This window comes from Gorilla gorilla, chromosome 21, assembly GCF_029281585.2.
Source record: "Gorilla gorilla gorilla isolate KB3781 chromosome 21, NHGRI_mGorGor1-v2.1_pri, whole genome shotgun sequence".
Lineage (NCBI taxonomy): Eukaryota > Metazoa > Chordata > Mammalia > Primates > Hominidae > Gorilla > Gorilla gorilla.
This window is the reverse complement of record NC_073245.2, coordinates 76,652,087-76,796,265: the sequence shown is the minus strand read 5'-3', so window position 1 is coordinate 76,796,265 and position 144,179 is coordinate 76,652,087. Positions and strand designations below refer to the sequence as shown.

The window sequence follows — 144,179 nt, the reverse complement described above, 5'->3', positions numbered from 1 at the left end:
ATCTACACTGCCATCTGTATTAAGATGGAGATATCTACACCGCTATCTGAATAAACATGGAAATATCTGCACCTCTATCTGTATAAACATGGAAATATCAGCACCGCTATCTGTATGAACATGGAAATATCAGCCCCTCTATCTGTATGAACATGGAGATATCTACACCGCCATCTGTATGAACATGGATATATCTACACAGCCATCTGGAGGAACATGGAAATATCTACACCGCTATCTATATGAACATGGGAATATCTACACCGCTATCTGTATGAACATGGAAATACCTACACCGCTATCTGTATGAACAAGGAAATATCTTCACCGCTATCTGTATGAACATGGATATATCTACAGAGCCATCTGGATGAACATGGAAATATCTACACCGCCATCTGTATGAACATATAAATATCTACACCGCCATCTGTTTTAAGATGGAGATATCTACACCGCTATCTGTATAAACCTGGAAATATCTACACCGCTATCTGTTTAAACATGGAAATATCTACACCGCTATCTGGATTAACATGGAAATTTCTACACCGCTACCTGTATAAACATGGAAATATCAGCACCGCTATCTGTAGGAACATGGAAATATCTACACCGCTATCTGTACGAACATGGAAATACCTACACCGCTATCTGTATGAACATGGAAATAGCTACACCTCTATCTGTATGAACATGGAAATATCTACACCGCTATCTGAATGAACATGGATATATCTACACAGCCATCTGGATGAACATGGAAATATCTACACTGCTATCTGTGTAAACATGCATACATCTTCACCGCTATCTGTATAAACATGGAAACATCTACACCGCTATCTGTATGAACATGGAAATATCTGCACCGCTATCTGTATGAACATGGAAATATCTACACCGCTATCTGTTTGAACATGGAAATATCTACACCGCTATCTGCATGAAAATGGAAATATCTACACCGCCATCTGCATATACATGGAAATATCTACACAGCTATCTCTTTACACATGGAAATAACTACACCGCTATCTGTATGAACATGGAAATATCTACACCGCCATCTGTATGAACATGGAAATATCTGCACTGCCATCTTTATGAACATGTACATATCTACACCACCATCTCTATTAAGATGGAGATATCTACACCGCTATCTGTATAAACATGGAAATATCTACACCGCTATCTGTATAAACACGGAAATATCTACACCGCTATCTGTATAAACATGGAAATATCTACACCGCTACCTGTATAAACATGGAAATATCAGCACCGCTATCTGTATGAACATGGAAATATCTACACCGCTATCTGTTTGAACATGGAAATATCTACACCGCCATCTGTATGAACATGGAAATATCTGCACCGCCATCTGAATGAACATATAAATATCTACACCGCCATCTGTATTAAAATGGAGATATCTACACCGCTATCTGAATAAACATGGAAATATCTACACCGCTATCTGTATAAACATGGAAATATCAGCACCGCTCTCTGTATGAACATGGAAATATCAGCCTCTCTATCTGTATGAACATGGAAGTATCTACACAGCTATCTCTATGAACATGGAAATATCTACACCGCTATCTGTTTGAACATGGAAATATCTACACCGCTATCTGCATGAAAATGGAAATATGTACAAAGCTATCTGCATATAAATGGAATTATCTACACAGCTATCTCCTTACACATGGAAATAACTACACTGCTATATCTATAAACATGGAAATATCTACACCGCTATCTGTATGAACATGGAAATAGCTACACCGCTATCTGTATGAACATGGAAATATCTAAACCGCTATCTGTTTGAACATGGATATATCTACACAGCCATCTGGATGAACATGGAAATATCTACACCGCTATCTGTGTAAACATTGATACATCTTCACCGCTATCTGTATAAACATGGAAATATCTACACCGCTATCTGTATGAACATTGAAATATCTACACCGCTATTTGTATGAACATGGAAATACCTACACCGCTATCTGTTTGAACATAGAAATATCTACACCGCTATCTGCATGAAAATGGAAATATCTACACTGCTATCTGCATATACATGGAAATATCTACACAGCTATCCCTTTACACATGGAAATAACTACACCGCTATCTGTATGAACATGGAAATATCCACACCGCCATCTGTATGAACATGGAAATATCTGCACCGCCATCTGTATGAACATATAAATATCTACAACGCCATCTGTATTAAGATTGAGATATCTACACCGCTATCTGTATAAACATGGAAATATCTACACCGCTATCTGTATAAACATGGAAATATCTACACCACTATCTGTATAAACATGGAAATATCTACACCACTACCTGTATAAACATGGAAATATCAGCACCGCTATCTGTATGAACATGGAAATATCTACACCGCTATCTGTATGAACATGGAAATATCTACACCGCTATCTGTATAAACATGGAAATATCTACACCTCTATCTGTATAAACATGGAAATATCTACACCGCTACCTGTATAAACAGGGAAATATCAGCACCGCTATCTGTATCAACATGGAAATATCTACACCGCTATCTGTATGAACATGGAAATATCTACACCGCTATCTACATGAACATGGAAATATCTACACCGCTACCTGTATAAACATGGAAATAGCACCGCTATCTGTATGAACATGGAAATATCTACACCGCTATCTGTATGAACATGGAAATATCTACACCGCTATCTGTATGAACATGGAAATATCTACAAAGCTATCTGAATGAACATGGAAATATCTACACCGCTATGTTTGAACATGTAAATATCTACACCGCTATCTACATGAAAATGGAGATATCTACAAAGCTATCTGCATATACATGGAAATATCTACACAGCTATCTCTTTACACATGGAAATAACTACACCGCTATATCTATAAACATGGAAATATCTACACCGCCATCTGTATGAACATGGAAATATCTGCACCGCCATCTGTATGAACATAAAATATCTACACCGCCATCTGTATTAAGAAGGAAATATCTAAACCGCTATCTGTATAAACATGGAAATATCTACACCGCTGACTGTATAAACATGGAAATATCAGCACCGCTATCTGTATGAACATGGAAGTATCTACACCGCTATCTGTATCAACATGGAAATATCTACACTGCTATCTGTATGAACATGGAAATAGCTACACCGTTATCTGTATGAACATGGAAATAGCTACACCACTATCTGTATGAACATGCAAATATCTACACCGCTATCTATATGAACATGGATATATCTTCACAGCCATCTGGATGAACATGGAAATATCTACACCGCTATCTGTATGAACATGGAAATATCTACACCGCTATCTGTATGAACATGGAAATATCTACACCGCTATCTGTATGAACATGGATATATCTACACAGCCATCTGGATGAACATGGAAATATCTACACCGCTATCTGTGTAAACATGCATAGATCTTCACCGCTATCTGTATAAACATGGAAATATCTACACCGCTATCTGTATGAACATGGAAATATCTACACCGCTATCTGTATGAACATGGAAATATCTGCACCACTATCTGTTTGAACATGGAAATATCTACACCGCCATCTGCTTGAAAATGGAAATATCTACACTGCCATCTGCATATACATGGAAATATCTACACAGCTATCACTTTACACATGGAAATAACTACACCGCTATCTGTATGAACATGGAAATATCCACACCGCCATCTGTATGAACATGGAAATATCTGCACCGCCATCTGTATGAACATATAAATATCTGCACCGCCATCTGTATTAAGATGGAGATATCTACACCGCTACCTGCATAAACATGGAAATATCTACACCGCTATCTGTATGAACATGGAAATGTATACACCGCTATCTGTATAAACATGGAAATATCTACACCGCTACCTGTATAAGCATGGAAATATCAGCACCGCTATCTGTATGAACATGGAATTATCTATACCGCTATCTGTATGAACATGGAAATATCTACACCGCTATCTGTATGAACATGGATATATCTAAACAGCCATCTGGATGAACATGGAAATATCTGCACCGCTATCTGTGTAAACATGCATACATCTTCACCGCTATCTATATAAACATGGAAATATCTACACCACTATCTGTATGAACATGCAAACATCTACACCGCTACCTGTATAAACATGGAAATATCAGCACCTCTATCTGTATGAACATGGAAATAGCTACACCGCTATCTGTATGAACATGCAAATATCTACACCACTATCTGTATGAACATGCAAATATCTACACCACTATCTGTATGAACATGGATATATCTACACAGCCATCTGGATGAACATGGAAATATCTACACCACTACCTGTATGAACATGGAAATATATACACAGCTATCTGTGTAAACATGCATACATCTTCACCGCTATCAGTATAAACATGGAAATATCTACACCGCTATCTGTATGAACATGGAAATAGCTACACCGCTATCTGTATGAACATGGAAATATCTACACCGCTATCTGTTTGAACATGGATATATCTACACAGCCATCTGGATGAACATGGAAATATCTACACCGCAATCTGTGTAAACATTGATACATCTTCACCGCTATCTGTATAAACATGGAAATATCTACACCGCTATCTGTATGAACATTGAAATATCTACACCGCTATCTGTATGAACATGGAAATACCTACACCGCTATCTGTTTGAACATAGAAATATCTACACCGCTATCTGCATGAAAATGGAAATATCTACACTGCTATCTGCATATACATGGAAATATCTACACAGCTATCCCTTTACACATGGAAATAACTACACCGCTATCTGTATGAACATGGAAATATCCACACCGCCATCTGTATGAACATGGAAATATCTACACCGCCATCTGTATGAACATATAAATATCTACACCGCCATCTGTATTAAGATGGAGATATCTACACCGCTATCTGTATAAACATGGAAATATCTACACCGCTATCTGTATAAACATGGAAATATCTACACCGCTATCTGTATAAACATGGAAATATCTACACCACTACCTGTATAAACATGGAAATATCAGCACCGCTATCTGTATGAACATGGAAATATCTACACCGCTATCTGTATGAACATGGAAATATCTACACCGCTATCTGTATAAACATGGAAATATCTACACCTCTATCTGTATTAACATGGAAATATCTACACCGCTACCTGTATAAACAGGGAAATATCAGCACCGCTATCTGTATCAACATGGAAATATCTACACCGCTATCTGTATAAACATGGAAATATCTAAACCGCTATCTACATGAACATGGAAATATCTACACCGCTACCTGTATAAACATGGAAATATAAGCACCGCTATCTGTATGAACATGGAAATATCTACACCGCTATCTGTATGAACATGGAAATATCTACACCGCTATCTGTATGAACATGGAAATATCTACAAAGCTATCTGAATGAACATGGAAATATCTACACCGCTATGTTTGAGCATGTAAATATCTACACCGCTATCTACATGAAAATGGAGATATCTACAAAGCTATCTGCATATACATGGAAATATCTACACAGCTATCTCTTTACACATGGAAATAACTACACCGCTATATCTATAAACATGGAAATATCTACACCGCCATCTGTATGAACATGGAAATATCTGCACCGCCATCTGTATGAACATATAAATATCTACACCGCCATCTGTATTAAGAAGGAAATATCTAAACCGCTATCTGTATAAACATGGAAATATCTACACCGCTGCCTGTATAAACATGGAAATATCAGCACCGCTATCTGTATGAACATGGAAGTATCTACACCGCTATCTGTATCAACATGGAAATATCTACACTGCTATCTGTATGAACATGGAAATAGCTACACCGTTATCTGTATGAACATGGAAATAGCTACACCACTATCTGTATGAACATGGAAATATCTACACCGCTATCTGTATGAACATGCATATAACTTCACAGCCATCTGGATGAACATGGAAATATCTACACCGCTATCTGTATGAACATGGAAATATCTACACCGCTATCTGTATGAACATGGAAATATCTACACCGCTATCTGTATGAACATGGATATATCTACACAGCCATCTGGATGAACATGGAAATATCTACACCGCTATCTGTGTAAACATGCATAGATCTTCACCGCTATCTGTATAAACATGGAAATATCTACACCGCTATCTGTATGAACATGGAAATATCTACACCGCTATCTGTATGAACATGGAAATATCTGCACCACTATCTGTTTGAACATGGAAATATCGACACCGCCATCTGCTTGAAAATGGAAATATCTACACTGCCATCTGCATATACATGGAAATATCTACACAGCTATCACTTTACACATGGAAATAACTACACCGCTATCTGTATGAACATGGAAATATCCACACCGCCATCTGTATGAACATGGAAATATCTGCACCGCCATCTGTATGAACATATAAATATCTGCACAGCCATCTGTATTAAGATGGAGATATCTACACCGCTATCTGCATAGACATGGAAATATCTACACCGCTATCTGTATGAACATGGAAATGTATACACCGCTATCTGTATAAACATGGAAATATCTACACCGCTACCTGTATAAGCATGGAAATATCAGCACCGCTATCTGTATGAACATGGAAATGTCTACACCGCTATCAGTATGAACATGGAAATATCTACACCGCTATCTGTATGAACATGGATATATCTACACAGCCCTCTGGATGAACATGGAAATATCCACACCGCTATCTCTGTAAACATGCATACATCTTCACCGCTATCTGTATAAACATGGAAATATCTGCATTGCTATCTGTATGAACATGGAAATATCTACACCGCTATCTGTTTGAAGATGGAAATATATACACCGATATCTGCATGAAAATGGAAATATCTACACAGCTATCTGCATATACAAGGAAATATCTACACAGCTATCTCTTTACACATGGAAATAACTACACCGCTATCTGTATGAACATGGAAATATCTACACCGCCATCTGTATGAACATGGAAATATCTGCACCGCCATCTGTATGAACATATAAATATCTACACCGCCATCTGTATTAAGATGGAGATATCTACACCGCTATCTGAATAAACATGGAAATATCTACACCGCTATCTGTATAAACATGGAAATATCTACACCGATATCTGTATAAACATGGAAATATCTACACTGCTACCTGTATAAACATGGAAATATCAGCACCGCTATCTGTATGAACATGGAAATATGTACACCGCTATCTGTATGAACATGGAAATATCTACACCGCTATCTGTATGAACATGGAAATATCTACAAAGCTCTCTGAATGAACATGGAAATATCTACACCGCTATCTGTTTGAACACGTAAATATCTACACTGCTATCTGCATGAAAATGGAAATATCTACAAAGCTATCTGCATATACATGGAAATATCTACACAGCTATCTCTTTACACATGGAAATAACTACACTGCTATATCTATAAACATGGAAATATCTACACCGCTATCTGTATAAACATGGAAATATCTACACCGCTATCTGTATAAACATGGAAATATCTACACCACTACCTGTATAAACATGGAAATATCAGCACCGCTATCGGTATGAAGATGGAAATATCCACACCGCTATCTGTATGAACATGGAAATATCAACACTGCTATCTGTATGAACATGGAAATATCTACAAAGCTATCTGAATGAACATGGAAATATCTACACCGCTATCTGTTTGAACATGTCAATATCTACACCGCTATCTGCATGAAAATGGAAATATCTACAAAGCTATCTGCATATACATGGAAATATCTACACAGCTATCTCTTTACACATGGAAATAACTACACCGCTATATCTATAAACATGGAAATATCTACACCGCCATCTGTATGAACATGGAAATATCTGCACCACCATCTGTTTGAACATATAAATATCTACACCGCCATCTGTATTAAGAAGGAAATATCTAAACCGCTATCTGTATAAACATGGAAATATCTACACCGCTGCCTGTATAAACATGGAAATATCAGCACCGCTATCTGTATGAACATGGAAGTATCTACACCGCTATCTGTATCAACATGGAAATATCTACACTGCTATCTGTATGAACATGGAAATAGAAACACTGTTATCTGTATGAACATGGAAATAGCTACACCACTATCTGTATGAACATGGAAATATCTACACCGCTATCTATATGAACATGGATATATCTACACAGCCATCTGGATGAACATGGAAATATCTACACCGCTTTCTGTGTAAACATGCATAGATCTTCACCGCTATCTGTATAAACATGGAAATATCTACACCGCTATCTGTAGGAACATGGAAATATCTACACCGCTATCTGTATGAACATGGAAATATCTACACCACTATCTGTTTGAACATGGAAATATCTACACCGCTATCTGCATGAAAATGGAAATATCTACACTGCTATCTGCATATTCATGGAAATATCTACACAGCTATCTCTTTACACATGGAAATAACTACACCGCTATCTGTATGAACATGGAAATATCCACACCGCCATCTGTATGAACATGGAAATATCTGCACCGCCATCTGTATGAACATATAAATATCTGCACCGCCATCTGTATTAAGATGGAGACATCTACACCGCTATCTTCATAAACATGGAAATATCTACACCGCTATCTGTGTAAACATGGAAATGTATACACCGCTATCTGTATAAACATGGAAATATCTACACCGCTACCTGTATAAGCATGGAAATATCAGCACCGCTATCTGTATGAACATGGAAATATCTACACCACTATCTGTATGAACATGGAAATATCTACACCGCTATCTGTATGAACATGGAAATGTCTACACCGCTATCAGTATGAACATGGAAATATATACACCGCTATCTGTTTGAACATGGATATATCTACACAGCCCTCTGGATGAACATGGAAATATCCACACCGCTATCTGTGTAAACATGCATACATCTTCACCGCTATCTTTATAAACATGGAAATATCTACATTGCTATCTGTATGAACATGGAAATATCTACACCGCTATCTGTTTGAAGATGGAAATATATACACCGCTATCTGCATGAAAATGGAAATATCTACACAGCTATCTGCATATACATGGAAATATCTACACAGCTATCTCTTTACACATGGAAATAACTACACCGCTATCTGTATGAACATGGAAATGTCTACACCGCCATCTGTATGAACATGGAAATATCTGCACCGCCATCTGTATGAACATATAAATATCTACACCGCCATCTGTATTAAGATGGAGATATCTACACCGCTATCTGAATAAACATGGAAATATCTACACCGCTATCTGTATAAACATGGAAATATCTACACCGCTATCTGTATAAACATGGAAATATCTACACTGCTACCTGTATAAACATGGAAATATCAGCACCGCTATCTGTATGAACATGGAAATATCTACAACGCTATCTGTATGAACATGGAAATATCTACACCGCTATCTGTATGAACATGGAAATATCTACAAAGCTATGTGTATGAACATGGAAATATCTACACCGCTATCTGTTTGAACATGTAAATATCTACACCGCTATCTGCATGAAAATGGAAATATCTACAAAGCTATCTGCATACACATGGAAATATCTACACAGCTATCTCTTTACACATGGAAATAACTACACCGCTATATCCATAAACATGGAAATATCTACACCGCTATCTGTATAAACATGGAAATATCTACACCGCTATCTGTATAAACATGGAAATATCTACACCACTACCTGTATAAACATGGAAATATCAGCACCGCTATATGTATGAACATGGAATTATCTACACCGCTATCTGAATGAACATGGAAATATCTACACCGCTATCTGTATGAACATGGAAATATCTACACCGCTATCTGTATGAACATGGAAATATCTACACCGCTATCTGTTTGAACATGGAAATATCTACAACGCTGTCTGCATGAAAATGGAAATATCTACCCAGCTATCTGCATACACTTGGAAATATCTACACAGCTATCTCTTAACACATGGAAATAAGTACTCCGCTATCTCTATAAACATGGAAATATCTACACCGCCATCTGTATGAAGATGGAAATATCTGCACCGCCATCTTTATAAACATATAAATATCTACACAGCCATCTGTATTTAGATGGAGATATCTACACCGCTATCTGTATAAACTTGGAAATATCTACACCGCTATCTGTTTGAACATGGATATTTCTACACCGCTATCTGTATGAACATGGAAATATCTACACCGCTATCTGTATGAACATGGAAATATCTACACCGCTATCTGTTTGAACATGGAAATATCTACACCGCTATCTCTATGAACATGGAAATACCTACACTGCTATCTGTATGAACATGGAAATAGCTACACCGCTATCTGTATGAAGATGGAAATATATACACCACTATCTGTATGAACATGGAAATATCTACACCGCTATCTGTATGAACATGGATATATCTACCCAGCCATCTGGATGAACATGGAAATATCTAAACCGCTATCAGTTTGAACATGGAAATATCTAAACCGCTATCTGCATGAAAATGGAAATATATACACAGCTATCTGCATGTACATGGAAATATCTACACAGCTATCTCTTTACACATGGAAATAACTATGCCGCTATCTGTATGAACATGCAAATATCTTCACCGCCATCTGCAGGAACATGGATATATCTACACAGCCATCTGGATGAACATGGAAATATCTACACCGCTATCTGTATGAACATGGAAATATCTACACCGCTATCTGTGTAAACATGCATACATCTTCACCGCTATCTGTATAAACATGTAAATATCTTCAGTGCTATCTGTATGAACATGGAAATATCTACACCGCTATCTGTTTGAACATGGAAATATGTACACCGCTATCTGCATGAAAATGGAAATATCTACAAAGCTATCTGCATATACATGGAAATATCTACACAGCTATCTCTTTACACATGGAAATAACTACACCGCTATATCTATAAACATGGAAATATCTACACCGCCATCTGTATGAACATGGAAATATCTGCACCACCATCAGTATGAACATATAAATATCTACACCGCCATCTGTATTAAGAAGGAAATATCTAAACCGCTATCTGTATGAACATTGAAATATCTACACCGCTATCTGTATGAACATGGAAATATCTACACCGCTATCTGTGTAAACATGCATACATCTTCACCGCTATCTGTATAAACATGGAAATATCTACAACGCTATCTGTATGAACATGGAAATATCTACATCGCTATCTGTACGAACATGGAAATATCTAAACCGCTATCTGCATGAAAATAGAAATATCTACACAGCTATCTGCATATACATGGAAATATCTACACAGCTATCTCTTTACACATGGAAATAACTATACCGTCATCTTTATGAACATGGAAATATCTGCACCACCATCTGTATGAACATATAAATATCTACACCGCCATCTGTATTTTGAAGGAAATATCTAAACCGCTATCTGTATGAACATTGAAATATCTACTCCGCTATCTGTATGAACATGGAAATATCTACACCGCTATCTGTGTAAACATGCATACATCTTCACCGCTATCTGTATAAACATGGAAATATCTACAACGCTATCTGTATGAACATGGAAATATCTACACCGCTATCTGTACGAACATGGAAATATCTAAACCGCTATCTGCATGAAAATAGAAATATCTACACAGCTATCTGCATATACATGGAAATATCTACAAAGCTTTCTCTTTACACATGGAAATAACTTCACCGCTATCTCTATAAACACGGAAATATCTACACCGCCGTCTGTATGAACATGGAAACATCTGCACCGCCGTCTGTATAAACATATAAATATCTACACCGCCATCTGTATTAAGATGGAGATATCTACACCGCTATCTGTATAAACTTGGAAATATCTACACCGCTATCTGTATAAACATGGAAATACCTACACCGCTATCTGTATAAACATGGAAATACCTACACCGCTACCTGTATAAACATGGAAATAGCAGCACCGCTATCTGTATGAAAATGGAAATATCTACACCTCTATCTCTATGAACATGGAAATATCTACAACGCTATCTGTATGAACATGGAAATAGCTACACTGCTATCTGTATGAACATGGAAATATCTACACCAATATCTGTAAGAACATGGAAATATCTACACCGCTATCTCTATGAACATGGATATATCTACACAGCCATCTGCATGAACATGGAAATATCTACACCGCTATCTGTGTAAACATGCATACATCTTCACCGCAATCTGTATAAGCATGGAAATATCAACACCGCTATCTGTATGAACTTGGAAATATCTACACCGCTATCTGTTTGAACATGGAAATATCTAAACGGCTATCTGTATGAACATGGAAATATCTACACCGCTATCTGTATGAACATGGAGATATCTACACCGCTATCTGTATGAACATGGAAATACCTTCACCGCCATCTGTATGAACATGGATATATCTACACAGCCATCTGGATGAACATGGATATATCGACACAGCCGTCTGGATGAACATGGAAATATCCACACCGCTATCTGTGTAAACATGCATACATCTTCACCGCTATCTGTATAAACATGGAAATATCTGCACCGATATCTGTAGGAACATGGAAATATCTACACCGCTATCTGTTTGAAGATGGAAATATATACACCGCTATCTGCATGAAAATGGAAATATCTACACAGCTATCTGCATGAAAATGGAAATACCTACAAAGCTATCTGCATATACATGGAAATATCTACACAGCTATCTCTTTACACATGGAAATAACTAAACCGCTATCTGTATGAACATGGAAATATCTACACCGCCATCTGTATGAACATGGAAATATCTGCACTGCCATCTGTATGAACATATAAATATCTACACTGCCATCTGTATTAAGATGGAGATATCTACACCGCTATCTGAATAAACATGGAAATATCTACACCTCTATCTGTATAAACATGGAAATATCAGCACCGCTATCTGTATGAACATGGAAATATCAGCCCCTCTATCTGTATGAACATGGAGATATCTACACCGCCATCTGTATGAACATGGATATATCTACACAGCCATCTGGAGGAACATGGAAATATCTACACCGCTATCTGTATGAACATGGGAATATCTACACCGCTATCTGTATGAACATGGAAATACCTACACCGCTATCTGTATGAACAAGGAAATATCTTCACTGCTATCTGTATGAACATGGATATATCTACAGAGCCATCTGGATGAACATGGAAATATCTACACCGCCATCTGTATAAACATATAAATATCTACACCGCCAGCTGTTGTAAGATGGAGATATCTACACCGCTATCTGTATAAACCTGGAAATATCTACACCGCTATCTGTTTAAACATGGAAATATCTACACCGCTATCTGGATTAACATGGAAATTTCTACTCCGCTACCTGTATTAACATGGAAATATCAGCACCGCTATCTGTAGGAACATGGAAATATCTACACCGCTATCTGTACGAACATGGAAATACCTACACCGCTATCTGTATGAACATGGAAATAGCTACACCTCTATCTGTATGAACATGGAAATATCTACACCGCTATCTGAATGAACATGGATATATCTACACAGCCATCTGGATGAACATGGAAATATCTACACTGCTATCTGTGTAAACATGCATACATCTTCACCGCTATCTGTATAAACATGGAAATATCTACACCGCTATCTGTATGAACATGGAAATATCTGCACCGCTATCTGTATGAACATGGAAATATCTACACCGCTATCTGTTTGAACATGGAAATATCTACACCGCTATCTGCATGAAAATGGAAATATCTACACCGCCATCTGCATATACATGGAAATATCTACTCAGCTATCTCTTTACACATGGAAATAACTATACCGCCATCTTTATGAACATGGAAATATCTGCACCACCATCTGTATGAACATATAAATATCTACACCGCCATCTGTATTAAGAAGGAAATATCTAAACCGCTATCTGTATGAACATTGAAATATCTACTCCGCTATCTGTATGAACATGGAAATATCTACACCGCTATCTGTGTAAACATGCATACATCTTCACCGCTATCTGTATAGACATGGAAATATCTACAACGCTATCTGTATGAACATGGAAATATCTACACCGCTATCTGTACGAACATGGAAATATCTAAACCCCTATCTGCATGAAAATAGAAATATCTACACAGCTATCTGCATATACATGGAAATATCTACAAAGCTTTCTCTTTACACATGGAAATAACTACACCGCTATCTCTATAAACACGGAAATATCTACACCGCCATCTGTATGAACATGGAAACATCTGCACCGCCGTCTGTATAAACATATAAATATCTACACCACCATCTGTATTAAGATGGAGATATCTACACCGCTATCTGTATAAACTTGGAAATATCTACACCGCTATCTGTATAAACATGGAAATACCTACACCGCTATCTGTATAAACATGGAAATACCTACACCGCTACCTGTATAAACATGGAAATAGCAGCACCGCTATCTGTATGAAAATGGAAATATCTACACCGCTATCTCTATGAACATGGAAATATCTACAACGCTATCTGTATGAACATGGAAATAGCTACACTGCTATCTGTATGAACATGGAAATATCTACACCAATATCTGTAGGAACATGGAAATATCTACACCGCTATCTCTATGAACATGGATATATCTACACAGCCATCTGCATGAACATGGAAATATCTACACCGCTATCTGTGTAAACATGCATACATCTTCACCGCAATCTGTATAAGCATGGAAATATCAACACCGCTATCTGTATGAACTTGGAAATATCTACACCGCTATCTGTTTGAACATGGAAATATCTAAACCGCTATCTGTATGAACATGGAAATATCTACACCGCTATCTGTATGAACATGGAGATATCTACACCGCTATCTGTATGAACATGGAAATACCTTCACCGCCATCTGTATGAACATGGATATATCTACACAGCCATCTGGATGAACATGGATATATCGACACAGCCCTCTGGATGAACATGGAAATACCCACACCGCTATCTGTGTAAACATGCATACATCTTCACCGCTATCTCTATAAACATGGAAATATCTGCACCGATATCTGTAGGAACATGGAAATATCTACACCGCTATCTGTTTGAAGATGGAAATATATACACCGCTATCTGCATGAAAATGGAAATATCTACACAGCTATCTGCATGAAAATGGAAATACCTACACAGCTATCTGCATATACATGGAAATATCTACACAGCTATCTCTTTACACATGGAAATAACTACACCGCTATCTGTACGAACATGGAAATATCTACACCGCCATCTCTATGAACATGGAAATATCAGCACTGCCATCTGTATGAACATATAAATATCTACACTGCCATCTGTATTAAGATGGAGATATCTACACCGCTATCTGAATAAACATGGAAATATCTACACCTCTATCTGTATAAACATGGAAATATCAGCACCGCTATCTGTATGAACATGGAAATATCAGCCCCTCTATCTGTATGAACATGGAGATATCTACACCGCCATCTGTATGAACATGGATATATCTACACAGCCATCTGGAGGAACATGGAAATATCTACACCGCTATCTGTATGAACATGGGAATATCTACACCGCTATCTGTATGAACATGGAAATACCTACACGGCTATCTGTATGAACAAGGAAATATCTTCAGCGCTATCTGTATGAACATGGATATATCTACAGAGCCATCTGGATGAACATGGAAATATCTACACCGCCATCTGTATGAACATATAAATATCTACACCGCCATCTGTTTTAAGATGGAGATATCTACACCGCTATCTGTATAAACCTGAAAATATCTACACCGCTATCTGTTTAAACATGGAAATATCTACACCGCTATCTGCATTAACATGGAAATTTCTACACCGCTACTTGTATAAACATGGAAATATCAGCACCGCTATCTGTAGGAACATGGAAATATCTACACCGCTATCTGTACGAACATGGAAATACCTACACCGCTATCTGTATGAACATGGAAATAGCTACACCTCTATCTGTATGAACATGGAAATATCTACACTGCTATCTGTGTAAACATGCATACATCTTCACCGCTATCTGTATAAACATGGAAATATCTACACCGCTATCTGTATGAACATGGAAATATCTGCACCGCTATCTGTATGAACATGGAAATATCTACACCGCTATCTGTTTGAACATGGAAATATCTACACCGCTATCTGCATGAAAATGGAAATATCTACACTGCTATCTGCATATACATGGAATTATCTACACAGCTATCTCTTTACACATGGAAATAACTACACAGCTATCTGTATGAACATGGAAATATCTACACCGCCATCTGTATGAACATGGAAATATCTGCACTGCCATCTGTATGAACATGTACATATCTACACCACCATCTGTATTAAGATGGAGATATCTACACCGCTATCTGTATAAACATGGAAATATCTACACCGCTATCTGTATAAACACGGAAATATCTACACCGCTATCTGTATAAACATGGAAATATCTACACCGCTACCTGTATAAACATGGAAATATCAGCACCGCTATCTGTATGAACATGGAAATATCTACACCGCTATCTGTTTGAACATGGAAATATCTGCACCGCCATCTGAATGAACATATAAATATCTACACCGCCATCTGTATTAAAATGGAGATATCTACACCGCTATCTGAATAAACATGGAAATATCTACACCGCTATCTGTATAAACATGGAAATATCAGCACCGCTCTCTGTATGAACATGGAAATATCAGCCCCTCTATCTGTATGAACATGGAAGTATCTACACCGCTATCTCTATGAACATGGAAATATCTACACCGCTATCTGTTTGAACATGGAAATATCTACACCGCTATCTGCATGAAAATGGAAATATGTACAAAGCTATCTGCATATAAATGGAATTATCTACACAGCTATCTCTTTACACATGGAAATAACTACACTGCTATATCAATAAACATGGAAATATCTACACCGCTATCTGTATAAACATGGAAATATCTACACCGCTATCTGTATAAACATGGAAATATCTACACCACTACCTGTATAAACATGGAAATATCAGCACCGCTATCTGTATGAAGATGGAAATATCTACACCGCTATCTGTATGAACATGGAAATATCAACACCGCTATCTGTATGAACATGGAAATATCTACAAAGCTATCTGAATGAACATGGAAATATCTACACCGCTATCTGTTTGAACATGTAAATATCTACACCGCTATCTGCATGAAAATGGAAATATCTACAAAGCTATCTGCATATACATGGAAATATCTACACAGCTATCTCTTTACACATGGAAATAACTACACCGCTATATCTATAAACATGGAAATATCTACACCGCCATCTGTATGAACTTGGAAATATCTGCACCGCCATCTGTTTGAACATATAAATATCTACACCGCCATCTGTATTAAGAAGGAAATATCTAAACCGCTATCTGTATAAACATGGAAATATCTACACTGCTGCCTGTATAAACATGGAAATATCAGCACCGCTATCTGTATGAACATGGAAGTATCTACACCGCTATCTGTATCAACATGGAAATTTCTACACTGCTATCTGTATGAACATGGAAATAGAAACACCGTTATCTGTATGAACATGGAAATAGCTACACCACTATCTGTATGAACATGGAAATATCTACACCGCTATCTATATGAACATGGATATATCTACACAGCCATCTGGATGAACATGGAAATATCTACACCGCTATCTGTGTAAACATGCATAGATCTTCACCGCTATCTGTATAAACATGGAAATATCTACACCGCTATCTGTAGAAACATGGAAATATCTACACCGCTATCTGTATGAACATGGAAATATCTACACCACTATCTGTTTGAACATGGAAATATCTACACCGCTATCTGCATGAAAATGGAAATATCTACACTGCTATCTGCATATACATGGAAATATCTACACAGCTATCTCTTTACACATGGAAATAACTACACCGCTATCTGTATGAACATGGAAATATCCACACCGCCATCTGTATGAACATGGAAATATCTGCACCGCCATCTGTATGAACATATAAATATCTGCACCGCCATCTGTATTAAGATGGAGACATCTACACCGCTATCTTCATAAACATGGAAATATCTACACCGCTATCTTTATGAACATGGAAATATCTACACCGCTATCTGTGTTAACATGCATACATCTTCACCGCTATCTGTATAAACATGGAAATATCCACAACGCTATCTGTATGAACATGGAAATATCTACACCGCTATCTGCACGAACATGGAAATATCAAAACCGCTATCAGCATGAAAATAGAAATATCTACACTGCTATCTGCATATACATGGAAATATCTACAAAGCTATCTCTTTACACATGGAAATAACTACACCGCTATCTCTATAAGCACGGAAATATCTACACCGCCATCTGTATGAACATGGAAATATCTGCACCGCCATCTGTATAAACATATAAATATCTACACCGCCTTCTGTATTAAGATGGAGATATCTACACCGCTATCTGTATAAACATGGAAATACCTACACCGCTATCTGTAGGAACATGGAAATATCTACACCGCTATCTGTATGAACATGGATATATCTACACTGCCATCTGGATGAACATGGAAATATCTACACCGCTATCTGCATGAACATGAAAATATCTACACCGCTATTAGTGTAAACATGCATACATCTTCACTGCAATCTGTATAAGTATGGAAATATCAACTCCGCTATCTGTATGAACTTGGAAATAACTACACCGCTATCTGTTTGAACATGAAAATATCTAAACCGCTATCAGCATGAAAATGGAAATATCTACACAGCTATCTGCATATACATGGAAATATCTACACATCTATCTCTTTACACATGGAAATAACTACACCGCTATCTGTAGGAACATGGAAATGTCTGCACCGCCATCTGTATGAACATATAAATATCTACACCGCCTTCTGTATTAAGATGGAGATATCTACACTGCTATCTGTATAAACATCGAAATATCAAAACCGCTATCTGTATAAACATGGAAATATCTAAACCGCTCTCTGAAACAAAATGGAAATATCAGCACCGCTGTCTGTATGAACATGGAAATATCAGCCCCTCTATCTGTATGAACATGGAAGTATCTACACCGCTATCTCTATGAACATGGAAATATCTACACCGCTATCTGTTTGAACATGGAAATATCTACACCGCTATCTGGATTAACATGGAAATTTCTAACACCGCTACCTGTATAAACATGGAAATATCAGCACCGCTATCTGTAGGAACATGGAAATATCTACACCGCTATCTGTACGAACATGGAAATACCTACACCGCTATCTGTATGAACATGGAAATAGCTACACCGCTATCTGTATGAACATGGAAATATCTACACCGCTATCTGAATAAACATGGATATATCTACACAGCCATCTGGATGAACATGGAAATATCTACACAGCTATCTGTTTAAACATGCATACATCTTCACCGCTATCTGTATAAACATGGAAATATCTACACCGCTATCTGTATGAACATGGAAATATCTGCACCGCTATCTGTATGAACATGGAAATATCTACACCGCTATCTGTTTGAACATGGAAATATCTACACCGCTATCTGCATGAAAATGGAAATATCTACAATGCTATCTGCATATACATGGAAATATCTACACAGCTATCTCTTTACACATGGAAATAACTACACCGCTATCTGTATGAACATGGAAATATCTACACCGCCATCTGTATGAACATGGAAATATCCGCACTGCCATCTGTATGAACATGTAAATATCTACACCACCATCTGTATTAAGATGGAGATATCTACACCGCTATCTGTATAAACATGGAAATATCTACACCGCTATCTGTATAAACACGGAAATATCTACACCGCTATCTGTATAAACATGGAAATATCTACACCGCTACCTGTATAAACATGGAAATATCAGCACCGCTATCTGTATGAACATGGAAATATCTACACCGCTATCTGTTTGAACATGGAAATATCTACACCGCCATCTGTATGAACATGGAAATATCTGCACCGCCATCTGAATGAACATATAAATATCTACACCGCCATCTGTATTAAGATGGAGATATCTACACCGCTATCTGAATAAACATGGAAATATCTACACCGCTATCTGTATAAACATGGAAATATCAGCACCGCTCTCTGTATGAACATGGAAATATCAGCCCCTCTATCTGTATGAACATGGAAGTATCTACACCGCTATCTCTATGAACATGGAAATATCTACACCGCTATCTGTTTGAACATGGAAATATCTAAACCGCTATCTGCATGAAAATGGAAATATATACACAGCTATATGCATATACATGGAAATATCTACACAGCTATCTCTTTACACATGGAAATAACTACACCGCTCTCTGTATGAACATGGAAATATCTTCACCGCCATCTGTATGAACATGGATATATCTACACATTCATCTGGATGAACATGGAAATATCTACACCGCTATCTTTATGAACATGGAAATATCTACACCGCTATCTGTGTTAACATGCATACATCTTCACCGCTATCTGTATAAACATGGAAATATCCACAACGCTATCTGTATGAACATGGAAATATCTACACCGCTATCTGCACGAACATGGAAATATCTAAACCGCTATCAGCATGAAAATAGAAATATCTACACTGCTATCTGCATATACATGGAAATATCTACAAAGCTATCTCTTTACACATGGAAATAACTACACCGCTATCTCTATAAGCACGGAAATATCTACACCGCCATCTGTATGAACATGGAAATATCTGCACCGCCATCTGTATAAACATTTGAATATCTACACCGCCTTCTGTATTAAGATGGAGATATCTACACCGCTATCTGTATAAACTTGGAAATACCTACACCGCTATCTGTAGGAACATGGAAATATCTACACCGCTATCTGTATGAACATGGATATATCTACACTGCCATCTGGATGAACATGGAAATATCTACACCGCTATCTGCATGAACATGAAAATATCTACACCGCTATTAGTGTAAACATGCATACATCTTCACCGCAATCTGTATAAGTATGGAAATATCAACACCGCTATCTGTATGAACTTGGAAATATCTACACCGCTATCTGTTTGAACATGAAAATATCTAAACCGCTATCAGCATGAAAATGGAAATATCTACACAGCTATCTGCATATACATGGATATATCTACACATCTATCTCTTTACAAATGGAAATAACTACACCGCTATCTGTAGGAACATGGAAATGTCTGCACCGCCATCTGTATGAGCATATAAATATCTACACCGCCATCTGTATTAAGATGGAGATATCTACACTGCTATCTGTATAAACATCGAAATATCAAAACCGCTATCTGTATAAACATGGAAATATCTAAACCGCTCTCGGAAAAAAAATGGAAATATCAGCACTGCTGTCTGTATGAACATGGAAATATCAGCCCCTCTATCTGTATGAACATGGAAGTATCTACACCGCTATCTCTATGAACATGGAAATATCTACACCGCTATCTGTTTGAACATGGAAATATCTAAACCGCTATCTCCATGAAAATGGAAATATATACACAGCTATCTGCATATACATGGAAATATCTTCACAGCTATCTCTTTACACATGGAAATAACTGCACCGCTATCTGTATGAACATGGAAATATCTTCACCGCCATCTGTAGGAACATGGATATATCTACACAGCCATCTGGATGAACATGGAAATATCTACACCGCTATCTGTATGAACATGGAGATATCTACACCGCTATCTGTGGAAACATGCATACATCTTCACCGCTATCTTTATAAACATGGAAATATCTACACTGCTATCTTTATGAACATGGAAATATCTACACCGCTATCTGTTTGTACATGGAAATATCTACACCGCTATCTGCATGAAAATGGACATATCTACACAGTGATCTGCTTATACATGGAAATATCTAAAAAGCTATCACTTTACACGTGGAAATAAGTACAGCGCTATCTCTATAAACATGGAAATAGCTACACCGCCATCTGTATGAACATGGAAATATCTGCACCGCCATCTGTATGAACATATAAATATCTACACCGCCATCTATATTAAGATGGATATAACTACACCGCTATCTGTATAAACTTGGAAATATCTACACTGCTATCTCTATGAACATGGAAATTTCTACACCGCTATCTGTTAACATGGAATTAACTACACCGCTATCTGTATGAACATGGTAATATCTGCACCGCTACCTGTATGAACATGGAAATATCTACACCGCAATCTGTATGAACATGGATATATCTACACAGCCATCTGGATGAACATGGAAATATCTACACCGCTATCTGTATGAACATGGAAATATCTACACCGCTATCTGTGTAAATATGCATACATCTTCACCGCAATCTGTATAAACATGGAAATATCTACACCGCTATCTGTGTAAATATGCATACATCTTCACCGCTATCTCTATGAACATTGAAATATCTACACCGCTATCTGTATGAACATGGAAATATCTACACCGCTATCTGTGTAAACATGCATACATCTTCACCGCTATCTGTATAAACATGGAAATGTCTACAAGGCTATCTGTATGAACATGGAAATATCTACACCGCCATCTGTATGAACATGGAAATAGCTGCACCGACATCTGTATGAACATATACATATCTACACGGCCATCTGTATTAAGATGGAAATATCTACACCGATATCTGTATAAACATGGAAATATCTACAACGCTATCTGTATAAACATGGAAATATCTACACCGCTATCTGTATAAACATGGAAATATCTACACCGCAACCTGTATAAACATGGAAATATCAGCACCGCTATCTGTATGAACATGGAAATATCAGCCCCTCTATCTGAATGAACATGGAGATATCTACACCGCTATCTGTATGAACATGGAAATATCTACACCGCCATCTGTATGAACATCGAAATAGCTGCACCGACATCTGTATGAACACATACATATCTACACGGCCATCTGTATTAAGATGGAAATATCTACACCGATATCTGTATAAACATGGAAATATCTACACCGCTATCTGTATAAACATGGAAATATCTACACCGCTATCTGTATAAACATGGAAATATCTACACCGCAACCTGTATAAACATGGAAATATCAGCACCGCTATCAGTATGAACATGGAAATATCAGCCCCTCTATCTGAATGAACATGGAGATATCTACACCGCCATCTGTATGAACATGGAAATATCTACACCGCTATCTGTATGAACATGGAAATACCTCCACCGCCATCTGTATGAACATGGATATATCTACACAGCCATCTGGATGAACATGGATATATCTACACAGCCCTCTGGATGAACATTGAAATATCCACACTGCTATCTGTGTAAACATGCATACATCTTCACCGCTATCTGTATGAACATGGAAATATCTACACAGCTATCTGTATGAACATGTAAATATCTGCACCGCTATCTGTATGAACATGGAAATATCTACACCGCTATCTGTTTGAACATGGAAATATCTAAACCGCTATCTCCATGAAAATGGAAATATATACACAGCTATCTGCATATACATGGAAATATCTTCACAGCTATCTCTTTACACATGGAAATAACTGCACCGCTATCTGTATGAACATGGAAATACCTTCACCGCCATCTGTAGGAACATGGATATATCTACACAGCCATCTGGATGAACATGGAAATATCTACACCGCTATCTGTATGAACATGGAGATATCTACACCGCTATCTGTGGAAACATGCATACATCTTCACCGCTATCTTTATAAACATGGAAATGTCTACACTGCTATCTTTATGAACATGGAAATATCTACACTGCTATCTGTTTGTACATGGAAATATCTACACCGCTATCTGCATGAAAATGGAAATATCTACACAGCGATCTGCTTATACATGGAAATATCTAAAAAGCTATCACTTTACACGTGGAAATAAGTACAGCGCTATCTCTATAAACATGGAAATAGCTACACCGCCATCTGTATGAACATGGAAATATCTGCACCGCCATCTGTATGAACATATAAATGTCTACACCGCCATCTATATTAAGATGGATATAACTACACCGCTATCTGTATAAACTTGGAAATATCTACACTGCTATCTCTATGAACATGGAAATTTCTACACCGCTATCTGTTAACATGGAATTAGCTACACCGCTATCTGTATGAACATGGTAATATCTACACCGCTACCTGTATGAACATGGAAATATCTACACCGCAATCTGTATGAACATGGATATATCTACACAGCCATCTGGATGAACATGGAAATATCTACACCGCTATCTGTATGAACATGGAAATATCTACACCGCTATCTGTGTAAATATGCATACATCTTCACCGCAATCTGTATAAACATGGAAATATCTACACCGCTATCTGTATGAACATGGAAATATCTACATCGCTATCTGTTTGAACATGGAAATATCTACACCGCTGTCTGCATGAAAATGGAAATATCTACACAACTATCTGCATATACATGGAAATATCTACAGAGCTATCTCTTAACACATGGAAATAACTACACCGCTATCTCTATAAACATGGAAATATCTACACCGCCATCTGTATGAACATGGAAATATCTGCACCGCCATCTGTATGAACATATAAATACCTACACCGCCATCTGTATTAAGAAGGAAATATCTAAACCGCTATCTGTATGAACATTGAAATATCTACACCGCTATCTGTATGAACATGGAAATATCTACACCGCTATCTGTGTAAACATGCATACATCTTCACCGCTATCTGTATAAACATGGAAATGTCTACAAGGCTATCTGTATGAACATGGAAATATCTACACCGCCATCTGTATGAACATGGAAATAGCTGCACCGACATCTGTATGAACATATACATATCTACACGGCCATCTGTATTAAGATGGAAATATCTACACCGATATCTGTATAAACATGGAAATATCTACACCGCTATCTGTATAAACATGGAAATATCTACACCACTACCTGTATAAACATGGAAATATCAGCACCGCTATCTGTATGAACATGGAAATATCTACACTGCTATCTGTATGAACATGGAAATATCTACACCGCTATCTGTATAAACATGGAAATATCTACACCTCTATCTGTATAAACATGGAAATATCTACACCGCTACCTGTATAAACAGGGAAATATCAGCACCGCTATCTGTATGAACATGGAAATATCTACACCGCTATCTGTATGAACACGGAAATATCTACACCGCTATCTACATGAACATGGAAATATCTACACCGCTACCTGTATAAACATGGAAATATCAGCACCGCTATCTTTATGAACATGGAAATACCTACACCGCTATCTGTATGAACATGGAAATATCTACACCGCTATCTGTATGAACATGGAAATATCTACAAAGCTATCTGAATGAACATGGAAATATCTACACAGCTATCTCTTTACACATGGAAATATCTACACCGCTATATCTATAAACATGGAAACATCTACACCGCCATCTGTATGAACATGGAAATATCTGCACCGCCATCTGTATGAACATATAAATATCTACACCGCCATCTGTATTAAGAAGGAAATATCTAAACCGCTATCTGTATAAACATGGAAATATCTACAACGCTGCCTATATAAACATGGAAATATCAGCACCGCTCTCTGTATGAAAATGGAGATATCTACACCGCTATCTGTATGAACATGGAAATATATACACTGCTATCTGTATGAACATGGAAATAGCTACACCGCTATCTGTATGAACATGGAAATATCTACACCGCTATCTGTATGAACATGGATATATCTACACAGCCATCTGGATGAACATGGAAATATCTACACTGCTATCTGTATGAACATGGAAATATCTACACCGCTATCTGTATGAACATGGATATATCTACACAGCCATCTGGATGAACATGGAAATATCTACACCGCTATCTGTGTAAACATGCATACGTCTTCACCACTATCTGTATAAACATGGAAATATCTACACCGCTATCTGTATGAATATGGAAATATCTACACGGCTATCTGTATGAACATGGAAATATCTACACCGATATCTGTTTGAAAATGGAAATATCTACACCGCTATCTGCAGGAAAATGGAAATATCTACACTGCTATCTGCATATACATTTAAATATCTACACAGATATCTCTTTACACATGGAAATAACTACACCGCTATCTGTATGAACATGGAAATATCTACACCGCCATCTGTATGAACATGGAAATATCTGCACCGCCATCTTTATGAACATATAAATATCTACACCGCCATCTGTATTAAGATGGAGATATCTACTCTGCTATCTGTATAAACATGGAAATATCTACACCGCCATCTGTATGAACATATAAATATCTACACCGCCATCTGTATTAAGGAAATATCTAAACCGCTATCTGTATAAACATGGAAATATCTACACCGCTGCCTGTATAAACATGGAAATATCAGCACCGATATCTGTATGAACATGGAAATATCTATACCGCAATATGTAGGAACATGGAAATAGCTACTCCGCTGCCTGTATAAACATGGAAATATCAGCACCGCTATCTGTAAGAACATGGAAATATCTACACCACTATCTTTACGAACATGGATATATCTACACAGCCATCTAGATGAACATGGAAATATCTACACTGCAATCTGTATGAACATGGTAATATCTACACCGCTATCTGTGTAAATATGCATACATCTTCACCGCTATCAGTATAAACATGGAAATATCTACACCGCTATCTGTATGAACATCGAAATAGCTACACCGCTATCTGTATGAACATGGAAATATCTACACCGCTATCTGTATGAACATGGATATATCTACACAGCCATCTGGATGAACATGGAAATATCTACACCGCTATCTGTGTAAACATGCATACATCTTCACCGCTATCTGTATAAACATGGAAATATCTACACCGCTATCTGTATGAACATGGAAATATCTGCACCGCTATCTGTCTGAACATGGAAATATCTTCACCGCTATCTGTTTGAACATGGAAATATCTACACCGCTATCTGCATGAAAATGGAAATATCTACACCGCCATCTGTATGAACATGGAAATATCTGCACCGCCATCTGTATGAACATATAAATATCTACACTGCCATCTGTATTAAGATGGAGATATCTACACCGCTATCTGTATAAACATGGAAATATCTACACCGCTATCTGTATAAACACGGAAATATCTAAACCGATATCTGTATAAACATGGAAATAACTACACCGCTACCTGAATAAACATGGAAATATCAGCACCGCTATCTGTATGAACATGGAAATATCTACACCGCTATCTGTATGAACATGGAAATATCTACACCGCTATCTGTATGAACATGGATATATCTACACAGCCCTCTGGATGAACATGGAAATATCCACACCGCTATCTGTGTAAACATGCATACATCTTCACCGCTATCTGTATAATCATGGAAATATCTACACCGCTATCTGTATGAACATGGAAATATCTACACCGCTATCTGTTTGAAGATGGAAATATATACACCGCTATCTGCATGAAAATGGAAATATCTACACAGCTATCTGCATATAGATGGAAATATCTACACAGCTATCTCTTTACACATGGAAATAACTACACCGCTATCTGTATGAACATGGAAATATCTACATCGCCATCTGTATGAACATGGAAATATCTGCACCGCCATCTGTGTGAACATATAAATATCTACACTGCCATCTGTATTAAGATGGAGATATCTACACCGCTATCTGAATAAACATGGAAATATCTACACCGCTATCTGTATAAACATGGGGATATCAGCACCGCTATCTGTATGAACATGGAAATATCAGCCCCTCTATCTGTATGAACATGGAGATATCTACACCGCCATCTGTGTGAACATGGATATATCTACACAGCCATCTGGAGGAACATGGAAATATCTACACCACTATCTGTATGAACATGGAAATAGCTACACCGCTATCTGTATGAACATGGAAATATCTACACCGCTATCTTTGTAAACATGCATACATCTTCACCGCTATCTGTATAAACATGGAAATATCTACACCGCTATCTGTATGAACATGGAAATAGCTACACCGCTATCTGTATGAACATGGAAATATCTACACCGCTATCTGTATGAACATGGATATATCTACACAGCCATCTGGATGAACATGGAAATATCTACACCGCTATCTGTGTAAACATGCATACATCTTCACCGCTATCTGCATGAAAATGGAAATATCTACACTGCTATCTGCATATACATGGAAATATCTACACAGCTATCTCTTTACACATGGAAATAACTACAACGCTATCTGTATGAACATGGAAATATCTACACCGCCATCTGAATGAACATGGAAATATCTGCACCGCCATCTGTATGAACATGGAAATATCTACACCGCTATCTGTATAAACATGGAAATATCTACACCGCCATCTGTATGAACATGGAAATATCCGCACCGCCATCTGTATGAACATATAAATATCTACACCGCCATCTGTATTAAGATGGAGATATCTACACCGCTATGTGAATAAACATGGAAATATCTACACCGCTATCTGTATAAACATGGAAATATCAGCACCGCTATCTGTATGAACATGGAAATATCAGCCCCTCTATCTGTATGAACATGGAGATATCTACACGGCCATCTGTATGAACATGGATATATCTACACAGCCATCTGGATGAACATGGAAATATCTGCACCGCTATCTGTATGAACATGGAAATAGCTACACCGCTATCTGTATGAACATGGAAATATCTTCACCGCAATCTGTATGAACATGGAAATATCTGCACCGCTATCTGTATGAACATGGAAGTAGCTACACCGCTACCTGTATAAACATGGAAATATCAGCACAGCTATCTGTATGAACATGGAAATATCTACACCGCTATCTGCATGAAAATGGAAATATCTACACTGTTATCTGCATATACATGGAAATATCTACACAGCTATCTCTTTACACATGGAAATAACTACACCTCTATCTGTATGAACATGGATATATCTACAAAGCCCTCTGGATGAACATGGAAATATCCACACCGCTATCTGTGTAAACATGCATACATCTTCACCGCTATCTGTATAAACATGGAAATATGTACACCGCTATCTGTATGAACATGGAAATATCTACACCGCTATCTGTTTGAAGATGGAAATATCTACACCGCTATCTGCATGAAAATGGAAATATCTACAAAGCTATCTGCATATACATGGAAATATCTACACAGCTATCTCTTTACACATGGAAATAACTACACCGCTATATCTATAAACATGGAAATATCTACACCGCCATCTGTATGAACATGGAAATATCTGCACCGCCATCTGTATGAACATATAAATATCTACACCGCCATCTGTATTAAGAAGGAAATATCTAAACCGCTATCTGTATAAACATGGAAATATCTACACCGCTGCCTGTATAAATTTGGAAATATCAGCACCGCCCTCTGTATGAAAATGGAGATATCTACACCGCTATCTGTATGAACATGGAAATATCTACACTGCTATCTGTATGAACATGGAGATAGCTACAACGTTATCTGTATGAACATGGAAATAGCTACACCGCTATCTGTATGAACATGGAAATATCTACACCGCTATCTGTATGAACATGGATATATCTACACAGCCATCTGGATGAACATGGAAATATCTACACCGCTATCTGTATGAACATGGAAATATCTACACCGCTATCTGTATGAACATGGATATATCTACACAGCCATCTGGATGAACATGGAAATATCTACTCCGCTATCTGTGTAAACATGCATACATCTTCACCGCTATCTGTATAAACATGGAAATATCTACACCGCTATCTGAACATGGAAATATCTGCACCGCTATCTGTATGAACATGGAAATATATACACAGCTATCTGAACATTGAAATATCTACACCGCTCTCTGCATGAAAATGGAAATATCTACACTGCTATCTGCATATACATGGAAATATCTACACAGCTATCTCTTTACACATGGAAATAACTACACCGCTATCTGTATGAACATATAAATATCTACACCGCCATCTGTATTAAGATGGAGATATCTACACCGCTATCTGTATAAACATGGAAATATCTACACCGCTATCTGTATAAACATGGAAATATCTACACCGCTACGTGTATAAACATGGAAATATCAGCACCGCTATCTGTATGAACATGGAAATATCTACACCGCTATCTGTATGAACATGGAAATATCTACACCGCTATCTGTATGAACATGGAAATATCTACACCGCTATCAGTATGAACAAGGAAATATCTACACCGCTATCTGTATGAACATGGATATATCTACACAGCCCTCTGGATGAACATGGAAATATCCACACCGCTATCTGTGTAAACATGCATACATCTTCACCGCTATCTGTATAAACATGGAAATATCTACACCGCTATCTGTATGTACATGGAAATATCTACACCGCTATCTGTTTGAAGATGGAAATATATACACCGCTATCTGCATGAAAACGGAAATATCTACACAGCTATCAGCATATACATGGAAATATCTACACAGCTATCTCTTTACACGTAAAAATAACTACACCGCTATCTGTATGAACATGGAAATATCTACACCGCTATCTGTATGAACATGGAAATAACTACACTGCTATCTGTATGAACATGGAAATAGCTACACCGTTATCTGTATGAACATGGAAATAGCTACACCACTATCTGTATGAACATGGAAATATCTACACCGCTATCTGTATGAACATGGAAATATCTACACCGCCATCTGTATGAACATATAAATATCTACACCGCCATCTGTATTAAGAAGGAAATATCTAAACCGCTATCTGTATAAACATGGAAATATCTACACCGCTGCCAATATAAACATGGAAATATCAACACCGCTCTCTGTATGAAAATGGAGATATCTACACCGCTATCTGTATGAACATGGAAATATATACACTGCTATCTGTATGAACATGGAAATAGCTACACCGTTATCTGTATGAACATGGAAATATCCACACCGCTATCTGTATGAACATGGATATATCTACACAGCCATCTGGATGAACATGGAAATATCTACACTGCTATCTGTATGAACATGGAAATATCTACACCGCTATCTGTATGAACATGGATATATCTACACAGCCATCTGGATGAACATGGAAATATCTACACCGCTATCTGTGTAAACATGCATACATCTTCACCACTATCTGTATAAACATGGAAATATCTACACCGCTATCTGTATGAATATGGAAATATCTACACCGCTATCTGTATGAACATGGAAATATCTACACCGATATCTGTTTGAAAATGGAAATATCTACACCACTATCTGCAGGAAAATTGAAATATCTACACTGCTATCTGCATATACATTTAAATATCTACACAGCTATCTCTTTACACATGGAAATAACTACACCGCTATCTGTATGAACATGGAAATATCTACACCGCCATCTGTATGAACATGGAAATATCTGCACCGCCATCTTTATGAACATATAAATATCTACACCGCCATCTGTATTAAGATGAAGATATCTACACTGCTATCTGTATAAACATGGAAATATCTACACCGCCATCTGTATTAAGGAAATATCTAAACCGCTATCTGTATAAACATGGAAATATCTACACCGCTGCCTGTATAAACATGGAAATATCAGCACCGCTATCTGTATGAACATGGAAATATCTACACCGCAATATGTAGGAACATGGAAATAGCTACTCCGCTGCCTGTATAAACATGGAAATATCAGCACCGCTATCTGTAAGAACATGGAAATATCTACACCACTATCTGTATGAACATGGATATATCTACACAGCCATCTAGATGAACATAGAAATATGTACACTGCAATCTGTATGAACATGGTAATATCTACACCGCTATCTGTGTAAACATGCATACATCTTCACCGCTATCAGTATAAACATGGAAATATCTACACCGCTATCTGTATGAACATCGAAATAGCTACACCGCTATCTGTATGAACATGGAAATATCTACACCGCTATCTGTATGAACATGGATATATCTACACAGCCATCTGGATGAACATGGAAATATCTACACCACTATCTGTGTTAACATGCATACATCTTCACCGCTGTCTGTATAAACATGGAAATATCTACACCGCTATCTGTATGAACATGGAAATATCTGCACCGCTATCTGTCTGAACATGGAAATATCTTCATCGCTATCTGTTTGAACATGGAAATATCTACACCGCTATCTGCATGAAAATGGAAATATCTACACTGCTATCTGCATATACATGGAAATATCTACACAGCTATCTCTTTACACATGGAAATTACTACACCGCTATCTGTATGAACATGGAAATAGCTACACCGTTATCTGTATGAACATGGAAATAGCTACACCGCTATCTGTATGAACATGGAAGTAGCTACACCGTTATCTGTATGAACATGGAAATAGCTACACCACTATCTGTATGAACATGGAAATATCTACACCGCTATCTGTATGAACATGGATATATCTTCACAGCCATCTGGATGAACTTGGAAATATCTACACCGCTATCTGTATGAACATGGAGATATCTACACCGCTATCTGTATGAACATGGAAATACCTTAACCGCCATCTGTATGAACATGGATATATCTACACAGCCATCTGGATGAACATGGATATATCGACACAGCCCTCTGGATGAACATGGAAATATCCACACCGCTATCTGTGTAAACATGCATACATCTTCACCGCTGTCTGTATAAACATGCAAATATCTGCACCGATATCTGTAGGAACATGGAAATATCTACACCGCTATCTGAAGATGGAAATATATACACCGCTATCTGCATGAAAATGGAAATATCTACACAGCTATCTGCATGAAAATGGAAATACCTACACAGCTATCTGCATATACATGGAAATATCTACAAAGCTATCTCTTTACACATGGAAATAAGTACAGCGCTATTTCTATAAACATGGAAATAGCTACACCGCCATCTGTATGAACATGGAAATATCTACACCGCTATCTGTATGAACATGGGAATATCTACACCGCTATCAGTATGAACATGGATATATCTACACAGCCCTCTGGATGAACATGGAAATATCCACACCGCTATCTGTGTAAACATGCATACATCTTCACCGCTATGTGTAGAAACATGGAAATATCTACACCGCTATCTGTATGAACATGGAAATATCTACACCGCTATCTGTTTGAAGATGGAATTATATACACCGCTATCTGCATGAAAATGGAAATATCTACACAGCTATCTGCATATAGATGGAAATATCTACACAGCTATCTCTTTACACATGGAAATAACTACACCACTATCTGTATGAACATGGAAATATCTACACCGCTATCAGTATGAACATGGATATATCTACACAGCCCTCTGGATGAACATGGAAATATCCACACCGCTATCTGTGTAAACATGCATACATCTTCACCGCTATGTGTAGAAAAATGGAAATATCTACACTGCTATCTGTATGAACATCGAAGTATCTACACCGCTATCTGTTTGAAGATGGAAATATATACACCGCTATCTGCATGAAAATGGAAATATCTACACAGCTATCTGCATATAGATGGAAATATCTACACAGCTATCTCTTTACACATGGAAATAACTACACCACTATCTGTATCAACATGGAAATATCTACACCGCCATCTGTATGAACATGGAAATATCTGCACCGCAATCTGTATGAACATATAAATATCTACACCGCCATCTGTATTAAGATGGAGATATCTACACCGCTATCTGAATAAACATGGAAATATCTACAACGCTATCTGCATAAACATGGAAATATCTACACCGCTATGTGTATAAACATGGAAATATCTACACCGCTACCTGTATAAACATGGAAATATCAGCACCGCTATCTGTATGAACATGGAAATATCTACACCGCTATCTGTATGAACATGGAAATATCTACACCGCTATCTGTATGAACATGGAAATATCTACAAAGCTATCTGAATGAACACGGAAAAATCTACACCGCTATCTGTTTGAACATGGAAATATCTACACCGCTATCTGCATGAAAATGGAAATATCTACACTGCTATCTGCATATACATGGAAATATCTACACAGCTATCTCTTTACACATGGAAATAACTACACCGCTATATCTATAAACATGGAAATATCTACACCGCCATCTGTATGAACATGGAAATATCTGCACCGCCATCTGTATGAACATATAAATATCTACACCGCCATCTGTATTAAGAAGGAAATATCTATACCGCTATCTGTATAAACCTGGAAATAGCTACACCGCTGCCTGTATAAACATGGAAATATCAGCACCGCTATCAGTATGAACATGGAAATATCTACACCGCTATCTGTATGAACATGGAAATATCTACACTGCTATCTGTATGAACATGGAAATAGCTACACCGTTATGTGTATGAACATGGAAATAGCTACACCACTATCTGTATGAACATGGAAATATCTACACCGCAATCTGTATGAACATGGATATCTCTACACAGCCATCTGGATGAACATGGAAATATCTCCACCGCTATCTGTATGAACATGGAAATATGTACACCGCTATCTGTATGAACATGGATATATCTACACAGCCATCTGGATGAACATGGAAATATCTACACCGCTATCTGTGTAAACATGCATAGAACTTCACCGCTATCTCTATAAACATGGAAATATCTACACCGCTATCTGTATGAACATGGAAATATCCACACTGCTATCTGTATGAACATGGAAATATCTACACCGCTATCTGTTTGAACATGGAAATATCTACAACGCTATCTGTATGAAAATGGAAATATCTACACTGCTATCTGCATACACATTTAAATATCTACACAGCTATCTCTTTACACATGGAAATAACTACACCGATATCTGTATGAACATGGGAATATCTACACCGCCATCTGTATGAACACGGAAATATCTGCACCGCCATCTGTAAGAACATATAAATATCTACACCGCCATATGTATTAAAATGGAGATATCTACACTGCTATCTGTATAAACATGGAAATATCTAAACCGCCATCTGTATGAACATATAAATATCTTCACCGCCATCTGTATTAAGAAGGAAATATCTAAACCGCTATCTGTATAAACATGAAAATATCTACACCGCTGCCTGTATAAAAAAGGAAATATCAGCACAGCTATCTGTATGAACATGGAAATATCTACACCGCTATCTGTATGAACATGGAAATATCTACACAGCTATCTGTATGAACATGGAAATAGCTACACCGCTATCTGAATGAACATGGATATATCTACACAGCCATCTGGATGAACATGGAAATATCTACACCGCTATGTGTGTAAACATGCATAGATCTTCACCGCTATCTGTATAAACATAGAAATATCTACACCGCTATCTGTATGAACATGGAAATATCTACACCGCTATCTGTTTGAACATGGAAATATCTACACCGCTATCTGCATGAAAATGGAAATATCTACACTGCTATCTGTATATACATTTAAATATCTACACAGCTATCTCTTTACACATGGAAATAACTACACCGCTATGTGTCTGAACATGGAAATATCTACACCGCTATCTGTATGAACATGGAAATATCTGCACCGCCATCTGTATGAACATATAAATATCTACACCGCCATCTGTATTAAGATGGAGATATCTACACTGCTATCTGTTTAAACATGGAAATATCTACACCGCTATCTGTATAAACATGGAAATATCTACACCACTACGTGTATAAACATGGAAATATCAGCACCGCTATCTGTATGAACATGGAAATATCTACAAAGCTATCTGAACATGGAAATATCTGCACCGCTATCTGTATGAACATGGAAATATCTACACCGCTATATGTTTGAACATGGAAATATCTACACCGCTATCTGCATGAAAATGGAAATACCTACACTGCTATCTGCATATACATGGAAATATCTACACAGCTATCTCTTTACACATGGAAATAACTACAACGCTATCTGTATGAACATGGAAATATCTACACCACCATCTGAATGAACATGGAAATATCTGCACCGCCATCTGTATGAACATATAAATATCTACACCGCCATCTGTATAAAGATGGAGATATCTACACCGCTATCTGTATAAACATGGAAATATCTACACCGCTATCTGTATAAACATGGAAATATCTACACCGCTATCTGTATAAACATGGAAATATCTACACCGCTACCTGTATAAACATCGAAATATCACCACCGCTATCTGTATGAACATGGAAATATCTACACCGCTATCTGTATGGACATGGAAATATCTACACCGCCATCTGTATGAACATGGAAATATCCGCACCGCCATCTGTATGAACATATAAATATCTACACCGCCATCTGTATTAAGATGGAGATATCTACACCGCTATGTGAATAAACATGGAAATATCTACACCGCTATCTGTATGAACATGGAAATATCTACACCGCTATCTGTATGAACATGGAAATATCTTCACCGCCATCTGTACGAACATGGATATATCTGCAGAGCCATCTGGATGAACATGGAAATATCTACACCGCCATCTGTATGAACATATAAGTATCTACACCGCCATCTGTATTAAGATGGAGATATCTACACCGCTATCAGTATAAACCTGGAAATATCTACACTGCTATCTGTATAAACATGGAAATATCTACTCCGCTACCTGTATAAACATGAAAATATCAGCACCGCTATCTGTAGGAACATGGAAGTATCTACACCGCTATCTGCATGAAAATGGAAATATCTACACTGTTATCTGCATATACATGGAAATATCTACACAGCTATCTCTTTACACATGGAAATAACTACACCGCTATCTGTATGAACATGGATATATCTACACAGCCCTCTGGATGAACATGGAAATATCCACACCGCTATCAGTGTAAACATGCATACATCTTCACCGCAATCTGTATAAACATGGAAATATGTACACCGCTATCTGTATGAACATGGAAATATCTACACCGCTATCTGTTTGAAGATGGAAATATCTACACCGCTATCTGCATGAAAATGGAAATATCTACAAAGCTATCTGCATATACATGGAAATATCTACACAGCTATCTCTTTACACATGGAAATAAGTACACCGCTATATCTATAAACATGGAAATATCTACACCGCCATCTGTATGAACATGGAAATATCTGCACCGCCATCTGTATGAACATATAAATATCTACACCGCCATCTGTATTAAGAAGGAAATATCTAAACCGCTATCTGTATAAACATGGAAATATCTACACCGCTGCCTGTATAAACTTGGAAATATCAGCACCGCCCTCTGTATGAAAATGGAGATATCTACACCGCTATCTGTATGAACATGGAAATATCTACACTGCTATCTGTATGAACATGGAGATAGCTACACCGTTATCTGTATGAACATGGAAATAGCTACACCGCTATCTGTATGAACATGGAAATATCTACACCGCTATCTGTATGAACATGGATATATCTACACAGCCATCTGGATGAACATGGATATATCTACACCGCTATCTGTATGAACATGGAAATATCTACACCGCTATCTGTATGAACATGGATATATCTACACAGCCATCTTAATGAACATGGAAATATCTACTCCGCTATCTGTGTAAACATGCATACATCTTCACCGCTATCTGTATAAACATGGAAATATCTACACCACTATCTGTATGAACATGGAAATATCTGCACCGCTATCTGTATGAACATGGAAATATATACACCGCTATCTGTTTGAACATTGAAATATATACACCGCTCTCTGCATGAAAATGGAAATATCTAAACTGCTATCTGCATATACATGGAAATATCTACACAGCTATCTCTTTACACATGGAAATAACTACACCGCTTTCTGTATGAACAAATAAATATCTACACCGCCATCTGTATTAAGATGGAGATATCTACACCGCTATCTGTATAAACATCGAAATATCTACACCGCTATCTGTATAAACATGGAAATATCTACACCGCTATCTGTATAAACATGGAAATATCTACACCGCTACCTGTATAAACATGGAAATATCAGCACCGCTATCTGTATGAACATGGAAATATCTACACCGCTATCTGTATGAACATGGAAATATCTACACCGCTATCTGTATGAACATGGAAATATCTACACCGCTATCAGTATGAACAAGGAAATATCTACACCACTATCTGTATGAACATGGATATATCTACACAGCCCTCTGGATGAACATGGAAATATCCACTCCGCTATCTGTGTAAACATGCATACATCTTCACCGCTATCTGTATAAACATGGAAATATCTACACCGCTATCTGTATGAACATGGAAATATCTACACCGCTATCTGTTTGAAGATGGATATATATACACCGCTATCTGCATGAAAACGGAAATATCTACACAGCTATCAGCATATACATGGAAATATCTACACAGCTATCTCTTTACACATGGAAATAACTACACCGCTATCTGTACGAACATGGAAATATCTACACCGCTCTCTGTATGAACATGGAAATAACTACACTGCTATCTGTATGAACATGGAAATAGCTACACCGTTATCTGTATGAACATGGAAATAGCTACACCACTATCTGTCTGAACATGGAAATATCTACACCGCTATCTGTATGAAAATGGATATATCTACACAGCCATCTGGATGAACATGGAAATATCTACACCGCTATCTGTATGAACATGGAAATATCTACACCACTATCTGTATGAACATGGATATATCTACACAGCCATCTGGATGAACATGGAAATATCTACACCGCTATCTGTGTAAACATGCATAGATCTTCACCGCTACCTCTATAAACATGGAAATATCTACACCGCTATCTGTATGAACATGGAAATATCTACACCGCTATCTGTATGAACATGGAAATATCTACACCGCCATCTGTATGAACACGGAAATATCTGCACCGCCATCTGTATGAACATATAAATATCTACACCGCCATCTGTATTAAGATGGAGATATCTACACTGCTATCTGTATAAACATGGAAATATCTACACCGCCATCTGTATGAACATATAAATATCTACACAGCCATCTGTATTAAGAAGGAAATATCTAAACCGCTATCTGTATAAACATGGAAATATCTACACCGCTGCCTGTATAAACAAGGAAATATCAGCACCGCTATCTGTATGAACATGGAAATATCTACACTGCTATCTGTATGAACATGGAAATAGCTACACCGCTATCTGTATGAACATGGATATATCTACACAGCCATCTGGATGAACATGGAAATATCTACACCACTATCTGTATAAACATGGAAATATCGACACCGCTATCTGTATGAACATGGAAATATCTACACCGCTATCTGTATGAACATGGAAATATCTACACCGCTATCTGTTTGAACATGGAAATATCTACACCGCTATCTGCATGAAAATGGAAATATCTACACTGCTATCTGCATATACATTTAAATATCTACACAGCTATCTCTTTACACATTGAAATAACTACACTGCTATCTGCATGAACATGGAAATATCTACACCGCCATGTGTATGAACATGGAAATATCTGCACTGCCATCTGTAAGAACATATAAATATCTACACCGCAATCTGTATTAAGATAGAGATATCTCCACTGCTGTCTGTATAAACATGGAAATATCTACACCGCTATCTGTATAAACATGGAAATATCTACACCGCTATCTGTATAAACATGGAAATATCTACACCACTACCTGTATAAACATGGAAATATCAGCACCGCTATCTGTATGAACATGGAAATATCTTCACCGCTATCTGTGTAAACATGCATACATCTTCACCGCTGTCTGTATAAACATGGAAATGTCTACAAGGCTATCTGTATGAACATGGAAATATCTACACCGCTATCTGCATGAAAATGGAAATATTTACACAGCTATCTGCATATACATGGAAATATCTACACAGCTATCTCTTTACACATGGAAATAACTACACCGCTATCTGTATGAACATGGAAATATCTGCACCGCCATCTGTATGAACACATAAATATCTACACCGCCATCTGTATTAAGATGGAGTTACCTACACCTCTATCTGTATAAACATGGAAATATCTACACCGCTATCTGCATAAACATGGAAATATCTACACCGCTATCTGTATAAACATGGAAATATCAGCACCACTATCTGTATGAACAAGGAAATATCAGCCCCTCTATCTGTATGAACATGGAAGTATCTACACCGCTATCTGTATGAACATGGAAATATCTACACCGCTATCTGTTTGAACATGGAAATATCTACACCGCTATCTGTATGAACACGGAAATATCTACACCGCTATCTGTTGGAACATGGAAATATCTACACCGCTATCTGCATGAAAATGGAAATATATACACAGCTATCTGCATATACATGGAAATATCTACACATCTATATCTTTACACATGGAAAAAACTACACCGCTATCTGTATGAACATGGAAATATCTTCACCGCCATCTTTATGAACATGGATATATCTACACAGCCATCTGGATGAACATGGAAATATCTACACCGCTATCTGTATGAACATGGAAATATCTACACCGATATCTGTGTAAACATGAATACATCTTCACCGCTATCTGTATAAACATGGAAATATCTACACTGCTATCTGTATGAACATGGAAAAATCTTCACCGCTATCTGTTTGAACATGGAAATATCTACACCGCTATCTGCATGAAAATGGAAATATCTACACAGCGATCTGCATATACATGGAAATATCTACAAAGCTATCTCTTTACACATGGAAATAAGTACAGCGCTATTTCTATAAACATGGAAATAGCTACACCGCCATCTGTATGAACATGGAAATATCTACACCGCTATCTGTATGAACATGGGAATATCTACACCGCTATCAGTATGAACATGGATATATCTACACAGCCCTCTGGATGAACATGGAAATATCCACACCGCTATCTGTGTAAACATGCATACATCTTCACCGCTATGTGTAGAAACATGGAAATATCTACACCGCTATCTGTATGAACATGGAAATATCTACACCGCTATCTGTTTGAAGATGGAAATATATACACCGCTATCTGCATGAAAATGGAAATATCTACACAGCTATCTGCATATAGATGGAACTATCTACACAGCTATCTCTTTACACATGGAAATAACTACACCACTATCTGTATGAACATGGAAATATCTACACCGCCATCTGTATGAACATGGAAATATCTGCACCGCAATCTGTATGAACATATAAATATCTACACCGCCATCTGTATTAAGATGGAGATATCTACACCGCTATCTGAATAAACATGGAAATATCTACAACGCTATCTGTATAAACATGGAAATATCTACACCGCTATGTGTATAAACATGGAAATATCTACACCGCTACCTGTATAAACATGGAAATATCAGCACCGCTATCTGTATGAACATGGAAATATCTACACCGCTATCTGTATGAACATGGAAATATCTACACCGCTATCTGTATGAACATGGAAATATCTACAAAGCTATCTGAATGAACACGGAAAAATCTACACCGCTATCTGTTTGAACATGGAAATATCTACACCGCTATCTGCATGAAAATGGAAATATCTACACTGCTATCTGCATATACATGGAAATATCTACACAGCTATCTCTTTACACATGGAAATAACTACACCGCTATATCTATAAACATGGAAATATCTACACCGCCATCTGTATGAACATGGAAATATCTGCACCGCCATCTGTATGAACATATAAATATCTACACCGCCATCTGTATTAAGAAGGAAATATCTATACCGCTATCTGTATAAACCTGGAAATAGCTACACCGCTGCCTGTATAAACATGGAAATATCAGCACCGCTATCAGTATGAACATGGAAATATCTACACCGCTATCTATATGAACATGGAAATATCTACACTGCTATCTGTATGAACATGGAAATAGCTACACCGTTATCTGTATGAACATGGAAATAGCTACACCACTATCTGTATGAACATGGAAATATCTACACCGCTATCTGTATGAACATGGATATATCTACACAGCCATCTGGATGAACATGGAAATATCTCCACCGCTATCTGTATGAACATGGAAATATGAACACCGCTATCTGTATGAACATGGATATATCTACACAGCCATCTGGATGAACATGGAAATATCTACAACGCTATCTGTGTAAACATGCATAGAACTTCACCGCTATCTCTATAAACATGGAAATATCTACACCGCTATCTGTATGAACATGGAAATATCCACACCTGTATCTGTATGAACATGGAAATATCTACACCGCTATCTGTTTGAACATGGAAATATCTACACCGCTATCTGTATGAAAATGGTAATATCTACACTGCTATCTGCATACACATTTAAATATCTACACAGCTATCTCTTTACACATGGAAATAACTACACCGCTATCTGTATGAACATGGGAATATCTACACCGCCATCTGTATGAACACGGAAATATGTGCACCGCCATCTGTAAGAACATATAAATATCTACACCGCCATATGTATTAAGATGGAGATATCTACACTGTTATCTGTATAAACATGGAAATATCTAAACCGCCATCTGTATGAACATATAAATATCTTCACCGCCATCTGTATTAAGTAGGAAATATCTAAACCGCTATCTGTATAAACATGAAAATATCTACACCGCTGCCTGTATAAACAAGGAAATATCAGCACAGCTATCTGTATGAACATGGAAATATCTACACCGCTATCTGTATGAACATGGAAATATCTACACAGCTATCTGTATGAACATGGAAATAGCTACACCGCTATCTGAATGAACATGGATATATCTACACAGCCATCTGGATGAACATGGAAATATCTACACCGCTATGTGTGTAAACATGCATAGATCTTCACCGCTATCTGTATAAACATAGAAATATCTACACCGCTATCTGTATGAACATGGAAATATCTACACCGCTCTCTGTATGAACATGGAGATATCTACACCGCTATCTGTTTGAACATGGAAATATCTACACCGCTATCTGCATGAAAATGGAAATATCTACACTGCTATCTGTATATACATTTAAATATCTACACAGCTATCTCTTTACACATAGAAATAACTACACCGCTATGTGTCTGAACATGGAAATATCTACACCGCTATCTGTATGAACATGGAAATATCTGCACCGCCATCTGTATGAACATATAAATATCTACACCGCCATCTGTATTAAGATGGAGATATCTACACTGCTATCTGTTTAAACATGGAAATATCTACACCGCTATCTGTATAAACATAGAAATATCTACACCGCTATCTGTATAAACATGGAAATATCTACACCACTACGTGTATAAACATGGAAATATCAGCACCGCTATCTGTATGAACATGGAAATATCTACAAAGCTATCTGAATGAACATGGAAAAATCTACACCGCTATCTGTTTGAACATGGAAATATCTACACCGCTATCTGCATGAAAATGGAAATATCTACAAAGCTATCTGCATATACATGGAAATATCTACACAGCTATCTCTTTACACATGGAAATAACTACACCGCTATCTGTATGAACATGGAAATATCTACACCGCCATCTGTATGAACACGGAAATATCTGCACCGCCATCTTTAAGAACATATAAATATCTACACCGCCATCTGTATTAAGATGGAGTTATCTACACTGCTATCTGTATAAACATGGAAATATCTACACCGCCATCTGTATGAACATATAAATATCTACACCGTCATCTGTATTAAGAAGAAATATATAAACTGCTATCTGTATAAACATGGAAATATCTACACCGCTACCTGTAAAAACAAGGAAATATCAGCACCGCTATCTATATGAACAGGGAAATATCTACACTGCTATCTGTATGAACATGGAAATATCTACACCGCTATCTGTATGAACATGGAAATAGCTGCACCGCTATCTGTATGAACATGGATATATCTACACAGCCATCTGGATGAACATGGAAATATCTACACCGCTATCTGTGTAAACATGCATAGATCTTCACCGCTATCTGTATAAACATGGAAATATCTACACCGCTATCTGTATGAACATGGAAATATCTACACCGCTATCTGTATGAACATGGAAATATCTACACCGCTATCTGTTTGAACATGGAAATATCTACACCGCTATCTGCATGAAAATGGAAATATCTACACTACTATCTGTATATACCTTTAAATATCTACACTGCTATCTCTTTACACATGGAAATAACTACACCGCTATCTGTATGAACATGGAAATATCTACACCGCTATCTGTATGAACATGGAAATATCTGCACCGCCATCTGTATGAACATATAAATATCTACACCGCCATCTGTATTAAGATGGACATATCTATACCGCTATCTGTATAAACCTGGAAATATCTACACCGCTGCCTGTATAAACATGGAAATATCAGCACCGCTATCAGTATGAACATGGAAATATCTACACCGCTATCTGTATGAACATGGAAATATCTACACTGCTATCTGTATGAACATGGAAATAGCTACACCGTTATCTGTATGAACATGGAAATAGCTACACCACTACCTGCATAAACATGGAAATAGCACCGCTATCTGTAGGAACATGGAAATATCTACACCGCTATCTGTACGAACATGGAAATATCTACAACGCTATCTGTATGAACATGGAAATAGCTACACCGCTATCTGTATGAACATGGAAATAGCTACACCACTATCTGTATGAACATGGAAATAACTACACCGCTATCTGCATGAACATGGATATATCTACACAGCCATCTGGATGAACATGGACATATCTACACCGCTATCTGTATGAACATGGATATATCTACACAGCCATCTGGATGAACATGGAAATATCTACACCGCTATCTGTGTAAACATGCATAGAACTTCACCGCTATCTCTATAAACATGGAAATATCTACACCGCTATCTGTATGAACATGGAAATATCCACACCGCTATCTGTATGAACATGGAAATATCTACACCGCTATCTGTTTGAACATGGAAATATCTACACCGCTATCTGTATGAAAATGGAAATATCTACACTGCTATCTGCATACACATTTAAATACCTACACAGCTATCTCTTTACACATGGAAATAACTACACCGCTATCTGTATGAACATGGGAATATCTACACCGCCATATGTATGAACACGGAAATATCTGCACCGCCATCTGTAAGAACATATAAATATCTACACCGCCATCTGTATTAAGATGGAGATATCTACACTGCTATCTGTATAAACATGGAAATATCTAAACCGCCATCTGTATGAACATATAAATATCTACACCGCCATCTCTATTAAGAAGGAAATATCTAAACCGCTATCTGTATAAACATGGAAATATCTACACCGCTGCCTGTATAAACAAGGAAATATCAGCACCGCTATCTGTATGAACAGGGAAATATCTACACCGCTATCTGTATGAACATGGAAATATCTACACCGCTATCTGTATGAACATGGAAATAGCTGCACCGCTATCTGTATGAACATGGATATATCTACACAGCCATCTAGATGAACTTGGAAATATCTACACCGCTATCTGTGTAAACATGCATAGATCTTCACCGCTATCTGTATAAACATGGAAATATCTACCCCGCTATCTGTATGAACATGGAAATATCTACACCGCTATCTGTATGAACATGGAAATATCTACACCGCTATCTGTTTGAACATGGAAATATCTACACCGCTATCTGCATGAAAATAGAAATATCTACACTGCTATCTGTATATACCTTTAAATATCTACACTGCTATCTCTTTACACATGGAAATAACTACACCGCTATCTGTATGAACATGGAAATATCTACACCGCTATCTGTATGAACATGGAAATATCTGCACCGCCATCTGTATGAACGTATAAATATCTACACCGTCATCTGTATTAAGATGGAGATATCTATACCGCTATCTGTATAAACCTGGAAATATCTACACCGCTGCCTGTATAAACATGGAAATATCAGCACCGCTATCAGTATGAACATGGAAATATCTACACCGCTATCTGTATGAACATGGAAATATCTACACTGCTATCTGTATGAACATGGAAATAGCTACACCGTTATCTGTATGAACATGGAAATAGCTACACCACTACCTGCATAAACATGGAAATATCAGCACCGCTATCTGTAGGAACATGGAAATATCTACACCGCTATCTGTACGAACATGGAAATATCTACAACGCTATCTGTATGAACATGGAAATAGCTACACCGCTATGTGTATGAACATGGAAATAGCTACACCACTATCTGTATGAACATGGAAATAACTACACCGCTATCTGTATGAACATGGATATATCTACACAGCCATCTGGATGAACATGGACATATCTACACCGCTATCTGTATGAACATGGATATATCTACACAGCCATCTGGATGAACATGGAAATATCTACACCGCTATCTGTGTAAACATGCATAGAACTTCACCGCTATCTCTATAAACATGGAAATATCTACACCACTATCTGTATGAACATGGAAATATCCACACCGCTATCTGTATGAACATGGAAATATCTACACCGCTATCTGTTTGAACATGGAAATATCTACACCGCTATCTGTATGAAAATGGAAATATCTACACTGCTATCTGCATACACATTTAAATATCTACACAGCTATCTCTTTACACATGGAAATAACTACACCGCTATCTGTATGAACATGGGAATATCTACACCGCCATCTGTATGAACACGGAAATATCTACACCGCTATCTGTATGAACATGGAAATAGCTGCACCGCTATCTGTATGAACATGGATATATCTACACAGCCATCTGGATGAACATGGAAATATCTACACCGCTATCTGTTTAAACATGCATAGATCTTCACCGCTATCTGTATAAACATGGAAATATCTACACCGCTATCTGTATGAACATGGAAATATCTACACCGCTATCTGTATGAACATGGAAATATCTACACCGCTATCTGTTTGAACATGGAAATATCTACACTGCTATCTGCATGAAAATGGAAATATCTACACTGCTATCTGTATATACCTTTAAATATCTACACTGCTATCTCTTTACACATGGAAATAACTACACCGCTCTCTGTATGAACATGGAAATATCTACACCGCTATCTGTATGAACATGGAAATATCTGCACCGCCATCTGTATGAACATATAAATATCTACACCGCCATCTGTATTAAGATGGAGATATCTACACTGCTATCTGTATAAACATGGAAATATCTACACCGCTATCTGTATAAACGTGGAAATACCTACACAGCTATCTGTATAAACATGGAAATATCTACACCACTACCTGCATAAACATGGAAATATCAGCACCGCTATCTGTAGGAACATGGAAATATCTACACCGCTATCTGTACGAACATGGAAATATCTACAACGCTATCTGTATGAACATGGAAATAGCTACACCGCTATCTGTATGAACATGGAAATAGCTACACCACTATCTGTATGAACATGGAAATAACTACACCGCTATCTGTATGAACATGGATATATCTACACAGCCATCTGGATGAACATGGACATATCTACACCGCTATCTGTATGAACATGGAAATATCTACACCGCTATCAGTGTAAACATGCATACATCTTCACTGCTATCTGTATAAACATGGATATATCTACACCGCTATCTGTATGAACATGGAAATAGCTACACCGCTATCTGTATGAACATGGAAATATCTACACCGCTATCTGTATGAACATGGATATATCTACACAGCCATCTGGATGAACATGGAAATATCTACACCGCTATCTGTGTAAACATGCATACATCTTCACCGCTATCTGTTTAAACATGGAAATATCTACACCGCTATCTGAATGAACATAGAAATATCTGCACCGCTATCTGTATGAACATGGAAATATCTACACCGCTATATGTTTTAACATGGAAATATCTACACCGCTATCTGCATGAAAATGGAAATATCTACACTGCTATCTGCATATACATGGAAATATCTACACAGCTATCTCTTTACACATGGAAACAACTACAACGCTATCTGTATGAACATGGAAATATCTACACCGCCATCTGAATGTACATGGAAATATCTGCACCGCCATCTGTATGAACATATAAATATTTACACCGCCATCTGTACAAAGATGGAGATATCTACAACGCTATCTGTATAAACATGGAAATATCTACACCGCTATCTGTATAAACATGGAAATATCTACACCGCTATCTGTATAACCATGGAAATATCTACACCGCTACCTGTATAAACATGGAAATATCAGCACCGCTATCTGTATGAACATGGAAATATCTACACCGCTATCTGTATGAACATGGAAATATCTACACCACCATCTGTATGAACATATAAATATCTACACTGCCATCTGTATTAAGATGGAGATATCTACACCGCTATGTGAATAAACATGGAAATATCTACACCGCTATCTGTATGAACATGGAAATATCTACACCGCTATCTGTATGAACATAGAAATATCTTCACCGCCATCTGTACGAACATGGATATATCTGCAGAGCCATCTGGATGAACATGGAAATATCTTCACCGCCATCTGTATGAACATATAAGTATCTACACCGCCATCTGTATTAAGATGGAGATATCTACACCGCTATCTGTATAAACCTGGAAATATCTACACTGCTATCTGTATAAACATGGAAATATCTACACCGCTACCTGTATAAACATGGAAATATCAGCACCGCTATCTGTAGGAACATGGAAATATCTACACCGCTATCTGCATGAAAATGGAAATATCTACACTGTTATCTGCATATACATGGAAATATCTACACAGCTATCTCTTTACACATGGAAATAACTACACCGCTATCTGTATGAACATGGATATATCTACACAGCCCTCTGGATGAACATGGAAATATCCACACCGCTATCTGTGTAAACATGCATACATCTTCACCGCTATCTGTATAAACATGGAAATATGTACTCCGCTATCTGTATGAACATGGAAATATCTACACCACTATCTGTTTGAAGATGGAAATATCTACACAGCTATCTGCATGAAAATGGAAATATCTACAAAGCTATCTGCATATACATGGAAATATCTACACAGCTATCTCTTTACACATGGAAATAACTACACCGCTATATCTATAAACATGGAAATATCTACACCGCCATCTGTATGAACATGGAAATATCTGCACTGCCATCTGTTTGAACATATAAATATCTACACCGCCATCTGTATTAAGAAGGAAATATCTAAACCGCTATCTGTATAAACATGGAAATATCTACACCGCTGCCTGCATAAACTTGGAAATATCAGCACCGCCCTCTGTATGAAAATGGAGATATCTACACCGCTATCTGTATGAACATGGAAATATCTACACTGCTATCTGTATGAACATGGAGATAGTTTCACCGTTATCTGTATGAACATGGAAATAGCTGCACCGCTATTTGTATGAACATGGAAATATCTACACCGCTATCTGTATGAACATGGAAATATCTGCACCGCCATCTGTATGAACATATAAATATCTACACCGCCATCTGTATTAAGATGGAGATATCTACACTGCTATCTGTTTAAATATGGAAATATCTACACCGCTATCCGTATAAACATGGAAATATCTACACTGCTATCTGTATAAACATGGAAATATCTACACCACTACGTGTATAAACATGGAAATATCAGCACCGCTATCTGTATGAACATGGAAATATCTACAAAGCTATCTGAATGAACATGGAAAAATTTACACCGCTATCTGTTTGAACATGGAAATATCTACACCGCTATCTGCATGAAAATGGAAATATCTACAAAGCTATCTGCATATACATGGAAATATCTACACAGCTATCTCTTTACACATGGAAATAACTACACCGCTATCTGTATGAAAATGGAAATATCTACACCGCCATCTGTATGAACACGGAAATATCTGCACCGCAATCTGTAAGAACATATAAATATCTACACCGCCATCTGTATTAAGATGGAGTTATCTACACTGCTATCTGTATAAACATGGAAATATCTACACCGCCATCTGTATGAACATATAAATATCTACACCGTCATCTGTATTAAGAAGGAAATATCCAAACTGCTATCTGTATAAACATGGAAATATCTACACCGCTGCCTGTATAAACAGGGAAATATCAGCACTGCTATCTGTATGAACAGGGAAATATCTACACCGCTATCTGCATGAACATGGAAATATCTACACCGCTATCTGTATGAACATGGAAATAGCTGCACCGCTATCTGTATGAACATGGATATATCTACACAGCCATCTGGATGAACATGGAAATATCTACACCGCTATCTGTGTAAACATGCATAGATCTTCACCGCTATCTGTATAAACATGGAAATATCTACACCGCTATCTGTATGAACATGGAAATATCTACACCGCTATCTGTATGAACATGGAAATATCTACACCGCTATCTGTTTGAACATGGAAATATCTACACCGCTATCTGCATGAAAATGGAAATATCTACACTGCTATCTGTATATACCTTTAAATATCTACACTGCTATCTCTTTACACATGGAAATAACTACACCGCTATCTGTATGAACATGGAAATATCTACACGGCTATCTGTATGAACATGGAAATATCTGCACCGCCATCTGTATGAACATATAAATATCTACACCGCCATCTGTATTAAGATGGAGATATCTATACCGCTATCTGTATAAACCTGGAAATATCTACACCGCTGCCTGTATAAACATGGAAATATCAGCACCGCTATCAGTATGAACATGGAAATATCTACACCGCTATCTGTATGAACATGGAAATATCTACACTGCTATCTGTATGAACATGGAAATAGCTACACCGTTATCTGTATGAACATGGAAATAGCTCCACCACTACCTGCATAAACATGGAAATAACTACACCGCTATCTGTATGAACATGGATATATCTACACAGCCATCTGGATGAACATGGACATATCTACACCGCTATCTGTATGAACATGGATATATCTACACAGCCATCTGGATAAACATGGAAATATCTACACCGCTATCTGTGTAAACATGCATAGAACTTCACCGCTATCTGTATAAACATGGAAATATCTACACCGCTATCTGTATGAACATGGAAATATCCACACCGCTATCTGTATGAACATGGAAATATCTACACCGCTATCTGTTTGAACATGGAAATATCTACACCGCTATCTGTATGAAAATGGAAATATCTACACTGCTATCTGCATACACATTTAAATATCTACACAGCTATCTCTTTACACATGGAAATAACTACACCGCTATCTGTATGAACATGGGAATATCTACACCGCCATCTGTATGAACACGGAAATATCTGCACCGCCATATGTAAGAACATATAAATATCTACACCGCCATCTGTATTAAGATGGAGATATCTACACTGCTATCTGTATAAACATGGAAATATCTAAACCGCCATCTGTATGAACATATAAATATCTACACCGCCATCTGTATTAAGAAGGAAATATCTAAACCGCTATCTGTATAAACATGGAAATATCTACACCGCTGCCTGTATAAACAAGGAAATATCAGCACCGCTATCTGTATGAACATGGAAATATCTACACCGCTATCTGTATGAACATGGAAATGTCTACACAGCTATCTGTATGAACATGGAAATAGCTACACCGCTATCTAAATGAACATGGATATATCTACACAGACATCTGGATGAACATGGAAATATCTACACCGCTATCTGTTTAAACATGCATAGATCTTCACCGCTATCTGTATAAACATGGAAATATCTACACCGCTATCTGTATGAACATGGAAATATCTACACCGCTATCTGTATGAACATGGAAATATCTACACCGCTATCTGTTTGAACATGGAAATATCATCACCGCTATCTGCATGAAAATGGAAATATCTACACTGCTATCTGAATATACCTTTAAATATCTACACTGCTATCTCTTTACACATGGAAATAACTACACCGCTAAGTGTGTAAACATGCATAGATCTTCACCGCTATCTGTATAAACATGGAAATATCTACACCGCTATCTGTATGAACATGGAAATATCTACACCGCTATCTGTATGAACATGGAAATATCTACACCGCTATCTGTTTGAACATGGAAATATCTACACCGCTATCTGTATGAACATGGAAATATCTACACCGCCATCTGTATGAACATATAAATATCTACACCGCCATCTGTATTAAGATGGAGATATCTACACTGCTATCTGTTTAAAAAAAGAAATATCTACACCGCTATCTGTATAAACATGGAAATATCTACAGCACTACTTGTATGAACATGGAAATATCAGCACCGCTATCTGTATGAACATGGAAATATCTACAAAGCTATCTGAATGAACATGGAAATATCTACACCGCTATCTGCATGAAAATAGAAATATCTACAAAGCTCTCTGCATATACATGGAAATATCTACACAGCTATCTCTTTACACATGGAAATAACTGCACCGCTATCTGTATGAACATGGAAATATCTACACCGCCATCTGTATGAACACGGAAATATCTGCACCGCCATCTGTAAGAACATATAAATATCTACACCGCCATCTGTATTAAGATGGAGTTATCTACACTGCTATCTGTATAAACATGGAAATATCTACACCGCCATCAGTATGAACATATAAATATCTACACCGTCATCTGTATTGAGAAGGAAATATCTAAACCGCTATCTGTATAAACATGGAAATATCTACACCGCTGCCTGTATAAACAAGGAAATATCAGCACCGCTATCTGTATGAACAGGGAAATATCTACACCGCTATCTGTATGAACATGGAAATATCTACACCGCTATCTGTATGAACATGGAAATAGCTGCACCGCTATCTGTATGAACATGGATATATCTACACAGCCATCTGGATGAACATGGAAATATCTACACTGCTATCTGTGTAAACATGCATAGCTCTTCACCGCTATCTGTATAAACATGGAAATATCTACACCGCTATCTGTATGAACATGGAAATATCTACACCGCTACCTGTATGAACATGGAAATATCTACACCGCTATCTGTTTGAACATGGAAATATCTACACCGCTATCTGCATGAAAATGGAAATATCTACACTGCTATCTGTATATACCTTTAAATATCTACACTGCTATCTCTTTACACATGGAAATAACTACACCCCTATCTGTATGAACATGGAAATATCTACACCGCTATCTGTATGAACATGGAAATATCTGCACCGCCATCTGTATGAACATATAAATATCTACACCGCCATCTGTATTAAGATGGAGATGTCTACACTGCTATCTGTATAAACATGGAAATATCTACACCGCTATCTGTATAAACGTGGAAATATCTACACCGCTATCTGTATAAACATGGAAATATCTACACCACTACCTGCATAAACATGGAAATATCAGCACCGCTATCTGTAGGAACATGGAAATATCTACACCGCTATCTGTACGAACATGGAAATATCTACAACGCTATCTGTATGAACATGGAAATAGCTACACCGCTATCTGTATGAACATGGAAATAGCTACACCACTATCAGTTTGAACATGGAAATAACTACACCGCTATCTGTATGAACATGGATATATCTACACAGCCATCTGGATGAACATGGACATATCTACACCGCTATCTGTATGAACATGGAAATATCTACACCGCTATCTGTGTAAACATGCATACATCTTCACCGCTATCTGTATAAACATGGATATATCTACACCGCTATCTGTATGAACATGGAAATAGCTACACCGCTATCTGTATGAACATGGAAATATCTACACCGCTATCTGTATGAACATGGATATATCTACACAGCCATCTGGATGAACATGGAAATATCTACACCGCTATCTGTGTAAACATGCATACATCTTCACCGCTATCTGTTTAAACATGGAAATATCTACACCGCTATCTGAATGAACATAGAAATATCTGCACCGCTATCTGTATGAACATGGAAATATCTACACCGCTATATGTTTGAACATGGAAATATCTACACCGCTATCTGCATGAAAATGGAAATATCTACACTGCTATCTGCATATACATGGAAATATCTACACAGCTATCTCTTTACACATGGAAATAACTACAACGCTATCTGTATGAACATGGAAATATCTACACCGCCATCTGAATGAACATGGAAATATCTGCACCGCCATCTGTATGAACATATAAATATTTACACCGCCATCTGTACAAAGATGGAGATATCTACACCGCTATCTGTATAAACATGGAAATATCTACACCGCTATCTGTATAAACATGGAAATATCTACACCGCTATCTGTATAAACATGGAAATATCTACACCGCTACCTGTATAAACATGGAAATATCAGCACCGCTATCTGTATGAACATGGAAATATCTACACCGCTATCTGTATGAACATGGAAATATCTACACCACCATCTGTATGAACATGGAAATATCCGCACCGCCATCTGTATGAACATATAAATATCTACACCGCCATCTGTATTGAGATGGAGATATCTACACCGCTATGTGAATAAACATGGAAATATCTACACCGCTATCTGTATGAACATGGAAATATCTACACCGCTATCTGTATGAACATGGAAATATCTTCACCGCCATCTGTACGAACATGGATATATCTGCAGAGCCATCTGGATGAACATGGAAATATCTACACCGCCATCTGTATGAACATATAAGTATCTACACCGCCATCTGTATTAAGATGGAGATATCTACACCGCTATCTGTATAAACCTGGAAATATCTACACTGCTATCTGTATAAACATGGAAATATCTACACCGCTACCTGTATAAACATGGAAATATCAGCACCGCTATCTGTAGGAACATGGAAATATCTACACCGCTATCTGCATGAAAATGGAAATATCTACACTGTTATCTGCATATACATGTAAATATCTACACAGCTATCTCTTTACACATGGAAATAACTACACCGCTATCTGTATGAACAGGGATATATCTACACAGCCCTCTGGATGAACATGGAAATATCCACACCGCTATCTGTGTAAACATGCATACATCTTCACCGCTATCTGTATAAACATGGAAATATGTACACCGCTATCTGTATGAACATGGAAATATCTACACCGCTATCTGTTTGAAGATGGAAATATCTACACAGCTATCTGCATGAAAATGGAAATATCTACAAAGCTATCTGCATATACATGGAAATATCTACACAGCTATCTCTTTACACATGGAAATAACTACACCGCTATATCTATAAACATGGAAATATCTACACCGCCATCTGTATGAACATGGAAATATCTGCACTGCCATCTGTTTGAACATATAAATATCTACACCGCCATCTGTATTAAGAAGGAAATATCTAAACCGCTATCTGTATAAACATGGAAATATCTACACCGCTGCCTGCATAAACTTGGAAATATCAGCACCGCCCTCTGTATGAAAATGGAGATATCTACACCGCTATCTCTATGAACATGGAAATATCTACACTGCTATCTGTATGAACATGGAGATAGCTACACCGTTATCTGTATGAACATGGAAATAGCTGCACCGCTATTTGTATGAACATGGAAATATCTACACCGCTATCTGTATGAACATGGAAATATCTGCACCGCCATCTGTATGAACATATAAATATCTACACCGCCATCTGTATTAAGATGGAGATAACTACACTGCTATCTGTTTAAACATGGAAATATCTACACCGCTATCTGTATAAACATGGAAATATCTACAGCGCTATCTGTATAAACATGGAAATATCTACACCACTGCGTGTATAAACATGGAAATATCAGCACCGCTATCTGTATGAACATTGAAATATCTACAAAGCTATCTGAATGAACATGGAAAAATCTACACCGCTATCTGTTTGAACATGGAAATATCTACACCGCTATCTGCATGAAAATGGAAATATCTACAAAGCTATCTGCATATACATGGAAATATCTACACAGCTATCTCTTTACACATGGAAATAACTACACCGCTATCTGGATGAACATGGAAATATCTACACCGCCATCTGTATGAACATATAAATATCTACACCGTCATCTGTATTAAGAAGGAAATATCTAAACCGCTATCTGTATAAAGTTGGAAATATCTACACCGCTGCCTGTATAAACAAGGAAATATCAGCACCGCTATCTGTATGAACAGGGAAATATCTACACCGCTATCTGTATGAACATGGAAATATCTATACCGCTATCTGTATGAACATGGAAATAGCTGCACCGCTATCTGTATGAACGTGGATATATCTACACAGCCATCTGGATGAACATGGAAATACCTACACCGCTATCTGTGTAAACATGCATAGATCTTCACCGCTATCTGTATAAACATGGAAATATCTACACCGCTATCTGTATGAACATGGAAATATCTACACCGCTATCTGTATGAACATGGAAATATCTACACCGCTATCTGTTTGAACATGGAAATATCTACACCGCTATCTGCATGAAAATGGAAATATCTAAACTGCTAACTGTATATACCTTTAAATATCTACACTGCTATCTCTTTACACATGGAAATAACTACACCGCTATCAGTATGAACATGGAAATATCTACACCGCTATCTGTATGAACATGGAAATATCTGCACCGCTATCTGTATGAACATGGAAATATCTACACCGCTATCTCTATGAACATGGAAATATCTGCACCGCCATCTGTATTAACTTATAAATATCTACACCGCCATCTGTATTAAGATGGAGATATCTACACTGCTATCTGTATAAACATGGAAATATCTACACCGCTATCTGTATAAACGTGGAAATATCTACACCGCTATCTGTATAAACATGGAAATATCTACACCACTACCTGCATAAACATGGAAATATCAGCACCGCTATCTGTAGGAACATGGAAATATCTACACCGCTATCTGTATGAACATGGAAATATCTACAACGCTATCTGTATGAACATGGAAATAGCTACACCGCTATCTGTATGAACATGGGAATATCTACACCGCTATCTGTATGAACATGGATATATCTACACAGCCCTCTGGATGAACATGGAAATATCCCACCCCTATGTGTGTAAACATGCATACATCTTCACCACTATCTGGATAAACATTGAAATGTCTACACCGCTATCTGTATGAAAATGGAAATATCTACACCGCTATCTGTTTGAAGATGGAAATATATACACCGCTATCTGCATGAAAATGGAAATATCTACACAGCTATCTGTATATACATGGAAATATCTACACAGCTATCTCTTTACACATGGAAATAACTACACCACTATCTGTATGAACATGGAAATATCTACACCGCCATCTGTATGAACATGGAAATATCTGCACCGCCATCAGTATGAACATATAAATATCTACACCGCCATCTGTATTAAGATGGAGATATCTACAACGCTATCTGAATAAACATGGAAATATCTATACCGCTATCTGTATAAACATGGAAATATCTTCACCGCTATCTGTATAAACATGGAAATAGCAGCACCGCTATCTGTATGAAAATGGAAATACCTACACCGCTATCTCTATGAACATGGAAATATCTACAACGCTATCTGTATGAACATGGAAATAGCTACACTGCTATCTGTATGAACATGGAAATATCTACACCACTATCTGTAGGAACATGGAAATATCTACACCGCTATCTCTATGAACATGGATATATGTACACAGCCATCTGGATGAACATGGAAATATCTACACCGCTATCTGCATGAACATGGAAATATCTACACCGCTATCTGTGTAAACATGCATACATCTTCACCGCAATCTGTATAAGCATGGAAATATCAACACCGCTATCTGTATGAACTTGGAAATATCTACACCGCTATCTGTTTGAACATGGAAATATCTAAACCGCTATCTGTATGAACATGGAAATATCTACACCGCTATCTGTATGAACATGGAAATATCTACTCCGCTATCTGTATGAACATGGAAATAGCTACACCGCTATCTGTATGAACATGGATATATCTACACAGCCATCTGGATGAACATGGAAATATCTACACCGCTATCTGTATAAACATGGAAATATCGACACCGCTATCTGTATGAACATGAAAATATCTACACCGCTATCTGTATGAACATAGAAATATCTACACCGCTATCTGTTTGAACATGGAAATATCTACACCGCTATCTGCATGAAAATGGAAATATCTACACTGCTATCTGCATATATATTTAAATATCTACACAGCTATCTCTTTACACATGGAAATAACTACACTGCTATCTGCATGAACATGGAAATATCTACACCGCCATGTGTATGAACATGGAAATATCTGCACTGCCATCTGTATGAACATATAAATATCTACACCGCAATCTGTATTAAGATAGAGATATCTCCACTGCTGTCTGTATAAACATGGAAATATCTACACCGCTATGTGTATAAACATGGAAATATCTACACCGCTATCTGTATAAACATGGAAATATCTACACCACTACCTGTATAAACATGGAAATATCAGCACCGCTATCTGTATGAACATGGAAATATCTACACCGCTATCTGTGTAAACATGCATACATCTTCACCGCTGTCTGTATAAACATGGAAATGTCTACAAGGCTATCTGTATGAACATGGAAATATCTACACCGCTATCTGCATGAAAATGGAAATATATACACAGCTATCTGCATATACATGGAAATATCTACACAGCTATCTCTTTACACATGGAAATAACTACACCGCTATCTGTATGAACATGGAAATATCCGCACCGCCATCTGTATGAGCACATAAATATCTACACCGCCATCTGTATTAAGATGGAGTTACCTACACCGCTATCTGTATAAACATGGAAATATCTACACCGCTATCTGCATAAACATGGAAATATCTACACCGCTATCTGTATAAACATGGAAATATCAGCACCACTATCTGTATGAACAAGGAAATATCTACACAGCCCTCTGGATGAACATGGAAATATCCACACCGCTATCTGTGTAAACATGCATACATCTTCACCGCTATGTGTAGAAACATGGAAATACCTACACCGCTATCTGTATGAATATGGAAATATCTACACCGCTATCTGTTTGAAGATGGAAATATATACACAGCTATCTGCATGAAAATGGAAATATCTACACAGCTATCTGCATATATATGGAAATATCTACACAGCTATCTCTTTACACATGGAAATAACTACACCACTATCTGTATGAACATGGAAATATCTACACCGCCATCTGTATGAACATGGAAATATCTGCACCGCAATCTGTATGAACATATAAATATCTACATCGCCATCTGTATTAAGATGGAGATATCTACACCGCTATCTGAATAAACATGGAAATATCTACAACGCTATCTGTATAAACATGGAAATATCTACACCGCTATGTGTATAACCATGGAAATATCTACACCGCTACCTGTATAAACATGAAAATATCAGCACCGCTATCTGAATGAACATGGAAATATCTACACCGCTATCTGTATGAACATGGAAATATCTACACCGCTATCTGTATGAACATGGAAATATCTACAAAGCTATCTGAATGAACATGGAAAAATCTACACCGCTATCTGTTTGAACATGGAAATATCTACACCGCTATCTGCATGAAAATGGAAATATCTACACTGCTATCTGCATATACGTGGAAATATCTACACAGCTATCTCTTTACACATGGAAATAACTACACCGCTATATCTATAAACATGGAAATATCTACACCGCCATCTGTATGAACATGGAAATATCTGCACCGCCATCTGTATGAACATATAAATATCTTCACCGCCATCTGTATTAAGAAGGAAATATCTATACCGCTATCTGTATAAACCTGGAAATATCTACACCGCTGCCTGTATAAACATGGAAATAGCACCGCAATCAGTATGAACATGGAAATATCTACACCGCTATCTGTATGAACATGGAAATATCTACACTGCTATGTGTATGAACATGGAAATAGCTACACCGTTATCTGTATGAACATGGAAATAGCTACACCACTACCTGCATAAACATGGAAATATCAGCACCGCTATCTGTAGGAACATGGAAATATCTACACCGCTATCTGTACGAACATGGAAATATCTACAACGCTATCTGTATGAACATGGAAATAGCTACACCGCTATCTGTATGAACATGGAAAAGGCTACACCACTATCTGTATGAACATCGAAATAACTACACCGCTATCTGTATGAACATGGATATATCTACACAGCCATCTGGATGAACATGGACATATCTACACCGCTATCTGTATGAACATGGATATATCTACCCAGCCATCTGGATGAACATGGAAATATCTACACCGCTATCTGTGTAAACATGCATAGAACTTCACCGCTATCTCTATAAACATGGAAATATCTACACCGCTATCTGTATAAACATGGAAATATCCACGCCGCTATCTGTATGAACATGGAAATATCTACACCGCTATCTGTTTGAACATGGAAATATCTACACCGCTATCTGTATGAAAATGGAAATATCTACACTGCTATCTGCATACACATTTAAATATCTACACAGCTATCTCTTTACACATGGAAATAACTACACCGCTATCTGTATGAACATGGGAATATCTACACCGCCATGTGTATGAACACGGAAATATCTGCACCGCCATCTGTAAGAACATATAAATATCTACACAGCCATCTGTATTAAGATGGAGATATCTACACTGCTATCTGTATAAACATGGAAATATCTAAACCGCCATCTGTATGAACATATAAATATCTACACCGCCATCTGTATTAAGAAGGAAATATCTAAACCGCTATCTGTATAAACATGGAAATATCTACACCGCTGCCTGTATAAACAAGGAAATATCAGCACCGCTATCTGTATGAACATGGAAATATCTACACCGCTATCTGTATGAACATGGAAATATCTACACAGCTATCTGTATGAACATGGAAATAGCTACACCGCTATCTAAATGAACATGGATATATCTACACAGCCATCTGGATGAACATGGAAATATCTACACCGCTATGTGTGTAAACATGCATAGATCTTCACCGCTATCTGTATAAACATGGAAATATCTACACCGCTATCTGTATGAAAATGGAAATATCTACACTGCTATCTGCATACACATTTAAATATCTACACAGCTATCTCTTTACACATGGAAATAACTACACCGCTATCTGTATGAACATGGGAATATCTACACCGCCATCTGTATGAACACGGAAATATCTGCACCGCCATCTGTAAGAACATATAAATATCTACACAGCCATCTGTATTAAGATGGAGATATCTACACTGCTATCTGTATAAACATGGAAATATCTAAACCGCCACCTGTATGAACATATAAATATCTACACCGCCATCTGTATTAAGAAGGAAATATCTAAACCGCTATCTGTGTAAACATGGAAATATCTACACCGCTGCTTGTATAAACAAGGAAATATCAGCACCGCTATCTGTATGAACATGGAAATATCTACACCGCTATCTGTATGAACATGGAAATATCTACACAGCTATCTGTAGGAACATGGAAATAGCTACACCGCTATCTAAATGAACATGGATATATCTACACAGCCATCTGGATGAACATGGAAATATCTACACCGCTATGTGTGTAAACATGCATAGATCTTCACCGCTATCTGTATAAACATGGAAATATCTACACCGCTATCTGTATGAACATGGAAATATCTACACCGCTATCTGTATGAACATGGAAATATCTACACCGCTATCTGTTTGAACATGGAAATATCTACACCGCTATCTGCATGAAAATGGAAATATCTACACTGCTATCTGAATATACCTTTAAATATCTACACTGCTATCTCTTTACACATGGAAATAACTACACCGCTATGTGTATGAACATGGAAATATCTACACCGCTATCTGTGTGAACATGGTAATATCTGCACCGCCATCTGTATGAACATATAAATATCTACACCACCATCTGTATTAAGATGGAGATATCTACACTGCTATCTGTTTAAACATGGAAATATCTACACCGCTATCTGTATAAACATGGAAATATCTACACCACTACGTGTATAAACATGGAAATATCAGCAAGGCTATCTGTATGAACATGGAAATATCTACAAAGCTATCTGAATGAACATGGAAAAATCTACACCGCTATCTGTTTGAACATGGAAATATCTACACCGCTATCTGCATGAAAATAGAAATATCTACAAAGCTCTCTGCATATACATGGAAATATCTACACAGCTATCTCTTTACACATGGAAATAACTACACCGCTTTCTGTATGAACATGGAAATATCTACACCGCCATCTGTATGAACACGGAAATATCTGCACCGCCATCTGTAAGAACATATAAATATCTACACCGCCATCTGTATTAAGATGGAGTTATCTACACTGCTATCTGTATAAACATGGAAATATCTACACCGCCATCTGTATGAACATATAAATATCTACACCGTCATCTGTATTAAGAAGGAAATATCTAAACCGCTATCTGTATAAACATGGAAATATCTACACCGCTGCCTGTATAAACAAGGAAATATCAGCACCGCTATCTGTATGAACAGGGAAATATCTACACCGCTATCTGTATGAACATGGAAATATCTACACCGCTATCTGTATGAACATGGAAATAGCTGCACCGCTATCTGTATGAACATGGATATATCTACACAGCCATCTGGATGAACATGGAAATATCTACACCGCTATCTGTTTAAACATGCATAGATCTTCACCGCTATCTGTATAAACATGGAAATATCTACACCGCTATCTGTATGAACATGGAAATATCTACACCGCTATCTGTATGAACATGGAAATATCTACACCGCTATCTGTTTGAACATGGAAATATCTACACTGCTATCTGCATGAAAATGGAAATATCTACACTGCTATCTGTATATACCTTTAAATATCTACACTGCTATCTCTTTACACATGGAAATAACTACACCGCTATCTGTATGAACATGGAAATATCTACACCGCTATCTGTATGAACATGGAAATATCTGCACCGCCATCTGTATGAACATATAAATATCTACACCGCCATCTGTATTAAGATGGAGATATCTACACTGCTATCTGTATAAACATGGAAATATCTACACCGCTATCTGTATAAACGTGGAAATACCTACACCGCTATCTGTATAAACATGGAAATATCTACACCACTACCTGCATAAACATGGAAATATCAGCACCGCTATCTGTAGGAACATGGAAATATCTACACCGCTATCTGTACGAAAATGGAAATATCTACAACGCTATCTGTATGAACATGGAAATAGCTACACCGCTATCTGTATGAACATAGAAATAGCTACACCACTATCTGTATGAACATGGAAATAACTACACCGCTATCTGTATGAACATGGATATATCTACACAGCCATCTGGATGAACATGGACATATCTACACCGCTATCTGTATGAACATGGAAATATCTACACCGCTATCTGTGTAAACATGCATACATCTTCACTGCTATCTGTATAAACATGGATATATCTACACCGCTATCTGTATGAACATGGAAATAGCTACACCGCTATCTGTATGAACATGGAAATATCTACACCGCTATCTGTATGAACATGGATATATCTACACAGCCATCTGGATGAACATGGAAATATCTACACCGCTATCTGTGTAAACATGCATACATCTTCACCGCTATCTGTTTAAACATGGAAATATCTACACCGCTATCTGAATGAACATAGAAATATCTGCACCGCTATCTGTATGAACATGGAAATATCTACACCGCTATATGTTTGAACATGGAAATATCTACACCGCTATCTGCATGAAAATGGAAATATCTACACTGCTATCTGCATATACATGGAAATATCTACACAGCTATCTCTTTACACATGGAAACAACTACAACGCTATCTGTATGAACATGGAAATATCTACACCGCCATCTGAATGAACATGGAAATATCTGCACCGCCATCTGTATGAACATATAAATATTTACACCGCCATCTGTACAAAGATGGAGATATCTACAACGCTATCTGTATAAACATGGAAATATCTACACCGCTATCTGTATAAACATGGAAATATCTACACCGCTATCTGTATAAACATGGAAATATCTACACCGCTACCTGTATAAACATGGAAATATCAGCACCGCTATCTGTATGAACATGGAAATATCTACACCGCTATCTGTATGAACATGGAAATATCTACACCACCATCTGTATGAACATATAAATATCTACACTGCCATCTGTATTAAGATGGAGATATCTACACCGCTATGTGAATAAACATGGAAATATCTACACCGCTATCTGTATGAACATGGAAATATCTACACCGCTATCTGTATGAACATAGAAATATCTTCACCGCCATCTGTACGAACATGGATATATCTGCAGAGCCATCTGGATGAACATGGAAATATCTTCACCGCCATCTGTATGAACATATAAGTATCTACACCGCCATCTGTATTAAGATGGAGATATCTACACCGCTATCTGTATAAACCTGGAAATATCTACACTGCTATCTGTATAAACATGGAAATATCTACACCGCTACCTGTATAAACATGGAAATATCAGCACCGCTATCTGTAGGAACATGGAAATATCTACACCGCTATCTGCATGAAAATGGAAATATCTACACTGTTATCTGCATATACATGGAAATATCTACACAGCTATCTCTTTACACATGGAAATAACTACACCGCTATCTGTATGAACATGGATATATCTACACAGCCCTCTGGATGAACATGGAAATATCCACACCGCTATCTGTGTAAACATGCATACATCTTCACCGCTATCTGTATAAACATGGAAATATGTACTCCGCTATCTGTATGAACATGGAAATATCTACACCACTATCTGTTTGAAGATGGAAATATCTACACAGCTATCTGCATGAAAATGGAAATATCTACAAAGCTATCTGCATATACATGGAAATATCTACACAGCTATCTCTTTACACATGGAAATAACTACACCGCTATATCTATAAACATGGAAATATCTACAACGCCATCTGTATGAACATGGAAATATCTGCACTGCCATCTGTTTGAACATATAAATATCTACACCGCCATCTGTATTAAGAAGGAAATATCTAAACCGCTATCTGTATAAACATGGAAATATCTACACCGCTGCCTGCATAAACTTGGAAATATCAGCACCGCCCTCTGTATGAAAATGGAGATATCTACACCCCTATCTGTATGAACATGGAAATATCTACACTGCTATCTGTATGAACATGGAGATAGTTTCACCGTTATCTGCATGAACATGGAAATAGCTGCACCGCTATTTGTATGAACATGGAAATATCTACACCGCTATCTGTATGAACATGGAAATATCTGCACCGCCATCTGTATGAACATATAAATATCTACACCGCCATCTGTATTAAGATGGAGATATCTACACTGCTATCTGTTTAAATATGGAAATATCTACACCGCTATCCGTATAAACATGGAAATATCTACACTGCTATCTGTATAAACATGGAAATATCTACACCACTACGTGTATAAACATGGAAATATCAGCACCGCTATCTGTATGAACATGGAAATATCTACAAAGCTATCTGAATGAACATGGAAAAATTTACACTGCTATCTGTTTGAACATGGAAATATCTACACCGCTATCTGCATGAAAATGGAAATATCTACAAAGCTATCTGCATATACATGGAAATATCTACACAGCTATCTCTTTACACATGGAAATAACTACACCGCTATCTGTATGAAAATGGAAATATCTACACCGCCATCTGTATGAACACGGAAATATCTGCACCGCAATCTGTAAGAACATATAAATATCTACACCGCCATCTGTATTAAGATGGAGTTATCTACACTGCTATCTGTATAAACATGGAAATATCTACACCGCCATCTGTATGAACATATAAATATCTACACCGTCATCTGTATTAAGAAGGAAATATCTAAACTGCTATCTGTATAAACATGGAAATATCTACACCGCTGCCTGTATAAACAAGGAAATATCAGCACTGCTATCTGTATGAACAGGGAAATATCTACACCGCTATCTGCATGAACATGGAAATATCTACACCGCTATCTGTATGAACATGGAAATAGCTGCACCGCTATCTGTATGAACATGGATATATCTACACAGCCATCTGGATGAACATGGAAATATCTACACCGCTATCTGTGTAAACATGCATAGATCTTCACCGCTATCTGTATAAACATGGAAATATCTACACCGCTATCTGTATGAACATGGAAATATCTACACCGCTATCTGTATGAACATGGAAATATCTACACCGCTATCTGTTTGAACATGGAAATATCTACACCGCTATCTGCATGAAAATGGAAATATCTACACTGCTATCTGTATATACCTTTAAATATCTACACTGCTATCTCTTTACACATGGAAATAACTACACCGCTATCTGTATGAACATGGAAATATCTACACCGCTATCTGTATGAACATGGAAATATCTGCACCGCCATCTGTATGAACATATAAATATCTACACTGCCATCTGTATTAAGATGGAGATATCTATACCGCTATCTGTATAAACCTGGAAATATCTACACCGCTGCCTGTTTAAACATGGAAATATCAGCACCGCTATCAGTATGAACATGGAAATATCTACACCGCTATCTGTAGGAACATGGAAATATCTACACTGCTATCTGTATGAACATGGAAATAGCTACACCGTTATCTGTATGAACATGGAAATAGCTCCACCACTACCTGCATAAACATGGAAATAACTACACCGCTATCTGTATGAACATGGATATATCTACACAGCCATCTGGATGAACATGGACATATCTACACCGCTATCTGTATGAACATGGATATATCTACACAGCCATCTGGATAAACATGGAAATATCTACACCGCTATCTGTGTAAACATGCATAGAACTTCACCGCTATCTCTATAAACATGGAAATATCTACACCGCTATCTGTATGAACATGGAAATATCCACACCGCTATCTGTATGAACATGGAAATATCTACACCGCTATCTGTTTGAACATGGAAATATCTACACCGCTATCTGTATGAAAATGGAAATATCTACACTGCTATCTGCATACACATTTAAATATCTACACAGCTATCTCTTTACACATGGAAATAACTACACCGCTATCTGTATGAACATGGGAATATCTACACCGCCATCTGTATGAACACGGAAATATCTGCACCGCCATATGTAAGAACATATAAATATCTACACCGCCATCTGTATTAAGATGGAGATATCTACACTGCTATCTGTATAAACATGGAAATATCTAAACCGCCATCTGTATGAACATATAAATATCTACACCGCCATCTGTATTAAGAAGGAAATATCTAAACCGCTATCTGTATAAACATGGAAATATCTACACCGCTGCCTGTATAAACAAGGAAATATCAGCACCGCTATCTGTATGAACATGGAAATATCTACACCGCTATCTGTATGAACATGGAAATGTCTACACAGCTATCTGTATGAACATGGAAATAGCTACACCGCTATCTAAATGAACATGGATATATCTACACAGCCATCTGGATGAACATGGAAATATCTACACCGCTATGTGTGTAAACATGCATAGATCTTCACCGCTATCTGTATAAACATGGAAATATCTACACCGCTATCTGTATGAACATGGAAATATCTACACCGCTATCTGTATGAACATGGAAATATCTACACCGCTATCTGTTTGAACATGGAAATATCAGCACCGCTATCTGCATGAAAATGGAAATATCTACACTGCTATCTGAATATACCTTTAAATATCTACACTGCTATCTCTTTACACATGGAAATAACTACACCGCTATGTGTATGAACATGGAAATATCTACACCGCTATCTGTATGAACATGGAAATATCTGCACCGCCATCTGTATGAACATATAAATATCTACACCGCCATCTGTATTAAGATGGAGATATCTACACTGCTATCTGTTTAAAAAAAGAAATATCTACACCGCTATCTGTATAAACATGGAAATATCTACAGCACTACTTGTATGAACATGTAAATATCAGCACCGCTATCTGTATGAACATGGAAATATCTACAAAGCTATCTGAATGAACATGGAAATATCTACACCGCTATCTGCATGAAAATAGAAATATCTACAAAGCTCTCTGCATATACATGGAAATATCTACACAGCTATCTCTTTACACATGGAAATAACTACACCGCTATCTGTATGAACATGGAAATATCTACACCGCCATCTGTATGAACACGGAAATATCTGCACCGCCATCTGTAAGAACATATAAATATCTACACCGCCATCTGTATTAAGATGGAGTTATCTACACTGCTATCTGTATAAACATGGAAATATCTACACCGCCATCTGTATGAACATATAAATATCTACACCGCCATCTGTATTGAGAAGGAAATATCTAAACCGCTATCTGTATAAACATGGAAATATCTACACCGCTGCCTGTATAAACAAGGAAATATCAGCACCGCTATCTGTATGAACAGGGAAATATCTACACCGCTATCTGTATGAACATGGAAATATCTACACCGCTATCTGTATGAACATGGAAATAGCTGCACCGCTATCTGTATGAACATGGATATATCTACACAGCCATCTGGATGAACATGGAAATATCTACACCGCTATCTGTGTAAACATGCATAGCTCTTCACCGCTATCTGTATAAACATGGAAATATCTACACCGCTATCTGTATGAACATGGAAATATCTACACCGCTACCTGTATGAACATGGAAATATCTACACCGCTATCTGTTTGAACATGGAAATATCTACACCGCTATCTGCATGAAAATGGAAATATCTACACTGCTATCTGTATATACCTTTAAATATCTACACTGCTATCTCTTTACACATGGAAATAACTACACCCCTATCTGTATGAACATGGAAATATCTACACCGCTATCTGTATGAACATGGAAATATCTGCACCGCCATCTGTATGAACATATAAATATCTACACCGCCATCTGTATTAAGATGGAGATGTCTACACTGCTATCTGTATAAACATGGAAATATCTACACCGCTATCTGTATAAACGTGGAAATATCTACACCGCTATCTGTATAAACATGGAAATATCTACACCACTACCTGCATAAACATGGAAATATCAGCACCGCTATCTGTAGGAACATGGAAATATCTACACCGCTATCTGTACGAACATGGAAATATCTACAACGCTATCTGTATGAACATGGAAATAGCTACACCGCTATCTGTATGAACATGGAAATAGCTACACAACTATCAGTTTGAACATGGAAATAACTACACCGCTATCTGTATGAACATGGATATATGTACACAGCCATCTGGATGAACATGGACATATCTACACCGCTATCTGTATGAACATGGAAATATCTACACCGCTATCTGTGTAAACATGCATACATCTTCACCGCTATCTGTATAAACATGGATATATCTACACCGCTATCTGTATGAACATGGAAATAGCTACACCGCTATCTGTATGAAGATGGAAATATCTACACCGCTATCTGTATGAACATGGATATATCTACACAGCCATCTGGATGAACATGGAAATATCTACACCGCTATCTGTGTAAACATGCATACATCTTCACCGCTATCTGTTTAAACATGGAAATATCTACACTGCTATCTGAATGAACATAGAAATATCTGCACCGCTATCTGTATGAACATGGAAATATCTACACCGCTATATGTTTGAACATGGAAATATCTACACCGCTATCTGCATGAAAATGGAAATATCTACACTGCTATCTGCATATACATGGAAATATCTACACAGCTATCTCTTTACACATGGAAATAACTACAACGCTATCTGTATGAACATGGAAATATCTACACCGCCATCTGAATGAACATGGAAATATCTGCACCGCCATCTGTATGAACATATAAATATTTACACCGCCATCTGTACAAAGATGGAGATATCTACACCGCTATCTGTATAAACATGGAAATATCTACACCGCTATCTGTATAAACATGGAAATATCTACACCGCTATCTGTATAAACATGGAAATATCTACACCGCTACCTGTATAAACATGGAAATATCAGCACCGCTATCTGTATGAACATGGAAATATCTACACCGCTATCTGTATGAACATGCAAATATCTACACCACCATCTGTATGAACATGGAAATATCCGCACCGCCATCTGTATGAACATATAAATATCTACACCGCCATCTGTATTAAGATGGAGATATCTACACCGCTATGTGAATAAACATGGAAATATCTACAGCGCTATCTGTATGAACATGGAAATATCTACACCGCTATCTGTATGAACATGGAAATATCTTCACCGCCATCTGTACGAACATGGATATATCTGCAGAGCCATCTGGATGAACATGGAAATATCTACACCGCCATCTGTATGAACATATAAGTATCTACACCGCCATCTGTATTAAGATGGAGATATCTACACCGCTATCTGTATAAACCTGGAAATATCTACACTGCTATCTGTATAAACATGGAAATATCTACACCGCTACCTGTATAAACATGGAAATATCAGCACCGCTATCTGTAGGAACATGGAAATATCTACACCGCTATCTGCATGAAAATGGAAATATCTACACTGTTATCTGCATATACATGTAAATATCTACACAGCTATCTCTTTACACATGGAAATAACTACACCGCTATCTGTATGAACAGGGATATATCTACACAGCCCTCTGGATGAACATGGAAATATCCACACCGCTATCTGTGTAAACATGCATACATCTTCACCGCTATCTGTATAAACATGGAAATATGTACACCGCTATCTGTATGAACATGGAAATATCTACACCGCTATCTGTTTGAAGATGGAAATATCTACACAGCTATCTGCATGAAAATGGAAATATCTACAAAGCTATCTGCATATACACGGAAATATCTACACAGCTATCTCTTTACACATGGAAATAACTACACCGCTATATCTATAAACATGGAAATATCTACACCGCCATCTGTATGAACATGGAAATATCTGCACTGCCATCTGTTTGAACATATAAATATCTACACCGCCATCTGTATTAAGAAGGAAATATCTAAACCGCTATCTGTATAAACATGGAAATATCTACACCGCTGCCTGCATAAACTTGGAAATATCAGCACCGCCCTCTGTATGAAAATGGAGATATCTACACCGCTATCTCTATGAACATGGAAATATCTACACTGCTATCTGTATGAACATGGAGATAGCTACACCGTTATCTGTATGAACATGGAAATAGCTGCACCGCTATTTGTATGAACATGGAAATATCTACACCGCTATCTGTATGAACATGGAAATATCTGCACCGCCATCTGTATGAACATATAAATATCTACACCGCCATCTGTATTAAGATGGAGATAACTACACTGCTATCTGTTTAAACACGGAAATATCTACACCGCTATCTGTATAAACATGGAAATATCTACAGCGCTATCTGTATAAACATGGAAATATCTACACCACTGCGTGTATAAACATGGAAATATCAGCACCGCTATCTGTATGAACATTGAAATATCTACAAAGCTATCTGAATGAACATGGAAAAATCTACACCGCTATCTGTTTGAACATGGAAATATCTACACCGCTATCTGCATGAAAATGGAAATATCTACAAAGCTATCTGCATATACATGGAAATATCTACACAGCTATCTCTTTACACATGGAAATAACTACACCGCTATCTGGATGAACACGGAAATATCTACACCGCCATCTGTATGAACATATAAATATCTACACCGTCATCTGTATTAAGAAGGAAATATCTAAACCGCTATCTGTATAAACATGGAAATATCTACACCGCTGCCTGTATAAACAAGGAAATATCAGCACCGCTATCTGTATGAACAGGGAAATATCTACACCGCTATCTGTATGAACATGGAAATATCTATACCGCTATCTGTATGAACATGGAAATAGCTGCACCGCTATCTGTATGAACATGGATATATCTACACAGCCATCTGGATGAACATGGAAATACCTACACCGCTATCTGTGTAAACATGCATAGATCTTCACCGCTATCTGTATAAACATGGAAATATCTACACCGCTATCTGTATGAACATGGAAATATCTACACCGCTATCTGTATGAACATGGAAATATCTACACCGCTATCTGTTTGAACATGGAAATATCTACACCGCTGTCTGCATGAAAATGGAAATATCTACACTGCTATCTGTATATACCTTTAAATATCTACACTGCTATCTCTTTACACATGGAAATAACTACACCGCTATCAGTATGAACATGGAAATATCTACACCGCTATCTGTATGAACATGGAAATATCTGCACCGCTATCTGTATGAACATGGAAATATCTACACCGCTATCTGTATGAACATGGAAATATCTGCACCGCCATCTGTATTAACATATAAATATCTACACCGCCATCTGTATTAAGATGGAGATATCTACACTGCTATCTGTATAAACATGGAAATATCTACACCGCTATCTGTATAAACGTGGAAATATCTACACCGCTATCTGTATAAACATGGAAATATCTACACCACTACCTGCATAAACATGGAAATATCAGCACCGCTATCTGTAGGAACATGGAAATATCTACACCGCTATCTGTATGAACATGGAAATATCTACAACGCTATCTGTATGAACATGGAAATAGCTACACCGCTATCTGTATGAACATGGGAATAGCTACACCACTATCTGTATGAACATGGAAATAACTACACCGCTATCTGTATGAACATGGATATATCTACACAGCCATCTGGATGAACATGGACATATTTACACCGCTATCTGTATGAACATGGAAATATCTACACCGCTATCTGTGTAAGCATGCATACATCTTCACCGCTATCTGTATAAACATGGAAATATCTACACCGCTATCTGTATGAACACGGAAATAGCTACACCGCTATCTGTATGAACATGGAAATATCTACACCGCTATCTGTATGAACATGGATATATCTACACAGCCATCTGGATGAACATGGAAATATCTACACCGCTATCTGTGTAAACATGCATACATCTTCACCGCTATCTGTATAAACATGGAAATATCTACACCGCTATCTGAATGAACATAGAAATATCTGCACCGCTATCTGTATGAACATGGAAATATCTACACCGCTATATGTTTGAACATGGAAATATCTACACCGCTATCTGCATGAAAATGGAAATATCTACACTGCTATCTGCATATACATGGAAATATCTACACAGCTATCTCTTTACACATGGAAATAACTACAACGCTATCTGTATGAACATGGAAATATCTACACCGCCATCTGAATGAACATGGAAATATCTGCACCGCCATCTGTATGAACATATAAATATTTACACCGCCATCTGTACAAAGATGGAGATATCTACACCGCTATCTGTATAAACATGGAAATATCTACACCGCTATCTGTATAAACATGGAAATATCTACACCGCTATCTGTATAAACATGGAAATATCTACACCGCTACCTGTATAAACATGGAAATATCAGCACCGCTATCTGTATGAAAATGGAGATATCTACACCGCTATCTGTATGAACATGGAAATATCTACACTGCTATCTGTATGAACATGGAGATAGCTACACCGTTATCTGTATGAACATGGAAATAGCTACACCGCTATCTGTATGAGCATGGAAATATCTACACCGCTATCTGTATGAACATGGATATATCTACACAGCCATCTGGATGAACATGGAAATATCTACACCGCTATCTGTATGAACATGGAAATATCTACACCGCTATCTGTATGAACAAGGATATATCTACACAGCCATCTGGATGAACATGGAAATATCTACTCCGCTATCTGTGTAAACATGCATACATCTTCACCGCTATCTGAATAAACATGGAAATATCTACACCGCTATCTGTATGAACATGGAAATATCTGCACCGCTATCTGTATGAACATGGAAATATATACACCGCTATCTGTTTGAACATTGAAATATCTACACCGCTCTCTGCATGAAAATGGAAATATCTACACTGCTATCTGCATATACATGGAAATATCTACACAGCTATCTCTTTACACATGGAAATAACTACACCGCTATCTGTATGAACATATAAATATCTACACCGCCATCTGTATTAAGATGGAGATATGTACTCCGCTATCTGTATAAACATGGAAATATCTACACCGCTGTCTGTATAAACATGGAAATATCTACACCGCTATCAGTATAAACATGGAAATATCTACACCGCTACCTGTATAAACATGGAAATATCAGCACCGCTATCTGTATGAACATGGAAATATCTACACCGCTATCTGTATGAACATGGAAATATCCACACCGCTATCTGTATGAACATGGAAATATCTACACCGCTATCAGTATGAACAAGGAAATATCTACACCGCTATCTGTATGAACATGGATATATCTACACAGCCCTCTGGATGAACATGGAAATATCCACACCGCTATCTGTGTAAACATGCATACATCTTCACCGCTATCTGTATAAACATGGAAATATCTACACCGCCATCTGTATGAACATATAAATATCTACACCGCCATCTAAATTAAGATGGAGATATCTACACCGCTATCTGCATGAAAATGGAAATATCTACACTGATATCAGCATATACATTTAAATATCTACACAGCTATCTCTTTACACATGGAAATAACTACACCGTTATCTGTATGAACATGGAAATATCTACACCGCCATCTGTATGAACATGAAAATATCTGCACCGCCATCTGTATGAAAATATAATTATCTACACCGCCATCTGTATTAAGATAGAGATATCTCCACTGCTATCTGTATAATCATGGAAATATTTACACCGCTATCTGTATAAACATGGAAATATCTACACCGCTATCTGTATAAACATGGAAATATCTACACCACTACCTATATAAACATGGAAATATCAGCACCGCTATCTGTATGAACATCGAAATATCTACACCGCTGTCTGTTTGAACATGGAAATATCTACACCGCTATCTGTATGAAAATGGAAATATCTACACCACTATCTGTATGAACATGGAAATATCTACACCGCTATCTGTATGAACATGGAAATAGCTACACCGCTATCTGTATGAACATGGAAATATCTACACCGCTATCTGTATGAACATGGAAATATCTACACCGCTATCTGTTTGAACATGGAAATATCTACACCGCTGTCTGCATGAAAATGGAAATATCTACACAGCTATCTGCATATACATGGAAATATCTACACAGCTATCTCTTTACACATGGAAATAACTACACCGCTATCTCTATAAACATGGAAATATCTACACCGCCATCGTATGAACATGGAAATATCTGCACCGCCATCTGTATGAACATATAAAAATCTGCACCACCATCTGTATTAAGAATGAAATATCTACACCGCTATCTGTATAAACATGGAAATATCTACACCGCTATCTGTATAAACATGGAAATATCTACACTGCTATCTGCATGAACATGGATATATCTACACCGCTATCTGTATAAACATGGAAATATCTACACCGCTACCTGTATAAACATGGAAATATCAGTACCGCTATCGGTATGAACATGGAAATATCTACACCACTATCTGTATGAACATGGATATATCTACAGCGCTATCTGTATGAACATGGAAATATCTTCACCCCCATCTGTATGAACATGGATATATCTACACAGCCATCTGTATGAACATGTAAATATCTACACCGCTATCAGTATGAACATGGAAATATCTACACCGCTATCTGTATGAACATGGAAATATCTTCACCGCCATCTGGATGAACATGGATATGGCTACATAGCCATCTGGATGAACATGGAAATATCTACACCACGATCTGTATGAACATGGAAATATCTACACCGCTATCTGTGTAAACATGTATACACCTTCTCCGCTATCTGTATAACCAAGGAAATATCTACACCGCTCTCTGTATGAACATGGAAATATCTACACCGCTATCTGTTTGAACATGGAAATATCTAAACCGCTATCTGCATGAAAATGGAAATATCTACACAGCTATCTGCATATACATGGAAATATCTACACAGCTATCTCTTTACACGTGGAAATAACTACACCGCTATCTGTATGAACATGGAAATATCTTCACCGCCATCTGTATGAACATGGATATATCGGCACAGCCATCTGGATGAACATGGAAATATCTACACCACTATCTGTATGAAGATAGAAATATCTGCAACGCTATCTGTGTAAACATGCATACATCTTCACCGCTATCTATATAAACATGGAAATATCTACACTGCTATCTGTATGAAAATGGAAATATCTACACCGCTATCTGTATGAACATGGAAATATCTACACCGCCATCTGTATGAACACAGAAATATCTGCACCGCCATCTGTATGAACATATAAATATCTACACGGCCGTCTGTATTAAGATGGAGATATCTACACCGCTATCTGTATAAACATGGAAATATCTACACCGCTATCTGTATAAACATGGAAATATCAGCACCGCTTTCTGTATGAACATGGAAATATCAGCCCCTCTATCTGTATGAACATGGAAATACCTACACCGCTATCTCTATGAACATGGAAATATCTACACCGCCATCTATATGAACACAGAAATAACTGCACCGCCATCTGTATGAACATATAAATATCTACACGGCCGTCTGGATGAACATGGAAATATCTACACCGCTATCTGTATGAACATGGAAATAGCTACACCGCTATCTGTATGAACATGGAAATATCTACACCGCTATCTGTATGAACATGGAAATATCTACACCGCTATCTGTATGAACATGGAAAAATCTTCACTGCCATCTGTATGAACATGGATATATCTACACAGCCATCTGGATGAACATTGAAATATCTACACAGCTATCTGTATGAACATGGAAATATCTACACCGCTATCTGTGTAAACATGCATACATCTTCACCGCTACCTGTATAAACATGGAAATATCTACACCGCTATCTGAATGAACATGGAAATATCTACACCGCTATCTGTTTGAACGTGGAAATATCTACACCGCTATCTGCATGAAAATGGAAATATCTACACAGCTGTCTGCATATACCTGGAAATATCCACAAAGATATCTCTTTACACATGGAAAAAACTACACCGGACTCTCTATAAACATGGAAATATCTACACCGCCATCTGTATGAACATGGAAATATCTGCACCACCATCTGTATGAACTTATAAATATCTACACCGCCATCTGTATTAAGATGGAGATATCTACACCGCTATCTGTATAAACCTGGAAATATCTACACCGCTATCTGTATAAACATGGAAATATCTACACTGCTATCTGTATAAACATGGAAATATCAGCACCGCTATCTGTATGAACATGGAAATATCTACACCGCTGTCTGTACGAACATGGAAATATCTACACCGCTATCTGAATGAACATGGAAATAACTACACTGCTCTCTGTATGAACATGGAAATATCTACACCACTATCTGTAGGAACATGGAAATATCTACACCGCTATCAGTATGAACATGGATATATCTACACAGCCATCTGGATGAACATGGAAATATCTACACCGCCATCTGTGTAAACATGCATAGATCTTCACCGCTATCTGTATAAACATGGAAATATCTACACCGCTATCTGTATGAACATGGAAATATCCACATCGCTATCTGTATGAACATGGAAATATCTACACCGCTATCTGTTTGAACATGGAAATATCTACACCGCTATCTGCATGAAAATGGAAATATCTACACTGCTATCTGCATATACATTTAAATATCTACACAGCTATCTCTTTACACATGGAATTAACTACACGGCTATCTGTATGAACATGGAAATATCTACATCGCCATCTGTATGAACACGGAAATATCTGCACCGCCATCTGTAGGAACATGTAAATATCTACACTGCCATCTGTATTAAGAAGGAAATATCTAAACCGCTATCTGTATAAACATGGAAATATCTACACCACTGCCTGTATAAACATGGAAATATCAGCACCGCTATCTGTATGAACATGGAAATATCTACACCACCATCTGTATGAACATATAAATCTCTACACCGCCATCTGTATTAATAAGGAAATATATAAACCACTATCTGTATAAACATGGAAATATCTACACAGCTGCCAGTATAAACATGGAATTATCAACAGCGCTATCTGTATGAACATGGAAATATCTACACCGCTATCTGTATGAACATGGAAATATCTACACCGCTCTCTGTATGAACATGGAAATAGCTACACAGCTATCTGTATGAACATGGATATATCTACACAGCCATCTGGATGAACATGGAAATATCTACACCGCTATCTGTGTAAACATGCATAGATCTTCACCGCTATCTGTATAAACATGGAAATATCTACACCGCTATCTGTAGGAACATGGAAATATCTACACCGCTATCTGCATGAAAATGGAAATATCTACACTGCTATCTGCATATACATTTAAATATCTACACAGCAATCTCGTTACACATGGAAATAACTACACCGCTATCTGTATGAACATGGAAATATCTACACCGCCATCTGTATGAACATGGAAATATCTGCACCATCTGTATGAACATATAAATATTTACACCGCCATCTGTATTAAGATGGAGATATCTACACTGCTAACTGTATAAACATGGAAATATCTACACCGCTATCTCTATAAACATGGAAATATCAGCACCGCTATCTGTATGAACATGGAAATATCCACACCGCTATCTGTATGAACATGGAAATATCTACACCGCTATCTGTATGAACATGGAAATATCTACACCGCTATCTGTATGAACATGGAAATATCCACACCGCTATCTGTTTGAACATGGAAATATCTACACCGCTGTCTGCATGAAAAAGGAAATATCTACACAGCTATCTGCATATACATGTAAATATCTACACAGTTATCTCTTAACACATGGAAATAACTACACTGCTATCTCTATAAACATGGAAATATCTACACCGCCATCTGTATGAACACGGAAATATCTGCAACGCCATCTGTATGAACATATAAATATCTACACCGCCATCTGTATTAAGAAGGAAATATCTAAACCGCTATCTGTATGAACATTGAAATATCTACACCGCTATCTGTATGAACATGGAAATATCTACACCGCTATCTGTGTAAACATGCATACATCTTCACCGCTATCTGTAAAAACATGGAAATATCTACAAGGCTATCTGTATGAACATGGAAATATCTACACCGCTATCTGTACGAACATGGAAATATCTAAACCGCTATCTGCATGAAAATAGAAATATCTACACAGCTATCTGCATATACATGGAAATATCTACACAGCTATCTCTTTACACATGGAAATAACTACACCGCTATCTGTATGAACACGGAAATATCTGCACCGCCATCTGTATGAACACATAAATATCTACACCGCCATCTGTATTAAGATGGAGATTCCTACACTGCTGTCTGTATAAACATGGAAATATCTACACCGCTATCTGTATAAACATGGAAATATCTACACCGCTATCTGTATAAACATGGAAATATCAGAACCGCTATCTGTATAAACATGGAAATATCAGCCCCTCTATCTGTATGAACATGGAAGTATCTACACCGCTATCTGTATGAACATGGATATATCTACACGGCTATCTGTATGAACACGGAAATATCTACACCGCTATCTGTTTGAACATGGAAATATCTAAACCGCTATCTGCATGAAAATGGAAATATATACACAGCTATCTGCATGTACATGGAAATAGCTACACAGCTATCTCTTTACACATGGAAATACATACACCACTATCTGTATGAACGTGGAAATATCTTCACCGCCATCTGTATGAACATGGATATATCTACACAGCCATCTGGATGAACATGGAAATATCTACACCGCTATCTGTATGAACATGGAAATATCTATACCGCTATCTGTGTAAACATGCATACATCTTCACCGCTATCTGTATAAACAGAAATATCTACACTGTTATCTGCATGAACATGGAAATATCTACACCGCTATCTGTTTGAACATGGAAATATCTACACCGTTATCTGCATGAAAATGGAAATATCTACACAGCGATCTGCATATACATGGAAATATCTACAAAGCTATCTCTTTATACATGGAAATAAGTACAGCGCTATCTCTATAAACATGGAAATAGCTACACGGCCATCTATATGAACATGGAAATAACTGCACCGCAATCTGTATGAACATGTAAATATCTACACCGCCATCTATATTAAGATGGAGATATCTACACCGCTATCTGTATAAACTTGGAAATATCTACACCGCTATCTGTATAAACATGGAAATATCTACATCGCAATCTGTATAAACATAGAAATATCTACACCGCTACCTGTATAAACATGGAAATATCAGCACCGCTATCTGTATGAACATGGAAAGATCTACACCGCTATCTGAATGAACATGGAAATATCTACACCGCTATCTGTATGAACATGGAAATATCTACACCGCTATCTGTATGAACATGGAAATATCTACACCGCTATCTGTATGAACTTGGATATATCTACACAGCCCTCTGGATGAACATGGAAATATCCACACCGCTATCTGTGTAAACATGCATACATCTTCACCGCTATCTGTAGAAACATGGAAATATCTACACCGCTATCTGTATGATCATGGAAATATCTACACCGCTATCTGAAGATGGAAATATATACACCGCTATCTGCATGAAAATGGAAATATCTACACTGCTATCTGCATATACATGGAAATATCTACACAGCTATCTCTTTACACATGGAAATAACTACACCGCTATCTGTATGAACATGGAAATGTCTACACCGCCATCTGTATGAACATGGAAATATCTACACCACCATCTGTATGAACATATATATATCTACACCGCCATCTGTATTAAGATGGAGATATCTACACCGCTATCTGAATAAAAATGGAAATATCTACACCGCTATCTGTATAAACATGGAAATATCTACTCCGCTATCTTTATAAACATGGAAATATCTACACCGCTACCTGTATAAACATGGAAGTATCAGCACCGCTATCTGTATGAACATGGAATTATCTACACAGCTATCTGTATGAACATGGAAATATCTACACCGCTATCTGTATGAACATGGAAATATCTACAAAGCTATCTGAATGAATACGGAAGTATCTACACCGCTATCTGATTGAACATGGAAATATCTACACCACTATCTGCATGAAAATGGAAATATCTACAAAGCTATCTGCATATACATGGAAATATCTGCACAGCTATCTCTTTACACATGGAAATAACTACAACGCTATATCTATAAACATGGAAATATCTACACCGCCATCTGTATGAACATGGAAATATCTGCACCGCCATCTGTATGAACATATAAATATCTACACCGCCATCTGTATTAAGAAGGAAATATCTAAACCGCTGTCTTAATAAACATGGAAATATCTACACCGCTATCTGTATGAACATGGAAATATCTACACCGCTATATGTATCAACATGGAAATATCTACACCGCTATCTGTATGAACATGGAAATAGCTATACCGTTATCTGTATGAACATGGAAATAGCTACACCGCTATCTGTATACACATGGAAATATCTACACCGCTATCTGTATGAACATGGATATATCAACTCAGCCATCTGGATGAACATGGAAATATCTACACCGCTATCTGTATGAACATGGAAATATCTACACCGCTATCTGTATGAACATGGATATATCTACACAGCCATCTGGATGAACATGGAAATATCTACACCGCTATCTGTGTAAACATGCATAGATCTTCACCGCTATCTGTATAAACATGGAAATATCTACACCGCTATCTCTATGAACATGGAAATATCTACACCGCTATCTGTATGAACATGAAATATCTACACCGCTATCTGTTTGAACATGGAAATATCTACACCGCTATCTGCATGAAAATGGAAATATCTACACTGCTATCTGCATATACATTTAAATATCTACACAGCTATCTCTTTACTCATGTAAATAACTACACCGCTGTTTGTATGAACATGGAAATATCTACACCGCCATCTGTATGAACATGGATATATCTGCACCGCCATCTGTATGAACATATAAATATCTACACCGCCATCTGTATTAAGATGGAGATATCTACACTGCTATCTGTATAAACATGGAAATATCTACACCGCTATCAGTATAAACATGGAAATATCTACACCACTACCTGTATAAACATGGAAATATCACCACTGCTATCTATATGAACATGGAAATATCTACACCGCTATCTGTATGAACATGGAAATATCTACACCGCTATCTGTATGCACACGGAAATATCTACACCGCTATCTGTATGAACATGGAAATATCTACACCGCTATCTGTATGAACATGGAAATATCTACACCACTATATTTATGAACATGGAAAAGTCTGCACTGCCATCTGTATAAACATGGAATTATCTACACCTCTATGTGTATAAACATGTAAATATCTAAACCGCTATCTCTATAAACATGGAAATATCTACAGCGCAATCTGTATGAACATAGAAATATCTACACCGCCATCTGTATGCACATGGAAATATCTCCACCGCCATCTGTGTTAGCATGCAAATATCTTCAACGCCACATATATGAACATGGAAATATCTACACCGATATCTGTATGAACATGGAAATAACTACACAGCCATCTGTATGAAAATGGAAATATCTACAACACCATCTGTATAAACATACAGATATCCTCACCGCCATCTATATGAACATGGAAATATCTACATCGCCATCTGTATTAACATGCAAATAACACCGCTATCTGTGTACACATGGAAATGTCTACACCGCTATCTGTGTAAACATGGAAATGTCTACACCGCCATCTATATAAACACGGAAATACCTAAACCGCCGTCTCTATAAACATGGAAATATCTACACCGCTGTCTGCATAAACGTGGAAATATCTACAGCGCTATCTGTGTAAACAAGGAAATAAATACACCAGCAACTGTAGGAACATGGATATATCTACACCTCTATCTCTATAAACACGGAAATCTCTTCACCGCTATCTGTATAAACATGGAAATATCTACTCAGCCATCTGTAGGAACATAGAAATGACTACAACGCTATCTCTATAAACGTGGAATTATCCACACCGCTATCTGTATGAACATGGATATATCTGCACATCTGTCTGTGTAAACATGGAAATATTTAAACCGACATCTGTATGAAAATGGGAATATCTAAACCGCTATGTGTAAATACATGGAAATATCTACACCACTTTCCATATAAACACGGAAATAGCTACACCGTTATCTGTATAAACAAGGAAATAACTGCATGGCTATATCTATAAACTTGGATATATCAACACCGCTAACTGTGTAAACATGGAAATATCTACACCGCTATCTGTATAAACATGGAAATATCTACACCGCCATCTGTATAAACATGGAAATATCTACAGCACTATCTGTATGAACATGAAAATATCTACTGCGCCATCTGAATAAACATGGAAGTATCTACACCGCTATATCTATAAACATGGAAATATCTACACCACCATCTCTGTAAACATGGAAATACCTACACCGCTATCTGTATAAAGATCGAAATATCTACACCGCTATCTGAATAAAAATGGAAATATCTAAACTGCCATCTGTTTAAACATGGAAACATCTACACCGCCATGTCTATAAACATGGACATATGTAGACCGCCAACTGTATAAATATGGACATATCTACACTGCTATCTCTATAAACATGGAAATATCTACACCGCTATCTGTATAAACATGAAAATATCTACACCGTTATCTTTATGAACACGGAAATATCCACACCTCTATCTGTATGAACATGGAAATGTCTACACCGCTTTCTGTGTAAACATGGAAATATCTACACCGCTATCTGTATGAACATGCAAATATCTACACAGCTATCTGTATATCAATGGAAATATCTACACTGCTATCTCTATAAACATGGAAATAACTACACTGCTATCTGTATAAACATGGAAATAACTACACTGCTATCTGTATAAACATGGAAATATCTACACCGCTATCTCTATAAACATGGAAATAACTACACCGCTATCTCTATAAACTTGTAAATATTTACAACACTATCTGTGTAAACCTGGAAATGCCTACACCGTTATCCGTGTAAACATGGAAATATCTACACCGCTATCTGTATGAACATGGAAAAATCTACACTGCTACCTGTATGAACATGGAAATATCTACACCGCCATCTGTATGAACATGGAAATATCTGCACAGCTAACTGCATATACTTGGAAATATCTACACAGCTTTATCTATGAACAAGGAAATAACTATACCGCAATCTGTATGAACATGGAAATATCTACACCGCCATCTCTATGAACATGGAAATATCTACACCGCCATCTCTATGAACATGGAAATATCTACACCGCCATCTCTATGAACATGGAAATATCTACACTGCCATCCGCACGAACATGGAAATATCTACAGCGCTATCTGTATGAACATGAAAATATCTACTGCGCCATCTGAATAATCATGAAAGTATCTACACCGCTATATCTATAAACATGGAAATCTCTACACCACCATCTCTGTCAACGTGGAAATACCTACACCGCTATCTGTATAAAGATCGAAATGTCTGCACCGCTATCTGAATAAAAATGGAAATAACTACACCGCCATCTGTATAAAGAAGGAAATATCTACTCCACTCTCTGTATAAACATGGAAATATCTACACCGCTATCTGTATAATCTTCAAAATATCTACACCGCTATCTATATAAACATGGAAATATCTACACCGTTATCTGTACAAACATGGAAATATCTACACCGCAATCTGTAGAATCATGGAAATCTCTACACCGCCATCTGTATGAACATGGAATTATCTACATTGCCATATGTTTGAACAAGGAAATATCTACACCGCCATCTGTAGGAACATGGCAATATCTACACGGCCATCTGTATGAACATGGAAATCTCTTCACCGCCATCTGTACGAACATGGAAATATCAACAACATCTGTATGAACGTGGAAATATATTCACCGCCATCTGTATGAACATGGAAATATCTACACCGCCATCTTTATGAACATGGAAATATCCACTCCGCCATCTGTATGAACGTGGAAATATCTACACCGCTATCTGTATGAACATAGAAATATCTACACCGCTATCTTTGCGAACATGGATATATCTACACCACCATCTATATAAACATGGAAATATCTATACCGCCATCTCTATAAACATGGAAATATCTACACCGCACCGCTATCTGTGTAAACATGGAAAAGTCTACACCGCCATCTGTATAAACATGGAAATATCTACACCTCTATGTGTATAAACATGGAAAATCTACACCGCTATCTGTGTAAACATGGAAATATCTACACTGCAATCTGTGTAAACTTGGAAATATTTACAACGCTATCTGTATAAAGATCGAAATATCTACACCGCTATCTGAATAAAAATGGAAATATCTACACCGCCATCTGTTTAAACATGGAAACATCTACACCGCCATGTCTATAAACATAGACATATGTACACCGCCATCTGTATAAATATGGAAATATCTACACAGCTATCTCTATAAACATGGAAATATCTACAACGCTCTCTGTGTAAACATGGAAATATCTACATGGCTATCTGCATAAACATGGAAATATCTACACCGCTATCTCTATGAACATGGAAATATCTACACCGCTATCTCTATGAACATGCAAATATCTACAAAGCTATCTGTATATCAATGGAAATATCTACACTGCTATCTCTATAAACATGGAAATAACTACGCTGCTATCTGTATAAACATGGAAATAACTACACTGCTATCTGTATAAACATGGAAATATCTACACTGCCATCCGTACAAACATGGAAATATCTACACCGCCATCTGTATGAACATGTAAATATCTGCACCGCCATCTGTATGAACATGGAAATATCCACACCGCTATCTGTGTATACATGGAAATATCTACACCGCTATCGGTATAAACATAGAAATATCTACACCGCCATCTCTATAAACATGGAAGTATCTACACCGCCATCTGAATAAACATGGAAATATATACACCGCCATCTCTATAAACTTGAAAATATCTACCCCGCCATTTGTATAAACATGGAAATATCTACACCGACATTTCTATAAACATTTAAATGTCTACACCACCATCACTATAAACATGGAAATATCTACACTGCCATCTGTATGAACATGGAAATATCTACACCGCCATTTGTATGAACAAAGAAATATCTACACCGCCATCTGTATGAACATGGAAATATTTACACCGCCATCTGTATGAACATGGAAATATCAACAGCGCCATCTGTATAAACATGCAGATATCTTCACCGGGGTCTGTATGAACATGGAAATATTTATAGTGCCATCTGCATGAACATGGAAATATCTACACCGCTATCTGTATCAACAAGGAAATATCTGCACTGCTTTCTGTATAAACATGGAAATATCTACACCGCTATCTCTATAAACATGGAAATATCCACACCGCTATCCGCATAAACAAGAAAATAACACCGCTATCTCTATAAACATGGAAATATCTACATCGCTATCTGTATAAACATGAAAATATCTACACCGTTATCTTTATGAAGACGGAAATATCCACACCGCTATCTGTATGAACATGGAAATGTCTACACCGCTTTCTGTGTAAACATGGAAATATCTACACCGCTATCTGTATAAACAAGGAAATACCTACACTGTCATTTCTATAAACATGGATATATCCACACCGCCATCTGTATAAACACGGAAATATCTACACTGCCATCTCTATCAACATCGAAATATATACAGCGCCATATGTAAGAACATGGAAATACCTACACCGCCATCTGTAAGAAGTTGGAAATATCTGCACCGCTATCTGAATCAACATGGAAATATCTACACTGCTATCTGTACAAACATGGAAATATCTACACCACTATCTCTATAAACATGGAAATCTCTACACCGCTATCTATATAAACAAGGAAATATCTACACACCATTTCTATAAACATGGAAATATCTACACCGCTATCTTTATGAACATGAAAATGTCTACAACGCCATCTCGGTAAACATGGAAATATCTACAACGCCATCTGTATAAGCGTGGAAATATCTACACCGCCATCTGTATAAAGAAGGAAATATCTACTCCACTCTCTGTATAAACATGGAAATATCTACACCACTATCTGTATAAACTTCAAAATATCTACACCGCTATCAGTAAAAACATGGAAATATCTACACCACTACCTGTATAAACATGGAAATATTTACACCACTGTCTGTAGAAACACGGAAATAACTATACCGCTACCTGTATAAACATCGAAATATCTACACCGCTATCTGTATGAACATGGAAATATCTACACCGCCATCTGTATGAACATGGAAATATCTACACTGCCATCCGTACGAACATGGAAATATCTACACCGCCATCTGTATTAAGATGGAAATATCTACACCACTATCTGTATAAACATGGAAACTTCTGCAAGACTATCTGTATAAACATGTAAATAACCGCACCGCTATCTATATAAACATGGAAATATCTACACCGCTATCTGCATAAACTTGGAAATATCCACACGGCTATCTGTGTAAACATGGAAATGTCTACACCGCTATCTGTGTAAACATGGAAATATCTACAGCGCCATCTGTGTAAACATGGAAATATCTACACCGCTATCTGTATGAACATGGAAATATCTACACCGCTATCTGTATGAACATGGAAATATCTACACCGCTATCTGTATGAACATGCAAATATCTACACAGCTATCTGTATATCAATGGAAATATCTACACTGCTATCTCTATAAACATGGAAATAACTACACTGCTATCTGTATAAACATGGAAATATCTACACCGCCATCTCTATGAACATGGAAATATCTACCCCGCCATTTGTATGAACATGGAAATATCTACACCACCATCTCCATGAACATGGAAATATCTACACCGCCATTTGTTTGAAAATGGAAATATCTACACCGCCATCTGTATGAACATGGAAATATCTTCACAACCATCTGTATGAACATGGATATATCTAAACCGGCATCTGGATGAACATGGAAATATATACTCCGCTATCTGCAAGAACATGGAAATATCTACTCAGCTATCTGAATATACATGGAAATATCTACACAGATTTCTCTATAAATATGGAAATAACTACAGCGCTATCTCTATAAACTTCGAAATATCTACAGCGCCATCTGTATGAACATGGAAATATCTACAAAGCCATCTGTACAAACATGGACATATCTACACCGCCATCTGTATTAAGATGGAAATATCTACACCTCTATCTGTATAAACATGGAAATATCTGCCCATCTATCTGTATAAACATGGAAATATCCGCACCGCTATCTGTATAAACATGCAAATATCTACACCGCCATCTGTTTGAACATGGAAATATCTACACTGCCATCCGTACAAACATGGAAATATCTACACCGCCATCTGTATGAACATCTACATATCTACACCGCCATCTGTATTAGAAGGGAAATATCTACACCGCTATCTGTATAAACATGGAAACATCTGCTCGACTATCTGTATAAACATGGGAATAACAGCACCGCTATCTGTATAAACATGGAAATATCTACACCGCTATCTGCATAAACTTGCAAATATCCACACCGCTATCTGTGTAAACATGTAAATGTCTATACCGCTATCTTTGTAAACATGGAAATATCTACACTGCCATCTGTGTAAACATGAACATATCTACACCGTCATCTCTATAAACACGGAAATATCTACACCGTCATCTGCATGAAGATGGAAATATCTACACCGCCATCTCAATAAACGTGGAAATATCTACACTGCTATCTGTATATACTTGGAAATACCTACACTGCTATCTGCATAAAATTGGAATTATCTACACCACTATCTCTATAAACATGGAAATATCTACACGGCTATCTGTATAAACATGGAAATATCTACACCACTATCTATATAAACATGGAAATACCTTCACCGCTATCTGTATAAACATGGAAATATCTACACGGCTATCTGTATGAACATGGAAATATCTACACCGCTATCTGTGTGAACATGGAAATATCTACAAAGCTATCTGCATATATATGGAAATATCTACACAGCTATCTCTTTACACATTGAAATATCTACACCGCTATCTGTATGAACATGGAAATATCTACACTGCTATCTGTATAAACATGGAAATATCTTCACCGCCATTTGTATGAACATGGAAATACCTACACCGATAACTATATGAACATGGAAATATCTACACCGCTATCCGTATGAACATGGAAATATCTACTCCGTTATCTGTATGAACATGGAAATATCTACACCGCTATCTGTATGAACATGGAAACTTCTACACAGCTATCTGTATATCAATGGAAATATCTACACTGCTATCTCTATAAACATGGAAATAACTACTCTGCTATCTGTATAAACATGGAAATATATTCACCGCCACCTGTATGAACATGGAAATATCTACACTGCCATCCGTACGAGCATGGAAATATCTACACCGCCATCTGTATGAACATGTAAATACCTACACCGCCATCTGTATGAACATGGAAATATCTACACCGCTAACTGTATGAACATGGAAATATCTACACCACTATCTGTATGAACAAAGAAATATCTACACCGCTATCTGTATGAACATGGAAATATCTACACCGCTATCTGTATGAACATGGAAATATCTACACCACTATCTGTATGAACATGGAAATAACTACACCGATATCTGTATGAACAGGCAAATATCTACACAGCTATCTGTATATCAGTGAAAATATCTACACTGCTGCCTCTATAAACATGGAAATAACTACACCGCCATCTCTATGAACATGGAAATATCTACACCGCCATTTGTATGAACATGGAAACATCTACACCACCTTCTCTATGAACATGGAAATATCTACACCGCCATTTGTATGAACATGGAAACATCTACACCGCCATCTCTATGAACATGGAAATATCTACACCGCCATTTGTATGAACATGGAAATATCTACACCGGCATCTGTACGAACATGGAAATATCTACACCGCCATCTCTATAAACGTGGAAATATCTACACTGCTATCTGTGTGAACTTGGAAATATCTACGCCGTTCTCTGTATAAAATTGAAATTATATACACCACTATCTCTATAAACATGGAAATATCTACACTGCTATCTGTATAAACATGGAAATATCTACACCGCTATCTGTATGAACATGGAAATATCTACACCGCTATCTGTATGAACATGGATATATCTACACAGCCATCTGGATGAACATGGAAATATCTACACAGCTATCTGTATGAAGATGGAAATATCTACACCATTATATCTGTAAACATGGAAATATCTAGACCGCCATCTCTATAAACATGGAAATATCTACACCACAATCTGTATAAACATGGAAATATCTATACCGCTATCTGCATAAACATGGAAATATCTACACCGCCATCTCTCTGAACATGGAAATATCTACACCACCATCTGTATGAACATGGATATATCTACACCGGCATCTGGATGAACATGGAAATATCTACACCGCTATCTGCATGAACATGGAAATATCTACACCGCTATCTGAATAGACCTGGAAATATCTACACAGATTTCTCTATAAATATGGAAATAACAACAGCGCAATCTCTATAAACTTCGAAATATCTACACCGCCATCTGTATGAACATGGAAATATCTACACCGCCATCTGTACAAACATGGACATATCTACACCACCATCTGTATTAAGATGGAAATATCTACACTGCTATCTGTATAAACATGGAAATATCTGCCCAACTATCTGTATAAACATGGAAATATCTGCACCGCTATTTGTATAAACATGGAAATATCTACACCGCCACCTGTATGAACCTGGAAATATCTACACTGCCATCCGTACGACCATGGAAATATCTACACCGCCATCTGTATGAACATGGAAATATCTTCACCGCTAACTGTATGAACATGGAAATATCTACACCGCTATTGGTATGAACATGGAAATATCTAAACCGCTATCTGTATGAACATGGAAATATCTACACCGCTATCTGTTTGAACATTTAAATATCTACACCGCTATGTGTATGAACATGCAAATATCAACTCAGCTATCTGTATATCAATGGAAATATCTACACTGCTACCTCTATAAACAAGGAAATAACTACACTGCTATCTGTATAAACATGGAAACATCTACACTTCCATCTCTATGAACATGGAAATATATACAGCGCCATTTGTATGGACATGGAAATATCTACACCGCCATCTCTATGAACATGGAAATATCTACACCGCTATCTGTATGAACATGCAAATATCTACACAGCTATCTGTATATCAATGGAAATATCTACACTGCTATCTCTATAAACATTGAAATATCTACACTGCTATCTGTATAAACATGGAAATATCTTCACCACCATCTCTATGAACATGGAAATATCTACACCGCCATGTGTATGAACATGGAAATATCTTCACCGCCATCTGTATGAACATGGATATATCTACACCGGCATGTGGATGATCATGGAAATATCTACACCGCTTTCTGCATGAACATGGAATTATCTACACAGCTATCTGCATATACATGGAAATATCTACACAGATTTCACTATAAATATGGAAATAACTACAGCACTATCTCTATAAACTTCGAAATATCAACACCACCATCTGTATAAACATGGAAATATCTACACCGCCATCTGTACGAACATCTACATATCTACACCGCCATCTGTATTAAGATGGAAATATCTACACCGCTATCTGTATAAACATGGAAATATCTGCACGACTAAATGTATAAACATGGAAATACCTACACCGCTATCTGTATAAACTTGGAAATATCTCCACCGCTATCTGCATAAACTTGGAAATATCCACACCGCTATCTGTGTAAACATGGAAATGTCTACATCGCTATCTGTGTAAACATGGAAATATCTACACCGCCATCTGTGTAAACATGAAAATATCTACACCGCCATCCCTATTAACATGGAAATATCTACACGGCCATCTCTCTGAACATGGAAATATCTACACCGCCATCTGTATGAACATGGACATATCTATACCGCCATCTGTATGAACATGGAAATATCTACACCGCCAACTGTATGAACATGGAAATATCTACACCGCTAACTTTATGAACATGGAAATATCTACACCGCTAACTGTATGAACATGGAAATATCTACACCGTTATCGATATGAACATGGAAATATCTACACCGCTATCTGTATGAACATGGAAATATCTACACCGCTATGTGTACGAACATGGAAATATCTACACCGCTATCTGTATGAACATGCAAATATCTATACAGCTATCTGTATATCAATGGAAATACCTACACTGCTATCTCTATAAACATGGAAATAACTACACTGCTATCTATATAAACATGGAAATATCTACACCGCCACCTGTATGAACATGGAAATATCTACACTGCCATCCGTACGAACATGGAAATATCTACACCGACATCTGTATGAACATGTAAATATCTACACCGCCATCTGTATGAACATGGAAATATCTACACCGCTAACTGTATGAGCATGGAAATATCTACACCGCTATCTGTATGAACATGGAAATATCTACACCGCTATCTGTATGAACATGGAAATATCTACGCCACTATCTGTATGAACATGAAAGTATCTACACCGTTATCTGTATGAACATGCAAACATCTACACAACTATCTGTATATCAATGGAAATATCTACACTGCTATCTCTACAAACATGGAAATAACTACACTGCTATCTGTATCAACATGGAAATATCTAAACCGCCATCTCTATGAACATGGAAATATCTACACCGCCATTTGTTTGAACATGGAAATATCTTCACCGCCATCTGTATGAACATGGATATATCTACACCGGCATCTGGATGAACATGGAAATATCTACACCGCTATCTTCATGAACATGGAAATATCTACACAGCTATCTGAATATACATGGAAATAACTTCACAGATTTCTCTATAAATATGGAAACAACTACAGCGCTATCTCTATAAACTTCGAAATATCTACAGCGGCATCTGTATGAACATGGAAATATCTTCACCGCCATCTGTACAAACATGGACATATCTACACCACCATCTGCATTCAGATGCAAATATCTACACCGCTATCTGTATAAACATGGAAATACCTCCACAACTATCTGTATAAACATGGAAATATCCGCACCGCTATCTGTATAAACATGGAAATATCTACACCACCACCTGTATGAACATGAAATATCTACACCGCCATCTGTATGAACATGGAAATATCTACACCGCTAACTGTATGAACATGGAAATATCTACACCGCTATTGGTATGAACATGGAAATATCTACACCGCTATCTGTATGAACATGGAAATATCTACACCGCTATCTGTATGAACATTTAAATATCTACACCGCTATGTGTATGAACATGCAAATATCTACTCAGCTATCTGTTTATCAATGGAAATATCTACACTGCTATCTCTATAAACATGGAAATAACTACACTGCTATCTGTATAAACATGGAAATATCTACACCGCCATCTCTATGAACATGGAAATATCTACACCGCCTTTTGTATGGACATGGAAATATCTACACCGCCATCTCTATGAACATGGAAATATCTACACCGCCATTTGTATGAACACGGAAATATATACACGGCCATCTGTATGAACATGGAAATATCTTCACCGCCATCTGTATGAACATGGATATATCTACACCGGCATGTGGATGAACATGGAAATATCTACACCGCTTTCTGCATGAAAATGGAAATATCAACACAGCTATCTGCATATACATGGAAATATCTACACAGATTTCTCTATAAATATGGAAATAACTACAGCACCATCTCTGTAAACTTCGAAATATCAACACCACCATCTGTATGAACATGGAAATATCTACACCGCTATCTGTATGAACATGCAAATATCTATACAGCTATCTGTATATCAATGGAAATACCTACACTGCTATCTCTATAAACATGGAAATAACTACACTGCTATCTATATAAACATGGAAATATCTACACCGCCACCTGTATGAACATGGAAATATCTACACTGCCATCCGTACGAACATGGAAATATCTACACCGACATCTGTATGAACATGTAAATATCTACACCGCCATCTGTATGAACATGGAAATATCTACACCGCTAACTGTATGAGCATGGAAATATCTACACCGCTATCTGTATGAACATGGAAATATCTACACCGCTATCTGTATGAACATGGAAATATCTACGCCACTATCTGTATGAACATGAAAGTATCTACACCGTTATCTGTATGAACATGCAAACATCTACACAACTATCTGTATATCAATGGAAATATCTACACTGCTATCTCTACAAACATGGAAATAACTACACTGCTATCTGTATCAACATGGAAATATCTAAACCGCCATCTCTATGAACATGGAAATATCTACACCGCCATTTGTTTGAACATGGAAATATCTTCACCGCCATCTGTATGAACATGGATATATCTACACCGGCATCTGGATGAACATGGAAATATCTACACCGCTATCTTCATGAACATGGAAATATCTACACAGCTATCTGAATATACATGGAAATAACTTCACAGATTTCTCTATAAATATGGAAACAACTACAGCGCTATCTCTATAAACTTCGAAATATCTACAGCGGCATCTGTATGAACATGGAAATATCTTCACCGCCATCTGTACAAACATGGACATATCTACACCACCATCTGCATTCAGATGCAAATATCTACACCGCTATCTGTATAAACATGGAAATACCTCCACAACTATCTGTATAAACATGGAAATATCCGCACCGCTATCTGTATAAACATGGAAATATCTACACCACCACCTGTATGAACATGAAATATCTACACCGCCATCTGTATGAACATGGAAATATCTACACCGCTAACTGTATGAACATGGAAATATCTACACCGCTATTGGTATGAACATGGAAATATCTACACCGCTATCTGTATGAACATGGAAATATCTACACCGCTATCTGTATGAACATTTAAATATCTACACCGCTATGTGTATGAACATGCAAATATCTACTCAGCTATCTGTTTATCAATGGAAATATCTACACTGCTATCTCTATAAACATGGAAATAACTACACTGCTATCTGTATAAACATGGAAATATCTACACCGCCATCTCTATGAACATGGAAATATCTACACCGCCTTTTGTATGGACATGGAAATATCTACACCGCCATCTCTATGAACATGGAAATATCTACACCGCCATTTGTATGAACACGGAAATATATACACGGCCATCTGTATGAACATGGAAATATCTTCACCGCCATCTGTATGAACATGGATATATCTACACCGGCATGTGGATGAACATGGAAATATCTACACCGCTTTCTGCATGAAAATGGAAATATCAACACAGCTATCTGCATATACATGGAAATATCTACACAGATTTCTCTATAAATATGGAAATAACTACAGCACCATCTCTGTAAACTTCGAAATATCAACACCACCATCTGTATGAACATGGAAATATGTACACCGCCATCTGTATGAACATCTACATATCTACACCGCCATCTGTATTAAGATGGAAATATCTACACCGCTATCTGTATAAACATGGAAACATCCGCACAACTATCTGTATAAACATGGAAATAACCTCACCGCTATCTGTATAAACATGGAGATATCTACACCGCTATCTTCATAAACTTGGAAATACCCACACCGCTATCTGTGTAAACATGGAAATGTCTACACCGCTATCTGTGTAAACATCGAAATATCTACACCGCCATCTGTATGAACATGGAAATATCTACACCGCCATCTCTGTAAACGTGGAAATATCTACACCGCTATCTGTATGAACTTAGAAGTATCTACACTGCTACCTGTACAAAATTGGAATTATCTACACCACTATCTCTATAAACATGGAAATATCTACACCCCTGTCGGTATACACATGGATATATCTACACCGCTATCTGTATAAACATGGAAATATCTTCACCACTATCTGTATGAACATGGAAATATCTACAACGCTGTCTCTATAAACTAGGAAATAACTACACCACTATCTCTATAAACATGGAAATATCTAGACTGCCATCCCAACAAACATGGAAATATCTACACCACCATCTGTAAAAACATGGAAATATCTATACCGCTTTCTGCATAAACATGGAAATATCTACACCGCCATCTCTATGAACATGGAAATATCTACACCGCCATCTGTACGAACATGTAAATATCTATACCGCCATCTGTATGAACATGTAAATATCTACAACGCCATCTGTATGAACATGGAAATATCTACACCGCTCTCTGTATGAACATGGAAATATCTACACCGCTATCTGTACGAACATGGAAATATCGACACCACTATCTGTATGTACATGCAAATATCTACACAGCTATCTGTATATCAATGGAAATATCTACACTGCTATCTCTACAAACATGGAAATAACTACACTGCTATCTGTACAAACATGGAAATACATACACCGCCACCTGTGTGAACATGGAAATATCTACACTGCCATCCGTACGAACATGGAAATACCTACACCGCCATCTGTATGGACATGTAAATATCTACACCGCCATCTGTATGAACATGGAAATATCTACACCGCCATCTGTATGAACTTGGAAATATCTACACCGCTAACTGTATGAACATGGAAATATCTACACCGATATCTGTATGAAAATGGAAATATCTACACCGCTATCTGTATGAACATGGAAATATCTAAACCGCTCTCTGTATGAACATGGAATTATCTACACCGCTATCCGTGTTAACATGGAAATGTCTACACCGCCATCTGTGTAAACATGGAAATATCTACACAGATTTCTCTATAAATATAGTAATAACTACAGTGCTCTCTCTATAAACTTCGAAATGTCTACACCGCCGTCTGTATGAACATGGAAGTATGTACATCGCCATCTGTACGAACATGAACATATCTACACCGCCATCTGTATTAAGATGGAAATATCTACACCGCCATCTGTATGAACATGGAAATATCTACACCGCCATCTGTATGAACTTGGAAATATCTACACCGCTAACTGTATGAACATGGAAATATCTACACCGATATCTGTATGAAAATGGAAATATCTACACCGCTATCTGTATGAACATGGAAATATCTAAACCGCTCTCTGTATGAACATGGAATTATCTACACCGCTATCCGTGTTAACATGGAAATATCTACACCGCCATTTGTGAACATGGAAATATCTACACCGCCATCTCTATGAACATGGAAATATCTACACTGCCATTTGTATGAACATGGAAATATCTACACCGCCATCTGTAAGATCATGGAAATATCTGTACAACTATCTGTATAAACATGGAAATAACCGAACCGCTATCTGTATAAACATGGAAATATCTATACCGCTATCTACATAAACTTGGAAATATCCACACCGCTGTCTGTGTAAACATGGAAATGTCTACACCGCAATCTGTGAAAACATGGAAATATCTACACCGACATCTGTGTAAACATGAAAATATCTACACCGCCATCTCTATAAACATGGAAATATCTACACCGCCATCTGTATGAACATGGAAATATCTACACCGCCATCTCTTTGAACATGGAAATATCTACACTGCCATTTGTATGAACATGGAAATATCTACACTGCCATCTGTAAGAACATGGAAATATCTTCACCGACATCTGTATGAACACGGATATATCTACTCCGGCATCTGCATGAACATGGAAATATCTACAAAGATATCTGCATGAACATAGAAATATCTACACAGCTATCTGCATATACATGGAAATATCTACACAGATTTCCATATAAATATAGAAATATCTACAGCGCTATCTCTATAAACTTCGAAATATCTACACCGCCATCGTATGAACGTTGAAATATCTACACAGCTATCTGAATGAACATGCAAATATCTACACAGGTATCTGTATAAAAATGGAAATATCTACACTGCTATCTCTATAAACATGGAAATAACTACGCTGCTATCTGTATAAACATGGAAATATCTACACCGCCACCTGTATGAACATGGAAATATCTACACTGCCATCCGTATGAACATGGAAATATCGACACTGCCATCTGTATGAACATGTACATATCTACACCGCCCTCTGTATGAACATGGAAATATCTACACCGCTAACTGTATGAGCATGGAAATATCTACACCGCTATTGGTATGAACATGGAAATATCTACACCACTATCTGTATGAACATGGAAATATCTACACCGCTATCTGTATGAACATGGAAATATCTACAACGCCATCTGTATGAACATGGAAATATCTACACCGCCATCTGTATGAACATGTAAATATCTACACCGCCATGTGTATGAACATGGAAATATCTGCACCGCTAACTGTATGAACATGGAAATATCTACACCGCTATCTGTATGAACATGGAAATATCTACACCGCTATCTGTATGAACATGGAAATATCTACACCGCTATCTGTATGAACAGGGAAATATCTACACCACTATCTGTACGAACATGGAAATATCTACACCGCTATCTGTATGAACATGGAAATATCTACACCGCTAACTGTATGAACATGGAAATACCTACACCGCTATCTGTATGAATATGGAAATATCTACACCGTTATCTGTATGAACATAGAAATATCTACACCGCTATCTGTATGAACATGGAAATATCTACACCGCTATCTGTACGAACATGGAAATATCTACACCGCTATCTGTATGAACATGCAAATATCTACACAGCTATCTGTACATCAATGGAAATATCCACACTGCTATCTCTATAAACATGGAAATATCTACACTGCTATCTGTATAAACATGGAAATATCTACACCGCCACCTGTATGAACATGGAAATATCTACAGTGCCATCCGTACGAACATGGAAATATCTAAACCGCCATCTGTATGAACATGTAAATATGTACACCGCCATCTGTATGAACATGGAAATATCTACACTGCTAACTGTATGAACATGGAAATATCTACACCGCTATTGGTATGAACATGGAAATATCTACAACGCTATCTGTATGAACATGGAAATATCTACACCGCCATCTGTATGAACATGGAAATATCTACACCGCTATCTGTATGAACATGGAAATATCTACAGCGCCATCTTTATGAACATGGAAATATCTACACCACCATCTGTATGAACATGTAAATATCTACACCGCCATCAGTATGAACATGGAAATATCTACACTGCTAACTGTATGAACATGGAAATATCTACACCGCTATCTGTATGAACATGGAAATATCTACACCGCTATCTGTATGAACATGGAAATATCTACACCGCTATCTGTATGAACATGGAAATATCTACACCGCTATCTGTATAAACAGGCAAATATCTACACAGCTATCTGTATATCAATGGAAATATCTACACTGCTATCTCTATAAACATGGAAATAACTACACTGCTATCTGTATAAACATGGAAATATCTACACCGCCATCTCTATGTACATGGAAATATCTACACCGCCATTTGTATGAACATGGAAATATCTACACCGCCATCTGTATGAACATGGAAATATCTACACCGCCATCTCTATAAACGTGGAAATATCTACACCGCTATCTGTATGAACTTGGAAATATCTACACTGCTCTCGGTATAAAATTGAAATTATCTACACCACTATCTCTATAAACATGGAAATATCTACACTGCTATCCGTATAAACATGGAAATATCTACACCGCTATCTGTATAAACATGGAAATATCTTCACCGCTATCTGTATAAACATGGAAATATCTACAACGCTGTCTCAATAAACTTGGAAATAACTACACCACTATCTCTGTAAACATGGAAATATCTAGACCGCCATCTCTATAAACATGCAAATATCTACACCACCATTTGTATAAGCATGGAAATATCTATACTGCTATCAGAATAAATATGGAAATATCTACACCGCCATCTCTATGAACATGGAATTATCTACACCGCCATCTGTACGAACATGGAAATATCTACACTGCCATCTGTATGAGCATGTAAAGATCTACACCGCCATCTGCATGAACATGGAAGTATCTACACCGCTAACTGTTTGAACATGGAAATATCTCCACCGCTATTGGTATGAACATGAAAATACCTACACCGCTATCTGTATGAACATGGAAATATCTTCAACGCTGTCTCTATAATCTTGGAAATAACTACACCACTATGTCTGTCAACATGGAAATATCTAGACCGCCATCTCTATAAACATGGAAATATCTACACCACCATCTGTATAAACATGGAAATATCTATACTGCTATCTGCATAAACATGGAAATATCTACACCGCCATCTCTATGAACATGGAAATATCTACACCGCCATCTGTTCGAACTTGGAAATATCTACACCGCCATCTGTATGAACATGTAAATATCTACACTGCCATCTGTATGAACATGGAAATATCTACACCGCTAACAGTATGCACATGGAAATATCTACACCGCTATCTGTATGAACATGGAAATATCTACACCGTTATCTGTATGAACATGGAAATATCTACACCGCTATCTGTATGAACATGGAAATACCTACACCGCTATCTGTACGAACATGGAAATATCTACACCCCTATCTGTATGAACATGCAAATATCTACACAGCTATCTGTATATCAATGGAAATATCTACACTGCTATCTCTATAAACATGGAAATAACTACACTGCTATCTGTATAAACATGGAAATATCTACACCGCCACCGGTATGAACATGGAAATATCTACACTGCCATCCGTACAAACATGGAAATATCTACACCGCCATCTGTATGAACATGTAAATATCTACACAGTTATCTGTATATCAATGGAAATATCTACACTGCTATCTCTATAAACATGGAAATAACTATACTGCTATCTGTATAAACATGTAAATATCTACACCGCAATCTGAATGAACATGGAAATATCTACACTGCTAACTGTATGAACATGGAAATATCTACACCGCTATTGGTATGAACATGGAAATATCTACACAGCTATCTGTATGAACATGGAAATATCTACACCGCTATCTGTATGAACATGGAAATATCTACACCACTATCTGTACGAACATGGAAATATCTACACCGCCATCTGTATGAACGTATAAATATCTACACCGCCATCTGTATGAACATATAAATATCTACACCGCCATCTGTATGAACATGGAAATATCTACACCGCTAACTGTATGAACATGGAAATATCTACACCGCTATCTGTATGAACATGGAAATATCTACACCGCTATCTGTATGAACATGGAAATATCTACACCACTATATGTATGAACATTGAAATATCTACACCGCTATCTGTATGAACATGGAAATATCTACACCGCTATCTTTATGAACATGCAAATATCTACACAGCTATCTGTATATCAACGGAAATATCTACACTGCTATCTCCATAAACATGAAAATAACTACACTGCTATCTGTATAAACATGGAAATATCTACACAGTCATCTCTATGAATATGGAAATATTTACGCCGCCATTTGAATGAACATAGAAATATCTACACCGCCATCTCTATGAACATTGAAATACCTTCACCGCCATCTGTATGAACATGGATATATGTACACCTGCATCTGGATGAACATGGAAATATCTACACCGCTATCTGCAAGTACATGGATATATCTACACAGCTATCTGCATAAACATCGAAATATCCACACCGCTATCTTTGTAAACATGGAAATGTCTACACCGCTATCTGTGTAAACATGGAAATATCTACACCGCCATCTGTGTAAACTTGGAAATAACTACACTGCTATCGGTATAAACATGGAAATATCTACACCGCCACGTGTATGAACATGGAAATATCTACACTGCCATCCGGACGAACATGGAAATATCTACAACGCCATCTGTATGAACATGCAAATATCTACACTGCCATCTGTATGAACATGGAAATATCTACACCGGTAACTGTATGAACAGGGAAATACCTACAATGCAATCTGTATGAACATGGAAGTATCTACACCGCATTTTGTATGAACATGGAAATATCTACACCGCTCTCTGTACGAACATGGAAATATCTACACTGCCATCTGTATGAACATGGAAATAACTTCACCGCCATCCGTATGAACATGCAAATATCCTCACCGCCATCTGTATGAACATGGATATATGTACACCGGCATCTGGATGAACATGGAAATATCTACACTGCTATCTGCATGAACATGGAAATATCTACACAGCTATCTGTATGAACATGGAAATATCTACACCGCTATCTCTATGAACATGCAAATATCTGCACAGCTATCTGTATATCAATGGAAATATCTACACAGCAGTCTCTATAAACATGGAAATAACTACACTGCTATCTGAATAAACATGGAAATATCTACACCGCCACCTGTATGAACATGGGAATATCTACACTGCCATCCGTACGAACATGGAAATATCTACACCGCCATCTGTATGAACATGTAAATATCTACACCGCCATCTGTATGAACATGTAAATATCTACACCGCTATCTGTATGAACATGGAAATATCTACACCGCTATCTGTATGAACATGGAAATATCTACGCCGCCATCGGTAAGAACATGGAAATATCTACACCGCCATCTGGATGAACATGGAAATATCTACACCGCTATCTGTGTAAACATGCATAGATCTTCACCGCTATCTGTATGAACAGAGAAATATCTACACCGCTATGTGTATGAACATGGAAATATCTACAGCGCTATCTGTATGAACATGGAAATATCTACACCGCTATCTGAATGAACATATAAATATCTACACCGCCATCTGTATTAATATGGAGATATCTACACTACTATCTGTATAAACATGGAAATATCTACACAGCTATCCGTATGAACATGGAAATATCTACACCGCTATCTGTATGAACATGGAAATATCTACACCGCTATCTGTATGAACATGGAAATATCTACACCGCTATCTGTATGAACATGCAAATATCTACACAGCTATCTGTATATCAATGAAAATAACTACACTGCTATCTCTATAAACATGGAAATAACTACACTGCTATCTGTATAAACATGCAAATATCTACACCACCATCTCTTTCAACATGGAAATATCTACACCGCCTTTTGTATGAACATGGAAATATCTACACCGCCATCTCTATGAACACAGACATATCTACACCACCATTTGTATGAACATGGAAATATCTACACCGCCATCTGCATGAACATGGAAATGTCCACACTGCCATCTCTATAGACGTGGAAATATCTACACCGCAATCTGTATGAACTTGGAAATATCTAAACTGCTCTCGGTATAAAATTGAAATTATCTACACCACTATCTCTATAAACATGGAAATATCTACACCGAAATCTGTATAAACATGGAAATATCTACACCGCTATCTGTAAAAATATGGAAATATCTTCACAGCTATCTGTATAAACATGGAAATATCTACAACGCTGTCTCTATAAACTTGGAAATAACTACACCACTATCTCTGTAAACATGGAAATATCTAGACCGCCATCTCTATAAACATGGAAATATCTACACCACCATCTGTATAAACATGGAAATATCTATACCGCTATCTGCATAAATATGGAAATATCTACACCGCCATCTCTATTAACATGGAAATATCTACACCGCCATCTGTACGAACATGGAAATATCTACACCACCATCTCTATCAGCATGTAAATATCTACACCGCCACCTGTATGAACATGGAAATATCTACACCGCTATCTGTATGAACATGGAAATATCTACACCGCTATCTGTATGAACATGGAAATATCCACACTGCCATCTGTATGAACATGTAAATATCTACACCGCCATCTGTATGAACATGTAAATATCTACACGGCTAACTGTATGAACATGGAAATATCTACACCGCTATCTGTATGAACATGGAAATATCTACACCGCTATCTGTATGAACATGGAAATATCTACAGCGCTATCTGTATGAACATGGAAATATCTACACCGCTATCTGTATGAACATGGAAATATCTACACCGCCATCTGTATGAACATGCAAATATCTACACAGCTATCTGTATATCAATGGGAATATCTATACTGCTATCTCTATAAATATGGAAAAAACTACACTGCTATCTGTATAAACATGGAAATATCTACACCGCTATCTCTTTGAACATGGAAATATCTACACCGCCGTTTGTATGAACATGGAAATATCTACACCGCCATCTCTATGAACATGGAAATACCTACACCGCCATTTCTATGAACATGGAAATATCTACAAAGCCATCTGTATGAACATGGAAATATCTTCACTGCCATCTGTATGAACATGGATATATCTTCACCGGCATCTGGATGAACATGGAAATATCTACACCGCTATCTGCATGAACATGGAAATATCTACACAGCTATCTGAATATACATGGAAATATCTACACAGATTTATCTATAAATATGGAAATAACTACAGCGCTATCTCTATAAACTTTGAAATGTCTACACCGCCATCTGTATTAACATGGAAATATCTACACCGCCATCTGTACAAACGGACATATCTACACCGCCATCTGTATTAAGATGGAAATATCTACACCGCTCTCTGTATAAACATGGAAATATCTGCCCAACTATCTGTATAAACATGGAAATATCCACACCGCTATCTGTATAAACATGGAAATATCTACACCGCCATCTGTATGAACATGTAAATATCTACACCACTATCTGTATGAACATGGAAATGTATACACCGCTATATGTGTAAACATGGAAATATCTACTCCGCCATCTGTGTAAACATGAAAATATCCACACTGCCATCCCTATAAACATGGAAATATCTACACCGCCATCTGTATGAATATGGAAATATCTACACCGCGATCTATTTAAACGTGGAAATATCTACACCGCTATCTGTATGAACTTGGAAATATCTACACTGCTCTCTGTATAAAATTGAAATTATCTACACCACTATCTCTATAAACATGGAAATATTTACACTGCCACCTGTATAAACATGGAAATATCTACACTGCTATCTGTATAAACATGGAAATATCTTCACCGCCATCTGTATGAACATGGATATATGTACACCGGCATCTGGATGAACATGGAAATATCTACACCGCTATCTGCATGAACATGGAAATATCTACACAGCTATCTGAATATACATGGAAATATCTACACAGATTTCTCTATAAATATGGAAATAACTACAGCGCTATCTCTATAAACTTCGAAATATCTACACCGCCATCTGTATGAACATGGAAATATCTACACCGCCATCTGTACGATCATGGACATATCTACACCGCCACCTGTATTAAGATGGAAATATCTACACCGCTATCTGTATAAACATGGAAATATCCGCACAGCTATCTGAATAAACTTGGAAATATCTACACTGCTATCTGCATAAACATGGAAATATCCACAGGGCTGTCTGTGTAAACATGGAAATGTCTACAACGCTATCTGTGTAAACATGGAAATATCTACAAAGCCATCTGTGTAAACATGAAAATATCTACACCGCCATCACTATAAACATGGAAATATCTACACCGCCATCTGTATGAACATGGAAATATCTACACCGCCATCTCTATAAACGTGGAAATATCTACACCGCTTTCTGTATGAACTTGGAAATATCTACACTGCTCTCTGTATAAAATTGAAATTATCTACACCACTATCTCTATAAACATGGAAATATCTACACTGCTATCTGTATAAACATGGAAATATCTACACCGCCATCTGTATGAACATGGAAATATCAACACCACCATCTGTATGAATATGGAAATACCTAAACTTCCATCCGTATTAACATAGAAATGTCTACACCGCCATTTGTATCAGCATGGAAATACCTACACCGCCATCTGTATAAGCATGCAAATATCTTCACCGCCATCTGTATGAACATGGAAATATCTACACCTCTCTGTGTATAAACAGAGAAATATCTACACCGCTATCTCTATAAACATGGAAATAACACCACCACTATCTCAATAAACAAGGAAATATCTAGACTGCCATCTCTATAAACATGGAAATATCTACACCAGTATCTGTATGAACATGGAAATATCTACAACGCCATCTGTATGAACATGGAAATATCTACACCACCATCTGTATGAACATGGAAATACCTATACCACCGTCTGTATGAACACGGAAATATCTTCAACGCCATCTGCATGAACATGGAAATATCTACATCGCCATCTGTATGAACTTGGAAATATCCACACTGATATCTGTATAAACATGGAATTATCTACACCGCCATCTCTAAAAACATGGAAATATCTACACCGCTATCTGTATGAACAAGGAAATTTCTACATCGCCATCTCTATAAACATGGAAATATCTACACCGTGTTGTGTAGGAACATGGAAATATCTACACCGCCATCCGTATGAACATGGAAACATCTACACCGCCATCTGTATGAACATGGAAATACCTATACCACCGTCTGTATGAATATGGAAATATCTTCACCGCCATCTGCATGAACATGGAAATATCTACACCGCCATCTGTATGAAAATGGAAATACCTACACCGCCTTCTGTATGAACATAGAAATATGTACACCATCTGAATGAACATGGAAATATCTACACCGCCATCTGTATGAACATGGAAATATCTACACCGCCATCTGTATGAACATGGAAATATCTACACCGCTATCTGTATGAACATACAAATTTCTACACTGCCATTTGTATCAACATCGAAATACGTACACCGTCCTCTATATAAGCATGCAAATAACTTCACTGCCATCTGTATGAACATGGAAATATCTACATCTCTATGTGTATAAACATGGAAATAACAACACCGCTATCTCTATAAACATGGAACAATCTAGACCGCAATCTCTATACACATGGAAATATCTAAACCACCATCTGTATAAACATGGAAATATCTACTCCGCCATCTGTATGAACATGGAAATATCTACATCGCCATCTGTATAACCATGCAAATATCTTCACCACCATCTGTATGAACATGGAAATATCTGCACCGCCATCTGTATGAACATGGAAATACCTACACCACCGTCTGTATGAACATGGAAATATCTTCACCGCCATCTGTATGAACATGGAAACATCTACACCGCCATCTGTATGAACTTGGAAATATCCACACCGCTATCTGTACAAACAAGTAAGTATCTACACCGCCATCTCTATAAACTTGGAAATATCTACACTGCGTTGTGTAAGAACATGGAAATATCTACACCACCATCTATATGAACAAGGAAATATCTACATCGCCATCTGTATGAACATGGAAATACCTACACCACCGTTAGTATGAACATGGAAATATCCACACCGCCATCTGCATGAACATGGAAATATCTACACAGTCATCTGTATGAACATGGAAATATCTACACTGTCATATGTATGAACAGGGTAACATCTACACCGCTATCTGTATAAACACGGAAATATCTACAACGCGATCTCTTTAAACATGGAAATATCTACATTGCCATCTGTACAAACATGGAAATATGTACTACGCTATCTGTAAATACCTGGAAATATCTACACCGCTATCCAGATAAACGTGGAAATATCTACACCGTTATCTGTATAAACATGGAAATATCTACACCGCCATCCGAATGAACATGGAAGTATCTACACCGCCATCTGTGTGAACATGGAAATATTTTCACCGCCATCTGTATGAACATGGAAATACACCGCCATCTCTGTGAACATGGAAATACCAACACTGCCATCTGTATGAACATGGAAATATCTACGCCACTATCTGTATGAACATGAAAATATCCACAGCGCCATCTTTATAAAGATGGAAATATCTACACCGCAGTCTCTATGAACATGGAAATATCTACACCGCTATGTGTATAAATATGGTAATATCTACACCGCTATCTCTATAAACATGGAAATAACACCACCACTATCTCTATAAACATGGAAATATCCAAACCGTCATCTCTATAAACATGGAAATATCTACACCACCATCTGTGTAAACATGGAAATACCTAAACCTCCATCTGTATAAACATGGAAATATCTACACCACCATCTGTATAAAGATGGAAATATCTACACCGCTATTTCTATAAACATGAAAATATCTACACCGCTACCTGCATAAACATGAAAATATCTACACCGCTATCTGTATAAACATGGAAATATCTACACCGCTATCTGTATAAACATGGAAATATTTACACCGCTATCTTTATAAACGTGGAAATATCTACACTGCTATCTGTATAAACTTGGAAATAACTACACCGCTATCTATATATACATGGAAATAACTACACCGCAACCTGTATTAACATGTAAATATCTACTCTGCTATCTGTATAAACATAGAATTATCTACAGTTTTATCTGTATAAACATGGAAACATCTACACCGCTACGTGTATAAACATGGAAACATCTAAACCGCTATCTGTATAAACATGGTAATATCTACACCGCTGTCGGTATCAACATGGAAATTACTTCACCTCTACTTGTATAAACATCGAAATATCTACACCGCTATCTGTATAAACATGGAAATATCTACACCGCTGTCTGTATAAACTTGAAAATATCTACACCGCTATCGGTATAAACATGGAAATAACTACACCGCTATCTGTTTAAACTTGGAAATATCTACACCGCTATCTGTATAAACTTGGAAAATCTACACCGCTGTCTCTATAAACATGGAAATACCTATACCGCTCTCTGTATAAACATGGAAAATCTTAACCGCTGTCTGTATAAACATGGAAATAACTACACCGCTGTCTCTATAAACATGGAAATATCTACACCACTGTCTGTATAAACATGGAAATATCTACACCTCTGTCTCTATAAACATGGAAATATCTACACCGCTGTCTCTATAAACATGGAAATATCTACACCGCTATCTGTATAAACATGGAAATATCTACACCACTGTCTGTATGAACATGGAAATATCTACGCTGCTGTCTGTATAAACGTGGAAATATCTACACCTCTGTCTCTATAAACATGGAAATATCTACACCGCTGTCTCTATAAACGTGGAAATATCTACACCGCTGTCTGTATAAACATGGAAATATCTACACCACTGTCTGTAAAAACATGGAAATATCTACACCGCTATCTGTATAAACATGGAATCATCTACACCGCTATCTTTATAAACATGGAAATTTCTACACCCTTATCTGTATAAACATGGAATTTTCTACACCGCTACCTGTGTAAACATGGAAATATCTACACTGCTCTCTGTATAAACATGGAAATATCTACACCACTATATGTATAAACATGGAAATATCTACACCTCTATCTCTATAAACATGTAAACATTTACACCGCTATCTGTATAAACATGGAAATATCTACACCGCTATGTCTATACCCATGAAAATATCTACACCGCTATCTCCATAAACATGGAAATATTTACACCGCTATCTGTATAAACATTGAAATATTTACACCGCTATCTCTAAAAACATGGAAATATGTACACCGCTATCTCTATAAACATTGAAATATCTACACCACTATCTCTATAAACACAGAAATATTTAAACCGCTATCTCTATAAACCTGGAAATATTTACACCGCTATCTCTATAAACATGGAAATATTTACACCGCTATCTCTATAAACATGGAAATATCTACACAGCTATCTCTATAAACTTGGAAACATCTACACCGCTATCTGTATAAACATGGAAATATTTACACCGCTATCTATATAAACATGGAACTATCTACACCGCTATCTCTATAAACATGGAAACATCTTCACCGCTATCTATATCAACGTGGAAATATATGCACCGCTATCTGTATAAACATGGAAATATCTACAGCAGTATCTCTATAAACATATAAACATTTACACCGCTATCGGTATATACATGGAATCACCTACACCGCTATCTGTATAAACATGGAAATATCTACAATGCTATCTGTATAAACATGTAAACATTTACACTGCTATCTCTATAAACATGGAAATGTCTTCACCGCTACCTGTATAAACATGGAAATATCTACTCCACTATCTCTATAAAATGTAAATATCTACACCGCTATCTGAATAAACATGGAAATATCTACACCGTTACCTGTAGAAACATGGAAACATCCACACCGCTGTCTGTATAAACATGGAAATATCTACACCGTTATCTCAATAAACATGGAAATATCTACACCGCAATCTGTAGCATCATGGAAATCTCTACACCGCCATCTGTATGAACATGGAATTATCTACATTGCCACATGTTTCAACATGGAAATATCTACACCGCCATCTGTAGGAACATGGCAATATCTACACGGCCATCTGTATGAACATGGAAATCTCTTCACCGCTATCTGTACGAACATGGAAATATCAACAACATCTGTATGAACGTGGAAATGTATTCACCGCCATCTGTACGAACATGGAAATATCAACAACATCTGTATGAACGTGGAAATATATTCACCGCCATCTGTATGAACATGGAAATATCTACACCGCCATCTGTATGAACATGGAAATATCCACTCCGCCATCCGTATGAACGTGGAAATATCTACACCGCTATCTGTATGAACATAGAAATATCTACACCGCTATCTTTGCGAACATGGATATATCTACACCACCATCTATATAAACATGGAAATACCTATACCGCCATCTCTATAAACATGGAAATATCTACACCGCACCGCTATCTGTGTAAACATGGAAAAGTCTACACCGCCATCTGTATAAACATGGAAATATCTACACCTCTATGTGTATAAACATGGAAAATCTACACCGCTATCTGTGTAAACATGGAAATATCTACACTGCAATCTGTGTAAACTTGGAAATATTTACACCGCTATCTGTATAAAGATCGAAATATCTACACCGCTATCTGAATAAAAATGGAAATATCTACACCGCCATATGTTTAAACATGGAAACATCAACACCGCCATGTCTATAAACATAGACATATGTACACCGCCATCTGTATAAATATGGAAATATCTACACAGCTATCTCTATAAACATGGAAATATCTACAACGCTCTCTGTGTAAACATGGAAATATCTACACCGCTATCTGCATAAACATGGAAATATCTACACCGCTATCTCTATGAACATGGAAATATCTACACCGCCATCTGTACGAACATGGAAATATCTACACCGCTATCTCTATGAACATGGAAATATCTACACCGCTATCTCTATGAACATGCAAATATCTACAAAGCTACCTGTATATCAATGGAAATATCTACACTGCTATCTCTATAAACATGGAAATAACTACGCTGCTATCTGTATAAACATAGAAATAACTACACTGCTATCTGTATAAACATGGAAATATCTACACTGCCATCCGTACAAACATGGAAATATCTACACTGCCATCTGTATGAACATGTAAATATCTGCACCGCCATCTGTATGAACATGGAAATATCCACACCGCTATCTGTGTATACATGGAAATATCTACACTGCTATCGGTATAAACATAGAAATATCTACACCGCCATCTCTATAAACATGGAAGTATCTACACCGCCATCTGAATAAACATGGAAATATATACACCGCCATCTCTATAAACTTGAAAATATCTACCCCGCCATTTGTATAAACATGGAAATATCTACACCGCCATCTCTATAAACATTTAAATGTCTACACCACCATCACTATAAGCATGGAAATAGCTACACTGCCATCTGTATGAACATGGAAATATCTACACCGCCATTTGTATGAACAAGGAAATATCTACACCGCCATTTGTATGAACATGGAAATATCTACACCGCCATCTGTATGAACATGGAAATATCAACAGCGCCATCTGTATAAACATGCAGATATCTTCACCGGGGTCTGTATGAACATGGAAATATTTATAGTGCCATCTGCATGAACATGGAAATATCTACACCGCTATCTGTATCAACAAGGAAATATCTGCACTGCTTTCTGTATAAACATGGAAATATCTACACCGCTATCTCTATAAACATGGAAATATCCACACCGCTATCCGTATAAACAAGAAAATAACACCGCTATCTCTATAAACATGGAAATATCTACATTGCTATCTCTATAAACATGGAAATATCTACACCGCTATCTGTATAAACAAGGAAATATCTACACCGCCATCTCTATAAACATGGAAATATCTACACCGCTATCTGTATAAACATGAAAATATCTACACCGTTATCTTTATGAAGACGGAAATATCCACACCGCTATCTGTATGAACATGGAAATGTCTACACCGCTTTCTGTGTAAACATGGAAATATCTACACCGCTATCTGTATAAACATGGAAATATCTACACCGCTATCTGTATAAACATGGAAATATCTACACCGCTATCTGTATAAACAAGGAAATACCTACACTGTCATTTCTATAAACATGGATATATCCACACCGCCATCTGTATAAACACGGAAATATCTACACTGCCATCTCTATGAACATCGAAATATATACAGCGCCATATGTAAGAACATGGAAATACCTACACCGCCATCTGTAAGAAGTTGGAAATATCTGCACCGCTATCTGAATCAACATGGAAATATCTACACTGCTATCTGTACAAACATGGAAATATCTACACCACTATCTCTATAAACATGGAAATCTCTACACCGCTATCTATATAAACAAGGAAATATCTACACACCATTTCTATAAACATGGAAATATCTACACCGCTATCTTTATGAACATGAAAATGTCTACAACGCCATCTCGGTAAACATGGAAATATCTACAACGCCATCTGTATAAGCGTGGAAATATCTACACCGCCATCTGTATAAAGAAGGAAATATCTACTCCACTCTCTGTATAAACATGGAAATATCTACACCGCTATCTGTATAAACTTCAAAATATCTACACCGCTATCAGTATAAACATGGAAATATCTACACCACTACCTGTATAAACATGGAAATATCTACACCGCTGTCTGTAGAAACACGGAAATAACTATACCGCTACCTGTATAAACATCGAAATATCTACACCGCTATCTGTATAAACATGGAAATATCTACACCGCTATCTATATGAACATGGAAATATCTACACTGCTCTCTGTAGGAACATGGAAATATCTACAGCGCTATCTGTATGAACTTGGAAGTATCTACACCGCTATCTGTATAAACATGGAAATAACTACACCACTATCTGTATATACTTCGAAATAACTACAACACTATCTGAATAAACATAGAAATATCTACACCGCTATCTCTATAAACATGGAAATATCTACACTGCTATCTCTATAAACCTGGAAATATCTGCACCACTGTCTCTATAAATGTAGAAATATCTAAAACGCTATCTCTATAAACATGGAAATATCTACACCGCTATCTCTATAAACACGGAAATATCTAGACCGCTATCTCTAAAAACATGGAAATATCTACAAAGCTATCTCTATAAACATGAAAATATCTACAACGCTACCTGTATAAACATGGAAATAACAAAACAGCTATCTCTATTAACATGGAAATATCTACACTGCTATCTCTATATACATGGAAATATCTACACCACTGTCTGTATAAACACGGAAATATCTACATCGCTCTCTGTGTAAACATGGAAATATCTACAGCGCTATCTGTATAAACATGGAAATACCTACACAGCTATCACTATAAACATGGAAATATCTACACCGCTATCTGCATAAACATAGAAATATCTACACCGCTATCTGCATAAACATGGAAATATCTACACTGTTATCTGTATAAATATGGAAATATCTACACCGCTATCTGTGCAAACATTGAAATTTCCACACCGCTATCTGTGTAAACATGGAAATACCTACACCGCTCTCTGTATAAACATGGAAATATCTACACAGCTATATGTATAAACATGGAAATATCTACATCGCTACCTGTATAAACATGGAAATACCTACACTGCTGTCTGTATAAACATGGAAATAACTACACCACTACCTGTATAAACCTGGAAATATCTACACTGCTAACTGTATGAACATGGAAATATCTACACCTCTATCTGCATGACCATGGACCTATCTACACCGCTATCTGTATAAACATGGAAACATCTACACCGCTACCTGTATAAACATGAAAATATCTACACCGCTACATGTATAAACATGGAAATATCTGCACCGCTATCTGCATAAACATGGAAATATCTACACCACTATCTGTTTAAACTTGGAAATATCTACACCGCTATCTGTATAAACATGAAAATATGTACATCGCTATCTGTATGAACATGGAAATATCTACACCGCTCTCTGAACATGGAAATATCTACCCCGCTATCTGTAACAACATGGATATATCTACTCCGCTATCTATATGAACATGGAAACATCTACACCGCTACCTGAATAAACATGGAAACATCTACACTGCTACCTGTATGAAGAAGGAATCATCTGCACCGCTTTCTGTATAAACATGGAAATATCTACACCTCTACCGGTATAAACATGGAAATATCTACACCCTTATCTGTATAAACATGGAAATATCTTCGCTGCTATCTGTATGAACATGGAAATACCTACACCGCTATCCATATGAACATGGAAATATCTACTCCGCTATCTGTATGAACATGGAAACATCTCCACCGCTACCTGTGTAAACAAGGAAACATCTGCACCGCTATCTGTATAAACATGGATATATGTACACCGCTACCTGTATAAACATGGAAATATCTACACCACTATCTGTATAAACATGGAAATATTTACACCGCTATCTTTATAAACGTGGAAATATCTACACTGCTATCTGTATAAACTTGGAAATAACTACACCGCTATCTATATATACATGGAAATAACTACACCGCAACCTGTATTAACATGTAAATATCTACTCTGCTATCTGTATAAACATAGAATTATCTACAGTTTTATCTGTATAAACATGGAAACATCTACACCGCTACGTGTATAAACATGGAAACATCTAAACCGCTATCTGTATAAACATGGTAATATCTACACCGCTGTCGGTATCAACATGGAAATTACTTCACCTCTACTTGTATAAACATCGAAATATCTACACCGCTATCTGTATAAACATGGAAATATCTACACCGCTGTCTGTATAAACTTGAAAATATCTACACCGCTATCGGTATAAACATGGAAATAACTACACCGCTATCTGTTTAAACTTGGAAATATCTACACCGCTATCTGTATAAACTTGGAAAATCTACACCGCTGTCTCTATAAACATGGAAATACCTATACCGCTCTCTGTATAAACATGGAAAATCTTAACCGCTGTCTGTATAAACATGGAAATAACTACACCGCTGTCTCTATAAACATGGAAATATCTACACCACTGTCTGTATAAACATGGAAATATCTACACCTCTGTCTCTATAAACATGGAAATATCTACACCGCTGTCTCTATAAACATGGAAATATCTACACCGCTATCTGTATAAACATGGAAATATCTACACCACTGTCTGTATGAACATGGAAATATCTACGCTGCTGTCTGTATAAACGTGGAAATATCTACACCTCTGTCTCTATAAACATGGAAATATCTACACCGCTGTCTCTATAAACGTGGAAATATCTACACCGCTGTCTGTATAAACATGGAAATATCTACACCACTGTCTGTAAAAACATGGAAATATCTACACCGCTATCTGTATAAACATGGAATCATCTACACCGCTATCTTTATAAACATGGAAATTTCTACACCCTTATCTGTATAAACATGGAATTTTCTACACCGCTACCTGTGTAAACATGGAAATATCTACACTGCTCTCTGTATAAACATGGAAATATCTACACCACTATATGTATAAACATGGAAATATCTACACCTCTATCTCTATAAACATGTAAACATTTACACCGCTATCTGTATAAACATGGAAATATCTACACCGCTATGTCTATACCCATGAAAATATCTACACCGCTATCTCCATAAACATGGAAATATTTACACCGCTATCTGTATAAACATTGAAATATTTACACCGCTATCTCTAAAAACATGGAAATATGTACACCGCTATCTCTATAAACATTGAAATATCTACACCACTATCTCTATAAACACAGAAATATTTAAACCGCTATCTCTATAAACCTGGAAATATTTACACCGCTATCTCTATAAACATGGAAATATTTACACCGCTATCTCTATAAACATGGAAATATCTACACAGCTATCTCTATAAACTTGGAAACATCTACACCGCTATCTGTATAAACATGGAAATATTTACACCGCTATCTATATAAACATGGAACTATCTACACCGCTATCTCTATAAACATGGAAACATCTTCACCGCTATCTATATCAACGTGGAAATATATGCACCGCTATCTGTATAAACATGGAAATATCTACAGCAGTATCTCTATAAACATATAAACATTTACACCGCTATCGGTATATACATGGAATCACCTACACCGCTATCTGTATAAACATGGAAATATCTACAATGCTATCTGTATAAACATGTAAACATTTACACTGCTATCTCTATAAACATGGAAATGTCTTCACCGCTACCTGTATAAACATGGAAATATCTACTCCACTATCTCTATAAAATGTAAATATCTACACCGCTATCTGAATAAACATGGAAATATCTACACCGTTACCTGTAGAAACATGGAAACATCCACACCGCTGTCTGTATAAACATGGAAATATCTACACCGTTATCTCAATAAACATGGAAATATCTACACCGCAATCTGTAGCATCATGGAAATCTCTACACCGCCATCTGTATGAACATGGAATTATCTACATTGCCACATGTTTCAACATGGAAATATCTACACCGCCATCTGTAGGAACATGGCAATATCTACACGGCCATCTGTATGAACATGGAAATCTCTTCACCGCTATCTGTACGAACATGGAAATATCAACAACATCTGTATGAACGTGGAAATGTATTCACCGCCATCTGTACGAACATGGAAATATCAACAACATCTGTATGAACGTGGAAATATATTCACCGCCATCTGTATGAACATGGAAATATCTACACCGCCATCTGTATGAACATGGAAATATCCACTCCGCCATCCGTATGAACGTGGAAATATCTACACCGCTATCTGTATGAACATAGAAATATCTACACCGCTATCTTTGCGAACATGGATATATCTACACCACCATCTATATAAACATGGAAATACCTATACCGCCATCTCTATAAACATGGAAATATCTACACCGCACCGCTATCTGTGTAAACATGGAAAAGTCTACACCGCCATCTGTATAAACATGGAAATATCTACACCTCTATGTGTATAAACATGGAAAATCTACACCGCTATCTGTGTAAACATGGAAATATCTACACTGCAATCTGTGTAAACTTGGAAATATTTACACCGCTATCTGTATAAAGATCGAAATATCTACACCGCTATCTGAATAAAAATGGAAATATCTACACCGCCATATGTTTAAACATGGAAACATCAACACCGCCATGTCTATAAACATAGACATATGTACACCGCCATCTGTATAAATATGGAAATATCTACACAGCTATCTCTATAAACATGGAAATATCTACAACGCTCTCTGTGTAAACATGGAAATATCTACACCGCTATCTGCATAAACATGGAAATATCTACACCGCTATCTCTATGAACATGGAAATATCTACACCGCCATCTGTACGAACATGGAAATATCTACACCGCTATCTCTATGAACATGGAAATATCTACACCGCTATCTCTATGAACATGCAAATATCTACAAAGCTACCTGTATATCAATGGAAATATCTACACTGCTATCTCTATAAACATGGAAATAACTACGCTGCTATCTGTATAAACATAGAAATAACTACACTGCTATCTGTATAAACATGGAAATATCTACACTGCCATCCGTACAAACATGGAAATATCTACACTGCCATCTGTATGAACATGTAAATATCTGCACCGCCATCTGTATGAACATGGAAATATCCACACCGCTATCTGTGTATACATGGAAATATCTACACTGCTATCGGTATAAACATAGAAATATCTACACCGCCATCTCTATAAACATGGAAGTATCTACACCGCCATCTGAATAAACATGGAAATATATACACCGCCATCTCTATAAACTTGAAAATATCTACCCCGCCATTTGTATAAACATGGAAATATCTACACCGCCATCTCTATAAACATTTAAATGTCTACACCACCATCACTATAAGCATGGAAATAGCTACACTGCCATCTGTATGAACATGGAAATATCTACACCGCCATTTGTATGAACAAGGAAATATCTACACCGCCATTTGTATGAACATGGAAATATCTACACCGCCATCTGTATGAACATGGAAATATCAACAGCGCCATCTGTATAAACATGCAGATATCTTCACCGGGGTCTGTATGAACATGGAAATATTTATAGTGCCATCTGCATGAACATGGAAATATCTACACCGCTATCTGTATCAACAAGGAAATATCTGCACTGCTTTCTGTATAAACATGGAAATATCTACACCGCTATCTCTATAAACATGGAAATATCCACACCGCTATCCGTATAAACAAGAAAATAACACCGCTATCTCTATAAACATGGAAATATCTACATTGCTATCTCTATAAACATGGAAATATCTACACCGCTATCTGTATAAACAAGGAAATATCTACACCGCCATCTCTATAAACATGGAAATATCTACACCGCTATCTGTATAAACATGAAAATATCTACACCGTTATCTTTATGAAGACGGAAATATCCACACCGCTATCTGTATGAACATGGAAATGTCTACACCGCTTTCTGTGTAAACATGGAAATATCTACACCGCTATCTGTATAAACATGGAAATATCTACACCGCTATCTGTATAAACATGGAAATATCTACACCGCTATCTGTATAAACAAGGAAATACCTACACTGTCATTTCTATAAACATGGATATATCCACACCGCCATCTGTATAAACACGGAAATATCTACACTGCCATCTCTATGAACATCGAAATATATACAGCGCCATATGTAAGAACATGGAAATACCTACACCGCCATCTGTAAGAAGTTGGAAATATCTGCACCGCTATCTGAATCAACATGGAAATATCTACACTGCTATCTGTACAAACATGGAAATATCTACACCACTATCTCTATAAACATGGAAATCTCTACACCGCTATCTATATAAACAAGGAAATATCTACACACCATTTCTATAAACATGGAAATATCTACACCGCTATCTTTATGAACATGAAAATGTCTACAACGCCATCTCGGTAAACATGGAAATATCTACAACGCCATCTGTATAAGCGTGGAAATATCTACACCGCCATCTGTATAAAGAAGGAAATATCTACTCCACTCTCTGTATAAACATGGAAATATCTACACCGCTATCTGTATAAACTTCAAAATATCTACACCGCTATCAGTATAAACATGGAAATATCTACACCACTACCTGTATAAACATGGAAATATCTACACCGCTGTCTGTAGAAACACGGAAATAACTATACCGCTACCTGTATAAACATCGAAATATCTACACCGCTATCTGTATAAACATGGAAATATCTACACCGCTATCTATATGAACATGGAAATATCTACACTGCTCTCTGTAGGAACATGGAAATATCTACAGCGCTATCTGTATGAACTTGGAAGTATCTACACCGCTATCTGTATAAACATGGAAATAACTACACCACTATCTGTATATACTTCGAAATAACTACAACACTATCTGAATAAACATAGAAATATCTACACCGCTATCTCTATAAACATGGAAATATCTACACTGCTATCTCTATAAACCTGGAAATATCTGCACCACTGTCTCTATAAATGTAGAAATATCTAAAACGCTATCTCTATAAACATGGAAATATCTACACCGCTATCTCTATAAACACGGAAATATCTAGACCGCTATCTCTAAAAACATGGAAATATCTACAAAGCTATCTCTATAAACATGAAAATATCTACAACGCTACCTGTATAAACATGGAAATAACAAAACAGCTATCTCTATTAACATGGAAATATCTACACTGCTATCTCTATATACATGGAAATATCTACACCACTGTCTGTATAAACACGGAAATATCTACATCGCTCTCTGTGTAAACATGGAAATATCTACAGCGCTATCTGTATAAACATGGAAATACCTACACAGCTATCACTATAAACATGGAAATATCTACACCGCTATCTGCATAAACATAGAAATATCTACACCGCTATCTGCATAAACATGGAAATATCTACACTGTTATCTGTATAAATATGGAAATATCTACACCGCTATCTGTGCAAACATTGAAATTTCCACACCGCTATCTGTGTAAACATGGAAATACCTACACCGCTCTCTGTATAAACATGGAAATATCTACACAGCTATATGTATAAACATGGAAATATCTACATCGCTACCTGTATAAACATGGAAATACCTACACTGCTGTCTGTATAAACATGGAAATAACTACACCACTACCTGTATAAACCTGGAAATATCTACACTGCTAACTGTATGAACATGGAAATATCTACACCTCTATCTGCATGACCATGGACCTATCTACACCGCTATCTGTATAAACATGGAAACATCTACACCGCTACCTGTATAAACATGAAAATATCTACACCGCTACATGTATAAACATGGAAATATCTGCACCGCTATCTGCATAAACATGGAAATATCTACACCACTATCTGTTTAAACTTGGAAATATCTACACCGCTATCTGTATAAACATGAAAATATGTACATCGCTATCTGTATGAACATGGAAATATCTACACCGCTCTCTGAACATGGAAATATCTACCCCGCTATCTGTAACAACATGGATATATCTACTCCGCTATCTATATGAACATGGAAACATCTACACCGCTACCTGAATAAACATGGAAACATCTACACTGCTACCTGTATGAAGAAGGAATCATCTGCACCGCTTTCTGTATAAACATGGAAATATCTACACCTCTACCGGTATAAACATGGAAATATCTACACCCTTATCTGTATAAACATGGAAATATCTTCGCTGCTATCTGTATGAACATGGAAATACCTACACCGCTATCCATATGAACATGGAAATATCTACTCCGCTATCTGTATGAACATGGAAACATCTCCACCGCTACCTGTGTAAACAAGGAAACATCTGCACCGCTATCTGTATAAACATGGATATATGTACACCGCTACCTGTATAAACATGGAAATATCTACACCACTATCTGTATAAACATGGAAATATTTACACCGCTATCTTTATAAACGTGGAAATATCTACACTGCTATCTGTATAAACTTGGAAATAACTACACCGCTATCTATATATACATGGAAATAACTACACCGCAACCTGTATTAACATGTAAATATCTACTCTGCTATCTGTATAAACATAGAATTATCTACAGTTTTATCTGTATAAACATGGAAACATCTACACCGCTACGTGTATAAACATGGAAACATCTAAACCGCTATCTGTATAAACATGGTAATATCTACACCGCTGTCGGTATCAACATGGAAATTACTTCACCTCTACTTGTATAAACATCGAAATATCTACACCGCTATCTGTATAAACATGGAAATATCTACACCGCTGTCTGTATAAACTTGAAAATATCTACACCGCTATCGGTATAAACATGGAAATAACTACACCGCTATCTGTTTAAACTTGGAAATATCTACACCGCTATCTGTATAAACTTGGAAAATCTACACCGCTGTCTCTATAAACATGGAAATACCTATACCGCTCTCTGTATAAACATGGAAAATCTTAACCGCTGTCTGTATAAACATGGAAATAACTACACCGCTGTCTCTATAAACATGGAAATATCTACACCACTGTCTGTATAAACATGGAAATATCTACACCTCTGTCTCTATAAACATGGAAATATCTACACCGCTGTCTCTATAAACATGGAAATATCTACACCGCTATCTGTATAAACATGGAAATATCTACACCACTGTCTGTATGAACATGGAAATATCTACGCTGCTGTCTGTATAAACGTGGAAATATCTACACCTCTGTCTCTATAAACATGGAAATATCTACACCGCTGTCTCTATAAACGTGGAAATATCTACACCGCTGTCTGTATAAACATGGAAATATCTACACCACTGTCTGTAAAAACATGGAAATATCTACACCGCTATCTGTATAAACATGGAATCATCTACACCGCTATCTTTATAAACATGGAAATTTCTACACCCTTATCTGTATAAACATGGAATTTTCTACACCGCTACCTGTGTAAACATGGAAATATCTACACTGCTCTCTGTATAAACATGGAAATATCTACACCACTATATGTATAAACATGGAAATATCTACACCTCTATCTCTATAAACATGTAAACATTTACACCGCTATCTGTATAAACATGGAAATATCTACACCGCTATGTCTATACCCATGAAAATATCTACACCGCTATCTCCATAAACATGGAAATATTTACACCGCTATCTGTATAAACATTGAAATATTTACACCGCTATCTCTAAAAACATGGAAATATGTACACCGCTATCTCTATAAACATTGAAATATCTACACCACTATCTCTATAAACACAGAAATATTTAAACCGCTATCTCTATAAACCTGGAAATATTTACACCGCTATCTCTATAAACATGGAAATATTTACACCGCTATCTCTATAAACATGGAAATATCTACACAGCTATCTCTATAAACTTGGAAACATCTACACCGCTATCTGTATAAACATGGAAATATTTACACCGCTATCTATATAAACATGGAACTATCTACACCGCTATCTCTATAAACATGGAAACATCTTCACCGCTATCTATATCAACGTGGAAATATATGCACCGCTATCTGTATAAACATGGAAATATCTACAGCAGTATCTCTATAAACATATAAACATTTACACCGCTATCGGTATATACATGGAATCACCTACACCGCTATCTGTATAAACATGGAAATATCTACAATGCTATCTGTATAAACATGTAAACATTTACACTGCTATCTCTATAAACATGGAAATGTCTTCACCGCTACCTGTATAAACATGGAAATATCTACTCCACTATCTCTATAAAATGTAAATATCTACACCGCTATCTGAATAAACATGGAAATATCTACACCGTTACCTGTAGAAACATGGAAACATCCACACCGCTGTCTGTATAAACATGGAAATATCTACACCGTTATCTCAATAAACATGGAAATATCTACACCGCAATCTGTAGCATCATGGAAATCTCTACACCGCCATCTGTATGAACATGGAATTATCTACATTGCCACATGTTTCAACATGGAAATATCTACACCGCCATCTGTAGGAACATGGCAATATCTACACGGCCATCTGTATGAACATGGAAATCTCTTCACCGCTATCTGTACGAACATGGAAATATCAACAACATCTGTATGAACGTGGAAATGTATTCACCGCCATCTGTACGAACATGGAAATATCAACAACATCTGTATGAACGTGGAAATATATTCACCGCCATCTGTATGAACATGGAAATATCTACACCGCCATCTGTATGAACATGGAAATATCCACTCCGCCATCCGTATGAACGTGGAAATATCTACACCGCTATCTGTATGAACATAGAAATATCTACACCGCTATCTTTGCGAACATGGATATATCTACACCACCATCTATATAAACATGGAAATACCTATACCGCCATCTCTATAAACATGGAAATATCTACACCGCACCGCTATCTGTGTAAACATGGAAAAGTCTACACCGCCATCTGTATAAACATGGAAATATCTACACCTCTATGTGTATAAACATGGAAAATCTACACCGCTATCTGTGTAAACATGGAAATATCTACACTGCAATCTGTGTAAACTTGGAAATATTTACACCGCTATCTGTATAAAGATCGAAATATCTACACCGCTATCTGAATAAAAATGGAAATATCTACACCGCCATATGTTTAAACATGGAAACATCAACACCGCCATGTCTATAAACATAGACATATGTACACCGCCATCTGTATAAATATGGAAATATCTACACAGCTATCTCTATAAACATGGAAATATCTACAACGCTCTCTGTGTAAACATGGAAATATCTACACCGCTATCTGCATAAACATGGAAATATCTACACCGCTATCTCTATGAACATGGAAATATCTACACCGCCATCTGTACGAACATGGAAATATCTACACCGCTATCTCTATGAACATGGAAATATCTACACCGCTATCTCTATGAACATGCAAATATCTACAAAGCTACCTGTATATCAATGGAAATATCTACACTGCTATCTCTATAAACATGGAAATAACTACGCTGCTATCTGTATAAACATAGAAATAACTACACTGCTATCTGTATAAACATGGAAATATCTACACTGCCATCCGTACAAACATGGAAATATCTACACTGCCATCTGTATGAACATGTAAATATCTGCACCGCCATCTGTATGAACATGGAAATATCCACACCGCTATCTGTGTATACATGGAAATATCTACACTGCTATCGGTATAAACATAGAAATATCTACACCGCCATCTCTATAAACATGGAAGTATCTACACCGCCATCTGAATAAACATGGAAATATATACACCGCCATCTCTATAAACTTGAAAATATCTACCCCGCCATTTGTATAAACATGGAAATATCTACACCGCCATCTCTATAAACATTTAAATGTCTACACCACCATCACTATAAGCATGGAAATAGCTACACTGCCATCTGTATGAACATGGAAATATCTACACCGCCATTTGTATGAACAAGGAAATATCTACACCGCCATTTGTATGAACATGGAAATATCTACACCGCCATCTGTATGAACATGGAAATATCAACAGCGCCATCTGTATAAACATGCAGATATCTTCACCGGGGTCTGTATGAACATGGAAATATTTATAGTGCCATCTGCATGAACATGGAAATATCTACACCGCTATCTGTATCAACAAGGAAATATCTGCACTGCTTTCTGTATAAACATGGAAATATCTACACCGCTATCTCTATAAACATGGAAATATCCACACCGCTATCCGTATAAACAAGAAAATAACACCGCTATCTCTATAAACATGGAAATATCTACATTGCTATCTCTATAAACATGGAAATATCTACACCGCTATCTGTATAAACAAGGAAATATCTACACCGCCATCTCTATAAACATGGAAATATCTACACCGCTATCTGTATAAACATGAAAATATCTACACCGTTATCTTTATGAAGACGGAAATATCCACACCGCTATCTGTATGAACATGGAAATGTCTACACCGCTTTCTGTGTAAACATGGAAATATCTACACCGCTATCTGTATAAACATGGAAATATCTACACCGCTATCTGTATAAACATGGAAATATCTACACCGCTATCTGTATAAACAAGGAAATACCTACACTGTCATTTCTATAAACATGGATATATCCACACCGCCATCTGTATAAACACGGAAATATCTACACTGCCATCTCTATGAACATCGAAATATATACAGCGCCATATGTAAGAACATGGAAATACCTACACCGCCATCTGTAAGAAGTTGGAAATATCTGCACCGCTATCTGAATCAACATGGAAATATCTACACTGCTATCTGTACAAACATGGAAATATCTACACCACTATCTCTATAAACATGGAAATCTCTACACCGCTATCTATATAAACAAGGAAATATCTACACACCATTTCTATAAACATGGAAATATCTACACCGCTATCTTTATGAACATGAAAATGTCTACAACGCCATCTCGGTAAACATGGAAATATCTACAACGCCATCTGTATAAGCGTGGAAATATCTACACCGCCATCTGTATAAAGAAGGAAATATCTACTCCACTCTCTGTATAAACATGGAAATATCTACACCGCTATCTGTATAAACTTCAAAATATCTACACCGCTATCAGTATAAACATGGAAATATCTACACCACTACCTGTATAAACATGGAAATATCTACACCGCTGTCTGTAGAAACACGGAAATAACTATACCGCTACCTGTATAAACATCGAAATATCTACACCGCTATCTGTATAAACATGGAAATATCTACACCGCTATCTATATGAACATGGAAATATCTACACTGCTCTCTGTAGGAACATGGAAATATCTACAGCGCTATCTGTATGAACTTGGAAGTATCTACACCGCTATCTGTATAAACATGGAAATAACTACACCACTATCTGTATATACTTCGAAATAACTACAACACTATCTGAATAAACATAGAAATATCTACACCGCTATCTCTATAAACATGGAAATATCTACACTGCTATCTCTATAAACCTGGAAATATCTGCACCACTGTCTCTATAAATGTAGAAATATCTAAAACGCTATCTCTATAAACATGGAAATATCTACACCGCTATCTCTATAAACACGGAAATATCTAGACCGCTATCTCTAAAAACATGGAAATATCTACAAAGCTATCTCTATAAACATGAAAATATCTACAACGCTACCTGTATAAACATGGAAATAACAAAACAGCTATCTCTATTAACATGGAAATATCTACACTGCTATCTCTATATACATGGAAATATCTACACCACTGTCTGTATAAACACGGAAATATCTACATCGCTCTCTGTGTAAACATGGAAATATCTACAGCGCTATCTGTATAAACATGGAAATACCTACACAGCTATCACTATAAACATGGAAATATCTACACCGCTATCTGCATAAACATAGAAATATCTACACCGCTATCTGCATAAACATGGAAATATCTACACTGTTATCTGTATAAATATGGAAATATCTACACCGCTATCTGTGCAAACATTGAAATTTCCACACCGCTATCTGTGTAAACATGGAAATACCTACACCGCTCTCTGTATAAACATGGAAATATCTACACAGCTATATGTATAAACATGGAAATATCTACATCGCTACCTGTATAAACATGGAAATACCTACACTGCTGTCTGTATAAACATGGAAATAACTACACCACTACCTGTATAAACCTGGAAATATCTACACTGCTAACTGTATGAACATGGAAATATCTACACCTCTATCTGCATGACCATGGACCTATCTACACCGCTATCTGTATAAACATGGAAACATCTACACCGCTACCTGTATAAACATGAAAATATCTACACCGCTACATGTATAAACATGGAAATATCTGCACCGCTATCTGCATAAACATGGAAATATCTACACCACTATCTGTTTAAACTTGGAAATATCTACACCGCTATCTGTATAAACATGAAAATATGTACATCGCTATCTGTATGAACATGGAAATATCTACACCGCTCTCTGAACATGGAAATATCTACCCCGCTATCTGTAACAACATGGATATATCTACTCCGCTATCTATATGAACATGGAAACATCTACACCGCTACCTGAATAAACATGGAAACATCTACACTGCTACCTGTATGAAGAAGGAATCATCTGCACCGCTTTCTGTATAAACATGGAAATATCTACACCTCTACCGGTATAAACATGGAAATATCTACACCCTTATCTGTATAAACATGGAAATATCTTCGCTGCTATCTGTATGAACATGGAAATACCTACACCGCTATCCATATGAACATGGAAATATCTACTCCGCTATCTGTATGAACATGGAAACATCTCCACCGCTACCTGTGTAAACAAGGAAACATCTGCACCGCTATCTGTATAAACATGGATATATGTACACCGCTACCTGTATAAACATGGAAATATCTACACCACTATCTGTATAAACATGGAAATATTTACACCGCTATCTTTATAAACGTGGAAATATCTACACTGCTATCTGTATAAACTTGGAAATAACTACACCGCTATCTATATATACATGGAAATAACTACACCGCAACCTGTATTAACATGTAAATATCTACTCTGCTATCTGTATAAACATAGAATTATCTACAGTTTTATCTGTATAAACATGGAAACATCTACACCGCTACGTGTATAAACATGGAAACATCTAAACCGCTATCTGTATAAACATGGTAATATCTACACCGCTGTCGGTATCAACATGGAAATTACTTCACCTCTACTTGTATAAACATCGAAATATCTACACCGCTATCTGTATAAACATGGAAATATCTACACCGCTGTCTGTATAAACTTGAAAATATCTACACCGCTATCGGTATAAACATGGAAATAACTACACCGCTATCTGTTTAAACTTGGAAATATCTACACCGCTATCTGTATAAACTTGGAAAATCTACACCGCTGTCTCTATAAACATGGAAATACCTATACCGCTCTCTGTATAAACATGGAAAATCTTAACCGCTGTCTGTATAAACATGGAAATAACTACACCGCTGTCTCTATAAACATGGAAATATCTACACCACTGTCTGTATAAACATGGAAATATCTACACCTCTGTCTCTATAAACATGGAAATATCTACACCGCTGTCTCTATAAACATGGAAATATCTACACCGCTATCTGTATAAACATGGAAATATCTACACCACTGTCTGTATGAACATGGAAATATCTACGCTGCTGTCTGTATAAACGTGGAAATATCTACACCTCTGTCTCTATAAACATGGAAATATCTACACCGCTGTCTCTATAAACGTGGAAATATCTACACCGCTGTCTGTATAAACATGGAAATATCTACACCACTGTCTGTAAAAACATGGAAATATCTACACCGCTATCTGTATAAACATGGAATCATCTACACCGCTATCTTTATAAACATGGAAATTTCTACACCCTTATCTGTATAAACATGGAATTTTCTACACCGCTACCTGTGTAAACATGGAAATATCTACACTGCTCTCTGTATAAACATGGAAATATCTACACCACTATATGTATAAACATGGAAATATCTACACCTCTATCTCTATAAACATGTAAACATTTACACCGCTATCTGTATAAACATGGAAATATCTACACCGCTATGTCTATACCCATGAAAATATCTACACCGCTATCTCCATAAACATGGAAATATTTACACCGCTATCTGTATAAACATTGAAATATTTACACCGCTATCTCTAAAAACATGGAAATATGTACACCGCTATCTCTATAAACATTGAAATATCTACACCACTATCTCTATAAACACAGAAATATTTAAACCGCTATCTCTATAAACCTGGAAATATTTACACCGCTATCTCTATAAACATGGAAATATTTACACCGCTATCTCTATAAACATGGAAATATCTACACAGCTATCTCTATAAACTTGGAAACATCTACACCGCTATCTGTATAAACATGGAAATATTTACACCGCTATCTATATAAACATGGAACTATCTACACCGCTATCTCTATAAACATGGAAACATCTTCACCGCTATCTATATCAACGTGGAAATATATGCACCGCTATCTGTATAAACATGGAAATATCTACAGCAGTATCTCTATAAACATATAAACATTTACACCGCTATCGGTATATACATGGAATCACCTACACCGCTATCTGTATAAACATGGAAATATCTACAATGCTATCTGTATAAACATGTAAACATTTACACTGCTATCTCTATAAACATGGAAATGTCTTCACCGCTACCTGTATAAACATGGAAATATCTACTCCACTATCTCTATAAAATGTAAATATCTACACCGCTATCTGAATAAACATGGAAATATCTACACCGTTACCTGTAGAAACATGGAAACATCCACACCGCTGTCTGTATAAACATGGAAATATCTACACCGTTATCTCAATAAACATGGAAATATCTACACCGTTATCTGTATAAACATGGAAATATCTACACTGCTATCTCTATAAACATTTAAACATTTACACCGCTATCTGTATAAGCATGGAATTACCTACACCGCTATCTGTATAAACATGGAAATATCTACAACGCTATCTCTATAAACATGTAAACATTTACACCGCTATCTGTATAAACGTGGAAACATCCACACCGCTGTCTGTATAAACATGGAAATGTCTACACCGCTACCTGTAGAAACATGGAAACATCTAAACCGCTGTCTGTATAAACATGGAAATAACTCCACCGCTCTCTGTATAAACATGGAAATATGTACACCGCTATCAGTATAAACATGGAAATATCCACACCGCTATCTCTATAAACCTGGAAATATCTACACTGCTATCTGTATAAACATGGAAATATCCACACCGCTACCTGTATAAACATGGAAATATCTACACCGCTACCTGTATAAACATGTAAATATCTACACTGCTGTCTGTATAAACATGGAAACAACTACACAGCTACCTGTATAAACATCGAAATATCTACACCGCTATCTGTATAAACATCGAAATATCTACACTGCTATCTTTATAAACATTGAGATATCTACACCGCTATCTGTATAAACATTGAAATATCTACACCGCTATCTGTATAGACATGAAAATATCTACACCGCTCTCTGTATAAACGTGGAAATATCTACTCCGCTATCTCTATAAACATTTAAACATTTACACCACTATCTGTATAAACATGGAATTACCTACACCGCTATCTGTATAAACATGGAAATATCTACAATGCTATCTCTATAAACATGTAAACATTTACACCGCTACCTGTATAAACATCGAAATATCTACACCGCTGTCTGTATAATCATGGAAAGGTCTACACTGCTATCTCTATAAACATGGAAATATCTACACCGTTATCTGTATAAACATGGATATATCTACACCGCTATCTCTATAAACACGGAAATATCTACACTGCTGTCTCTATAAACCTTAAAACTTTTACACCACTATCTGTATAAACATGGAAATATCTACACCGCTATCTGTGTAATCATGGAAATATCTACACCGCTACCTGTAGAAACATGGAAACATCTGCAACGCTGTCTGTATAGACATGGAAATATCTACACCGCTGTCTGTATAAACATGGAAATATCTACAACGCTATCTCTATAAACGTGGAAATATCCACACCGCTATCTCTATAAACATGGAAATATCCACACCGCTATCTGTATAAACACGGAAATATCCACACCGCTATCTGTATAAACATGGAAATATCTACACCGCTATCGGTATAAACATGGAAATATCTACACCGCTATCTGTATAAACATGGAAATATCTTCACCGCTGTCTACACCTTCTTTCTACACCTTCTATCTACACCTTCTTTCTATGACCCACTGACTCTCTTTTAATCTGATCTTCCATTCAGACTTCCCTCCCAGGCATTGTTTAGTTTCATCTGCAAGCTACTCTCTACACAGTATTTCTGAAAAGGATTTCTTCATTCTTACAAAGTGATGTCAGTCTTCTAGAGTGAATTTATTTTGGAGGTGTTTGTCAAGACCGAATGCTGCCAGGGAGCCCCCTGGAGCTCAGACTCATGTCCTTACGCAGGCATTGGAATTGGATTTGTTGTCAATGGCGTTTTACAAAACTCTGATTTTTTTTGTTTTTGTTTTTGTTTTTTTGAGACAGAGTCTTACTCTGTCGCCCAGACTGGAGTGCAGTGGTGCGATCTCGGCTCACTGTAACCTCCAACTCCTGGGTTCAAGCGATTTTCCTGCCTCAGCTGGGACTACAGCACACGCCACCATGCCTGGCTAATTTCTTGTATTTTTAGTACAGACGGGGTTTCACCTTGTTAGCAAGGATGGTCTCGATCTCCTGACCTCGTGATCCGCCCGGCTTGGCCTCCCAAAGTGCTGGGATTACAGGTGTGAGCCACTGCGCCTGGCCTGCAAAGCTCTTTCTTAATAAAAGCTGAGAATGGTCTCAGAGAATGCAACAGCAAGAAGAGAAAAATTCATCCCTGGTTCAAGGACCACACAGGCAGGGATCAAGGTGGAAAGAGATGGTTGTTGGAGATAATGTCATAGAGACCCATGTTTAACTCATTCATGTCCTCAAGTTGAACAGTGCTTTGTTGTTGGGGGGCCGAATGCCTCAGGTCTCCAGGATGTGCAGTTCAGATGCCCAACACTTTCCAGACAGTAGATTAAAAGTCTCTGCTTAAATATTGAGGCTGGTGGTTCTGTTACTGAGAGCTGTACACTTAAGAGCCTCCAACACATGATTGTGGGTGTCCCCCAATAAAACACTTGCTGCAATATTCAACCCCAGACTTGGCTTGAAGAGGAAGATCCCTTCTGATGGTGAGGAGGAGGATACCGAACCATCCAAGGTCAAGGTGGAGACCCTGCATAAGCTGTGCTAGTCAATACAGGCAGGACTCCTTGCACCTCAGATAATTATCTGATTGGGACTCCATAGGCCGTAAGTTTAAAGAAGGTACTGCTCAAACCCAGGTGGATCATTTCTTGGGCAAAACTTAAAGACCCAATGAAGTGAAAACACCTATTATTTTGCTCTGGTTATGGGAAAGAGGATATCTCCTGTTAGCATTCGGCAATGGTATACCTAGCAATTCAGATACTAGTTTGTCTGGGAGCAGTCAGGAAACATGAACAGGAAGCAGAAGAGTCACCCCATTCCCTTGAATAAATGGGCTCTGATGACCCTGGAGGATGGAGCTCTAAATGAAAAAAATGGAACAATCAGACTGGGTGCCAGATGTCAGCAGTGAGACAGATGGTGAGGCCAGGTAAAGTCACATGCAGCACCCAACAACCTCTCTCATTCCTAATAAAAAGATAGTAAGGGCTCCTTTGACTCTCAGCTTATAAAGATTAGCCTACATCTGGCAGGCTCTCCAGAGGTGAGATTCTGGGACTCTGAGTCTGGAAAAAACATTACTGGAGACTAGGATCAGGGAAGAAGCTGTCCCCTCTCGTCATCCTCAGCCTTCATTCATGCTGCCACTGTAGAGCAGTCATATAGACTCTGAGCATGACATCCTCAGTGTTAGACAGAGCTTGTCTGGGGTCACAGCATGGTGAGAAAAGGAGCCAGAGCTGGATAGAGAGGCGCTGGAGAGGACAGAGGGAGAGATGTTGGTTAACACTCAGTAAGGAGGGCTGCCCAATCCATACTTGAGCATGCGAAGCCTGGTATCACCTCATATATAGAAATATGACCCTGGGGACAGAGTTCTGAGACACAGCAGAGCAAAAAACCATGTCGTCTTTACCTCCCAGAAGAAAAGTTTAAGTGAAGTTGGAAGAGACTTTTGCAGGTACTGTGAAGAACACACTAGGGAGAAAGAGAAATAAACATTCTCTGCACTCTCTTGGAGGCTTTATTCTTCCAGATGCTTAGATTGCAAGTAATAATAACCCAGACTACATTAACAGGAAAAAGAATAATGTATTAGCTCATAGAACTGAAAGCACAGGAATAAGTGCCTGTTTCAGGCAAAATTAGATCCAAGGCCTCCAACAATGTTTTCTGGAAATTGTTGCTCTGATTCTGCTTTCCTCTTGATGTGATTTGGATGTGTGTCACTGCCCAAATCTCATTTTGAATTATAATCTCCAATGTTAGCAGTAGGGCCTGGTGGGAAGTGATTTAAATCATGGGGGCAAATTTCTCATGAATTGTTCGGCACAGTCCCCTTGGTGCTGTCCTCAAAATAGTGAGCAAGTTCTCGAGAGATCTGGCCATTTAAAAGTGTATGAAACCGAGACAGCCAGGTGTAAAGGGGTCCCCAGAGAAACTCCAAATGGCCTGCGCACTGGGAGGGGTGCACACTGGGGTGGAGCCTCGGGAAGTTGGTGCTGTTTGCAGCCGGAAGGAGCCTGGCCCCTCCTCTTCCTGGGCGGAACGTGGGATTCAGTCTGCGAGGCGGGAAGAACACTAGCAGGGTTCTGGCTTTGTAGAAGGTCCCTGTTGGGGTTTTTTTCCCTTTTGCCCAATAATTTCCATTTATTCTCAGCCTTCAAAGTGTCTGCAAGCCTGATCTCTCATGGCCATGTGACAAGAACCCAGCTCTTAGCTGAACTAAGGGAAAAGTCCTACAACAAAACCTCCCTCCCCACTCTCTATCTCTCTTCCTCCTGCTCCAACTATGAGAGAAGCCTGCTCTCCTTTCACCTTCCCCCATGATTGTGCAGCCTGAAGAACCATGAGCCAATTAAACCTCTTTTCTTATAAATTATCCAGTCTTAGGTATTTATTTATAGCAATGTGAGAATGAACTAATAGACTTCTCTATTAAGCTTCATTTTCAGGCAGGCTCCCTCACCCCTTCTGGAGACCATCAGCTACTCTAGGCTTACAGTCTACAGTTTAACAATCCCAGGGAAAAAAACAAGACTCTTTTTCAATATTTCCAGCAAAAGTCCAGGCATTGATACCAATTGGTACAGCTTGGTCCTGTGCCCATCACTGGTTGGGCCAATTAGTGTGCCTAGAAGGACATGTGGTCTGATACATTAAGCTCACATCATGACCTTGCCTCTGACACCTGTAGGAGGGATGAGAGCTCCTCTTTATAGGACTGAATTGAGAGTGGGAGGGCTTAGCTCCCCAGAAGAAAACAGGTGCACTGTTCCTCAAAGAAGGAGTGTTGGGAAGGTGAAACAAGTGTTCACTCACCCAGTGGCCTAGGAAGCCACTTCTGCCATAAAATTGCAATACGGGTAAATGCTGGCACTCTGAACACAGGCAGGGGTGGGGCTTGAGTCCTTATGACTTATTAGTATGAGCTCAGTGAATGATTTCACTCCTCTAGGCCTCAGGTTTCTCACTGTAAAGTGAGAATACTGCCTTCTTTGTGGGTATACTGGGAGAGTGAAATGAAACAATATTAAATATTCATTCAAAGCTAAAATTAATAGTACCTTCTCCCAACCTCCCCTAGCAGCTTCAGCTTAGATTAAACTGAAAGTAGATTTTGTCTGCTTTCTTCATAACTATTTCCCTATTCTTTATAGAAAGTAGGCATCCTTGTATACAGTTGCCATAGTGTCAACATTTGTTGAATAAATGAATGAATGATGACAAAATTAATACATTTCTGGAGAATTTCTACTTTTCAAATATCAGCTCCCAAGCCCTAGCAAACAGAATGAATTATCCCCTCCTCTGTGTCTGCTGGTATTTTTAATTAACTCCTCTTCCAGCTCTTATCAGCCAGAATGTCAACCAGGACTGTGTGTGACTCAACTCAAGCTCCTACTGCCTAGCACCCAGCCCAGTTTATGTTGCTGAATAAAAAAGATCAGCTAGTCCAAACGCCTCACTTTGCAGATGTTCTAATAGAGCCCCAGAGAGGTTAATTTGCCAGAAGCCCCACAGCTTACCGAGTGATCCATGACTTCTAGTCTGTTCTTTTTTCTACTTCATACTCAGGACTCTGTTTTTTTCATGCTGCCATGAGCAATGCACACTGCCAGGAATAAAGCGAAGTTCTTGGTCCTCTAGAAAGGAAGGGGCATCGTCAGTATGAAAAGTCATCATCCTTAAAGAGTGGCATCAAGTACCAAATGCAAGTATAAGGGTCATTCACTTGCTTCATACCACATATAAACACATTTTTAGTTTCAACATTTTTGTTTTTATTTTTGTTTTTGCAACCTTTGCTTCTTTCCAATAACTCAGGCAAGGCTCAGCCATTCCTACCCATCCTCCCCACACGTGCATACCCAATTCCCAACTATGGTTGGAGGAGGCCAACAGGCCTTATTCGGGCTGGAGACTGAATGCTAAGCCCACAGCAGTGGGTTGTTAACCTCCTCACACTATGCCATCCCTTTTTCTGTCTGAAGGAAGAGGTCCCAGCAGGTACTAAGCTAGCATCTCCCCTTCCCTGACTGCTCCTAAACCCAGTTTCCCAAGATCCACGTACCCTGCCCAGTTAAATTCTATTCAAACAGAATCCACCAGAAACACATTCAAGATTATTTATGCTATTTTCCTTACTGGAGACTATGAAAAGACATTTCTCTTATTCATTTACTAATTCGACAAACATTTTAGCAGATACCTGTACTATGTGTCAGGCACTGAGCGTACGAGAACAAATAAATGAATCATGAAGAATGTATGCAGGGCTAAGGCAACTATGTAATCCCTTAATAGTTTTTGTATCAGAATCCCCAAAGCAGAACTTTCTCATTCACCAACCTCTCCCCGCACCCCTCCCCCCACAAACACCAATATTTAACTCAAAGAGCATGTCGTTAATAGCTTTTTAATTAAGAGGAAAGTTTCTTTCAAGGTAAGCTAAATCTTCTGGCTGCAAAAAGGTGTTCTTATAAAAATAAAAAAAAACAGCATGTAGGTCTCTCATATTGATAGAAAGAAGGTTGATGGTGATGTATTCACTGCTTCCTTAATACCAGGAGGAAGGGCTGAATCTAAACTCAAAGTACGTGGAATGTTTTGATGTGAGAAGAAAGCAAAACATGTAAGACTCCATCAAAAATCCCGTTTGGAGGAACTCAGAGGAGCAAGACATTTCTCCAAGACTCAGGTGCACAGCTAATATATCTGAATGAATTAACTCGGCTATGCATATTTTTCTTCCTCTCTTATTCCTAATGAATTCATTCATTTTGAAAATTTAATGACCCTAACTTAGTAGTGTTAAGCCAGGCTTCTAGAATGTTCCCTAGTATTCCAAAGCTCCTTCCTTACTAATTGTAAAAAAGTTTCCTTTTCAATTTATAAAAAGAGACATCTTGGCTTCTCATTTGTGCAAATATGTCATTTTCGAGTGAGGAAACTGAGACCCAGAGCACACAGCTAAGTAGCTCTAGATCCAAGACCCAAGCCTCTTAACTACAAATTGAGAATTACACTTAAAGAAGTCCATTCGATAACTGTATTCCTTGAAACTTACATAATAGTCTACCAGTTATTAAGGGTCTATTATGTACTAGGTACTTTACATATTTTTTTCTTTTAAGCCTCAAGTAAAACCTCCAAGATAGGGGTCACTAATGGATGCTGTTGAAGTGTTTAAATAATACCATTATATAGCACTTAGGGTGTACTGAATACTTCCTACATATTATCTCCAATTTTCACAAAAACCCTGCAAAGTATCATCAACCTTGTTTTATAGATACAAGACCTGGGTCTCGGAGGGATAAAGCAACTTGCGAAGCTCACGCAGCTAGGACATGAGTAGGGCTGCATCCAGATCTCAAAGCCTGTGTGCTACCCCTGAAATGCTGCCCATGTAGGCAGCCATAGACCTATCTCAGCCCAAATAAATAGCATCAAAGACTCTTTCTCTCAGCGGGCCTATTGTACACCATAGAAACACTCCCCAGCATGAGGTAGCTAACTAGAGTGATGGTGCAACTGATAAGGTAGGTGACACTTCCAGGCAGGGCCGAGCTCTCAGCATAGTAGTGCCATGTAAGGGGACCTTGCATTATGGTTCTATCTGGGCCTTGGCTTGTCAGAGCCTGGAATTTCACCCTAACATTTCATTTAGGGCTGGCCGGTATCCTTAAATTTTGTTTAATTTTAGCTGTATCACAAAACAACTATCATATAATGATTATAACGATGATGATGCTGATAACTACCATTTATTGAGTCCTATGTCACATGATCTGCTTTATGTACTTTGTCTCTAATTACTATGGAGATTGACTTACCCACCTAAAATGAAGCCCATTTCTCTTTCAGGACACATCCCCCTGTTGAATTGTGGTGTTTAAGAGATTTTTTTTCAGAACTGTTGCAGACAGAGGTGAGTTCCTATCTCCTTCTGCAATTACCTGCTGAATATCCTTGAGTGAGAGGTCATTGCCATAAAAATAACTTGCCAAAAGTTAATTTTCCTTATGCATAAGTCGTTGTTTTAGTCTGTTCAAGCTGCTATAACAAAATGCCATAGGCAGAAATTAATTACCCATGGTCCTAGAGGCTGGAAGTGCAAAGTCAAGACACTGGCAGATTTGGAGTCTGGTGAGGGTCTGCTTCCTGGATCATAGATGGCTGTCTTTTTCTGTGTTTTCACATGGTAAAAGGGGTGAGGAATCTTTCTGGGGTCTCTTTTATAAGGCCACTTGCTCTTTTAAATAAGGGTCCCACGTTGTTGCCAAGTGTACAAAAATAGCAGAAAAGCTAAAATCAAAATGTTGGACTAAGATTAGATGCAGGAAAAGATGTAGACAGGATGTAAAAAAAACAAGTATGTAGAGTCATGAATGGCTCAAAGTCAGACACAACAGCATCACAAATAACAGTCTAAACACTGATCATCTCTGAGATGTCTTCCACAGATTAATCTCACCCATTGCATACAGATGCTTCCATTTTATCTTAACATTTCGAGGTGATTCATTTTATTTTGAGGACCTACGTGCCATTCATTTTCTTCCACAGCTGCACCAACATACACACACATGCTCAAACATTAGTCTCAACCAAAAATTATATACACAAACAGACTGAAGCTGGGGATGCAGTCAGTCAGCCAGAAGTTGTTTGGTAAATTATCTATTCATTTGGAAGAAAAACAAAGTTAGATCCCTATCTCAAGCTACTGAATGAACAAAATTAAAACTCCAAAATGTAAACATTAAAAAAACTATAAACATACCAGAGATGATACTTCAAGTTAGAGCAGCCTAAAAAGGTGGACAAATCCTCTCTCCGCCAAAACAAATATAAAAGTATAAAGTTGTTTTGCTCACTTCAGCAGCACGTGAACTAAAATTGGAATGATACAGAGAAGATTAGCATGGCCCCTGCACAAGGATGACACGCAAATTCATGAAACATTTCATTTTTAAAAAAAGTACAAAATTGTTTAAACAAGCGTTTTAGGACTGGAAATCAACCAAAAGCAAATAATAAACTAAAAAGGGTCTATTCATGAAATCTACCCAAATGTCATATAAGAACAGCAAGAGTCTGAACTTACTGATTATTTCCCTCTATCATCTCACATCTATAGACATAGATAGATGAGTAGAAATTATCCTTTCTGCAGCCAGGCGAGGTGGTTCACACCTGTAATCCCTGCACTTTGGGAGGCCGAGGCAGGTGGATCACCTGAGGTCAGGAGTTCCAGACCAGCCTGGCCAACAATGATGAAACCCCACCTCTACTAAAAATACAAAAATTAGTCGGGCATGATGGCGGGTGCCTGTAATCCCAGCTACTTGGGAGGCTGAGGCAGGAGAATCACTTGAACACAAGAGGCAGAGGTTGCAGTGAGCCAAGATAGTGCCACTGCATTGTGGGCGACAAGAGCAAAACTCTACCTCAAAAAAAAGAAAGAAAGAAAGAAAGAAAAATTATCCTTTCTGAAGAACACAGAAAAAAAAGGCTGGAGAAAAATGATCAGAGCCTCAGAGACCTCTGGGACAACATCAAGCACACAAACATACATATAATAAGAGTCCTGAAGGGGAGGAGAGCAGAAAAAAGGTTAAAAAATTTTTTTTGAAGAAATAATGCCCTGAAAACCTCCCAACTATGCTGAAAAACATTAATCAGCAGGTTCAAGAAGCTCCACAAACCTAGGTAAGAAAAACACAAAGAGATTTGCACATCATAGTTAAGTTGCTAAAAGCCAAAGACAATTTAAAAATCTTGAATGCAGTAAGAGAAAAATAACTCCCATGTACAGAAGAACAACAACATATTTAACAGCTGAGTTTCCATCAGAATCAATAGAGGTCAAAAGGCAGTAGAACAACATATTCAAAAGACTCAAAGAAAACAGTGTCAACCAGTATGTCCAGCAAAATCCAGCATATAAACAGAACCAAAGACAAAAACCACATGATTATCTCCATAAATGCAGAAAAGGCCTTTGACAAAATTCAACAGCACTTCATGCTAAAAACGCTCAATAAATTAGGTATTGATGGGACGTATCTCAAAATAATAAGAGCTATCTATGACAAACCCACAGCCAATATCATACTGAATGGGCAAAAACTGGAAGCATTCCCTTTGAAAACTGGCACAAGACAGGGATGCCCTCTCTCACCACTCCTAGTCAACATAGTTCTGGCCAGGGCAATCAGGCAGGAGAAAGAAATAAAAGGTATTCAATTAGGAAAAGAGGAAGTCAAATTGTCCCTGTTTGCAGATGACATGATTGTATATCTAGAAAACCCCATCGTCTCAACCCAAAATCTCCTTAAGCTGATAAGCAACTTCAGCAAAGTCTCAGGATACAAAATCAATGTGCAAAAATCACAAGCATTCTTATACACCAATAACAGACAAACAGAGAGCCAAATCATGAGTGAACTCCCATTCACAATTGCTTCAAAGAAAATAAAATACCTAGGAATCCAACTTACAAGGGATGTGAAGGACCTCTTCAAGAAGAACTACAAACCACTGCTCAAGGAAATAAAAGAGGATACAAACAAATGGAAGAACATTCCATGCTCATGGATAGGAAGAATCAACATTATGAAAATGGCCATACTGCCCAAGGTAATTTATAGATTCAATGCCATCCCCATCAAGCTACCAATGATTTTCTTCACAGACTTGGAAAAAACTACTTTAAATTTTATATGGAACCAAAAAAGAGCCTGCATTGCCAAGTCAATCCTAAGCCAGAAGAACAAAGCTGGATGCATCCCACTACCTGACTTAAAACTACACTACAAGGCTACAGTAACCAAAACAGCATGGTACCGGTACCAAAACAGAGATATAAACCAATGGAACAGAACAGAGCCCTCAGAAATAATACCACACCTCTACAACTACCTGATCTTTGACAAACCTGACAAAAACAAGAAATGGGAAAAGGATTTCCTATTCAACAAATAGTGCTGAGAAAACTGGCTAGCCTTATGTAGAAAGCTGAAACTGGATCCCTTCCTTACACCTTATACAAAAATTAATTCAAGATGGATTAAAGACTTAAATGTTAGACCTAAAACCATAAAAACCCTAGTAGAAAACCTAGGCAGTACCATTCAGGACATAGGCATAGGCAATGACTACATGCCTAAAACACCAAAAGCAATGGCAACAAAAGCCACAATTGACAAATAGGATCTAATTAAACTAAAGAGCTTCTGCACAGCAAAAGAAACTACCATCAGAGTGAACAGGCAACCTACAGAATGGGAGAAAATGTTTACAATCTACCCATCTGACAAAGTGCTAATATCCAGAATCTACAAAGAACTCAAACAAATTTACAAGAAAAAAAAACCCCATCAACAAGTCAGCAAAGGATATGAACAGACACTTCTGAAAAGAAGACATTTATGCAGCCAACAGACACATGAAAAAATGCTCATCATCACTGGCCATCAGAGAAATGCAAATCAAAACCACAATGAGATACCATCTCACACCAGTTAGAATGGTGATCATTAAAAAGTCAGGAAACAACAGGTGATGGAGAGGATGTGGAGAAATAGGAACACTTCTACACTGTTGGTGGGACTGTAAACTAGTTCAACCATTGTGGAAGTTGGTGTGGCGATTCCTCAGGGATCTAGAACTAGAAAAAC

At 37.2% G+C, this 144,179-nt stretch overlaps 1 non-coding gene across 1 annotated transcript; it reads left to right on the top strand.

Annotated features, from left to right (window-relative positions):
• Positions 1-141,366: 141,366 nt before the first annotated feature.
• LOC129529222 (U6 spliceosomal RNA) lies at positions 141,367-141,473 on the top strand. Its single transcript, XR_010132377.1, has one exon. It is a non-coding gene; the product is annotated as a U6 spliceosomal RNA (small nuclear RNA).
• Positions 141,474-144,179: the final 2,706 nt, after the last annotated feature.